The 144,179-nt window shown below is 38.8% G+C and overlaps 2 protein-coding genes, 1 long non-coding RNA gene and 3 pseudogenes across 5 annotated transcripts; 4 read left to right on the forward strand and 2 right to left on the reverse strand.

Moving 5' to 3' along the window:
• Nucleotides 1-9,359: 9,359 nt before the first annotated feature.
• On the forward strand, nt 9,360-16,888 carry LOC127638585 (uncharacterized). Its single transcript, XR_007969878.1, has 3 exons — nt 9,360-9,515; nt 9,623-9,712; nt 15,052-16,888. It is a non-coding gene; the product is annotated as an uncharacterized LOC127638585 (long non-coding RNA).
• An 8,821-nt stretch (nt 16,889-25,709) lies between these two features.
• LOC127638045 (testin-like) lies at nt 25,710-41,263 on the reverse strand (annotated as a pseudogene).
• Nucleotides 41,264-43,542: 2,279 nt separating this feature from the next.
• Nucleotides 43,543-51,556, forward strand: LOC127638332 (carboxypeptidase A1-like). Of its 3 annotated transcripts, none has more exons than XM_052119807.1 (11): nt 43,543-43,611; nt 44,510-44,591; nt 47,650-47,784; nt 47,891-47,989; nt 48,109-48,210; nt 48,393-48,491; nt 48,625-48,735; nt 48,846-48,936; nt 49,025-49,224; nt 49,305-49,389; nt 49,601-51,554. In XM_052119807.1, the coding sequence occupies exons 1-11, from the start codon at nt 43,547-43,549 to the stop codon at nt 49,786-49,788; spliced, it is 1,257 nt and encodes a 418-aa protein (XP_051975767.1). In that variant the 5' UTR covers nt 43,543-43,546; the 3' UTR covers nt 49,789-51,554. The 3 variants fall into 3 exon arrangements, with proteins under 3 accessions (XP_051975767.1, XP_051975768.1, XP_051975770.1); XM_052119808.1 differs by lacking the exon at nt 43,543-43,611 and adding an exon at nt 44,060-44,197 and having other exon boundaries at nt 49,601-51,556; XM_052119810.1 differs by lacking the exon at nt 43,543-43,611 and adding an exon at nt 44,065-44,129 and having other exon boundaries at nt 49,601-51,556.
• A 3,533-nt stretch (nt 51,557-55,089) lies between these two features.
• Nucleotides 55,090-57,687, reverse strand: LOC127638046 (centrosomal protein of 41 kDa-like; annotated as a pseudogene).
• Nucleotides 57,688-58,595: 908 nt separating this feature from the next.
• On the forward strand, nt 58,596-114,997 carry LOC127638047 (POC1 centriolar protein homolog B-like; annotated as a pseudogene).
• A 16,897-nt stretch (nt 114,998-131,894) lies between these two features.
• On the forward strand, nt 131,895-134,724 carry LOC127638206 (dual specificity protein phosphatase 6-like). The gene is made up of 3 exons (XM_052119629.1): nt 131,895-132,845; nt 132,952-133,386; nt 134,171-134,724. The coding sequence occupies exons 1-3, from the start codon at nt 132,446-132,448 to the stop codon at nt 134,482-134,484; spliced, it is 1,149 nt and encodes a 382-aa protein (XP_051975589.1). The 5' UTR covers nt 131,895-132,445; the 3' UTR covers nt 134,485-134,724.
• The last annotated feature ends 9,455 nt before the right edge of the window (nt 134,725-144,179 follow it).

Below are 144,179 nucleotides of genomic sequence, written 5' to 3' on the forward strand. Positions count from 1 at the left end.
GCTGTTAGCTACTAGCTCATTGTGCTGCATAAATCAGTTGTTGCATGGTGATTTTACACAAGTGTAACAGTTAAATTGGCCGGGTTGTTTTAGAAGCAAGACTCCAGTAGCTGATCAACTAAATACAGTGAAGCTTTCAAGAGTATAGAGTTAACATAACAAAACATACCATCCTCCATCGTGAATCAACGCCAGTCTAGGGCACTGTCCCTCCCATTGCTCGCCGGTTTAGATATCGAACCACTTCCACTTTTCCTTGATGGTTCTGTAGTCACTTAAAACATTTTTTTGACTTTTCCCTACACTGTTGGTTGGTCCGGTGGTAGCCGTGTGCGGCCAACAGCTGATACACATCCTGAGAGACTTTTTTGTTTCGCTCATCGCTAATGAAAGGACCTCTGCACCTCGTTTATTGACCACGGCGTAGTTTTGTTTTTATTTTTTCACAATTTGAAAGTCGCATGAACAAATGATACTTTTATTGCTGTTACTAAAACTTTAAAACTAGCGAGTTGATGTCGCGTGTCGGAAATCCAGTGATGCTGGTAGTGACGATTCTTCCTGACCAATCAGTGATCTGCAGGATTTTGACGTCACATTTAGTACTGGCTTGGCTACTTGGAACCTTGATGTAGGTGGTACTAAAAAAGTATCAGGTACCAGGTACTATCCACAGTGGAAAGCCCCAAAATAGCGAGCAGTGTTGAGTTGAATCGAGTTGTACCATGTAGTGGAAAAGCCCCATTAGTCACCAATCACTGTCTTGCATCTTTTTCCCATACAATGGAAGTGAATGGTCACTGAGGGAAACATTCAGTTTAATATCTACTATTGTGTTTCACCGAAGAAAGAAAAGTCTAAAGGCCCCAATATACTGCCAGAGAAGTTCTTTAAAAAAAAAAAAAAAACATCATACAATGTTGTAGTGCTTTCAATACAGCAAAGGGTGAAAATTATTTACAAATCACTCCTTTTTGTTTTTATTAGCATTTTTAATACTGTCCCAACTTTTTTGGAGGTTGTATAAAAGAATGTTAATATTCAGAATGAAGTCAAAAGATTGATGAGAGGCATATCTAATTCATGACATGGCTTTGGAAAATATTTCTAAGAGAACCATCGTACAGATGTAAGTAAATTTGCACCAGCTCGCTAATAACGCTACATGCTGGTGTGTTCATGTTAACTGACTAAACAACGTAAACAAAATGAGCTGTTGGCCTCAAGGTAGGTGGAGCTCCATGTCACACCTACCGATGACGTGGACCAATTGCAGTAAGCTGGTGTTTAGCAGCTGGTAAGAATTGTTCCTAGAAATTCGCCCAGGTGAACTGTTATGAATCACAGAAACGAATGCAAATACATTTTTGTCCAAATTTAGTTCTAAATGACATCATACCCATTTGTTGTTTGATTTCATATGAGTATACCGGGACCTGGTTTGGAACAACGCAATGGTGAGTAAATGTTGACCAAATTTACATTTTTGGGTGAACCATCCTATTAAATTTAGGTCTTGTGATTACAAGCAGGAGCGGTAATGATTCTTCTTTGTTCAATCTTTAAATCCCTCCCTAATGCCAGCATATGCAAACCGCAAGGGAAAATGATCTGTTTCATTTTTGTATTCCCTCATTTATTTTCAGTGAGTCATACTTGCCTCAAAACAAATTCCCTCTAAAATGAAACAGAGATCTGCTCAAACAGATTCTGTTGAGCCATTTCACTATGAGTTTACATATGAATAGAAAAGATCAAAAGGAACTTGCCCGGGCCAAAACTGAACCATAAACAGGAGTCTACAAATGAGTTACAAATTCTTCAATGCATTGGATGGTGTACTTTCAACCAAATTCTACAGCACAACGATAGATGAGTCAGTAAGCTTTGATATGTATGAGGAATAGTGAGTTCAGAAGGTATGGAGATGGAATATTTTTTTGATGATGGCAAGAAAAGTACGGTATTGCCTTAGCTGACACAACAAACCTTAGTCAGTTTTGGCATCACATTTAATTTGACATAAACGAAAAGTAGTACATTCTTAAAGGAATAGTTCACCCAAAAATACTATTCTGTCATTTAAAAAAAAAATTCCCTGTGGAAAATTAAAAGATGTTAATCAGAATGACCTCGGTCACCATTCACTTTCATTGCATTTAGGAAAATAGATGCAATAAAAGTGAAAGATGACTGAGGTTAACATTCTGCCTAACATGTCCTTTTGTGTTACACCAAAGAAAGAAAGTGAACAACATTGGTAGAACAACATGAGGGTGAGTAAATAATGTCATGAACTCAATCTTTGGGTGAACTATAGGTCACATCTAATTTTCACAACCCAGTATGGAATATATTTGGAGAGATGTATTTAAAACAGAAAAAGAAAAAAGAAAACAGACTAAAATATCTCTTTAACATCTCAATGTTTTTGTAGACAGCTCTGAGTTTACATGGAGAGCAAATGGACTCTCCTACTTCTCAGATATTGTCCTCAGAAAAAGACCCCAGTAATCTCACATGCATCTCCTCTATAGTTTCAGATGACATCACAAAAATGTTTTAAACTGTGCTCAGATTTTCCAAGACACCAAAGTCTGCAACCAGAATACAGAGAACTCCAAATTTCTCATCAAATTCTTCCCCAAAAAATTGTCTGAACTTAAATAACAGAAAAGCCTTATTATTCATTAAACTCTCCTGAGCTATGAAATAGAGCAAACACTAAACTTCAACATAAACAGAATTATAGGAACAGTTTACCAAGATGTACTGTATGTCTTGAGTTGGATGGATCACTTGTTTGCTGCATTTTTGTCCTTTTTGAAGCTTTAAAGTGTCGAAACCCCATTGACTTGCATTTTATGTATATAGACACATCGTATATCTATATAAAAAAAGATATCACTTTGGCTGAACTATTCTATTTACTAAATACTACACATTTGTGTCAAATTAAACATGCAATCTACGCTATAAGATTGTGACCCTGATAGCAGGGGTCAGGGTCCCTGGGCTTTGATGTCGTATTATTTTAACATGTAACTTTTGGTGATTAAAACTGACCTGAAATCAGAGTTCTTTCAGAAAACCTCCTGATTCCTTTATCCAGGCAGGGTGCTGTACAAAGACTTACTCTAGGTCTTCTGGGGGAAAAAATGAGTGGGTTCCACCAAAAACTTTGCGTAAAACAAAACTGCACGGAACTCCAAACCCAAACTACTACAGCAAAGAGGGAACTCCCTGGCTGAGTGTTTATAGTCAGGCCCATCCAGGAACCCAATGTGAGGAACATTCTGTCAACACGCTCTGCAGCCACCCACCACACAAATACACAGTTCCAGTTCCCACAGCGTTACCATGACAGCAAAGAGCTTATTACATAATGCTGTGGTGACCCACTTTTTCCTGCGATGGATTCCAAGTGGGATGTATTAAAGTTGTGATGAATTTCTGTTCTCAGTGAGATTCTCCCCGGTGCTCCACAGCGCAAATATGAATGTTGTACCTTCTGAGACATGTGTGATTACTTCTACAAATATGAGAAGCAGGACACTTCAGTAAAAACCTCCATTTCCTCTCCATTTAATCTCATTATTGCTAGGATTAACAACTGACCTATTAAAGAGATCTCATTTGTGATTTTTCTTTCCTATAAGCTAAGCAGGGATACAAACATGACCTCATGCAAACATTTCCTTCAAAGAGCTTTGTTCCTTGCAGAAGCACACATGCTTGACTTTAAATTAGAGAGACAAAAAGTTTCCCTGTGATAAAGTTAATGGCAGACATCAGGAACAAAAGGAGAACCAGATGTAAGGTATAAACAATCTCAACATCAGCTGGCTAAATTTATCAGAGGACATCCATTCTCGCCACGTGTGTGGGAGAGTTGCATGATGGGGTTTTCTTCTAGCATGGGGAACTTCTCCTGTCAGTGAAAGCCCATCTACAAACGGGACAGAGAGCAGAAATCTTTCCCCTGAAGACACACCCTCATTATTTGGCTTGCATTGTCCTCTCATTCAGCTCGTGGTAGCTTCAGGATATGACTGCAACTTTTTTGGAGATGTGAAAATGATTCCTTGGAGAGATGTTTACTTTTAACGCATAGCCTCGGCCAACAGCTTCCGGTTATTGAAGTGGCTCATTCGTGCTACTCACAACATGTGTTTATCAAGTGCAGAAGACAAGATGGAGAATGCAGATGGCAAGATGGTTGAGGGATGTTCTAATGAGGCGTAGCAGACATAAGAGGCATCATTAATCATTAAGGGAAGATTACAGAGTGTAGCGTCTCAGCACACACAAGTGGCACAAGAAGTATAGGATAAAGCGAAAGATTCTAATGAAATGAAAGATTCCAATGTTCAAAAGGTATGCATAAAAACAAATGCAGGTATTTAAATCAAGAGAGAAAATGGTATAAAGGCAAAAATATATATATATTTCCACGTATGTGTCCATTTGGTCATTTTTGTGAGGAAATAAGCGCATCAACCCGTGAGAGCCCAAATATTGTAAACACACTGCAATAGTAGGCAATTGGTAGATGTTGTGATTGGTTGCTGCTGTAATCAATCAATGGCTCTGCAGTCATTTGAGCGTCTGGTGAGATTTTAGGCAGTTTGACATGTATTTTTTACACAATGTCAAAATCAACGATAATATGCATACATTTATATTTAATACATTTGGGTACTTAAGCTGGAGCGGCTGATGGGGTAGCAATGTTTTATCTTAGGGTGGTTTTCTTGAGTGTTAATTTAAGTTTGTGTAAAGAAAAGGCAATTATACAGGCTTAACAATATATTTTTTTGTTTGTTAAATTATTTGTATTTATTTAATGCTTTATTTGTTTCAGGGCCATAAATGCCTCTTTTTCCCTCTTTGGACCTTGAGAGCACATGAAAACACAGAAGCAACTTTTATCAATATACTAATCGGGCTTGTGTCATGGTTGGCAGAAGCTTTCCATTCTTTAATGATTCCATATAAGCTTCTAACAAAAGTGGAGCCTGTTCTGTAGCATAAGATCTAACAAACTCAGTGGCATAGCCATCTGGCCTCAGAGCCTTGCCTGTAGGTAAAAATGAAGTGTTTTTGTATGTAAAAGAGCATCGTTAGGATTCTTGAAGAAAAGATGGTTTTTTGTCATTAACAATTTTTTTGATTCCATAATCAAATTAATACAAATAGCACAAGAAAACACGGAAGCAACTTTTATCAATATGCAGAATGCAAAATCTTAAAATGAATGAGGCGCACCCTTGCATCCCTAAACATAGACTTGACATTTTTTTAAATCCTACCCCATTCTCCATCTTCCAGTACTAAATTAAAGTCTCTCTCCCATAACCTCTTAAGATGTGTTAAAACCCTGTCCCCTAGACTCTGAATTAGCCAAGAATAGATCGCTGAAGCTTTTTAAAAGCAGCAAGCATCAACTCAAGAGTGTCTGCCACTTTAGGGGGCTGCGTAATACACCCACATGTGGTGCAAGATGGCGCAGGTGTAAGTACCTGAAGATTTGAGATCTGGGAATCCCAAACCACTGTATAATATTTTCAAAGGATTTCAATGCTCCCCTTTCATACAGGTCAACCAGTGTAGCAACTCCCTTCTTAATCCATTCTGTCCAGCAGAAAGGGGACTTGTTAATGCGCAATTTAGGGTTAAACTAAATACTTGCGGCAACATTCATGTAAATGTCCGAATTGAACACGCGGGAAACTTTTGTCCACACTAAATGCATGTGCAAGATAATGGGATGTGCCTTTACTTCTCCGGGCAGCTTGGTAGAAAGCAAGATAGGGGCAAGGACCTCCTGTTTAATAAAGAGCCAGGGAGGGGCTCTCTCATGTGGAAGCGACCAATGAGCTAAATGCCTGAGACCAAAAGCAAAATAGTAAAAAAAAAATCTTTGGGAGACCTAACCCACATTTGTCAATTGGCCTGTGTAACTTAAATGTATCAGAGGACATTTACCATTCCATATAAAGGATTTAGCTATACTATCAAATTGTTTAAAATAAAATAATTTCAATGGGGAGAGACTCTAGTAGGTAGTTTTTTTAATATAATATATTTTTATAACATTAGCCTTCCCAGACATAGATAAATGTAGTGAAGCCCTCCTGTCCACATCGCTCAAAAACCTTTTTATTAAAGGGTCTATATGAACTAATTTGCACAAATTTGCTGGGAATAAAATACCCTGTACACTGTCAGAGCCAAAGCTTCGGATTTAGACCAATTAACTCTATATGTCTAGAACTTGGACATACAGTGTCCATGTCTAGAACAGCATCATGCTGTTGGGACGTTTTTCAGCGGCAGGAACTGGGAGACTATTCAGGATCGAGGGAAAGATGAATGCAGCAATGTACAGAGACATCCTTAATGAAAACCTGCTCCAGAGTGCCTGGACCTCAGACTGGGACAAAGGATCACCTTCCAACAGGACAACGATCCTAAGCACACAGCCAAAATAACAAAGGATAACAAAGGCTACGGGACAACTCTGTGTATGTCCTTGAGTGGCCAAGCCAGAGCCCAGACTTTTTTGAACATCTCTGGAGAGATCTGAAAATGGCTGTGCACCGAAGCTCCCCATCCAACCTGATGGAGCTTGAGAGGTCCTGCAAAGAAGAATTGGAAAACTGCCCAAAAATAGTTGTGCCAAGCTTGTAGCATCATACACAAAAAGACTTGAGGCTGTAATTGGTGCCAAAGGTGCTTCAACATAGCAATACACAGTTTAAGTCTATTTATATTATCAAACATAGCCACTTATGCCATTACATACATTGCACTGTACATAATATACTGTATTTTTGTTCTTTATATAACAGATTTTTATTAGATTTGAACTACGTGTGTGTGTATGTGGGTTTGTATGTAGGCTGTGTCTGAGTGTATGTATGTATATGTATAATTATATATATATATATATATATATATATATATATATATATATATATATATATATATATATATATATATATTTATTTATTTATATATATATTTTTTTATTATCTATGTCTTGCTGCTGTTTTTGTATTGTTGTGCACCGCAAGCTCCTGTCACCAAGACAAATTCCTTGTATGTGCAAGCATACTTGGCAATAAAGCTGATTCTGATTCTGATGTGTATTTTCTTTTTGTTAGCCAGATGATGTCCTGTCATATTACAGATACATCAGTGATGAGAAGAAATTACAATTATATTAATCTTTTCTTTGATACAGCACAAAAAAGAAAGAAAAGATTAAGGAAACTGGGATATTACTAGCAATGCAGATACAGTGTTTGTCTTGTACTGTGTGAACTTAAAAAAGCATATCTTTTAAAACCAAAAAACTATAAAATGTACACATTTAAAGCCTTTAATCAGAAAATGTTTTATCACATTTTATTAGCATTACTTTTTTAAAGGACAGAGTACCATTTTTTTTATGACCTCAACGCCCGTGACACCCCACCCCCAAAATGGTTTGATCCCCCCTATGATCGAGACAGGGTTACGGCCTTAAATCGTTTGATAATTTATTTAATTTAATATAGGGAATTTTGCCTGCATTTTTCCAAAAGTAAGCTAAACAATAATTTTATAGAATCAGGCTATGCTAGTGTTCCAAAAGCACACTGAAGCTTTTCTCCTAATACAGTGTAATTATTTTTAATTTAAAACATCTTTGTATACAGAAATGATATGTTTTTTGTACTGTGGGCTAATTACATGACGGCCGTCTTATTATTATGAATGGTGTGGAAAAGAAACTTTAATATATTAACAGATAGCTACCGTTTATAGTGGCCATTAATTTGTTCTGCATGATACGAGATATTTGTGTTGGCACTCCTGGAAGTGTCATGACCAGATGTTTTTGCAGCCTTGGATCTGTGCAGGTATACCGTTAAGACCAATCCATATCAGTGCGAGTAATGCTTCACGTATAATAAATTGGCTTTCAGAGATGTATACTTTGTCATCATGATTAACACAGGCTAATGAGTGGGGTAATTTCTGTCATGTGATACTATATTTTTGCATTAATACCAGTTTTTCGCAACACTTAAAGTATTGACATAGAGTTAATACACAAGAGTTAAACAGAAAAATATTATGTCGACACTTTTGACATTTTTGCAATAATTTGTGTTTCCATCGGCTATATCGGTAAACTTTTTGATGCGCTACACTTTTTGCCACAAACATACCTCATTCAACCCAAAATGAGGCTGCGCTGACTGCCCTCTTGTAACAAGAGTTAAAATAGGCAAGGAGGAGGTGGGAACCGAACGAACCATGAAAATAATGTTTAATGAAACCTCAAAAAGACACAAACAAATACACACATGGCAGCTGCGTGTGGCTTCTCTCTCTCTCTCTCCCGAACTGCCACATCCGGCTCGGCTTTATCCCTCTCCTCGGCTGATTAGCCCGATTGGGGGCCGGCCGTGCACACTCTTGGTCCGGCCCAGCCCTCCTCCTCATCACACCCCTGCTGACTACGAAACAGGAATTTCAAGGCTTAGAGAAAGGGTCTTCAACAGGGGGTCCTCGACCCTCAGGAGGTCTGCGGTGTTATCGCAGGGGGGCTGCAAGTGTATTGTTTGACCCACCATTGGCATTCATAATAATCACTTGCATGCGAGCGATAGAGAGAGAGAGTATGCATTTTAATCCATCACACCTGCATGCCAAATTGTCCTCTTTATTTTTAATCCTTCACTGTAAAACATGTAGTGTGAGTTTACAGTAAATTCCTGGGTACTTGTTGCATAACGTTTACTATATATTTTACAGTAGTATTTCTACAAATTATTAAAATTAAAAGACAACTGTATACTGTGACTTCACAGTAAATAGGACAAGAAATGACTATAATGTAGTTATATATCATCAACACAGCTAATGTAGCTGTGTTGATGATCATCAGTATTTTAAATCTACAGTGTTTGTTAATTGTCACCAGATTTGATTTAAAATTTCAATATTATCTGCATTACTATTTTAAAGGACAGAGTACCATTATATTTATGACCTCAACACCCGTGACCCCCCCACCCCCAAAATGGTTTGGTTTCAAAGCCATAATGCGTACATGCATTTTAAAATAAAGCTTCTAAGCTTTCAAATGATACCTATTTTGTGTTGGTCAAGACTGTAGTTATTAATTGAAAATATATATATTTTTTCTCGGCAGTTAAGGAAGGATTGAATGAGGTCCAAAAACTTTTTCTTGGGTAGGCTGGCTTTTATAGCCACACAGACAGGAAGTGGGCATGTGGGTGGAACACAATCAAAACCCAGCTCTAATACAGTTCAGCTTTTACCTAAATCTCAGAATTAACCAAAGCTGTAGCAACATCATCTGGGTGTCAATTTTAAATTATAGGGGAGTTATTTTAAACTATAGGGGAGTTTAACTATAGCCCTGATGCATATATAGGGTAATTGCCTGAAGTCTTAATTCCAGAAGTTTAATCCAGATCAAGGGTTAATGATAGGTAAGGTGAGTAATGTTTTCAGCATTCACATTTCTGTGCTTTAATGATCTTTTCTCGTGTGAGCATGATTGCTAAGGTAGTAATTTATTTTGGAAATGCTGCCAAAGTTAAGCCCCCTCCGGTGGTACAACCAAGCTTCGATTGTACACTTTGTTCGAACAACAAGGGAGGAGTAAGGTGCCTGACCAGGAATTAAGGTAAGATTCTAAGCAAAAGCTGTATAATGCATAACTTTAAATGTTGGCATTTCTATGGCTTCCTTAAATATTGTAATATCACTTGCTTTTTCAGTTTAATGACATTACACAGCAACCTTCTACAGCAATATCATTTAAATACATAGTCAAGGTTTAATGGAAAACAAATATAAAAATGATATGGGTCCTCTGCATGGCAAACATATTTGCATTAAATGTTAATCACAAACTGCAGGATAACGCTGCACCTGAGAGGAATAGGAGTAGCCCATACAATGGATGATAGTGAATCACTAGTGGTACATTATACCCAAAGCTGTTGTCCCAGCATGGTGCATTGCTCGGGAAAGAGGAACTGGGATACTCCCATTTTCGAGAAGTATGTCTTTATACAGCCAACACAAGTTTGGGAGGAACATATTCATTTATAATGCAAGTGTGGATAATTGATGGTTACATAAAAGAGGGCCTGGTTTGGTGGAATTTTGAAAATGTAGACACATGACAAGAAACCAACAAAGCACCAGCGTGATGCACTGACATGAATCAGACCTTGTTTACAGACCAAGCATCACCATTGTGATTTCATCTGGAAGATGTTTAAGAGGTGTATTATCAGGGCATGCCCCTATCTTTTCAGCTCTCCCACTTTTTTTATTGCTCTGTTTCTGTTCTTATACAACACACACATACACACATAAATTCTTCTCAAACAGATGAGCCGAGAACATAAGAGGTGTGTCCGAAGACTGCAAACTGCTATTATTATACAGTGGAGGCACTCTGAAATACTGCTGAGGGTGACTCTTGGGAATTCACAAATATGCCATTCCTGTCCTGTCTCCTTGGTGTTCATTGTGACTTGCTAAATTTATTGCATGAAAAGGCACCAATTGCTCAAGCAGATAGAGGGGCTTTAGCTATTGATACGTCTGTTTGAAAGAATTTACTGAACTCCGGAGTCCCAAAGATGGAGGCGTCTTGAAATATGTGGGAAATGCCTGAAGTTTAAAGCCTTTCTGGTTTGTCACTAACTTTGTGTGCGTGTCTCAAGTACATAAATTATGTACCAAACAACTCTTGTTTGCCTGACACTCAACTAATTGGAATGGTCTAAAACCCAAAAGTCTAGAAAGACCATGCTGGTCTAGGTTTTGCCAGTGAAAAGCATGGCTATGCTGGTCTACCACCTAGACCAGCACCAAACCAGCACAAACCAGCCTAGGGAATTGGATGCTAGTATATTTGGCATGGTATGTCTGCAATGTGATAGCTAACCAAAGACAAAATGATTTTGAATGGGATACTTAGTAATTGATCTACAGTAATTATTAATCTCATTAAACAAGCCCTGCCCTGGCACACCTCTTAAAACACTTATGCCCGCAGGGCATATAACCTACGTGAGTGTGGGCACATACTGTAGATATAGCAGTGGCTAAATGAGCATATTCTCCCTAAAGCAAAGGAATTTTCCAGAAGTAGTGTGAAAGGCCCATGTGTGCTTCTAGTGTAGATTGCAGCAATGAGAGAGAGACAGAAAAAGGGAGGGAAAGAGAAAGATTTGCTAATAATATTGGTCAAGCACAGCTTACTCAATAGTCTTGTATATGCTGCACTATACTGCCATTCGAGAGCAACTGAACTATGATCCCACCCCTGCAGTTGGGGAGGTGTGGTTAGAAAACTCCTTCCACATGATAGAGGAGTCTCCATAAATATCACAAACATAACCAAAAAAATTGATTTGGTAAAGCGACATAGAAGTGGCATCTTGATTCATTTAAGCTATTTTTTTTTATTTTTTTTTTATAAAATAGTGGAGTGATTGAGTAAAATATGGATTTAGTAGAAAATAGAAACATCTCCAAAAGAAGTACAACAGAAAAAAAAAGCGATATTGCCAGTTTATTTACTTTGATAATGTGACTGATTAAGAAATTCAAGGCATTACAAGCAATTTACTTCAAAGAAACCTGTGAATAATAATTATATTATGTTTTCGTGTACTGTTAGTGTATTCTAATACTCTTTTGGCTGTAAAATGTCTTCACCTGCAGTAAAGAGTCTTTAACAGCTTCACATGCAGGTGTTGAACTGAGGACTTTCTTTAAGGCTGGCAAATGATAACATGCATATTTGTTTTCAGTTTATTGTAGGTAAATATCCACTTTATTGAGCTCACATTTCTTGTAAGTGGCCATTCACAACAAATTTATTTTTGCATCCGACTGCACTGTTTTTCAATGGTTTTCTATGTAAACATGCAGTAGACAGATGACTGTAACCAGCTCTTGCTGTTTTTTTTAGTGTCTTTTTAGAATTACCATTATTACGAGATTCCGACTTGTTGCCCAACCTGGTCATACAGTAGCTTGTTTTAGAGGAGTTAAATCTCTGAACTGTTATCTGAATACTGATTTACATCTTGATTCACATAATTTTGCTGACCTATATTACTTAGGTTGCGTTCCATTCAGAAATGATCATCCCTAAGCCCTATTCCTTTTGACGAATCCACCATCCACTGTGAGTGCTTTTGAGGGCTGAAAAGTGAGGGGCTCAAAAATAATGGCAATTCGGAACTCACTTTATAAGTCATTTTTATTGGAAATTCAATTTAATCTTACAGCATATAATCGAGTCGCAGGACAATGCCCTATTTACCAGTTGAAGTATGTCCAGAATTTATTCATATTACTCACATGCATACCTTCACATGCAATATTTTACCCAGAAGTGCATCCTTCATCAAAAGCAGTACATACACTGGGCGGCTGTCACGTGCCCCCCTTTCACTCTGGGCTCCAGTGCGACTGCACACCCTGCACTGCCTGTACATTTACATTTACATTTATGCATTTGGCAGATGCTATTATCCAAAGCAACTTTTACAGAGCCCTTATTACAGGGACAATTCCCCCGGAGCAACCTGGAGTGTGCCTTGCTCAAGGACAAAATGGTGGTGCTGTGGGGATCGATCCAGCGACCTTCTTACCAGTTATGTGCTTTAGACCACTACACCATCACCACCCCACCAAGTTACGCCACTGGAGCAATTAGGCAAATATTTTACCCAGTGTCCAGGCCAGTGGAACCAACTTTACACAACTGTTAATCTTTCCACACTATTGCCGTTTACCAGACTGTTGGCATGGTAACTGGAATAAACTGGTGCTGTTGCTTGAGGAGGCATTTGTATAAACTGTATCCTCTTTATTTTAGTGCTATCAGATTTATTATCTGAAACCAACAGATGAGATTGGGGAAAAACATTCAATACTCATTAAAAAACAAGACAAAGTCTCTCTTGTATGTGTATATGAGCCTAACAGTAGAAATGTAACATTAAAGGTCTGGATCTGCTAAACAAAACAGCCACCAGCTGTTGAGTTGTGACAGCGTTGGATCGAAAATGTAAAGAAACTTGAAGTCATAACCTGTTGACAGAACAAGCCAAGCAGGTTTTCCCATTCTTTATTTATTTTATTTTTTTCTGAAGAAAATTAGTGGTGCTTGTCTGTGCAAAAACATACTACCATGTTGCTAGGGTGCTGCCAGGACGTTCTTATGTGGTTTATAGAGGGTTGCTATTAATTTGCTATGTTGTTCTGGCTGGTTGCTAGGGCATTGCTAGATGGTTGCTTGGTCAGTTGTTTGTTGGCCCAAGTCAAACTAGTCCACCACGAAGTCTCTATGACATTCTCATTTCTTGGGTCCATCCTTCAATGCAAGTCAATGGGATTTTTTCCTCTGCTTTTACACCTGGTGAAAACTGTAAGATGGTAAGCTTTCATTGTCACATATTTGTAAGACATAGTGTTAAGCATTGATGGCATGGTTTAAAATAAATAAGCAATCTTGCTGTCTAGTATTTCTGAATTCCATAAGATACTAAAAGGTGAAGTGTGTACATTTTTAAAAGTGAAAATCCTCTCTCATATCCCAGCTTATAATGCAGAGACAACTTATGCTAACTAGTTATTTGACAAGTTCACATTATCATATATAAACACAGGAGGTTTTACAGCCTAGCCAAAACAGGAGAGCAAATATTCCATCAACATAAGGCATGCCTCTTTAATTTCACTGTATATATACTCTATTAAATTATTAGCATAACATGCCCAATCACCCAAAACAGATGTAAAGCTTTTAACTGGTATAGCAAGCCCACATTTCTCATCATTGGGCCACGTCAAACCAGGGAAATCACATAAGCAGGGACAAAGAGAAATGGTTTATGCTCACAAAATTAGTGTCTGATGCATTAGGGCCTCTGTCGTCTAGTTTGTATCCAGTATATAAACAGTAAGTCACAGCTGATTAGGTTATACTGTAAGAATTTTTGTAATGTCTTATTCTTGTAATGCTGGAAACGCCTGACGGATTAGTGTATAAAGGCAAAGGAGGTGGAACCAAGTAACTTCCAGTGCTGCCATGTCTGCTTTTTACAAGCAATGTTGGACTATTTTGGAGTCGATTTAAAAAATTGGAAAGTCGCATGTTTCAATTTAGCCTTGTTTAATATAGTTTTTATATGTCTTCTGTTTTTAATTGTTTTCTGATTTTGATACCAGATGGAAAAACTTGGGTCGCTCATTTTCTCTTAATATGGACATTTTCTTTTTTTGGGCTTGTTGTGTCAGACCAGGTTGCTTGTTACTCTTGTGAGATCAAGTCATTGTTCATGATAATTGGCTAGAAAGTTACTGTGATACAAAGACCAACATTCCATGAGGCGCATTCTTCCAGCAAGCATAGACCGGCTCTCTAGTGAATCAGTCTCCGGGGAAGAGAAATGATTGTGCTATGCCAAAACAAGCCAAGCATGGCCATGAAATGATGTCAAAAGTTTACAGACTTAATAGGCTTTCTAGTAAACAATCAGATGTTTGGCAGGCCTAATCCATTCAAATACTTGTTGTGGAGAAGGGAAAGGTTATGTTATACTGGACAGTTTAGCAACCCACATGTTAAAAAAAAGCAGTTTTGACCTTTAAACCCGGTTCCTATGTCAACAAATTTAAACTGAAACAGGAAGTTTGGACGTGACTTAGCACTTAATTAGGAACACTATGGTGTCACCTGTCACCATGTCTGTCTGATGGGACCATGGCATCATTGTCCCCTGTCTGTCTTTTCGTGTAATTTCTTTATGTGAGCGCACAGATCCGGTGGGTAGTGACCGGCGTTCACAAGTTACCACCGTACGCTCTCCGTTGAGTCACGGTCCTATCACCTTGTTAGGGTTTTTTGTCTTACGAGGACAGTGGCATCACTGTTCCCTGTTTATTTTGTTCCAAACATGTTGATGTTTACTTCCTTGTGTGTTTCAGGTGCCACTGGCATGTGGAATTAGCATTTCCATGGTCTCGAGGGCCGTTCCCCTGCTGCTGACAATGTCTATGGAGGCCACTCCTCTGCCACTGCCATAGTCCACGGAGGACGCTCCCCTGCTGCTGCCAGCGTCCATGGCCACGGAGGCTGTTCTCCTGCCACTGTCAGCACTCACTTCCCTGGCTGTGCTCACGACCACTTTGTTGTGCATTCTAAAATGCTCACTACAATTGTACAGAGTGGTTACCTGCGTCACCGTATCCTTTCAGTATAAAACCAGTCTGGCCATTCTCCGTTGACCTCTCTAATCAACAAGGCATTTCCGTCCGCAGAACTGCCGCTCACTGGATGTTTATTGTTTTTGTCACCATTCTGTGTAAACTCTAGAGACTGATGTGCATGAAAATCCCAGGATATCAGTAGTTACACAAATGCTCAAATCGGCCCGTCTGGCACCAACAATTGTGCCATGGTCAAAATCACTGAGATCACATTTTTCCCCATTCTGATGGTTGATGTGAACATTAACTGAAGCTCCTAACCAGTATATGCATGTTTTTATGCATTGCACTGCTGATACACGATTGGCCTATTAGATAAATAGCATGAATAAGTAGGTGTACAGGTGTATCTGATGAAGGTGAATTTTGTTAATGCTTATGAGAACACTAGCATATACAGTGCATCAAAGCTAACATTCATGGACTTCAAAAACGACAAAACTATTTTGATTTAATTTCAACTGTGTTTAAAGTAAGCAAGCATTGGACTTTCTTACGCTCTCTTTTGATCTGCAATTTCAAACATCCACTTTTCTCTTTCATCCAAAAGATGAATGGGTGGAAAAACCTAGGGAGATGTAAAAATACAAATCTGAAACCATGATGGAAGCTCCTAGGGCCAGATTTTGACCCCTCACTTTCCTCTTCACAGAGCAGTGATACAGCAGTGACATCAGTACCTCATGAAGAGGAATCCCAGATCTTTTCATTCCTTAGAGACCAGCAGCTTGCACACCTCTATGCCAGTAGCAATAATCTTCTATCTACACCAGCAAGGTAGAAAAGGCAGATTGGACTAGTGAGAGCAGATTTTAACCATTGCACACAGCTTCTCAATGGTGTATCATACAGATAGCATACTTCGTTACAATATGCATACTTGGAGGAACCACTTTAAAAAAAAAATGCCCTGGAATGCAGTAAACACATACATTACTATACCTTGTGCAGTATATTTTGTATACTGCACTCTATTAAAAAAAAAACAGTATGTGAAACAGTATGTAGTATGTGTGTAACATTTACATCCTAAAATAGTAACGTTGTTGTTGCATGACCTCATTACATTGCATGTTAAATTAATTTTCAATCCAATACATTTTAATGAGTTTCTTTGCAAATATATTGTTACCATATTACAGCAGTGGTCGATCCGCTTTGCTGTAGAAAGATGATTGAAAAATAAAATGAAAAAATAAGAAGCCCTTGGTTTTCATGCCCATACAAGGCAGTGACACATTCCTGCCTCAGACATTTGTTGGCTCTTTAACATTTTCTCCAATAGAAAGCTAAATACAGAGCAAAGCTTTCAAGAATTCTTATCTCTGTACAATAATAGTGGGGTTTTACACTTATTTATGTAAAGGTGAAGTTTTCCAATCTTTGTAAAAAGTGTCACCCTTGAGGCGGATAAGTGTAAAATATACATCATTCATTCACAAGGTTATCATGTACACACTGGTGTCATATTTGAGAGCTATTGGACTGGGAGACCAGGGCTATAGAAATTGTCACATGGGGAAGTTGTCACAAGGGCTGTATCTCAACTACAAGGTAACAAATGCTTGTTTTCATGAATTGCTGTTTTACTGTTTTCATTTTTCTAAAAAGAAATTAAATAATGGCAGGCTCTCATTGTGATAACTAGTTTTGTGTGTAATCTGATTTCAAAGTAATTATTGTAATTGGATTAATTTTTAAGTAAAAAGCAGTGTAACACATTATATTTAAAGTCTTGTAATCAAGATTATGGTTACTGACTTTCAATTACGTAATTACTTTAAAGTGCATTACTTTAGTTAAACACATTTCTAAAATAATATTTATAATATTATTGATGTATAATACATATGAATATTAATTCATATGTTCATACTGTATGCAAGTCTGTTCACATTTCTGTGACAGCTGGTGTGACAATGAACAAGAGAATATATCAACATTACTTTGTGAAAAGTGTTTTTGAAAGTAACTTAAAATTTATGTAATTAGTAATGTGATTACTTTTTCAATGAGGTAATCAGTCATTACAATTGTAGAGAAGTACTCTGTAATTTGTAGTAGATTATTTATTTATTTTGTAATTTGCCCAACACTGGTGAATCTTACCTCATATAGTGTGATCTCACTGATCTCACCAAAAAAATCAACCATAAGAGGTTGAATTTTCTGTCTGCTAAAATTGGTCTATGCTTTCCAAATTTCCAAACTGCCTCCATGGCCGAAGCTGGAACTAGAGTTGTCCACATTCGTACCTTTATGCAATGCACTGCTCAAGCGGAACACATAAGCAAACATCCAGCCTGGTCTAATGAAATTTACTTAAGCATTGCAATGTTTTTGCAAAACTGAAATGACATGCTTCATTACATTTTGGCTGCACTTTTCAAGTGAAATTCCAGCAGGGGGCTCCAAAACAGAGCAAAATGAAGTTGTAATCAGATGGTGAATTTAAAATTTAGGTTTTAATAAACATACCTCCCTAACCTAAAACTTTACCCTAATACCCTAATAGTTAATCCTATTGGAATAAGTGTATATATGTTGGTGGGTCTGTAATACAAGTGTTAAAATTTATAATTTTTCAAAAGATGCATTAGAGCAAAAGTGTCTTGATATCATAACATAGCTGGGTCTGAGTAATAGAGAGAAAAATATAATTGATAAAGTCATAATCAGCCACTGAAGTCATGATTTGAGTGAAAGTGAATAAAACACAGTTGTTGTAGTGCCTCTAGTGTTCATTTCACCTGGAAACTACAGGGAATTGTACCTGGAGACAAGTATAACACGTTTTCACTATGAGACCAGTTTGCAAACATCATATAAATTAAACATTTGTTACCTGAAAGGCACTGCACAGTAGTAATGAGTGCTAATAACATTAATATTCTCCTAAACAGTAACTTAAACCCTAAACCTTACATTGCCGAGACCAAAACATTATTCTTTCAATTGCTTCTTTGCAAATAGAGCACAAAAGTGCCTGCCACATATTCAGCCATCTGGATTCCGGAATTATTTTTCCCTTAGACTTTTCATTAAATCCTTCATAAAAGAGTTGTAAACTGAATTTATAAAAATAAATTCCACCACCGAAGTTGTGCCGAATTCCGAACAAGCAGCATCATGTGACGACAGATCATGACCTGAAAATTGCTGGCGCTTTGCCTTTGACGTCACATCCCTTTTGATTTCCAAATAACAAGCTGATTTCCACTGTACTCGTGTTGGATAGCAGCTGTATAAAGACAATTGCAGAGTCAATGTTTGGTATGTGTTTGCTCACCCTGCGCCATTGACTCTTTAAAGCCTCTGGTACAGAAGGAAAGAGAAAGTTAGTGTTTCACATAGCCTTTCTAATCTCTTTGCCCCAAGCAAGGGAGGAGAACTGAAGCTATAGATCTGAAAGTTTAATAGAGTAAGAAATCATTCTGGAAAAACCAATGGAAAACAATAATGAAGCAAATCTAAAAGTTGCCTCTCTCTTGTTGCTCTTACAGACCTGCAAACTGTGAATTTGCTAGTGTTTCATACAGTAAAGTAAACAAGAGTGTTGTGTGAGTAGAGCTGCACAATAGAGGATCTATTGCATGGGGAAATCTAGACTTTTGTGGCTTTCGTGTCATTGAGAGTACATTTTACAAAGCAGTTCAGAGCTATCACCAGGAGATTAATTTAGTCAAATTACAGTTGTGTTTAGGCTTAACACCCTGGAAAAATGCACACGTAGAGGCAAACAAATTCCATTGAAAGTTTAGAGGGGGAAACGAGAATGTAAGCATTTTCTAGGCTGTGCAAACTGTGAGACAGAGGTAGGAGAATCTAAGGCTAATGGGGCCTGTAAAATGTGTGTCAGAACACTCTTGAGTTAACATAAGGTCCAAAAGTACAAAATACACTAAGAATGCAGTGGAATAATCACTACTATCTTGCATTGTTCTTTAGATTTATTGCATTCTTGACATGAGTATTACACTCTGTCTCTACTTTGGTCTGTGCTTGATCTATCTTGGCTGAAATGGTTAAATAATTTTTCAAGAGAAAACCCCCTTCAGAGAAACTCATACAAAAGGACAATTGAGAGTGACCTCGGTACTACCAGCTACAGCCAAGGTTCTTTTGTAAATATAACTATTATCTCTACCTCACAAATTATTGTTTGACAAATTTGGTGAACCACAGTGTTAATGTTACCAAATTTTGACATTTTCTTGTGCTTGCCTGTGCAGAAACTCGCCACCATGTAAGATATTGTGAGCATTTGTTATGGCATAGCTATGTGGTTGCTAAAGCAATTGGAGTGCTTTTTAGTATGTTGCTATGCAGTGGCTTATGATTGCAAAGGTGTTCTGGATGGTTGCATACTGGCCAAAGTCATAAAGTCTCTATGATTTTCTGGTCCTGTTTTATCATTCACCAGGCAAATCTCATTGGTCTGATTGTTTTCTAAAAGTAATTGCACACCTCTCCTCAACAAGCTTTACAATTTGAGGTATTTTTTACATTCGTAGCACAAACGGTGCAGGACAATTTACATTTTATAATAAAGTCTTGGCCAGGGTATATCCTTCCATTGAGCACTCAGCCTTTCAAAGTATACTCTTTTGAGCAACGACAATACAGACACTTTGACGCATGCACACAACTGTTTTGTAATACTCTTGTAGTACATTCAATGTGTCTAAAAAACTGGACTGCATACTGACAGTCAGTATGTGCTCTCTGTTGAGAACTGTGCTGATATTTTTTTCCACAAGTAATATGAAAAGTGATCCCAAATCCCAAACATCGATCATATTTGAAAATATTCAAAAGAGAATGATGTCATTTTAATCCATTGTGCTTACAACATTTTTGTGTTACATAAAAAAAAACAATCATCATGCCAAAGGAAAGTACTTTAGCCACTCCCAGGTAATAATGAATTGTACTGTTGTGTCCACTTGCCAATGCAGCTCATCTTAAATGGTCTTTGTGGAATCTGGATACCATATGCCTCCTCAACTATGTGTTGGGAGAGCTATCTCTTAGCAGCTGGTTGTGGCTTCTCCAAATTGCTGCTCTAGAGTGAGAGAGAGAAAAGAGATAAACAGACCAAGGGAGAAAAAGACCGAGTGAGTAAGAACATCAAACAATTGACTAATAAACCATAGGTGGGCATGGAGAACTCACCTTAATATCAGACTTGATATACAATGAAAAAGACAGGAAAGGAGTGTACTAGCAAGACAAAAGCACAAAAGACAGCCGTCAGAACCCAAAGCCAACTTTTGATTTATTGTTTGTTTGGGTTGTGCCAGGGTTTTGCTTTATTCTGCCCAGAGTTTGTATGTGCATGCCCAGATTATAAAGGGCTGGGGAGGTTCTTACAGGCGTGACTAACTGGACCATGCTGTCCAGCCACACTTTGATCCCTTGGTGGAGAAAGTAGGTTGTCTCAAATTGATATGGCACAGTAAATATTGCAAAGGTGACTAGACGAGTATTCCAGGGTGAAACAGACTGGCCCATTCTGGCATCACATGAAATCCTTCTTGTCTGCCACTGTTATGTGTCAAACACTCTCTCTCTTGGTTAAATTATCAGTCAATGAGACAGCCGACATTTATCTTGCATTTTGACATAACACCTCCTCTCTGCCTCCCCTCTCTTCTTTAGTCAGCTGGAGCCTGTAGATCTGCACATTCCCTTCACACAACACACTTACCTGGAGCATCTGGGCAAGTCCTGCCCCTTTGAAAATCTCCTAAACAAAAGCAGTCACAAATCAACCCAAGCATTGGTATTGAATAAAATAAGATTTGAGAAATTTGACTATTTTGAACTAAACATATTGATGATATATTTGCTGGTATAATCAAAATAATTAAATGTAGTAAATTTAATTTGCCATTTATAAAATAAATATTTTGTTTGATGATGGAACACCACAGAACACTCACCACCATAGCTTATATATGGTTTACTGAATAGGCTCCATTGTGTGAATATATATATATATATATATATATATATATATATATATATATATATATATATATATATATATAAGATTTCACTGGTGCCCAGCACAAACTCATATTCTTACACAAGTCAGATCATTAAAACCAACTGCCTAATATTGTGTAGGTCCCCCTCGTGCCACCAAAACAGCTCTGACCCACCGATGCATGGACTCCACAAGACCTCTGAAGGTGTCCTGTGGTATCTGGCAAGACATTAGCAGCAGATCATTTAAGTCCTGTAAGTTACGAGATGGGGTCTCCATGGATCGGACACGTTGGTCCAGCACCTCCCATAGATGCTCAATCGGATTGAGATCTAGGGAATTTGAAGGCCAAATGAACACCTTTAGGTTGGTGGTACGTGACAAAGTAACATCCACATGACTCCCATGACACAAGGTTTCCCACCAGAACATTGCCCAGAGCATCACACTGCCTCCTTCAGCTTGCCTTCTTCCCATGATGCATCCTGCTGCCATCTCTTCCCCAGGTAAACTGAATGTGTCACATGTGTGAGGAATGTGACGGCCATGTACGTTTGTGCTGTTTATCTGGGGAAGTGCTGGCACCAGGATGCACTGTGGGAAGACGACAAGTCGGTGGAGGGAGTGTGATGCTCTGGGGAATGTTCTGCTCGGAAACCCTGGGTCCAGCCATTCATGTGGAGGTCAATTTGACAAGGGCCACCTGCCTAAACATAGTTGCAGGCCAGGTACACCCCTTCATAGCAATGGTATTCCCTGATGGCAGTGGCCAATTTCAGCAGGATAATGCACCCTGCCACCAGGGGTGGGTTTACGATTTCTGAGACCCCAAGCAACCAACCAGCCCAAAATATTTAGCTAAATATTTTTTTTTTTACAATTTATTTGAAATTATAATTTAAAATTCTTCTTATCAGCCGTTGTAGCCAAGTACATTCAAAATGTTTAATGAAATACAAATCTAGTTCATCTAATTAATGCATTTTTTCCAGTTTTTCCACAATACAGTGATTAAAAAAAAGCAATATTTACTTACATATATGTTTACAAAACACTGTGTGTGTGAACAGGTTGTGCCAAACCTATTAATTCAACCAGTAACATTTGGAAATTCAGTTGTTTCAGGATATATACATATTATAACCTAACAATGATTTATTGTTGTCCAGATTGTGATTATAATATGACAAAGTGATATTATTATTACTTTGAGAATTTGTTGTATACAATAATAATATAGTTCTGTCTTATTTACATTCACCTGGAGCTTATATTCTAATGCTGCAGTGCATTTTTCATCATGTTGCATAAGGCTGTACTTTATGTAGGCCAAACATCCTAGGCAACATTCGTTACAGTATTGTAACAGTAAACATACAAGCCATGGTGGATCCTCAGCACACTCGAGCATAAGACATTTTTAATAAATTGTTTTTTATCAAGCACTGATACTTTGCTTGGTGCAGAATAATCTGGAATAATGTGATCCAATGCATTTTAAATAATTGCAAAAATCTTCACTGGCTTCATTTCATTATTGACTCTTTGCATATATTGAATTTCGGCAATAATATCATTGAAATGCTTATCATTGTTTTCCAGTATACAATAGAAACATGTGTGTGTACGTGTGTGTGTGTGTGTTGGGGGTACAATCTACATATACTGAAGCAGCAAACTTTGCAAAACACAAAATGTATGTTACTGGAAAAATATGTTACTACTACTGAAATCAGGGAAATTATAAATGTTGTTCAACAACAGAAATGTTGTCCAGGGCCAAAAAGAACGTTAATCCAAGAACCTGTCCTATTTGGAAAAATCAAAAACACATTTATTATTTATACTAGGAGTGTGTAGTTAACACATACCGTACTAACGATGCTAATCGTAAACAGAATTCGTGAGAATGTCAGTTGGAGTTGTGATTAATTAGGGATTGTGGCGTTCATCTGTTTATGGAGTGTGAAAGAGCGCCCCCTGTAGGACCTCATAGTCAAGTTACTGGTAAAGCTTATGGCCGCAGAGGAAACGAGAAGGATATAGCTGCAGGCATTGCTCGCCATTAGAGATATAGAGAGCCCCCAACCTAACCCTATCCCTAACCGTGAGTGGAAGTGACTCCCCCTTTTGAAGTAACCCCGCCTTCTTTTGGAGATTCCGTTTCGATTTGGAGGTCTCTAGCCTGCAGCTATAGGCTACCTACTTGAAGGAAACAGGTGTTCACATGTTGACTACTGTGAAAACAATTGTCTATTTTAGTGCCAGGCAAGCTGAAGCGACATGAATAATCTCATTAAATCATAAAAAATAAAAAAAATAAAAACAAACTCTAAACAACGCTTTTACTGAAATACAGTCAAAGTACACAAGAGTAGAATCCACACACACTTTTGACATATTGCTTATTACTCCTTGGAGCTCTGTCACTGTACATGAGCACATCATTCAGCCTTTTTATTTTAGAAGCAATTTAAGAGGCTTTTGGTTGGTCTGCTGGTTTGACAAGGTCCATAACAACCACAGACATTGAGGGAGACACATCCCCTCATTTTAAGATTAGTGGTTGACTGGATTTTTTTCCATTCTGCCATTTCTCAAGTGTCTCCCTACAATTTCATGAATAATGGGTGTAATTCCAGTTTCTTGGCCGTCACCAGAAAAATCCTGCAGGAATTTAGATAATCTTTCCAGCCTGTCTTGACTCTTCACGTGTGGGGCCTGAATGTGCTTCTGCTATAATTTCGCTAAGCAGCAAAACTGCGTTGCATCTGGGTTTCATCACTCCGGGGAAGCTATAAATCAACAGATCATCTCTCGCTCACGGGGAAAACAAGTGCTAAGGAGGCATCGTTTGAGCATGCGTATCTTTGCGCGCTGTGTTTGGCAGGGAAAGCACAATGCAAATTCCAGCATGAGGGTGACATTGAAGGAAAGAATTCCCTCCTGGAAAACTCCACCCTTGTGTGGCGAGTTGAAATAGCCGAGCCCCTCAAGCTCCCTCTGACAGTTAAGATGGGAGGAAATGATGTTACAGCCTTAAGTTTGCTTAAGTAAGACAATGGAGACCTGTAGAACCGGGTTTCCTTGAATTGTGCCCAGTTTCCACAGCTAAATGTAAGACAACACGCTGTCGGCGAACTTGTCCCCCAAAAGTGAAAGAATTTTCAATGGTGTAAAAGAGCCCAGATACCAAACATGAGGGAAACAACGGTCCCTTGAGATTTTGAACTTGTATGACACAGTTGGAAATATGGATAAACTACAAGTGGAAAATTAAGACACATGGAGAAATTCACTCGTATTACTACAAAACATTTATTAGGTTACAGAGTGAAAGGGAAAAAATAAAGTGAAATTAAAGGAAAGAGTCAAAGAATGAATAAGACTTTTTTCAGTAGCCAAAAAACAAAGCTACAAATGCTTCTGTTTATTAATACTAAATTAAAGACACTGCCACATCGAGCCTATAACTTTAGGTTAATTCTCAATTAGCTTCTCCAATGTATAGCTTATTATTTCCAGAAAATCATTTAAAACAAAGGCTTGGAATAACATGGAATTATGTTTGGTCATACAAATACATTGATTTTCTCAATAAAAGAAGATTTTAGCAGTGTATACTGATGTGTACTGCTGTAGTCTCAGTTAAAGGGATAGTTCACCCAAAAATGAAAGAGAAAAATTCTCTCATCATTTACTCACCCTCATGCTATCCCAGACATGTATGACTTTCTTCTGCAGAACACAAAGATTTTAGAAAAATATATCAGCTCTGTAGGTCCTTACAAGTAAATGATGGCAAGAACTTTGAAGCTCCAAAAAGCATATAAAGGCAACATAAAAGTAATCCATACGACTCCAGCGGTTAAATCAATGTCTTCAGAAGCAATACAAGTGTATATATATATAATATTTTATATACTATATATATATATATATATATAATATTTAAGCCCTTTTTTTAATATCAATCTCCAATTTCACTTTCACATTGTTCTTTTGTTTTTGGCGATTCACATTTTTTGTGCATATCACCACCAACTGGGCAGAGAGGAGAATTAATATTAGTAAAAAGTTGAGCTATTTTTCTAAAAATCTTCGATTGTGTTCTGCAGATGGTGTTTATTATTTTATTTTTTATTTTATTTTTAGAGCTTGACAGCTATGATCATTATGAACCGTCTTTGTAAACAAAGAAAAGACCTCTGTGAAGATTCTTCAAAATACCTAATTTTGTGTTCTACAGAAGAAAGTCATACAGGTTTGGAACTACATGACGGTAAGTAAATAATGACAACATTTTCATTCTGGATGAACAATTTATTTAAAACAAGTACTGTCTTCTTGTGCTCCAAGCACTGCTTGGGGTCAACCTATAGTTTCACAGAAGTGGAATTCCAGGGTGCTCCTTTAGGAATAAATTTTTCTTTCACTCCACAGAACACAGCAGCATTCCCTGCAGTGCCATGAATTGCTGGCCCATAAAGCACTTGAAGCAGCAGGAGCACTGGAAGCACTGGGGCTCGGCGTGCCAGTGGTGCTCCCCGCACGACACGCTGGGCTTCAGGCTCAATGGGGTTCTGACAGGCCGCACAACACTTTGGATGCAGAGGGACATGGACACACATTCACAAAGCATCAATTGTCAGGGAATAGTACTTTAAATGTATGTACTACTAAGTGAAGTAAAAAGACATACATGATCTGAGTAATATAACTAATGCAAATGATTTTGACATAAACAAAGTTTTACTGGTTTTTAGAGGGACTTGAACCAGCAACATTCTGGCGACGATTCCAAAACCTTTAGCAACTATGCCACAACGCCACCACTACATTTTTATTGCTATTGTAATGAACTAGATTTACATGTTATCTGTAACATGAGCGCTGATAACACACAACAAGGTAAGTTACAGGAAACATTTTGGGTTGCCTTTACTGGTAAATGTACCAAGTGTGCTGTTCACACATCCCGTCAATAAAGAAATGTATAGGTAATGATATAACTTTGCATTAAGGAAAATTGCCAGAGCAAAATGTACCTGTATTTTCAAAAGCATTGTGTTCACACATGACAGCTATACTGGAAATTGTAAGTAATTTTCTGAAAAAGGTTGTATGTGTGAACGTGACTATTGACACTGTAGTGTAAAATATTGCCAGAAATGTGATCCACTTGGAGGGAAGCGTTCCTTTCTAAGCTGATGTTAAACAGATGAGTCATAACAGCCGATAGTTAGAGAACATACGGATGCTGAGAGGGGAAGGGTGGTGTCTGATATCACACGGGTACATTAAGAGTGCCTTTGCCCTCCCTTCACTCTGATTATCATGTCACTGACACTTCCCTAATCTCCTTCACCTGCTCCTGAACTAACATGGCTGACAAACACATGCAGAGCCTGATAGTTTTAATAGCTACCCCTTCGCTGTAATTCGCTTCCATTTTTGGCATGGCTTGAATGATACTCAAACAAAGTGAGAGGTTGTAAAGCTAGCTGTGAAATTGTTTGGCTGCTTGAAGTGGCTTTAAAACAAAGTGGGCAAGATAAAACGGTCATGAAAACATGTTGAAATTTTGTCCTTAACTTTTGCATCAGGTTATGACTATACAATATTCATGATATTTGCAATGATTTTGATCTTACTAACCTTATCTGTGTAAAGTTATTTCCAATGCTGGGATTACAGCGTGAAGTTGTCATGATAACGATGTTGTTATATTGGACTATTTAAAATATATATTACCAGTAATAAATATAACTTTAAAAAGATATGGTTAGTAAGTGATTATCACCGTAAAATCACATAAACTCAGCAAACATCCCTTTTTCAGGACTATGTATTTTAAAGATCATTTTGTAGAAATACAAATAACTTAACAGATCTTTAGTGTAAAGAGTTTAAACAATGTTTTCCATGCTTGTTCAATGAACCATAAACAATGAATGAATATGCACCTGTGGAACAGTCGTTAAAACAATAACAGCTTACAGACGGTAGGCAATTAAGGTCACAGTTATAAAAACTTTCTACTGACCTTTCTACTGACACCAAAAAAAGTTGCCCAGGGTCCCTGCTCATCTACGTGAACGTGCCTTAGGTATGCTGCATGGAGGCATGAGGGCTGCAGATGTGGCCAGGGCAATAAATTGCACTGTCCGGACTGTGAGACGCCTAAGACAGCTACAGGGAGACAGGAAGGACAACTGATCGTCCTTGCAGTGGCAGACCACGTGTAACAACACCTGCACAGGATCGGTATATTCGAATATCACACCTGCGGGACAGGTACAGGATGGCAACAACAACTGCCCAAGTTACACCAGGAATGCACAATCCCTCCATCAGTACTCAGACTGTCAGCAATAGGTTGAGAGGGGCTAGACTGAGGCTCATGGTATGGGGCGGTGTGTCACAGCATCATCGGACTACCTGCAATGGCAACAAGCTCAATCTCAACACTGTGCGTTACAGGGAAGACATCATCCTCCCTCATGCGGTACCCTTCTGGCAGGCTTGAGCACGTCTGTGAGGGCTAGGGCCATTCCACCTGAAAATGTCTGGGAACTTGCAAGTGCCTTGGTGGAAGAGTGGGGTAACATCTCACAGTAAGAACTAGTAAATCTGGTGCGGTACATGAGGAGATGCACTGCAGTACTTAATGCACCTGGTAGCCACACCAGATACTGACTGTTACTTTTGATTTTGAACCCCCCCTTTATTCCATTTATCCATTATTCCATTTCTGTTAGTCACATGTCTGTGAAACTTGTTTAGTTAACCTCTTAGTTGTTGAATCTTTTTATGTTCATACAAATATTTACACTTGTTAAATTTGCTGAAAATAAAAGCAGTTGAAAGCGAGAGGATGTTTCTTTTTTGCTGAGTTTAAAACATGTATAATAATTGCGCCTTGTGGCTGCTATACTTTGTGTTTATTTTAGCATTGGTGGGCTTATCACATTCACATCCATTGTATGTGCCTTACTTTAACTGAGATTTTTCTTTTTTAAAATAAAGGAGGAACGAATCAATATAATTTTTATGGAGATCAACATTATGCCACAAATTCTGTTCATTGAGCTTAAAGGAATAATTCACTCAAAAATTAAAATACTCTCATTATTTACTCAAACATCTATGACCTTTCTTCTACAGAACCCAAACAAAGACTTTTAGAAGAATATCTCAGCTCTGTAGGTCCATGCAATGCAAGTGAAAGGTGACCAAAATTCGAAGCCAAAAAAAGCATATAAAGGCAGCATAGAAGTAATCAATAAGACTCAAGTGGTATAATCCATGTCTTCTGAAGCAATCTAATCATTTTTGATTGAGAACAGACCAAAATGTAAAACAAAATGTCATAGTACATCTTGTCATTGCAGTCTCTAGGCACGATCATAATTTCAAGCTTGTTTCCACTTCCTAGTGCTTGATGCATGTGCAGAGCGCTAGAAGGCACTAGGAAGTGTAAACAAACTTGAAATCATGATTGCCAAGGAGACTGCTGATATCAAGATTTATAGTGAAAAATAATTACATTTTGGTCTGTTCTCACACAAAACTGATTGGATTGCTTCAGAAGACATAGATTAAACCACTGGAGTCAAATATATTATTTTATGCTGCCTTTATTATGCTTTTTGTCACTTCTAAGTTCTGGTCACCAATCAATTGCATTGTATGGACCTACAGAGCTGAAATACTTGTATACAAATTTCTGTTTGTGTTCTGCAGAAGAAAGAAAATCATGCACATCTGGGATGGGCATAACGGTGAGTGAATGATGAGAGATTTATTTTATTTTTTTTTATTTTTGGGTGAACTATCCCTTTAATTTCTATTGAACCCGGAGCATTCTTTCAAAAGCACATTTTAGTTCAATTTTATTTTCAGATTTATTATGTTTCCAAAAGACTAGTTTTTCAATCCATCCAAAAAAAAAATTATATCAAGTTTAAAAACATCTGTTTTAGAGTTGATAAGTTTCAAATTCAGATTTAACGTTTTTAAATATTTTGTAAAATATATACAGTATGTTCTGAAGGTAAATTGTGATGAGTAGTAGCTAAATATTAGCCTTAATAATTCACATGGCCGCTGTCTAACTGCAAAAGAAAAGCAGACAGAAAGAGAGGGAGACAGAGAGAATGAGCAATTTCTCATCTTTACGACAGCGTGGTTCTTCATGTAGCAGGGTTTGCAAATGGGCTTCTCTTTCTCCATGACGTAGGTCTCTCCAGCCAACACACAGTCACAATCAAAACAGCAGAAGTGCTTCAGGTGCCAATTATGGCCCTCTGCCTGGGTGTACTCATTACTGAAGATGAGCTGGAAGACCACACACAAACACACATTTCCTTAATCGCTTTAAGCCTCTTGTGTTTAAATACAATTTTAGAGCATTGGACAAAACTGCATTTACTATTGTTTCAACACTTAAAACAAAGTCACACATGAAATGGCATTAGCAAACCAATTTTTCTTGCATTATAGGACACATTTTCGAGTGAATCAGGATGTTACAATGAATCGTTCACAATGTGATCAGGAAAGTGTATTAAGTGAAAAACATTTAAAACTTGGCAAATTTACTTACATACAATGTGTCTTGTTTAATCTTACATAAAGCAAATAGATCAAAATAGTCTTTATCATAAGGCTCTCTAAACCCCAATTTTCACTAAGCCCGGGCAAATCCACTTACCTCATCACAACCTGCACATCTTGGCTTTTCGCTGTCTCCGTAATGCCAGCCACAGTACAGCTGGCTCTTCTTCCAAAAATAGATCATGTCCACCAGCAGCTCAGTGCAGGTACAGCACACAAAGCAGGCTGGGTGCCAGAGTTTATAGTAGCCTGCTTGCTCGGCGTAAACCACTGGCTCACCCTTCTTCATGGGCAGCTGGCACCGGTGGCATGACTATGGGCAGAGATCAGGTGGCGAGTTCAGCTTAGCAGAAACATAATTGAACAACTTGACTGTTACATCAGTGGTTCTCAACCTTTTTTTTTACGACCTTTTGTTGTACCAAAAAACACAAAACTCAATATTTGGGTTATTTGCTTAATTTGCTCAATGCAACTTGATGCATTGCATAATTTTAAAGTTTTGTTAACAAATTCAGCAGGCTTACGCATCATAAATGTGAGACCAAACCTTGTTTTTCTTGAATTCATACAGATGTAGGGCTATATCTATATCTGGCCTATAAATGAAAATGGGAAGACAGAAACTAATAATAAATGTGATATTGATCATATATGTCAAAAATAAGTGAAAAGACCAATAATATTGCATATATTCTACATTACAGATTTGATTTTGAGTTGGATGCAGATGTAAATTTACTCATATCAACAGTAAGGTTATCTATAACATCTATGAAAAGTAAACCAGTTATTTTTTTCTTACCAACAAAAATATTTTATCCTATTTTTTAGGATTTACACATTTCTATTTCATCTTATAAAAAAAAAAAAAAAATGTTTTTCGCCACTACTGGCGAAGAGCTTTTGTAAGTGTGCTAGTGTTCTTAATGTCTTAGTGTTGCTATGCGGTTGCTAAGGTGTTCTGTTTTTAAAGTGTTGCTGTGTGGTTGCTAAGGTGGTCCGAGTGGTTTTTAGCATGCCCCTATGTGGTTACTAGGGTGTTTTGAGTGGTTTGTGCCCCCACCTGACTGGATCACTTAACCTTAAACCCCAGGCCCCCCCCAGGGCAGTCAAGAGCCCCTGGGCACTGGCCCCATTGGCCCAGTCGGTAATCCATCCCTGACGGTTGCTAAGGTGTTTTGAGTGTTTTTTTTTAGCAATTGTTCTGCGATTGCTACAGTGTTCAGAGTGGTTTTAGAGTGTTGCTATGAGGTTGCAAGGGTGTTCTGATTGTTTGGGTTTTTTGCAAGTTGTTCCAAGTGTTTTTTAACTCTGTGGTTGATAAGGTGTTCTGAGTGCTTTTAAAGTGTCTCTATGCTGTTGCTGAGGTGTCCGGAGTGTTTTTAGCAGATCGTTTTGCAGTATTCTTAGGGGTTTATAGCATGTTAAGCACAAAAGTTTAATACTCAGGTTCAGCGATTTAAGCAACCCTAAAGTATAGCAATTCATTTCCTCAGTGCAGCACTTACAAAAATCGAGAGATAAACTCATTTTTACATGCAAATTAGATTTTTGGTTAATGTCTCTATCTCTGGCAATAATTTGCAGCGAATCACAAGCTCATTTGCATGTGAACATAATGAGAGGCAAATTTGCCAGAACTCTAGATATTTGTAAGGGAGTACAAAAAGTTCAGAATGAAAATCGCAAATAAATACACTCAATAACATTCAGCTAGGTGGCATACATATGTTTTCATCCTGAAAATTCAACACTTTATACAAGATTTAGGAAAGAATCCACCAGAGCTCAAACATAACCACAGGGTCTAAGTGTGCTAATTTATGAAGATCTTCTTTGGAAAAACATAACCTTCATTCCAACTGCCTGACTAAAAGAGGCTTGGCTGCATCTCAACTCCTCATGTTAATCAGGAGATAAGAACTGGAGAAAGAGAAGTCTCCCGTTGTGCACATGTGGTGGAAATAAATATTTATGCTGGATAGTTCCAAAGGGGGATTTTTTATTAATGGATGATGCCATTTGAATTACTATAAATTGGATTGTGGATATAAAGATAAATAAAGATTTAGATATAAAGAAATAATCATTTAATAAAGTTACACAAGTTATTTAACAATGAAACCTATATACATGACATGCAACATTCACCAGTCTCTATTTATAAGTAGATATTTAGAATACTTAAAGGTGCACTCAGTAACTTTCATCTTTGTGTCATCTTGGACTTGACACTGACACCTAGTGGTTTGGATGCAGCATCATTTAAAATCAATAGTTTTGCCATTGTAGAAATGTTGTATTCGGTCAGCCATGATTTATTTAATCAATGAGTGAAAGTGTGAAATATCAGGACGGTTACGGAGATTAAGTGAGTAGTACATGACAGCCCCCATGTGTGGACCCTCTCCATGTAGAATAAAACAGCTTTTATAAGGTTACTGATATGCATGGAGTCTTTATTTGAATGTGAGTGGCCATGGTTTTTTAAATATTTTGCAAAATTACAATTCATGTCTTTAGGAGTTAAACTTTTTTAATGAGGAACAAATTACAGTGTGCACCTTTAAAGCTCATTTACACTAACTGGACAAATAGGCTTCTTTTAGTTTGCCTAAAATGTTGACGAAAAGCAGTGTGACCTTTTTGTTCTGACAAGGTGTTCGTTTGGTGATATTTCTCCTGTTCACACACATCTCTGAAATGTTTGCTCTAGGAGAACTCAGCTAGATAAAGAGCATTGATGATTGGTTAAAACTAATCTTAGGTGTCATTTTTAATTTGTAAGCACACGTGCCAGCTGTGGAGTAAAAAATTATAATAAATATAGTAAATAAATTTAACTTTGAAGCCCATCGTTTCGAAATTGTGCAGATGTATACTATTTAAATATGATTTATAACACAATCTAACTAATTTTAAAACGACGCAGCTCAAATGCTGGGTTTGTTTGCCTAGGATGCTTAGTTCGTCCAGGAGAAAAACAGTTTGCCTTCTTCCTTAGTATAAATTAGGCTTTATAGTATACTTATTACAGGGACAGTCCCCTTGGAACAAGGTTGGGTTAAGTGCATAATTCAAAGGGAACAATTACACATTTCTCCAACCGCCACATATATAAGCATATATATAAACTTGCTTAGTCAAATGTTTGGTAAAGGTAATCATGATTTTACAAGCCACCTTATGAATGTGTATTTAGCTTCTTATAGTCAACAGGGCATACTTACATAGTTTCCAGCAGGTCCACTTTGAGAAGTCCCAACAGCCCCTGGGACACCAACCTTTCCCATGGTAGCAACAGCATCATCTTTGTCAGGTGTTGAATCGGTTCCAACTTCTGATCTCCCTGTTGTTCCAGCACCAGGCTTGCTTCCAGCCCCAAAGCCTTGAGGTCCCTTTTCCCCAGCTAGACCCACCTGTCTTTCCATCTCTTCAGGCAGAGTGATGTCAGCTATACCTAACGCCTCGTCCTTGTACTTGCGGACATACTGGTGCATTTGATTGACCTCTCCAGGAGAAAGTTCGTGGCAGTATTCTGGGTCTTGGTCATGCTCTGGAAGTTGTTTGGCCATCTGCTTCTTATGGTAATCTGCTCCCGCTGTACCAGAGATAGGTCGCCACTCCGGAGGAAGGAGCTCCATGTAGCGCAGAGCCTGAGAGGATAGAAATTACAACATGAAATAGCATTCACAACCCATTAACTTCCAATATGTGAAGACTTGGGTGCTATCCATCAGGAATCGATTGGATGGTGAAAAGTAGGTATTTCATACCACAATGGAGCCAGACCTTTGAAGCTGATTATGGAGAACTATTCCTCTACTGAAACAAAATTAGGAGATATTAAGGTGACTTTTTGACCCAGATGTGGTGGCTGAAGGCAAAATGAACCCTCAAGAGCATTTTGATGATTTTCTTTTTTAATTACATTAAACTGATGAAGTAACTATTGGCAATATAATAAAAATTCTGCATTGTACTGTATCATTACAATAGTTAAAAAGAGGAAAAGTGAGAAACTTCTGACAACATTTATATCTTGTCACTGCAAACCTAAAACTTTTATTGTCTCATAAATGTGGAGACCAGTGACCTCTTGTGGAAGTAGATACCTTAGCACAAATTAATCTTTATTAATAAAACAAATATTTAGAACTATCTATCTATCTATCTATCTATCTATCTATCTATCTATCTATCTATCTATCTATCTATCTATCTATCTATCTATCTATCTATCTATCTATCTATCTGTCTGTCTGTCTGTCTGTCTGTCTGTCTGTCTGTCTGTCTGTCTGTCTGTCTGTCTGTCTATCTATCTATCTATCTATCTATCTATCTATCTATCTCCACTGTTACACTATGCTGCTGTCCTCCAAAGACAAAATCACATTTGTCAAAACAAGTGAATATATTAAGGCTTTGTAGGGTAATCTGAAGATCAGCATCTATTCAGCATTTTAAAACAGAGAGACTCACCAAGCCATGGTTGATTATAGGTGGAGCCCATTCATAGGTGATGGACTTGAACTTATCAGTCTGGGCAGGCAGTGCGGTGGGGGCTGCAACCACAACATTGGCAGCACCATGACCTTTAGCTGGGACAGCAGTTGAAGAGACCACAGTATGGCCTGATCCCAATGCAGCAGTAGGGCCAGTTTCTGGGGCAGCAGTAGGGCCCATTCTAGAAACAGAACTGGGGCCTGTTCCTGGGCAAGCATGGGTGTGGGCTACGGCACCTGGGGTGACACTGGTGGCAGTAGGTGGTGTATGAGTAGGCGGGACAAGGAAAGGTTGTGCAGTCGTGGTGGAGGTCTGGCTCGAGCCGGGTATAGAAGTGGCAGCATGAAATGGACTAGCAGTGCTGATGGTGGGGGATGGGATGCAGATGGTGACATGGTTGCCTCTGTATGAGGGAATGCCATCTTTCTTCAGCTTAGCTATGAGGCCGGTGTACTTGGTGTCCTCAAAAAGCTTCCCTACCTTCTTATTTTCCTCTGTCTCTAGCTGCACATCATGATCCTCAACTCCGCACTTGCTGTTCTGGCAAAACTTTCTGTTAAAAGAAAAAAAAAAGTGTTCTAAATTGAGCATGGCAGGAAAAAAAAAAAATCATTATTTCAAACGATTTGCAGTGCACCGAAAATTTGCGAGAAGACGCAACATACTCCGACATTAGGTCAAGAACACTCCATTATTTTTATTCGACAAAATGCAAACTCGCAACACACTAAAAACACAAGTCTATAATTTGTTTCATTTGTATGTTTTTTTTTTTTTTGCAATGGTGAACATACTGGAACCACATAGACTATTCTTTACTGTTTTTGACACTGCCATGACTATGATCTATTCTTCAATGGCTCAACAATGTAAAGCAGAAAGTTGCATTTGTCCAATGAAAATGAATGAAAAAAAATGGAAGTAAAATATTGCAATGTTACTCTAATTATAAAGAATTGCAATATTATTGTATCTTGACTCAGACATCTAGTATAATTTCATATCACCAGGTCCCAACTGATTCCCATTTCTAGTTCCAAAAATTGGTCAATAGCTGTGGGAAGAGCCAAACCAAACCGCAGCATAGTGGGGGAATAGATGGTAGTGTTAACTTATTTATAGTATTTTAAATGCCAAGTGATTCACAAATATAGAAAGTAGCATATTGTGCCTGTGCCTGAATTATGTCTGTTTTGTTTAGTTTAAGAGTCTTATATCACCAGTTTGGATTGAATGTCTGAGCATATTGTAACCTGAAGTGTGCAAACAGGAATGATTACATTAAGAGCAGTGTGGGCTATGCAAACTGAAACACTACAAGAAGTCTGTAAAAAAGCTACATCACAAAGGATTTTAGTAGAACATTTCTCTTCACAACATGAAGAGTATCCGAATGATCTGTTTAGAGTGCAAGTTGACTGTGAGGTATAAAGGGGACATATCACGGAAGAGGGTTTTCCTTGCTCTTTTGAAATAAAATATTTTGATTTATAATATAAACATACTCTAACATTAATGAGGAAATCCACCCAGACTATTTATAAAAACTAAGCTGCAAAAATAGGCAATTCAGACCTGCTTACATAAACAAGTCTTAAAGATAGAGTAGCAAGACTGTTTAATTTATGGTAAGAGAAAATGTGGAAAATGGTCAATAATTACAGCTGGTGTAAAAAACCATGACTAACATTATAAGTAGACTTGGAGGAAAAAAATGTAATACAACAAAAGTGTAAAACATGGCTACTTTAAGGAAACTTTCAGCTGTTTTACATATCAGTAAAACCAAAGAGATGGAATAATGCCTTTTGGGAACTGCTACAACATAAATCGTAGCCAGGAATCCAAAGAAGCTTTAAATGTTTCAGTAGGTCAATCTTTGCTATCTTTGTTTGTCCTACCAAAAAAGTTCCTTTATTTAGTTAGTTTAGTTGTTTTACTGCGGTGGTGGAAACACACACACACACACACACACACACACACACACACACACACACACACACACACACACACACACACACACACACACACACACACACACACACAATATACTCACTGAGCACTTCATTAGGAACACTATGGTCCTTATAAAGTTCCCGACATGGTCTTCTGCTCTTGTGGCCCATCCGCTTCAAGGTTCAACGTGTTGTGCATGTGACATGTCTGAGATGCAATTATACAGAGTGGTTATCCGAGGTACCATAGCCTTTCTGACAGCTCGAACCAGACTGGCCATTTTCCGTTGACCGCTCTCATCAACAAGGCATAAACTGTCTGGAGAACTGCCCCACACTAGATGTTTTTGGCACCATTCGAGTAAACTCTAGAGACTGTTGTTCGTGAAAATCCCATCAATCATGCCACAATTGGGGGGGTTAAGAGATTACACTTTTCCCCATTCTGATGGTTGATGTGAACATTAACTGAAGTTCCTGACCTGTTTCTGCATGATTTTGTGCATTTCACAGCTGCAAAATGATTGACTGATTAGATAGTTGCATGAATATGTAGATGTACAGGTGTTCCTAATAAAGTGCTCAGTGAGTGTATAAGAAAACATCTATATAAACTATTCAAATCGGTTCTTGGATGGCTAGTGGACCATCGTGACCCATCCCTATTTAGTAGACGCCTTCATTCAAAGTGATTTACAATATAAAGTCTTGTGCTTTAAAGATTAAAGATCAGGAAATGGGTGCCTATAATGACTGAGTCACTGGATCAGCATCCAGTGACCTGCATCCAACCTTAACCTCCTTTCATTCAAAGAATTCCTGAAGCCACAAGGGAGCTCTTGGGAATGGCATGCAACTCTGCTATAGTGACGGGAGCTCTGGGACAAGCGTCCTGGCACCTGTGGTTCTCTCTTCAGGAAAACTGTTCAAGTGGAGCTAGTGGTCATAATTCTTCCACAGTACACAACCTTTAACTGTCATATTTTCCAGAAAGCTGCTGTAACTGTACATTGTTCTGTACATGGAAGTCACATAAATAAATTAGTCTTACAGGGATAGTCATACTAAAATTCTGTCATTATTTATTAAGATTGTATGTTGTTACAATACCTTATGACTTTCTTTCTTCCATGGAACACAAAAGTATATGTTAGGTAGAATGTCAGCCTTAGTCACCATTCACTATCCTTGCATCTTATTTCCATACAATGAAAGTGAATGGAGACATCTTCCTTTGTGTTTCAAGTCATATAGGTTTGTAAAATCATGAGGGTAAAAGAGTAAATGATAACAGAATTTTCATTTGTGAGTGAACTATTCCTTTAATATCATTTTTAGTACAGTTCCACATTTACAAACCATTTTTTTTAAACAAACCTCCAGAAGTGAAGCTCAAAACCTTCACACTTGTCCTTGCATTTCAGACAGGCTGCTCCGGCTCCAATCTCATGTCCCAGTGTTATCAGCCAACACAACACAGCCTTATTACACTAAAGACATGAGCAAATCATGTTTTCAGCACAACTACATTTGCATTTATTTAAGGATATACCAGAACTTGCAAAAAAGTCAAAGAATACTGTTGAAGTTTCAGGTATTCTTAGGTTTTAAGCTTTGGTTTTGCCACTTTGCTGTTTTTGTCTATGATTTAAAGAGTTAGGTTCACCCAAAAATGAAACTTCGACTCAACCTCATGCCATTCCAGATGTGTATGACTTTCTTTCTTCTGCTGAACACAAACAAAGATTTTTAGAAGAATGTCTCAGTTCCATAGGTCCTTTCAGTGCAAGTGAATGGTGACCAGAACTCCAAAAAGGAGATAAAGCCAGCATAAAAGTAATACATACGACTCTGGTTTAATCAATGTCTTCTCAACCAAAACCAACTTGATTGCTTCAGAACAGACCAAAATGTAACTAATTTTTCATGGAACATCTTGACTGTGGTCTCTTTGGCGATCATGATTTCAAGCTCAATTACACTTTCTATAGTGCCATTAAGTGCTCTGCGCATGCATCAAGCAATAGGAATTGTAATCGAGCTTGAAATCATGATCATGCCTAGAGACTGCAATGGAAAGATGTATAGTGAAAAAGGCCTGATCACCATTCGCTTGCATTGTATGGACCTACAGAGCTGAGCTATTACTCTAAAAATCTTAATTTGTGTTCAACAGGAGAATGAAAGTCATAGCACATCTCAGAAGGCATAATGGTGAATAGATTAGATAATTTTCATTTTTGGGCGAATACAAGAAATAGATACAAGAAAGACAAGACCGATCTCAATACTGAAGGACATTTTACATGATGTTTAGATAATTAAAAAAAACATTTGCCCCCTGAGCTGGAAGACAGCCTTATAAGGTCAAGTATTTATCAGTACTGTATGGAGAATGCCTGAAGGACTTCTCTCTAAAAGGAGTATTTATTTTTTCTGCCTCCATGGATCTAAAATACAGAGCAACCTCTCAAGATCTGAAAAGTCTGTAAGGCCCATTTAAGCTTTTTGGTTCATAAACCTGTAACTAATACCAATAACAGTTTCAGAAATCATACACCTTTGATTTTTGGTCCTGAGAACCGAGAGAGAATGTCTCAAATTATCGCTTTTAAAAACATCTATTGGCAGAAATAAGAAGAAAACGTATCATTGCATCTATCAAAGATGCTTGAAATAAACATTCTGCCTTTGACATTAAACATTTCTTCAATTAAATGTTTATTAATCAATTCCTTAATTGTAGTCCACTTTTCACCTCTTTCCAAACTCAGTGTTGCGATTTGAATTGTGTAAATATCATTAGCAAATCTTTACAATGTAACATTCATGAGAAACTGGCTATTAGGAACTTCACATCTTATTCTTCCATACAGTTAACTGACTTTATGTATGTCACAACATATCTGACAACTTAACCACCACTACACTCCAACTGTACAACTTGACCTGTGGTTGTATTGGTGCATTATGTTGACATGTTGTATTGTTGCATTTTATGATGAAAGAAACCAACATGACTTGCTGCAAAGAAACTCCTGTAAGACAAATACATGATTTTACATAATGAAACTTAATAAACTATAACATCCAGCTTGTCTGTCATTTAAGGGAACAAAATCCATATATCACACAAACAAAGCCAAATAAAATGCATTAATAAATAAAAACAGTACCAAAACAATGAGTAACTGAATCTTCTATGCTTTGTTTCCTCTGAATTAACCACATCCTATTTCTTAATAAACGTAACCAAGTTTTCCAATTCTTTCCCCTGGACTGTGACTTTGCCGTGGATTAGATTTGCTAAACAGCGCCGAGACTATTTCCACTGGCAACTTTCACTAGCCAGTCACTCTTTTCTTGAACGGGACAGCTCAGACCTTATGCTGCATTACTTCCTCTCATTTCCAATGTGCGTTTCTCAACCAATAAAAGCTGAAAATGGCATGCAAACTACCCATACCCATCAGAGCCAAGAACGAGATTTCATAGTTCCCAAGTCAATCAAATTCTTTAGAAGATTACTCTAAGCAATATCACAAGTTCAATAAGTTAAACTCCACAAAATAAAATTCTGACTTGCTCCTCCATTTCTTAAAAAAAATGAAAATCTTGGTTCCAATGAGGCACTTTCAATGGAAGTGAAAGGGGCCAATCCATAAAGGTTAAAATATACTCTATTTCAAAAGTATCCACAGTTCCCCTACTGTCTCTTACTCGATGTTGTGAAGATGTAGTGACACTAGGGGTCGATCTTGAGAGCCCCGATTACCTCTGAAAAGGCCAATGAAAATTGGCGAGTGGTATTTGCATGCCACTCCCCCGGACATATGGGTATAAAAGGGAGTTGGAATGCAGGGTTCATTCCGATTTTTTCTTCTGAGCCGAGTGGTTGTACAATCAGCGAGTTGAATGTTCCATTTACCTATACAGAAGCATATGCTTTTGGATATACGCCGCATTCCAGAGACTTTCTCTCCTTCAGCACGCCAACTGCAGATTTGCCCCTGGGCGCTTCAACGGTGCTACTAAATAGTATATTTTCTGCTAAAAGAATATTTTTCTTAAAAGAGCATTTATAAAATATTTCAATATATTATACTCAATATAAATATATTAGAAAATGATTCATGGGTGCGATCGTTATCTCTCTGCCTCCGATCGCCACGGGCCCTGCCTCATGTGTCGGGGCAGCGATCACACTGAGGCAGCATTTGTGGATAGCTCATGTTCTCATTGTGAGAATATGACCATTGCAACGTTGCTGTCACGGCTTTCCTTCTTCAAACGGGGGAAAAGCCACTCCAGCCGCCCCCCGCGAGGTGGTCCTCGTGCCGACGCATGCCCCGTGAACCCCTCAATCTCCATGCAAAGCATCTATGCCGAAACATTATGTGCGTGACGAGCTCCGGCCCTCCTCAGGAGCGTGTGGCCTTGTCTCGTTCGGTGTTTCTGATGCTGGGGATGATGTCTATGTCATGTCTCTTGCTGCATCAGGCGAGTGGTCAGTGGATGATGCTACCGCCCCGCCCCCCAGCAAGGAGCATGTACGCACCACTGACAAAGAAATGCTTTGTGTCCTTTCAAGGGTGGTTGAAGAGCTCGATATCGAGTGGTCTCCTCCAAGGGAACATTGGAGGAGACCATTATCCATAACCCAGACCATTATCCATTATCACCTTGATGAATGGTTCCTTCAGTCTGGACAGCGTCAAGTGACCAGGTCTTGTAGATCTTCCATGAAGATCATAACGAACTGTCAAAATCCTGACCCGCGCCCTATTCAGCTCACCTGCGCAGCGATTACATCCTCTCTAATGTGGATCACGGGGAAGAAAATGGTTATTCCCATCCAAGCCGCTAGGTCAAGATGACACAAAGACAAAAGTTACTGAATGCACCTTTATCTTGTATGAACCTGGAATATTCCTTTAAGTGATGTTATGGAAAGAAACCCACAAATGCAGCTAAATATATGCTTATTACAGATCAGTCTACTGGTATTTACTGGTACACATTGTGTGTGTGACACTGATGATTAAAATATCCTTAAATTGTAATCTTTTATATTTTATGTATATACAGTAGGGTCCTAAAGACTGTTACCACCAATGAAAATGCCTCAATTTAATAAAGAAGGATTCAGGGATCATCTTGTGCGTATCAATGGATGCAAGGAAATCTGACCTTTTGTATACAGTACAAAGGAGATAACATGGTCAATATAACACATTTACAAATTGGAATAGTGACACAGAAATAGTGCAGAATTTGATATGTTATATCAACATGATTTCAAAGGTTGCCTAAAGCAAAAGTAATCTCTGGCTAAGTGCCTTCCTTAAAGGAATAGTTCAAAAATGAACATCTTATTTACCTACCCTCATCCCATCCCAGATGTGTATGACTTATTTTGTTCTGCTGAACACAAACAGAGATTTTTGGAAGAATATCTCAGCTCTGTAGGTCCACACAATGCAAGTGAATTGTGTCAAAAACCTTGAAAGCATGTAAAGGCTACATAAAAGGAATCCATAAGACTCCAGTGTTTTAATCCATGTTCTCTGAAGTGATACAATTGGTTTTGTGTGAGAAGAGACCAAAATATAACCCCCCTTTACATTTTGTCATCTGCAGTCAACGAAGACATGGATTAAACCACAAGAGTCATATGGATTACTTTTATGCTGCCTTAATAGACTTTTTGTAGCTTCAAAGCTATAGCCACCATTCACGTGCATTGAATGGACCAACAGAGCTGAGATATTCTTTTAAAGTCATACACATCCGTTTTCATTTGGAGTCAAGCTACTAATAACACCCTCTGTTGGGATACAAGACCCTTGAATTTACAGTTTAGTTACTCCATAGACAGAAAATCGTATTACACACTGCAGACTTGGTACAAGACATTTTATTGACAGTTTACCTTTAATTGCTGTAGTAAGTAACAGAAAGAACAGCAGCATTGTTCTCGTGCATCAAATTCCACAGCATGTTGTACAAAGTTGTGAGATTTAGCCTCAAGGTCATGACCATCATGGAAGAATATGTAAAATATCTCAAACAATTCTAACCACAGCACATAATCACACATGAATCAAATGACTTCACTGAATTAATTAGGTGGTGTCATATGATTGAATGACACAATACATCTTCTTTGTCATTTTTATCTCTATAAAATACAAGTGAAGGTAATAACAGAATGTGGGGTTAAAGATAAATTTGTTGACATTTTTTTGTTGTTGATGTTTCTCTTATTTTACTGGAGGAGGTTCTGGTAGATCAAGAGCAATGTCAAATGTTGAAATCTTGTGGCATTGTGAGAACTGCAAGTGCATACACCATCCACCATAACCTAAGCACTGTGAGTGGGGCAACTTAATCCAGTTGTAGTTTTTTCAGTGGTTTTATTGTGCAATAACATGGTTTGGTTAAAATGTGCTTGGTATTGTTTCTGATTCCTTTTATTATTATTATTATTATTATTATTATTATTATTATTATTATTATTATTATTTGCTTAATTTTCCCACTCAGTTCAGCATTGCACTCACATCCTCTCCAGAGAATTGGTCTACAATATAAAATACATTTTATTCAGACTTATAATAAAAAATGTAAAATTGTTGGTTGCACTTGAGGAGAATTGGACTAGACACTTGAATTTACATTTTAGTCAACGGTCAGTGAATCACAATAAAGAGTTTAAATAATATAACAGAACATGACATTGAGTCTATTTTGTGAAATCATTTGGGTGGAATTATCCCTGTGCTCTTTCATTCGATAAAAAACAATAATTTCTATATTTAGCTCTTTTTTTTTACCATCAGGACTGCATAAATTAGGATTGTGAAAGTGACACATGGTAAACTGCATAATGCCTTAATGTTAATGCAGAATTTGCGGTGAACTTCATTAATAGACACTGAATCAATGATCTATAACACAGAGAGAAATGTTCTTACATTTCTATAGTAGGTAACTGTTGCATTGCTCTCAGTGTTCATAATCCAACATTAGCTTGCCTGCCTCTGTTAGTGTTTTAACAACAAGGTCATAATCATCATGGTACTGAAGTATATAAAGGGTGGTGCTAACTGTGGAAAGTTATGCTTCACACAGCAAGATGTGGGGGCTGCTGGTTCTAACTGCTCTGTTTTTGTCTGTGTTCGGCAAAGAAACCTTTGAGGGGTGAGTCAATAAAATAAAAATATATTTCTTAATCAATTTTTAAACCTAATGTTAAACCTAAAACAAGGTACATTTACTTAAGAAGCCAAATTAAGTAATACTACTAATAATAATTATTTAATATTTCAGAGAATATGTCTTGTTTTTTATGCTAAATATATTTTTACAAGTGATATAATAATAAATAAATACATAAAAAAAAACGGCAGCAGAAAAACTAATAATAAAATAAAAACCAGACTGGAATAAAAAATACTTTGGTCAGGGTACAACAAACAATTCTGCACACCTATGCACCAAAAGAGGGCAAAAACATGACATTGACAGGAGAGGTGGAAGCTGTGGCTTATTCAGCACTGGGTGTTTAGTGAGTATGGAGGGATGTTTCATCATGGTCACAGCCACTGTAATAGAATATAAAGGGTTGCTTGTAATGTTGATAGTTCATGCAAGATGAAGGGACTACTGGTTCTAATAGCTTTATTTGTGGCTGTGATTGGCAAAAATACTTTTAAAGGGCAAGCTAATTCATTTTGTCTTCAGCTGACCATTAAATACACCAGATGTTGATAGAATTGTGGAAAAGGTAACATATTTCACAGAAACTTTGTTATATTACATAAGCTGAATCACTTCCAATTCTATGTTAACACTGTACATATCTTAACATGTTTACATAAGACCTATGATATAGTGACTGCTGGCATACATTGGAGTCTAACTGAAGAAGCAAACTGCAACTTCTCTGAAGCCATGTACCAATTGCTAATTGACTGTTACATGCAATATACTGGATACAAATGCAGAATACCATTTCTAAAGCCCCAGATCATGTCATCATAACAACGTGAGTAGTGTTCCTGGGATGACATAAAATATTGTGTTGATGTCTTTGCAGACACCAGGTTCTTCGGATCACTGCAAATAATGAGGCTCAGATCACTCTCCTGAAGGAGCTTTCTGAACAAGCACATCTTAGAGTAAGTCTCAAATGTCAGATTTTCAGGAATAACTTGAAAAGGACTAGGGAAGTATCTGAGGATAAAATGCTAATTTATAAAATGTATACAGCTTATTACAAGATGAGAGCTACTCAAACGACATTATGTGTTAATGCATGATTATAAATTGGATAGTTCTGGTCCTGAATGTTGATTGGTCAACAGCTGTGCTTTATTCATGATAAAGCACAGCTCTGACCTCTTCACAGACCTTCTATGTTTTTCTCCTATGCATCTTTTTCCTATGCATACACTATATACACATTTATAAAATAAAACATATTTCCAGTAGACAAGTCAATGCAAGTTTCTATAAATAGCAATAGATGCTATTTACACTAAGGGCAAATAGAGATAAATGCTATATACACCAAGTGCATTGAGCAACAAAAAGCATCTACTTTGCCCTGAGTGCAAATAGTGTAAAATGCTATTTGCACTACTAATTAAATACTAACATACTGTCACGATTCCCTGCTGTCTGCCCCGTGTTTTCCATGTCACTGTCACCATGGTTCCCGGTCTCCAACATTGTGTTATTGTTCGCACCTGTTTATCGTTTGTAATCATCCTGTCCTTGTGTATTTAAACCCTGTTTGTTCCTCCTTTCCCTTGTCGGTCGTTGTTTCATTGCATGTTAATGTTATGGATGTTTCAACTGTTTTGATGTCTCCCTGTTCCGATGTTTTCTCCGTTGCCTGTCTTCCCGTGTTCATTTCAGACGTGTTTTCCCATTTCGTGTGCCCTTGAATGTGTTCGTGTTTTAGTTTCTGTTTACCCATCGTGCTAGTTTCTTTTGTTCCTGTCTGTTTATTTGCACTTTGTCTAATAAAACCGCATTTCGATCCCTCTCCTTGTTTGCCCTCGTCTGCATCATAACAGAACGACCGACCACAATGGATCCAGCGGTTCATCAGGCAAGCTGCCGCCTCCTGAACCTGAGGCAAGGAAGCCGCCCGGTGGAGGACCACATTAGAGACGTGCGTGGGCTACCGACTTCCCAGACTGCTCACTGGTGGTGTTCTTCCGGGCTAATTTGACTGATTCGCTCAAGGAGCTGTTGCCACCGGCGACGCGTGGCAGGAAGCTCCGCGATTTTGTGGAAGAGACTTTGCTGGTCAGCGGCTTGCCACTCACTGTGGGCGTGGCAGAGGAGGACCCAACCTCACCTCCCGCAGTGGGGACCTTCCACTCACCCATGGCTCTTCCCATCACGCCTGCCCCACCTGTCAGCGAGCCAACCCCCATGCCTGTCGCCGTCAATGAGCCTGCACGGTCCACTTCGTCTGCCCGGAGGAGGAAGAGAAGACGGGCTTCTGTCTCCCGGCCCACGCCTGCCTCGGTCTGCGAGCCTGTGCCCACGCCTGTCACGGTGAGCGAGCCTGCGCCAACGCCTGTCACTGTGAGCGAGCCTGCGCCCTCGTCAGCCCCGGTCAGCGAGCCAGCGCCTGTAGCCTCGACCGTCCCTGAGCCAGCGCCTGTAGCCTCGACCATCCCTGAGCCAGCGCCTGTAGCCTCGACCGTCCCTGAGCCAGCGCCTGTAGCCTCGACCAGTAGCCATGACCCTCTCCGCCCCCCGAGTCTCTCGAGCCTCCTACGGCTCTGCCCCCCGAGCCTCCTACGGCTCCGCCCCCGAGTCTCCTAGGGCTCCGCCTCCCGTGCACCCTGAGCCTCTCGAGCCTCCTACGGAACCATCTCCCTCGGCTCCGCCTCTAGAGCCTCCTACGGCTCCACCTCCCTCGGCTCCGCCTCCTAAACCTCCAGAGCCTTCCTCGGCTCCGCCTCCAGAGCCTTCCTCGGCTCCGCCTCCTGAGCCTCCCACAGCTCCGCCTCCTGAGCCTCCCATGACTCCGAATCCAGAGCCTTCTACGGTTCCACCTCCTGAGCCACCCATGGCTCTGCCACCTGGATCTTCCACGGCTCCGCCCTCCATGGCTCCGCCTACCTCGGCTCCACCCTCGGAGTTCCCCATCCCTGTCCTGTGGCCGCCTCCCAGGCCTCCTGAACCTGTCACCGTCCTGTGGCCGCCTCCCAGGCCTCCTGAACCTGTCCCCATCCTGTGGCCACCTCCCAGGCCTCCTGAACCTGTCCCCGTCCTGTGGCCGCCTCCCAGGCCTCCTGAACCTGTCCCTGTCCTGTGTCCGCCTCCCAGGCCTCCTGAACATGTCCCTGGCCCTTGGACTGCCTTCTTGCCCCCTGTGCCCCCTTGGACTGCCTTCTTGCCCTCTGTGCTCCCTTGGAGTGTCCGTTTGCCCCTTGTGCCCCCTTGGACTGTCTGTCTGCCCCTTGTGCTCCCTTGGACTGTCTGTTTACCCCTGGTGCCCTCTTTGGTCTGTCTGCCCCCCCCCCCTCCACTCCCTGGACAATTTTGTTTCTTGTTTTTGTTTCTTGTTTTGTGGGTTTGTTTGTCTTTTTTGTCTAGGATCCGATCCTGGAATCTCCGATCCGTCTTTGCAGCAGTGTAGTGAGTTACCTGTCCATCTGTATTTAACCCTGTTTGTTCCTCCTTCCTTGCGTGTGTCATGCATGGATGGAGGTCCCAAAGACACCCTACACCAACCCCTAAACCTAACCTTACCTTAACAAAATACCATAGTCTTACTACTGTAACCATATCACCATGGTATTTTGTAGTAAAATCATAGTAAATAAAAAAATTTAACATGGTTACTATATTAACACAATATTACTGTAATCACACCATGGTTAATTGCATTAAAACTATGGACAAATGGTTAATTTTACCAGCATCAAAACTTTCTCTCAACTCCCCACCATGTCAAAAAAAATTATTTTTTATTTTTTTAAGTTTAAAAGACAAGTGGAGACAAGAAACAGGATGGGAAAAAGTGGGAATCAATAGGGCGGAATCAAACCTGGGACGTCCACTTGAAAAAAATAATTTTCTTTACACACTATGCTATTGCAGTGACGACAAGGGGTGTAGTTTGACATTAATTTCTATGTTCCCTCCAGACTATTGTAATAGTCACTCAGATTCATTTATCCAATAAAATCTGTATGTTTCATCCTTCAGCTGGATTTCTGGATGGAGCCCATTCGTGAGTCCCTGCCCATTGATGTTCGTGTCCCCTTCAACAGTCTCCAAACTGTCAAAGATTTCCTGGCACAAAATCACATTGAGTATCGTGTCATGATTGAGGATGTTCAGGTGGGAATATTTTAAAGCTGTACCTGAAAAATATTCAGAAGTTGAAAAAATATAACGTAACTGTTTCTAATAAAAAAAAAATTTGTCATTCTTCTTGTACCATAAGAATTTACTGGACGAGGAGGAGCGTCAGATGTTGAAATCTCGTCCCACTCCAAGAACTACAGATGATTTTGTCTTCTCCAGCTACCATGACCTGAACACTGTGAGTGGTGCACATCTTTACGCAATAGCATTGCTAGACATTGAGCACGTCTTTTTTATGAATTTCAACACTTTTACACAAACCATACTCAGTCACTTCGTCATAACCACTGTTTTCAGATATACGCATTCATGGATACCCTTGTGGCGGAAAATAGTAATCTGGTTAGCAAAATTGTGATCGGTCAGAGCTATGAGGGTCGCCCCTTGAATGTCTTGAGGGTAGGTAACGAACCTAAATATTAGCATTCAGATACTCTCTAAACTTCTTTACTTTTACCAGGCCAGATACTTTAATGAGAATTACACTTTAAATGCAACAGGATCGTAAGTGTCATATAATTATACTTTAGTAAAGGTCAATATTATCATTTTTCATTATGAGCTCATGTTGTCCCACACAGTTCAGCACTGGAGCGAATCATCCAGGTATGTGGATTGACACTGGCATCCACTCCAGAGAATGGGTCACCCAGGCCAGTGGAATCTGGTTTGCCAAGAAGGTTAGTTTATTCATTGTTCTTTCAGCAAATACAAACTACTCAACATACTTGTTTAAAAATGAAGAGAATAGATTTGTTGTTGCAACAATAGATTTGTTAAAAAAAAAGTTGTATTTTATTTGTTGTTGTGCAGATTGTGACAGACTATGGACGAAAACCTTCCCTTACCAACATCCTTAACAATTATGATATCTACTTAGAGATTGTCACCAACCCTGATGGCTACCAATACACCCAGACCATAGTGAGTTTTAGAGACATTGCGTGCACATTCAGTTTAGCAGAACAACTACGTATGAGAATATGTCACTGGCTACTCTTGAACTGTGGAATACTACTGTGTGTTTGGTTTAGAACCGCATGTGGCGTAAAACCAGAAAGCCAAACCCTGGCTCCGACTGTGTTGGAGTTGACCCCAACAGGAACTGGGATGCTGGCTTTGGAGGTGAAGTGCTTTTCGATTTGGCAGGTTGTGTGATGTTTTGGTGTTTAATTGTGTGTAATACTTTCTTTTCTCTATCTGTCATCTATAGGGACTGGTTCCAGCAACAATCCTTGCTCCGAGACCTACCATGGACCTAGTGCTGAATCTGAGCCAGAGGTCAAGGCCATTGTGGACTTTGTGAAATCTCATGGCAACCTCAAGGCTTTTGTGTCCATTCACAGCTATTCCCAGATGCTCCTCTACCCATATGGATATACTCACACTCCTGCCAAAGACCAGGCAGAACTGGTATGCATGTCAGAAAGACACTATTCTAGATACTGTTGGATTTGAGAACATTTCAAATTAATTCTGTATTGTCTCTTCAGCATGTACTTGCCAGAAAGGCCATCACTAAACTGCAGTCTTTGTATGAGACTCAGTATAAATATGGTAGCATCGTTACCACCATCTGTAAGTTCAAAAAGATGCATACAAAACCAATGTATTGGGTCTATTTACACATTTCTGGAATAACAAAATAATTGTGCATATATTGTGCAAACTTAACTGCCACTATGATTGAGTATCACAATGTCAATATCACATCATTGAGTCTTCTCTACTGGACTCCTATGGCTTATTTCTGATTTGGTCTCAGTGCTAACAATCTCTCTGTTCTCAGACCAAGCCAGTGGAGGCACTATCGACTGGACCTATGACCAGGGCATCAAGTACTCTTATACCTTTGAGCTGAGAGATACTGGTCGCTTTGGTTTCCTCCTGCCTGCCAATCAGATTGTCCCCACTGCTAAGGAGACCTGGCTGGCCTTGATGGCAATCATGAAGCACACCAAGAACAATCCATATTAAACATACAATAGAATTTCACTAATCAGTCAAACTCTATGAAAGAATCTGAATAAAAAACAGCCAAAAGAACAACAGTCCACAGATGAATGTTGCATGGAAATAAGTGAAGTAACCATTGAGATGTGACATATATTTGAGATATGCGGCAATAGTTGTACACATGCGTAACAGTGAATTTTCTTGAAAATGTAATAGAAGATAACAAAGCAGGCAAATTGAATTAGAAAGATTGCATTATATTCACTTGTAGAAACACAATAAAAGGAATTCTGTGAAAGAAATGGGATAACTGTTGGCTGCTAAATACCTACAACTATATGTACACATTTCATCAACACATTACATGCATGATCTTGCACAGATTATGCTTTATATCAATGTGTAAGGTCTTGGGACCACTTTAACAAGTGTTATTTTATCTGGAAAATTCAAAGATGGTTAAAAGGGTTTATATCATGAAGAATCATATTTTTCTTCATCTTTTGAGATAAAATTGCTAGATGTACTATGAAAACATACTGTAATTGCCTAGTCGGCCAATAGCTAGTGCCGGCTCTGTGTATGTAGAAAGGCTGGCTAAAGAGCATTGCAGTAGTCTAGTCTAGATATGACAACAGACTGAACAAGGAGTTGTGTAGCATGTTCAGATAGGAAGGGTCTTGTTTTCCTAATGTCGTAGAGTGCAAATCTACAGGATGGTGCAGTTTTTGAAATGTGGTCAGTAAAGTTGAGCAGGTCATGGATGGTAACCCCCAAATTTCTGACCATTTTGAATGGTGTTATTGTAGATCATTGTTTCCCAAACTGGGGTACGTGAGGTGACAATGGGGTTACGCGAATACAATTCTGAGATTTACCGTTCTTTTTTATCACAGTCTAAAATAACATTCAAACTCAGTTCATGTATTTCTTACTGGCAAAAATTACTTTGTGTGTCCTCTTGTGTAGAAACACCAAAATTGTTGTGTCATAAAGGTCAGATAAATATACAATGACATAACCCTATCTTTTGCATTCAAAAATGTATCTACTCATGTGTCATGCATCACACAAGTATCTTTTTTCACCAGCCCACCATACTGCCAGGTGACGTAGATTATAGATAGCAAGTAAAATTGATACTTCACTGTTTTACCAGACTCGCATAGTCAGTCAGTCGTCCACAATTTCAGTTTGTCTATTTTTTTCTTGCAGTTTAAAGTGTAATTTGTATTTAAGGTTAGACGAATAGGGAGTTTTGATTCTGATGGTACACGTTCATAAGATTTGATAACAGGTGTCAGACATCCAGTGCGGCCAAATATTCCACATTCACAAGCAATCATTTTCACTCACATTTGCTTGCATGCTAGAGACATGTTTTTACATTGCTGCATTATTCAGCAAATGAGCTCAGCCTTGCTAATATTATGGCAAGCAAGCACTTTGAATCACATCATTTATATGTTTAACCTTTTTCCATCTTAATGGACTAAATATTGAATTAAACAAATGAAAATCAAATGCAAAATGATCTCTTCAGTAATCAAAATGCTTCTGATGATCAATGATTTAAATTGTAACTATAGTGGAATACAATTACATATATTTTGTATTTTACATATGTACTCCAGTTACATGTACTCCGTTACTCCCTGACCCTGGCAACAGGTACACCTCCAACTGACTCCAATTAGCCAATCAGAATCTAATTGGCTAATTGTCAAAAGGCTTGAAATCATTTTCTGGAATTTTCCAACCCGCTTAAAGGCACAGTTAACTTAATGTATGTAAACTTCTTACCAACTGGAATTATGCTATAGTCAATTAAAAGTGAAACAATCTGTCAATAAACCATTTTTTGGAAAAATTACTCATGTCATGCACAAAATAGATGTCCTAAATGACTTGCCAAAGTATAGTTTGCTAATATGAAATCTGTGGATTGGTTAAAACATTTGTTTGAATGACTTCAACCTAAGTGTATGTAAACTTCTGACTTCTATTGTAGATGCTATTATTCGTATTAATATATAAATAAGGAAAATATTCGTCAATGTTTCTATTGTTTCTGACTATGTTCGGCACCTATCGCGCTGCATTCTACAGTATGCTTCTGAAGTATCCAAATGTTAGAAACAAGTGATTGTAAAGTGTTTTTTTTAACAAGGATCCTGATAATTTCAGCATGGGCATAGGCTGCAGGGAGGCCGGGGGCCTGACAACCCCCTAGTTGCTGAAATATATTACTGAAATAAAATTAATTAACGTATTGTGCAAAATTTATTGCAGAATATTTTAAATACCAATGTTTCCAACGCATAATTAATGCGCTTTACAGATAAGTTTCTTAATAAATATGGAGTGGAGGTTTTCTATGATGCTGGGAATTCCTTTATAGTTAACTGACTTTATCCTTGTTTTGTTGCACATCTCAACAAACTCCCTGACAGTGCATACATTAAAAACTTCCTTCATTCTAAACTTCTTTTCTTCAAAAGAGATTAAAATATTTTATACACCTGTTAATGCAAGCATTTGTTAAACAAGCTTTAATATAATTTTTATCGATATTACTTAATAAAGTGATTGTTTATCACTTACTTTGTATATCTCCCTGAGTGTGGACATTTTGTGTGACATCATACCCCTGCATCTCGGCAATTTCTGCACGAGCCTACAAGTTGTAATTCTGACTTTAAGGTGCATTCCATTGGCACTTTTCCTAGTAGGAAGTTGTAAAATCTGAGTTGAATGGAAGCAGCACTACTTTTTTTTATTAGGGTGTCACTGTCCTTTTCTGCATATCGCTGTGCCGTTTTGTAGTCCGTTCTGGATATTTTTGCTTATCGCAGCCCATTCGGCACGTTTCGCGGACACACCACTGGCCCGATCGGTTCTCCCACTGGCTAGTCCACCCATGATCGGCTCCAAAGTGTGTCGGCCCACCGGGAAAATGCCCGGCATGGCAGATTGCCAGTCCAGCCCTTAGTAAAGCATGTGCCTGATTATCAACAGATTGCTGATAAAATGAATTGCTATAATCTTCGTATCCACATTTACCATAAGATGTGACATTTTTGTATACCCAGAATTTTATAATTTGCCTCACAGATGACTAGTTTGAATCATTGCCACAGACTCAGAATTGAGATGAGCCAAAAGTTTGAATGATACATTTACATGATAATCATGTGAATATCAATTAGATCTACAATATAAAATGACTCTTTATTCAGACTTAGAATACAAATGAACAAATCGGTTAGATTACATAGATTAAATAAAATTCTTCATAGGTCAAGGTCTTCCAAGAATTGGAATCACTGAATTTAAAACACAGATGCAAAAACAAAACAGACTAAAAAAAAAAAAAAAAAAAAATCAATCAAAGCTTACAGCAACTCCCATAAAATGCACTTGAAGTTCCTTAATAAGGCTGCGCAATAGACAAAAAAAAAAAAAAAACCTTTATAAACCATTGTTCATATTAAGTACATCTAAGTTTAGATGTGTAAGTGAACTATAAGTGAAGTCAACCCACGCATCTTATCACATGGTTTGTAGAGTGTGTTTCCACGGTGGCATAGCGTGGGTGGAGGTTTCACGAGAACGAACCACGGGATACGAACTAGCGCAATAGAGGCGGAAGAGCAATTGTTTGGTACAAGGGCCACATCGGGCTTTAAAGTAATAATTCACACACAAAATGTTATTCTCTCATTTAGTCACACCTATGCCATCTCAGATGTGCATGACTTTCTTTCTTCAGCAGAAAACAAATTAAGATTTTTAGAAGAATATCTCAGCTCTTTTGGTTCATACAATGCAAGTGAATGGTTGCCAAAAATGTTGAAGCTTCAAAAATCACATAAATCAGCATAAAAGTAGCCTAATCCATAAGACTCCAGTGGTTAAATCCATGTCTTCAGAAAAGATATGATAGGTTGGGTGAGAAACAGATCAATATTTAAGTATTTCTTTTACTATTAATTGTCCTCCCTACTCAGTCAATCTCCACTTTAAATTTCTTATTTTGTTTTTGGTGATTCACATTCTTCATGCATATTGCCATCTACTGGGCAGGGTGAAGAATTTCTAGCAAAAATTGACTTAAATATTGATCTGTTTCTCACCCACACCTATCATATCATTTCTGAGGTCATATGGATTTGTGCTGCCTTTATGTGCTTTTTGGAGTGTAAAACTCTTAGCATCCATTCACTTACATTGAATGGACCGGCCTACAGAGTTGAAATATTCTTCTAAAAACCTTCATTTGTGTTCTGCTGAAGAAAGAATGCTGCCTCTCAATCAAACAGCACACAGCTACAAACGTCAGGAAATAAAAAGTCAATCTTTAACATGTTATCTCTAGATAAATCACCCAGCGGTTGTTTTGCTATCGCGATTGATGTAATGAACGCACCTGGTCTAGATGTAGAACATAGGCTAAATATAGAAAACTACTCGAAAGTTTATCATCGATATCGAGGATATATATATCTCTCTTTTTTTCTCCAGATAAACATCAAGATTGTTTTATTGCCCAGCACTATTGATATCATTGCCTTAATCTCTCACATCAACCCAATAATCTGTGATAGAAAGCTAATTTACAGGCTACATTATAGACACACAAAATCTAGTAAGCAGAAATATACCTCGATATGTGTCTTAAAATTAGAGGCAGGATTAATTATGATATCTGGCTTGAGCAAGTTATACTCTTGTTAAACATGACACAGTCTGCGAAAAGCCATTTCAGGTGCGGCCGTGATGTTCAGGTGTTGAAAATGTGTTTGAGGCATCCTTCACATCCATAACAATTGGCACCAGATCTGCAGCTGCCTCAAGTTTTTTATGTGTGATTTGATTTGATGGGAATAAAGGAGACTCTCCCTTGCCAATCATTAAAAATAAAATCAGGACAGGGAAGTAGTGAACACAGAGTAAAAGTACACTTACAACACTTAAAATGTACTCAAGTAAAAGTATAAAATGTTTAAACTACTTAAAAGTACAATTCCTGTGAAAATCTACTTAATTACAGTAACGTCAGTATTTGTAATTCGTTATTTACACCCCTGTATAATACATAAACATAAACCAAAGAAATAAAAAGTGACAGTTGTGTATACTACTAAGAATTTAATCATGTGCATGTGGCTGTGGCTTGAAAACAGTGAACATAAAGATCTCCAGTACTTAAAAGGAGTGTCCATCACAGATGTTTTCAGGAATCCTACCAAAGTAAAACAAAGACTTTATTTGAAAAATCAATGAAGTTGACAATGATGTAGGTGACAATGGGGGTCATTTCTAAGGTCGACTACTCCATGAATGGGCACACTCTGACCCTGCTTTGGACGAGCCCAGTCGACTGCTTCAAACACTAGACACTTTGAAGCGAGCGCTGCTAGTCGACATTCTGCTGCTGAGACGACCTAGAACAGGAAAACGAAAAAACGTAGTGTTCAGTTAGCCAAAAAATAAACATAAATATCTCACTTAAACCAGAAAAAAGTTCTAGCCTACATTGTAAGTGTTGTATCAGAATTAAATACACATGGTTTATTTTGGTAAGATGTGAAATGTATGACTCACTGCTGGGCTTGCTGGGAATGAACACCTCTTCCAGGAAGTGTTGGATCCTGTCAAGGGCCTCTGAGGTGAAACGCCACATTTTTCCAGCTAGCTGTGGTGTCTGCTGTGGCACAGATCGGTTACGACCTGCAGGCCCTGGGCGTGATGGCAGACAAAGATGGGAATAGAGCCGGTTGTCATTCCCTCATGGAATTTCTGAGCAACTATTTTCAAACCTTGTTGAGAAAGAAAAAGAGAAGGCCATTAATGCATACCATTCTGATCCCAACTGCCCAGAAGCAAAAACAAACTCACCCCAGATAACATAAAGAGATTCTCAAATCCCCTCTCACACATGGTGGTGGCTCGGTATCCTCTCGTCCTCATCGTACAAGACTACGATTTTTCCTGAAGCATTTTTCTAAACAGCTGTTAAAAACGTTCACACATCCAATACAAGAAGTTGAAACATAACATGTCCATTAGCTTTTTTATAACAATAAAATTTAAGGTTAAGATTTTATTAAAGTATAAAAAGTGTTCATTTTAGGTACTGTGAAGGGATTTTTTCTTCTTAAATGGTTAGTTCACCCAAAAATAAAAACTTAGAAGAATATCTCAGCACTGTAGGCCCATACAATGCAAGTGAATGATGTTAGATGCATAAAATTATATTCTAATCTGGCTGGATGACTTAAAGAGATACTTATATAGCCACAAATGCTGAATGTATGTTACACAAAGAGAGGCAAAGAGACTACCTTTGGAGTGTATATCTAGGTGAAAACCCAGTGTCGCCTGATTCCTCATTGTTGATATTTTGTGGGGGAAGAAGCATAGGCTGGGGAGAGCCAACAGAGTGATCTGAGAGATGGTCCAGTCCCAGCGACTGAGAGAAAATGAAAATCCTAAATAAGATCACTAAGAAAAGTAATAGTACATCTATCTTTAACAAGATTTGAGGTATCATTCCTGTCTGTAGCACAAAGTTTAATAACTTTAATACTTATGGTTAGGGGTTTGTTCACATTCCTAACCCTAATATGTATAATTAGTAATAGTGCCCTAGCAAGCACCACTAATGAGAAGAAATATAGAGCAATACATACAAGATATTATACTGTCTAATCTGGCCATATCATCTGTAATGTTGACATTCTGATCTGACACTGAAGCAACTTGAATTACCTGAGGAAAAATATACAGGCATGCATATTTAAGAATACATTAAAATAACCAAAGGTTCTCACATCTCAACTTCTCACATATCTCCAACACAAGGGAAAATAAACAGGACACTTTATGAAATTCCTTCTTTACTCACCAGTTGTGCAAAAGTAGTCACTTTTAGTCTTTTAAATAGCTCACTTCAAAATGCTGCAAATGAGAATAATCTTTCTGCTTTTTACTAGTATAATCTCTTTCCTGGACCCTGAGCGTTACCATTTTTCACCTCAACATCACTTAAAGACACAATTTAATTAACTCCCAAAATATCAAACTCCATTCTGATAGCAGCTAGGCACTCTAACACTAATCTTCAATGAGGCAACTCCTGATACAGACTCAGGCAAACTCTGTTAACTCCAGAGTCCAGCCTAACCATAACCTCATCCTGCAGTGTCACTTGGCATCCTACAGTGGGTAGGATGCCAAGTGACTCTGCAGGATGAGGTTATGCCTCTTAGCTCCACTACAGACAACAGCCTGACTGAGGAATTATTGTAATCTACAGTGCAAATCGCCATCCTCTGTTTATGTAGCCAAAAGAAGGAACAAGGATTGCTTATCCCTGAGAAATCAGAGAGATCAACCTGTAACAAGATGACCAAATGTGGACAAAGTTGCCCTACTTTCCTTATCAGGGAAGTTAATTTACTATAATTAGGACAAGGCATCTTCTATACAACAAGTGTATCTGAAAGCACAATATCCTGAAGTAAAACTCAGTTACATTATTGCATTATTGTGCAGGAGGACTTACTTTGTCTTGTCTACTCTAATGAACTTTGTCAAACTGCAACCTAGCAACAAAAATTAAATTATTAAATTTTGATTAGTATACTACGTATATTTTATGAATATTTAAAATAAAGAATAAAAGCAAAGGATACATGCATCAAGCCGTGTTTTTACATGTTGATATTTGGTGCTCTGTGGAATCCTTTTCTTCAAGTACTGAGAATAAAAACAGACAGGCAAGCCACTGAACTGATTAACACTAATACATTGATAAATACATTGTATAACTCTGACAAACACTTCCCTGAGCTAGCTTTCACAATATTATATAACACTGGCTTCAAAATCTCCAATAGCCCGTTTCACCGACATCTTCCAGCAGCACGGCAATCAAAACTCAAAGCGTCGCCTCTTTGAACAACGCATTTGCTGATTGGACGGTTGATTTGTTTATCCAATCGGTGACGCTTTTCTTACGAGGTCAATGTTGCATTCTATGATTTTAGGTTTGGGAGTGTTGCTATGCAACGGTGGTATTTTCAATGCAGGTTTAATCCACCTGCAGCTCTGCAGTGACATAGTTAGCCGGTTTCGACCTATTTATTACATATGAAGTGATTTTACAGCCATAAATGTATTTTTTCTAGTAATTCGTTAGGATTATTTTCGTTTAAATACATTTTATTGTAACATTTGGATGAGTTGCATTAGTGCACAGCGAGTATAATCTTTTTCTAGTCATGCGTTCAATTTTTAGTTCTAATCCCAGATAATTCCCTAATAATTCTGTTGCATTGTTTTTGCCGCCGAACGGTTTCCATTGATTTAAATTTTTTCCCTGGTGTATATCAGTGCTTTATCAATCTAGCTATTTTATGCAACTTCCTTAAAATATGTGAATGCACATGAATATTTAGATTCTAACCGGATTTTCAGGAAATGTTTTCACATTTTAGATCTCCCCTGATTCGTGATGTGATTAGTTTAGTCTTAGTAAAACGCGGTTCCCCTTCTGTCGCTCTCTCCACGTTGTGTCAGAGAAGCGACACTAGGGGTCTCTCTTGAGCGCCGATATTCACCTCTGAACTATGAAAAAAGGCCAATGAGAGTTGACAACCAGTATTTGCATGTCCCGCCCCCGGACATACGAGTATTTAAGCGGCGCAAATACGGGATTGTTTGACAGATGGGAAGTGGCTCAGCATGAGGCAGTTCCACTTGTTTACTTTTAAGAACAAATCCCCACAAATGCAAGAACTTTTAAGACCTTTTCCGTAATAATGGCTTCTGTAATGGTAAGAGTGCATAGTTTTATTTTAAAGAGCAAACGTGAGCATTATTTATTAGTTTTAGCTAGCTTGTAGTTGTATTCGTTCTTTGCGACTGTGTAAATATGGCGAAAAATTTAGTGAGTGAATGTGCTGAGTATTGAAATAATGCAAACTTTTACATGTGGTTTGTTTAAAAACCAACAGCCGAATCTAATTTGAACAATCTTAGAGATTCTGCTTGTCCACTCCCCTTTTGAAGATTGACTTGAGAGTTGCCTGGCCACGGTTCCAAAATGTCAATGTAACGATCTCTGAGCCACTTCATTATCACTCTTGCCTTGTGACATGGTGCTCCATTATGCTGAAAAATACAAGGATCATCACCAAATTGCTCCTGGATCGTTGGGAGAGGTTGCTCTTGCAGGACGTTTTGATACCATTCTTTATTCATGGCATTGTTTTGGGGCAGAATTGTGAGAAAGCCCACTCCCTTGGATGAAAAGCAACTCCACACAAGGATGGTCTCAGGATGCTTCACTGTTGGCATGACACAGGACTCATGGTAGCATTCACCTTTTCTTCTCTGGACTATCGAGTTTACAGATGTCCCAAACAGTCGGAAGGGGGCTTCATCGGAGAAAAAAAACACTTTGCACCAGTCTTCTGCTGTCCAATCCTTGTAGTTCCTGCAGAATTTCAGTCTGTCCTTGATGTTTTTCTTGAAGAGAAGTGGCTTATTTGCTGCCCTTCTTGACACCAGGCCATTGTCCAAAAGTCTTCGCCTCACTGTGCGTGCAGATGCACTCACACCAACCTGCTGCCAATATTGAGCAAGCTCTGCACTGTTAGTGACATGATTCCATAACGGACTCCTCAGGAGGAGACGTCCTGGAGCTTGCTGGACACTTTGGGATGTTCTGAAGCATTCTTCACTGCAGTTGAACCTCTCCTTGAAGTTCTTGATGATCCAGTAAATGTTTCTTTCTGGTGCAATATTCTTTGAAGCAATTTCCTTGCATGTGAGGCCATTTTGATGCAAAGCGATGATAGCTGCATGACTTTATTTAGAGGTAACCATTGCTAACAAGAACACAATGATTGAAGCACTTCTTCCCTCCTTTTATAGCAATCAGAATGCTCTTATAATCCAATAAGAATGATAGAGTGATTTCACCTGACTAGTACTCTTCACTCTTTCCCAGGTGCTGCTGATATGATTATCGAAATTATGTTAGCTGGTCATTTTGTGCCAGGCCAAAAACTGTGAAATTTGGGATTTTGTAATAAAGTTCATTTTTTGGGCCAATTAAGTTTTTGCAATGATTTAAAATGCATCTGATCACTCTGCACAATAATCTAGAAACAATGTGAATCAACACCACAACAACTGAAGCAGAAAACTTTGCAAAACACAAAATGTATGTCACTGCAAATACTTCAGGCCATGGATATATATATACTGTCCATGACTGTTTGCATGTGGACAATGGTAACGCAATGTGTTCTTTGATTAAAGTACCATGGAGTACCATATAGCTACTATGGTACATCAGTATGATTATTGAATTTTATGATACTGCCATCATCAGTGTTATTTTAGTTTTGGATTTTTTTATTTCTATTTTATATTTATATTGATCCCATTTGATCCCATGTATTGCCTTTAATAGTTAAAAATCATTACTAAACTAATATTTGGGAAGTAAACTTATCTTTTTGAGGTTTTAAGTTGAAGATTTCACATCAGGATGTGTGGAAGTGCTCATTTCACAACAATTTCATAAAAAATAATTCCCTTTTTTAATACATATTTTTAAATATTTTCTCTAGAATAATTTTTTCCTCTGTTCCACTTTACCAGTACTGCCTGAAAAAAATCTAGGATTTGGTCTAAAGGGGATCTTCCCAGTATTGAGTATTTCCTAATTTTTGCTTTTAACTTAGGTAGGAGACATCCCTTCCTATGAAGGTATTCCCATTTGGATCATAATTCAAAATACCAAGAAAGTGACATATCCAAATGTGTCCCACTTTGCCATGTGTATCAAAAACTAAAATTAATTTGAGGTCGTTTTTATTTCATTTTAGTTAGTTTTGGAGTTATGAAAAAGTATTTTAGTTTAGTTTCAGTTTTGTCCAGTCATTTCAGTTTTTATTTCAATTAACAATATTTTTTTTTTATTTCGGTTTAGTTAACGATAATAACACTGTATATGATACATCTCTGTATCATATACAGTGGCAACAGGACTTTTTATAATGGATAGCATCATATTAAAGAATTAGATTAGTTGGATGCTTGCAAAAGCATTGGTGAAATTTTGTCCAAACTGAGATATGTTTGAAACAGTGAGGTCTAATCCCTTATGATGCCATATTTTCAGGAAGATCCCACCCTTCACGGACATTTTAAAGCACATACAGATGTTGTTACCTGTGCTGACTTCAGCCCCAATAACAAACAGCTGGGTATGTCAAATATATCTTCTCTTCTCTAACAATATCTTCACTTGCAGGTACTGTGACAAGACCTTGATGATCTGGAACCCCACTCCCAAAGCCAGTGGATTCAGGTTTGTGGGTCATACAGATGTCATTACAGGGGTTAATTTTTCTCCAAGTGGTTCTTTGGTAGCATCTTCATCCAGAGATCATACGGTTCGACTGTGGACACCCAACATGTAAGTGAGAACGGATGTCCTCTCTCAAGCTTTCCATTGTTTTTGCTGTTATGTGTTTATTATGTGTTAAGTCAAGGCAAGTTTATTTATGTAGCACATTTTATACACAATGGCAATTCAAAGTGCTTTACATATACATTTTAAAGAAAATACAAGATACATTAAAAAACAACAATTAAGAACATGAAATAAGAATAAAATGTAATACACACATTGAGAAAAAGTTATATATATATAAAACATATAAAATTAAAATTTGCTGATAATTTAGTTCCCCCTCAGGCCATCCAAGGTGTATCTGAGTTTTTTTCTGCATCAAAACAGAATTTAAGATTTTTAGGATTTCATTTCAGGCCTCCTCCTTTAAACAATGTAAGTGAATGAACTACATTTTTTAGGGTGCATGAAAATAATCCACACAACTCCCGTCGACAAATAAAATTCTTCTGAACCCAAATGATTGATAGTTTTGTTTCTAAAAATAATACTTAAATACTTTTTAACTACAAATTTTTTGCTTCTGTATATCTCTGTGAGAGGGATGATGTAAGCTCATTGGTAAGGCCACGCATCACATGGAGGAGGCAGGAAGAGCATGATTCTAGCGAATTGAAAAAGCAGAGAATATGAAATGATCCAAATCATTATTTAATTTCTTTTCCTTTCATTTTAGTCTCAAAGACAGATCTCAGTGTACCCATGATCAACTGTATGTGTGATTAACAGAAAGGGAGAGTCAACAGTGTTCAAAGCTCACACGGCAAGCGTTCGAAGTGTTTATTTCTCCAGTGATGGCCAAAGGCTTGTCACGGCTTCAGATGACAAATCTGTGAAAGTGTGGGGTGTTGAACGGAAGAAATTGCTCTATTCTCTTAACTGGTACACCAACTGGGTAATGTAAAGGTAATGTGCAAGGTAAATGTCTATATGTGTAATATATACACAGGTTGCCAAAAGTTTGGAATAATGTACAGATTTTAGAAATTGGAAAGAAATTCACCAAAGTGTCATTCAACTGATCACAATGTATAGTCAGGACATTAATAACATGGAAAAATTACTATTACAATTTGAAAAATATGTTCAGAACTTCTTAAACTACTTAAAGTTCTCATAAAAAAAATAATCAATGTGCAGCAATGACAGATCTTTGGCATTCTAGCTGTAAGTTTGTCCAGATACTCAGGTGACATTTCACCCCACTTTCCTGTAGCACTTGCCATAGATTTGGCTGTTTTGTCGGGCACTTCTCACACACATAATCCCACAAAAACTAAATTTGATTAAGATCCATAACACTCTTTTCCAGTTATCTGTTGTCCAATGTCTGTGACAATGTTAGGCTTAATATAATGAATCAAATAGCTTGCAACTGTGTTTGATATAATGGCAAGTGATTTTCTAATACCAAATTAGCCATTTAGCATGATTACTCAAGGATAAGGTGTTGGAGTGATGGCTGATGGAAATGGAGCCTGTCTAGATTTGATTAAAATTTACTTTTTTTTCAAATAGTGATGGTGCTGTTTTTTACATCAGTAATGTCCTGACTATACTTTGTGATCAGTTGAATGCCACTTTGGTGAATTAAAGTTTCAATTTCCTTCTGTAACATAAAAATCTGTACATTATTCCAGACTTTTGGCTGCCAGTGTGTGTGTGTGTGTGTGTGTGTGTATTTTGTTTTGTGCTGGTTTTTGATGAAACTGATGAAGGAAAAATATGTGTTTGGTATAAAGTGGAATTTCTCTCACTGCCAGTGTGTTTGTGCCTGTCAGGTTTTCACCAGACGGTCGTCTCATTGTTTCCTGTGGTGATGATAGGACAGTTCACCTCTGAGATACATCCGCACATCAGTGCATCAACATTTTCACAGACTACAGCGGGTGATTCTTTATTTAGTGTTGCTAGGGAGATCTTTTTGAGTTTGATAAATTAGTTTTTATTTTTTGTGTCCCACCGAGTTTACCGGCATTTTAAACTGTATTTTTTAGGTCAGCAACGTTTGTGGACTTCAATTCCAACGATACATCATTGCATCATCAGGAGCAGACAACACTTTAAAAATCTGGGATATTCGTACTTACCTTATTCGTTTTGCGCCTCAAAAGATTGTTTATAATTGAATGCAGTTTGTTCTCACTTCTGACTTGCAGTTGAAAGTGCAGGAGTGAACAGCTTTTCCTTCCATCCATCAGTGGCTTCAGTGACAGCACATTAAAGATCCTTAGATCTTCTGGAGGGAAGGCTCATCTACACCCTCCATGGCCACAAGGTGTCTCCCTCTTGTTAACAATTACTGTATGTAGAATTTGAATCTCTGCTTGAACACTTAATTATGTGTGTATTTTGCAGCATAGACCTGGGGTGCTTCACATTTCTGAAATTATGCATCCTTGTTTCCTTTCCTTGCTTCCTAGCTCTACCCTCTTAGGAAACAAGGAACTGATCCAAGGAAAGTAAACGAGGGCAGAGGAATCGAAGCAAGATATTTTTGTAAAATGAAATGCCCTTGCTTAATCAAGCGTCACTTCAGAGTACCGTGTCTGTGCAGCTGCATTACATCGTATAATATATAAATGTTAATGTTTATATTAAAACATTAAAGAAAAAAAGTTAGTTTTTTTGCTCTCTGGGTCCAGTGTTGGCTGTGGCTTTTTCTCGAGAGGGAGATCTGTTTACGTCAGGGGGTGCTGATTCTCAGGTAAGCAGAGATTATATTCGTTTTAAAAACAGAGGTATTACCTGTTTACTTAAAGGCGCATATGCATTAGTTTGACCTGAAAAATACTGTTTGTTGCGTGATTTGAGCTAAGAAGAAAAATTTGGGATACCATTGTCAAATTGGATTTCTTATTTGAAAAATGTTATTGAAACGTAATCTTGACAAACAGTTTTGGAGATTTTGGTCTTTCCCCAAATAGATAGAGCCAAATTTGGATACCTATTGCCTGCATATAGAAAAAAAACTGCCCGGGAACATTTCCAAGACAGCCACCAAGTGAACTGACTTGCCTTAACCTCCAGCCCCTAATAAAAAAAAAATATAAATAAAATAAAAAAATCTAGTTTTTATAATAGTTTTTCTAAAAATGTATGGCAACATACACTATATGGCCAAAAGATTGTGGACACCAAATGTGCTTAATGAACATTTGATTTAAAAACCTTAGGCATCAATTTCCCCTATTGCTGTAATAACAGCTTCCACTTTTTGGGAAGGCTTTCCACTTTACTGTATGTAGTAACATGCTGCAGGGATTTGCTCTCATTCAGACACAAGGCTATCAGTGAGGTCAGGAACTGATGTTGGTCGATAGGGCCTGACATACATTTGCTGTTCCAGTTCACCCCAAAAGTGATCAGTGGGGTTCAGGTCTGGGCTTTGTGCAGGCCAGTCAATTTCTTCCACGCTAGACACAGTAAACCATTTCTTTATGGACCTCACTTTGTTCACAGGGGCATTGTCATGCTGGAACAGAAAAGGGCTATACCGAAACAGTTGCCACAAATTTGGAAGCACAAGCCATTACATAAAGAAACATTAAGATTTTTCTTTACTGGATTTAATGGAGTAACCAAATTAGTTAAATAGAAGGTGGTGTCCACAAACTTTTGGCCATATAGTGTATGTGGAAATTTTAATCCAGAAGTGTTGGTTATTTGGGTTTTTGAGATGTTACAGTCATTACATAAGAAATTAGCATAATTCTGATTCAAAGTAATGGCCAGCATCATCCAATCACTGCCAACCATGTTAAAATAATAATAAATAATAAATTATATATTATAAGTTCTGAATCTACATTCTGATTACCATTGTCCCATGTCTGGCAAAAATGTTGAGTGGTACTAACATCATCTGCAGATTGAAACTGATGTTTTGATGGCTTCATAAAGAGTTATAGGGTGCTCCCTTGCTAAGTATATAGTGAATGACTTAACCTCCAGTGTGCTGTCTGTCTGTACTGGTCAGAACAATTCAAAATGCAACTTATTTTCATCCTAACTTCATATAAAGCCTCTGAAAGCAAAATGTTTCAGCTTTTGGGTGAACCCATTGATTGTCAGTGTGATAATGTACAGTAAATTTTGCGATAAATTGCTCCCATTTTAAAAATGGAACTACAGAATCTTTTGACTCAAACAGGTTTCAATGTAAAAATGTAATTAGGTTTCTTACCAGATGTAGGTTTATTAGCTTTTCTTCTAAAGACAAACTCTGCTGTGGTCAGCGCCATGTTGTTTTGCCACATGACTCTGTGCATCGAAAGTTCAACCCTTTACTGACAGCACAGAATCTCCTGAACTAAGATCATTCTGTTGAAATTTATTTTGAAGTATGCATTGTGTATAGCGAAGCTAAAATACAATTATGTGTACGAGGGGTCGCACAAGGTTAAAGGGACTTTGGTTACTCAGGTTTATGTCACTCATTTGGATGCTGATCATTTGGTTTTCAGGTCCTGATGTGGAAGACCAACTTTGATTCACTGAAATACATTGATTTGTTAAGCAGGCACAGCAAGCAAGTCCCTCCAGATCCCCTTCCACACCTGATAGACATTTACCCTCGATCACCTCTCCAACACTCTGCCCAGAATGGCACAATAGAGGTCAGAGCTCACAACTGCACTGGCACCACAATACCCAATGTCCCTTATGGATCAATACTATATGTGAGAATTCAGGCTTGTTAGTGCGACCTCAACGTTGTGTACACATTTATGTCAATAGGTTTGCTCTGTGACGTAGCGGCCCACACTGGTTTCAGTAATGTTATATGATAGATTGATTTCTTCACTAAGCATAACAAAACCCATTGTTAACCCCATTGTTGCTGATACTCAGTCTGGAGATCATCAAGTGGTAGAAGTGAGGTGGGTTTTCTTCTCCACAGCAGTAAGATCTGATCGCTCAGTTTAACACTTAAACATTGAGGATCAAAAATCTTCTCTGCTGGACATTTAGGCATTAAAAATGTGTTTACCTGCTGGTTATTGCATTGTAGCCAAACTGCAAAAGCTGTAGTCAATTCAGTTCAAATTTACCAGTATTTGTATAGTGCTTTTTCATATTACATATTGTCCCAATCCCAAAGCAGTTTTGCAAAGAATAGAGTAGTGATTTAGATATCAAGGTTAAGGTGACTTGGATAAAGCTTTGGTGACTTTGGTACCTTACAAAGCAAGATAAAGATTACTTTGGTAAGGAAAACCTAAACACATGCATGAAATGAACTAGCTACTGTGGTGAGCATGTATATTGTAATCTGAGTAGTGATAAACTGAAAGTCATGTGGTGGAAAAAATTCACACAACCTAAATAAAACAATTATCTCAGATGTGTGACAATGTAGCAAATCCAGGAATGAAACAAATTCATGAAGTCAGAATTTTTCAGTCAAGCCACTTGGAGGCAATATATATCAGCTAATGTTTAAAAATTACAACAGAGCCCTCATTGAAAAGCTATAATGTCCTTGCAGTCTGCTGTCTCACGTTGTTCTTTCAAATAATCACTGCTAGTCTCATCACTTTTATTTAGTGTATTACCAGATGAATATAGTTTTGTGTACTCAGTCCACTTTTGTTCAATTGCAAGTGTTGTTCATTGTATTGAAAAGAATCATTGTGGACTGAACACAGGATGACCATTAATGTGGCAAGATGGTTACAAAGCAGAAAACACACAAAGCATCTTTTCCATATTTACTGTTTAATTAATCCATCCCAACGTCATATGTGTGACAATTGCGGGCCTTGTTCCAATCTAATAATTATGTAAATGTTCTTTATGCTCCCGTGCAAACTGCTACATTTTCTGCTTTACAAGCAGATTGAGGAAATGCTGTGAAACGCACACAACAGACTGTGGGTGCCTTGCATGTTTACAGGAAGTCTATTTATCTGGCTCTTTCTCTCCCTCTCTTTCTGTTTAAAAAAAATAAAAATGTAACTCTTGGGTTCTAGCTGTGTGGAGCAGCTCGAGCGTGAAAGCAAAAACACACCGAACACACACACACATGCACGTGCCTAAAGCTGGGCTCTGATGTGACCTCACTTTGCTGCTGGAGCCACAGCCTAATAATAGACTCCTCCACACTATGATATTAGCTCTCTCTCCCTCTATTCCATTTTGTCCATTTTGTATGTTACATGCTGTTCTGCATTAAGAACCTCCCCCAAGCATGCTTAGACACACGCTCGTTCTTTTTCATTCTGACTGATCCACACATATAATCTCTCAAACCTTTAGCTATATCTACTAAATTTTTAAATTGTTCATCCTCATGTCATTCCAAACTCATATGATTTTATTCCATGCTAAACAAAAGGAGACAGTTTGTACAATGTTCTACTGATTTTAAGAAGTGTTACTCTTTTCCAAATAATTACAATAAATGGGCACTGAACCTTTACTACATTTTATTGATAGATACAGCAGTAGAGAGTGTGAGGGTTCAAAACAAGTTAAGCTTAATCGACAGCATATGTGGCATAATGTCCTTCCTTTTCTTTAAAAAAAGTAACAATGGAGGTTACTGTGAGGCACTTAGAATGGAAGTGAATATGACCAATTTTTGCAGAAATGTAAAGCTTGTACTTTTATAAAAGCACATATATTACATTAGCACTTCTGTTAAAGCCCATGTATTATTTAAACTATAAAGTTGTTTAAATCGTAATTTGTATAGTAATTTTACGGTTTTAGGATTTGTTGACATTATATTGTCATGGCAATGAAGTTGTAAAATTGGATATAACTTTACACAGAAAAGGTTAGTAAGTGATTTTATCACATTAAAATCATGTTTACTTGCATATTGTTCATGTATTGTGGCTATACTTTTGGAAAGTGAGCATTTTAATGTTCAAAAATTGGCCCCCATTCACTTCCATTGTAAGTGCCTCACTGTATACCAGGTTTTTCCTTTTTTAAAGCAGGCAATCAAAAAATAAATTTTGTGGTGATCAATATTATGCCACAAATGCTGTCGATTGGGCTTAACTTGTATTAAACCCGGAATATTCGTTTAAGGGAGAGGAGAGCAGGATGGAAACATGACCAGGACAGGATTTGAAACCCAGGTCTCCCTTGATCACCACAACTCAATATATTCAAAAACCTCACACTGACCACCACTCCGATGAGCACTTTTTTTAAGCTTCATAAAAGGACACAAAAGCACTATGGAGTTATCATAAAAGTGGTCCATACCACTTGAATGTGATACTGTTATGAACGAGCAGCGAAGGCAGACGAGGAGATGCAGATCCAGTTGCAGCTCAACTTTATTACATAAACAAACAGGCAAAACACAAAGGAAAACCCTCAATAGGGAAATAAACATTACATAGAAAACACAGGCAGGGAACACACACCAGGCTAACAACATTCAACGAACGACAAGGAGTGAACAAAAAGCAGGGCTTAAATACACAGTGAGTGATGACAGAATGAGACACAGGTGAAAACAATGAACAAAATGGCAGTGATGATGGCAGGTGGATTCTGGGAAGTGTAGTTCTAAACAATGACAAGTGAGACAGTGGAGCTAAACAAGGGACAAAACTATGGAATGCAAAGGTGACAAAAATGGCAGACAGAGGGCAACAGTGAAACAAGACAAGGAATTCCTAACATAGCCCCCCTCAAGGATCGGATTCCAGACGATCAACATAAAACAAAACAAAAAATGTCCATTGACTGGGGGGGGGGCTTGTGGTGGGCAGACAGACCAAGGGGGGCAACGACGGGCAGACAGGCAGTCCAGGGGGCAACGAAGGGTAGACAGGAAGTCCAAGGGGGCACAAAGGGCATGCAGGAAGTCCAAGGGGGCACAGATGGCAGGCAGGAGGTCCAAGGGGGCACAGATGGCAAGGACAGGTTCAGGTGGTCTGGGAGCTGGCCACCGGGCAAGGACCGGGTCAGGAGGCCTGGGGGGAGGCCACAGGACGGGAACAGGGTCAGGAGGCCTGGGAGGAGGCCACAGGACAGGGACTGGGTCAGGAGGCCTGGGAAGAGGCCACAGGACAGGGACTGGGTCAGGAGGCCTGGGAGGAGGCCACAGGACAGGGACTGGGTCAGGAGGCCAGGGAAGAGGCCACAGGACAGGGACCGGGTCAGGAGGCCTGGGAGGAGGCCACAGGACAGGGACCGGGTCAGGAGGCCTGGGAGGAGGCCACAGGAAGGGAACAGGGTCAGAAGGTCTGGGAGGAGGCCACAGGTCAGGGACTGGGTCAGAAGGTCTGGGAGGAGGCCCTAAAGGCGGTGACCTGGAAGGCTCTGGCGGCGGAGCCGCAGGAGGCTCTGGAGGCGGAGCCGCAGGAGGCTCGGGAGGCGGAGCCGCAGGAGGCTCGGGAGGCGGAGCCGTAGGAGGCGGAGCCGAAGGAGGCTCAGCTGAGGGAGGCTCTGGAGGTGGAGCTGAGGGAGGCTCTGGAGGCTCAGAGGCCTCAGGGGGCGGAGCCATGGGGGGCTCAGGAGGCAGAGCCGAGGGAGGAGGAACCATGGAAAGCTCGGGAGGCGGAGCCGCAGGAGGCTCGGGAGGCGGAGCCGTAGGAGGCTCGGGAGGCGGAGCCGTAGGAGGCTCGGGAGGCTCAGCTGAGGGAGGCTCAGAGGTCTCAGGGGGCGGAGCCGTGGGAGGCTCAGGAGGCAGAGCCGAGGGAGGAGGAACCATGGAAAGCTCAGGAGGCTCAGGGGGCGGAGCCGTGGGAGGCTCAGGGGGCAGAGCAGAGGGAGGCTCGAGAGGCGGCGCCCTGGGAATCTCGGAAGGAGCCCTGGCAGACTCGAGAGACTTGAGATGGAGCCCTGGGAGGCGGAGCCCTAGGAGGCTTGGGAGGAGGAGCCCTGGGTGGCTCGGGAGACTTGAGAGGCGGAGCCCTGGAAGGCTCGAGAGGCTGAGCCCTGGGAGGCTCAAGAGACTTGAGGGGTGGAGCCCTGGGAGGCTCGAGAGAGGCTTGAGAGGCGGAGCACTGGGAGGTTCGAGAGGAGCCCTGGGAGGCTCGGGAGACTTGAGAGGCGGAGCCCTGGAAGGCTCAAGAGGAGCCCTGGAAGGCTCGAGAGGCGGAGCCCTGGGAGGCTCGAGAGGCTCGAGAGGCGGAGCCCTGGGAGGCTCGAGGGAGCCCTGGGAGGCTCGAGAGACTTGAGGGGTGGAGCCCTGGGAGGCTCGAGAGACTTGAGGGGTGGAGCCCTGGGAGGCTCGAGAGACTTGAGGGGTGGAGCCCTGGGAGGCTCGAGAGACTTGAGAGGCGGAGCACTGGGAGGTTCGAGAGGAGCCCTGGGAGGCTCGGGAGACTTGAGAGGCGGAGCCCTGGAAGGCTCAAGAGGAGCCCTGGAAGGCTCGAGAGAGGAGCCCTGGGAGGCTCGAGAGGCTCGAGGCGGAGCCCTGGGAGGCTCGAGAGACTTGAGGGGTGGAGCCCTGGGAGGCTCGAGAGACTTGAGGGGTGGAGCCCTGGGAGGCTCGAGAGGCTTGAGAGGCGGAGCCCTGGGAGGCTCGAGAGGCGGAGCCCTGGAAAGCTCGGGAGGCGGAGCCCTGGAAAGCTCGGGAGGCGGAGCCCTGGAAAGCTCGGGAGGCTCGGAAGGTGGAGCTCTGGGAAGCTCGGAAGGCGGAGCTCTGGGAAGCTCGGAAGGCTCGAGGGGCGCAGGCTCTAGGACGGGCATGACCATTGGCGCTGGCTTTTGGTCAGTCCTGGCTATTGGCGTTGGCCCAGGGACGGTCGAGGCTACAGGCGCTGGCTCAGGGACGGTCGAGGCTACAGGCGCTGGCTCAGGGACGGTCGAGGCTACAGGCGCTGGCTCAGGGACGGTCGAGGCTACAGGCGCTGGCTCAGGGACGGTCGAGGCTACAGGTGCTGGCTCAGGGACCTCTGAGGCGACAGGCACTGGCTCACTGACTGTGGTATGCGCTGGCTTGGGTTCGCTGACCGTGGCTGACGAGGGCTCTGGCTCGCTGGCCGTGGCAGGCGTGGGCTCTGGCTCGCTGGCCGTGGCAGGCGGAGACTGGGGAGCAGAAGCCTTTCCTCTTCTCCTCCTCCGCCGGGCAGACGAAGTGGACCGTGCAGGCTCACTGACCAAGGCAGGCGTGAAGGTACGAACCACGGGCGAGTGGAGGGTTATTACTGTGGGAGGAGTGGCAGAGTTCTCCTCGATGGCGCTCACAGTTAACGGCGAACCGCAGGCCAGCAGAGTCTCCTCCACGCAACGCGTGGAGCGCCCAGCCGCTGTTGCCTGTGGCAACCGCTCCTTAAGCGCGGGTGCAGATTGCGCCTGAAGAAGACCACCAGAGAGGAGTCCGGAAATCCGAGATACCCGCCAGCTTAAGGAAGTCGCGGATGTGGTCCTCTATAGGGCGGTCCTCTTGCTTCAAGCAGAGCAGGTGGAAGTTTGCTCGTTGAACCGCTGGATCCATAGTGTGGTCGCTCGCTCTGTTATGAACGAGCAGCGAAGGCAGACGAGGAGATGCAGATCCAGTTGCAGTTCAACTTTATTACATAAACAAACAGGCAAAACACAAAGGAAAACCCTCAATAGGGAAATAAACATTACATAGAAAACACAGGCAGGGAACACACACCAGGCTAACAACATTCAACGAACGACAAGGAGTGAACAAAAAGCAGGGCTTAAATACACAGTGAGTGATGACAGAATGAGACACAGGTGAAAACAATGAACAAAATGGCAGTGATGATGGCAGGTGGATTCTGGGAAGTGTAGTTCTAAACAATGACAAGTGAGACAGTGGAGCTAAACAAGGGACAAAACTATGGAATGCAAAGGTGACAAAAATGGCAGACAGAAGGCAACAGTGAAACAAGACAAGGAATTCCTAACAGATACTGTATATATTCCAAGTCTTCTGAAACCAGATTATAGATTTGGATTAAATATTATGAGTTGCATGAGCCATTATTCACTGACAAATCTCTCCTGCTCTCCTTGGCATTTACATGACAGTTCAAGAGAGATTTGAATGATTTGCGAACAGTGAGGCATTTTGTGAACGAATCGTTCAGACCACTTTTGTGTTCCGAATCAAATTATTTATTGAAAAGATCCAACAAAAAATAAACAAATAAACAATTTGTTTATGAATTGGACAATGCTGCTTCTCTTATAGGAATAGTTCACTCAGAAATGATAACTCTCTCATCATTTACTCACCCAAATTCCTTTCAAAACACGAATGACTTTCTTCTGTGGAACACAAATTAAGTTATTATGAAGAATGTAGGAGGTATTACAATTCAAGTCAATGGGTATCAAAACGTTCAAGCCCCAAAAAGCACAAAGGCATTTTAAAAGTAATCCATACGATTCATGTGGTTTAATCCACATCATCTGAAGCGATATGATTTTTGGTGAACTATTCCTTTAATAACACTCACAAAAATGCCAAAGAACAACACAAGGGTGAGTAAATGATAACAGAATTTTCTTTAGCAAAGTGGGTTCAGTCTGGTGCAGGATGCCCTCCTGGATCCGACCAGTCAATGTGCACTGGCGGGGAAACACTCAGATATCTGTCCCCGAGCATTACACCGTCCCTCAGGTCAGAGTTTCCTCATTCTGCTTCCCTGCATTTCGTACAAGGGAGCAGAGACAGGAGGAAGTGGACGGCAGAGACAAGTATGACCTGTGGCACCTTTTTGTGTGACACTTCCTGCATCACTTCCTCTTGACTGAATCTCTCTGGATTCAGTTCAAGTGTGTGTGTGCGGTCTTTAGTTGGTGGAACTCCTCAGCATGTCTGTCCTTTTTGACTCTGCATTAGATCTGAATGCACCCATGCTTGAGCAACATGAGCAAATCCAAAGGCAATCTAAATGGCAACAAAAGAACCATGATGACCCCAATGAACCAAGAGCACTCAATGCATGGACAAGTTTTAGCTTTAGCAAAGAAGGCATGGGCAGATGTTCAGCACATGTGAAACCTGCAGAAACTACTTGCCAAGCAGCTTCTTAAAATTATTTTCTTGTCTATTGTGAATATTCAGTGTATGTACAATCACTGAGCAATTTATTAGGAAAACCTGTACACCTACTTATTCATGCGATTATCTAATCAGCCAATTGTGTTGCAGCAGTGCAATGCAAATAATGTGATCTCCAATATTTGGACAATGGTATGATTGTTGGTGCCAGATGCCGGTTTGAGTAACTGCTGATCTTGTGGGTTTTTATGCACAACAGTCTCTAGAGTTTACTCAGAATGGTGCCAAAAACAAACACAAAAAAACATCCAGTGAGTGGCAGTTCTATGGTCGGAATCACCTTGTTGATGAGAGAGGTCAATTGAGGGGCTATACTTTTAAAACTGTTGTTATTTTAACATTTGTGGCCCAGTAAGTACCTTACTGTAACCAAGGTTTTTGCCATTTTTAAATCTTTAAAATAATTTTTTTGTGCTAATCAACAGGATGTTTATTGAGCTTAACTTGTATTGAACCTGGAACATGCCTTTAATACACTGATCGCTTACAGAGATTAGATCATTTCATAGTGCATTGCAAGAGCTTTAAGTTAGCTATTTTGGTTAATATTTAAGCATCAAATTCTGAAGATGAAACCTTATCTAGTGTTTTTATTACTACCAATATAATAATAATAAAGAAATAAAATTGTGCAACTGAATGTGTGCATGCTTGATTGAGGGGTATTTTTATATCAAAATGTGTGTTTGTGCTAACTGGTGTTATGTTACTGAAGGTTGCATGCAGAGGTGACAGACAGGAAGCAGGCAAAAAGCCTTTTCCTGTGTCCTAAAAAGATTGGGTGGCTGCAAGGTGTGGATACCAGCTTGAAGGCCTGCCACCGGCTCCGGTGACAAGACATGACATGACATGACATGACGGAAGTAAAGCGCTAAAGATAGAATGTCCCAAGGGAAGGTTCACTTTCCACCGAGAGAGCTTTGAGAAAGATAGCCTTACAGGGAGAGAGTGAATCGCCATGCTCAACTGATTAAAGGAAGAGAGGGGCCAAAAAACAAGAGGCATCAGCAGGAAATAGTCAATGAGTTGCTTTAAAGGGGTAGTTCACTCAAAAAGAAAAATTCTGTCATTTACTTGCCCTCATCAAACATCATTTGGAGATGTTTTCCTGAGCAACATTAGACCAGTGAAAGGTTACTTGACTTGTTTGGCCACAGGATCAGTTGTCATGTTTTCATAATCATATATGAGTTGTTTACACTCTACATTGAAATTGAAACATACATTGCACCTTGTCATTGTAGGATAATCGGGGGTGATAAAGTGTGGAAGGTATGTGTTATGATTATGTAAACATTATTCACACAGTGTTTCTAGTGTGTTATTGCAACCATCCTTTTGTTATGTCTGTGGACGGCACTGGCACTAGTTTTATGATGCACCTTTTCTGGTCTTTCCTGAAAGAGCAAACCAAGGCAGATAATAGAAAAGGGCAGAGTCGGTGTGGCCTCATGCACATTCTATAATTCACTGCAGAGTTCAAGGAACCTCAGACAAGGGCAGGCACCATCATTACGTCACCGATCTCCACGTCTCCATGTCGCTTTACAGCACGCCGGACAAACAGGTGTCCACACATCAAGACACAGGAGCCGGAATGGTTTATCACTTATTCAGTGTGGTGCACACCCAGGACTCTTGAGGCTCAATATTTTATTTCCAGATCTAAATGTCTGTGTGTCCCTCTCATTGTATCCATCTGCCTCTCTACTATTCTTTTTTTTCTCCATTAAAGGAATAGTTCACCCAACAGTTAGAATTCTGTCATCATTTACTGACTCATGTCATTCTAAACCCATATGGAAAAAATGTTTTATGATCACTGATTTTCATAAAATAGCAGTTGATGACTAAATTTAAAGCTTAAAAAAAGCACTCAAAAGTGTTATAAAAGCAGTCCATGCAACTATTCCAAGTCTTGTGAATGCAAACCATGACTTTACAGTATATGATGAACAGACTAAAATGTAATCAAATGATGCATACAGTGCCCAAATAAAATATGGCGACACATCGACACCGTTTACACCTGGAATTACGATGCATCTTGGGTGATTTGATCACATGTAGCCCATATCGCTGTTTACACCTGGTCACTTAAAATAAATCTCCTGTGACCACTTGTGTTTGGATTTGGAGGGGAGGGTCTCTGTTTCATGACGACATACATCAATCACTTTGTCATTGTGTTACTAAATGACATTAAAGCGCAACAAAGTCAGAAAAGACAAAGAAAAACGTGAAACAAAATGTTGCTCTGTTTTTCCTAGATGCGGTTGAAATTTAATCTAAGCACAAACGCAACGTCAAGCAGAATTCTCCATTGTTTTAGTGAGATAACTTTATTAAAGGAGCTTCAGGTGTACAAGCTTGTCATCTGTGTTGATATCAGACACACTAGAGAAGATCATGAAGCTCTTGTGATTGTGTATGCATCCGCTTTTTAAAATGTTCTGATTGGACGGTTATTTCCTTTTAAAGCCGCTCGTAAAATGGCAAAGTTTAAACTCTTATTTAGTGCGGTGGTTTTTTGACAGGTGAGGGTGCGATGCAGTCACATGCGTTTTTTTACCACATTTGTATGTGGTTTTTGTGATCTGATCACACAACGTTTTAGGCCCTGTCCCAAATGGCACCCTCTGCACTTGCGGTCTTCCTCTGTGTGCAGACTTTGGTAAAGTAAGTGAGTGCAGATGGGGTGCCAGTCAGCAAGTCCATGAGGATGCATGAGTGGTAAAAATGTGCATTTGGGACAGACTTCAATAATTTTTTACATTGTTTTTATATACATGCAGCTTTACTAATTATTATTCATGGCATTGATAGATAGGGTAAAGGAAACACTTTAAACTCACTATTGAATTTTTGTTTTTATTACATAATTTCAAACAAAACACTGACAATAAAGCATTAGATAATTTAATCATGATCTTCTGAAAAATAAATAATGACAGAAATTTCTTTTTTTTTGGGGGGGGGGCAAACTATTCCTTAAATGCTTTGTTTTTCTGAGTCTGTGCTATTTGCTTCCATCCCTTTCATCTCTCTTTCCATTTGTCTCTGTGTTTTATCTCTGTGGTCTTTTTTTTCCGTCTTTTTCGAGTTCCACCAAAGGCTATTGACCCCTCTCCTAAAATAGAACTGTTCCATCCATTGAGTTACACTGCCACTTTAACTTAATGACTGATCTCACTTCCTCCATTAAAGCAGATGGTTCCTAAACAGTCCAGACCTCATCTTAAGTACCTGTCAAAACCAAACACCATCACGTTTAGCGTAGAGTTGAAAAGACCTTATCAGAATCTGGCTTAGGGACTGTTTTTCCTCTCACCTGACATTTTCTCTCTTCCTTTCTCTATGAGCTCTCTCAAGGGTATATTGTGACCCAGAGGAGCATAGCTTAAAATACACTGACTGTCCATCGACATTGATTCTAAAAATAGTGAGCCTGGACAATTGCAGGTAACAGGGACAGCTGAAAGGCAAACAGCGAGCTGCTGTCCTGTACTGCCCTCACTGTGCTGTCATTCTCTCTAATTTTACACCATTCTGTTTTGAATGCTATTTTATGGCAGAACAGTAAAATTATATGTATACATTACTGTGTGAACCACCCTGAACATTTACAGAGTCTTGTTTTTAACGGCAACGGCAGATTCGGTCAAAATCTAGTTATTTTTACAGTTCCATTTGGTACAATTAGTGGTGCATAAATTATAGCTTTCACCTTTAAATTTGATTTCCAGACATGGGAAAGGATGCTAAAAACACTTATATTCTATTTCATCACTTTTACAGCAGTTTGCAAAGCTCATTAAGACACATTTACAAGCCAGCATTGGACCACTGCAATGGAATAATATAAGTACCACTCAATACTTTATTTGATGCTAAATATATGCTCCTCTCTCAAAGGGGTTCATGCATGTTATGAGCACTGTTATGCAGTAAAGTGTATCTGTTTGTGTACATGCTTTTTAACACAAGCATAGAGAGCTGTTGTCTTTTCAGAGCAGTGAAATCTCTGTTAAAAACACAGCAATTAATAACACGGGTCATTCCTCCATGACCCTGTGCTTTCATAGAGTGTGGCGGCATGCACTGGTTCGTGATTTATTTCTCTCGTTTTTGATGCTACATTTTTCTGTCACTTTCCTCTTCACCTGTATGAGTTATTTTTAACTTTGCATGAATGGAGGGTGGAAGCACCTCGCTGAACTGCGTAGGTTGAGCTATCAAAACATTGCTTTTCACTGATGGAAAAAACTGAGCTCATTTTTAAAGCTCGAAAACATCTAGGAAAAAACGAACCAGAAATCAGCCCCCACATACACTTTTTGTAATTTATTTTGCGGAAGCTTTAATTTTAGGTGTACAAGAGGTGAGTTTTGGTTGGGTTTATTATAAAAATTATGTTTTTGCTCAAAGTGGAAAAATGAAGGTTTATTAAAAGGACATTCTCTTGACATGAGCATTTAAGGGATAGTTTACCCCAAAATTATAATTTTGTCATCATTTACTCACTCTCATTTAACAAACTAAAGGAGACTTTTGGCAGTCACCATTCACTGTCATTGTATTATCAAAAGATGCTCTGAAAGGAAGTGTTGACCGAGGCTAACACTCTCATTTTGTGTTCCATAGAAGAAAGTCATAGTTTGAAAAAAAACATAGGGGTGAAAATGATGAGTGAACTATCCCTTGAAAATGAACAAGGGTAAAAAAGTCTGAGGCTCGAGTACAGGAGGGTCATGGGCTCTGGAGGTACAGCTGAAACTCAATGCTGGTTGGGGTTAGAGAGTATGTTGCATCCCCCCTGGCCCACCTGTTAGGAAGTCATTCATTTCTATTCCTATACCAGCACTCCCTCCCTTCTATCCCATTTCTCTCGCTCCATCTCTTCCTGTTTAAAATGCTGCTTCCCATCTTCTCCCATAGCTTGTTTTGTTTGTTTGTTTGTAAAAGCTGTTGTTATAGACTAGTTGGAACTAGTGTTTTGAAAAGTACCGGTACTTCGGTTCCAAATCGATACTTCAGTAAAAAAGATGTAATGATACAGTGCAGTGTTTCTGCAGTACTGGTATTACCAAGCACCAACTCTATATACCAGCGTGCAGTATGACATTGAAATGGACAATTAATCAAATTAAAATCGTGACATGTCCTTGTATAATTTATTCAACTGCTGAAGGCTGCAATCTTTCTGTGGATGAGCTACGTACTTTAAATAAATCCAACAGCTCATCCACTAGAAACTCCCCAGACATTAATGATTATTCACATTGTATGAGATGACAGAGCAGAGCACTTATCCATTGTGAACCATGCAGCACTTGTAAAATATATATTTATATAACTAAAATCACAGCATTCGTGCTTTAATCTCAGCTCAGCTTTGTTTATGTCGCATTTGAAACAACAGAGTTGACCAAAGTGCTTCACGGTAATACAGTTATAACATAACATTTAAAAATTAACACATAGACAAACACCAGTAATCTAAAATACAAACACTCCAAAACTGTGTCCTACATTTCATTATACTATTAACTTAGTGGTTCCACATGTTTGAAATGAGTTTTCTTATTTTCTTATTATTTCTGTAATAACTTGTGAAAGTTCATGTTAGCATGCTAAAAACACGCTGGTTAGGTGCCCTAGTTTAGTAACTACATCAATTGTAATCAATTTCATGTGAGATATTTACCTGTCCTCATCATTAGCTCAAGCTCCACACTTCACCATAATCGTTAGCTCATGCTCCACTCTTCCCCATAATGGTAACCCCCAAAACTTAAACATAAAAGAAACTCTTCTAAATCTAAGCATAAAACATTAAACACTAACAAGTACAGTTGTGGCCAAAAATATTGGCACCCTTGGTGAATATGAGAAAAGAAGGCTGTGAAAAATATATCCTTATTGTTTATACTTTTGGTCTTTCATTCAAATATTTTTGTCAAATATATGTGACACAATTATTAGCACCCTTGTATTCAATACTTTGTGCAACCTCTCTTTGCCAAGATTACAGCTCTGAGTGTTCTCCAATAATGCTAATGAGGTTGGAGAATACATCGCAAGTGATCTGAGACCATTCCTCCTTACAGAATCTCTCCAGATCCTTCAAATTCCCAGGTCCACACTGGTGGACTGTCCTCTTCAGTTCACCCCATAGGTTTTCTATGGGGTTCAGGCCAGGGAACTGGGCTGGCCTTGGCAGAATCTTGATTTGTGGTCCATGAACTATGTTTGTGTTGATATTTGTGTGTTTTGGGTCATTTTCCTGATGGAAGATCCAAGCACAGCTCGTTTTAAGCTATCTTGCAGAGGCAATCAGGTTTTGAATTTTTATCAGTTGGAATTTGATAGAGTCCATGATGCCATGTATCCGAACAAGATGTTCAGGACCTCTGGCATAAAAACAGCCCCACAACGTTAAAGATACACCACTAGGGCTGGAATAAACGATTATTTTTTAAACGATTAATCTAGCGATTTATTTTTTCGATGCATCGATTAATCTAACGATTCATTTTTTTCAGTCCGATTCGATTTTGATTCGATTAATCGACTTGTGACAACACCAGTAATACCGGTTTCATCGGGGGTGGGGTTGTATAAAATGTAAAAAAAAAAAACATTTGCCGGGAGTTTGATTGACTGGCGATCTGATCAATCAATCATAATACGCCATTTTTGTCCGACAAAGTAGTCAGGAGAGAGAAGATTAACGTCGGTGGATTTGAATTTGAATAATGGATTTTAGGCTACTGTACTGACATCTTTCCGCGGTTAAAACTACAGTCCTTCTGATGTAGGCTACATTCATGTTTAGCCTATTTGATGCTATAAATTAACCAAGGAAAAGATGATTGGTTCACGAGCAGCTTTAACTGAGGCAATCTGTCATGACACATTAATGAGCCACAAAATAGTATGCCTATTTATGGTTTAATTTTCTTTGAATGACCAAATTTGAAAGTTGAGACTTTATTAAATGTTACCTGCTTGGTCCTGTCTGTCAGCGCATTGTCAGTGTCCTCTATGTATTTTTCATGACATTCATAACTATAAGCGCATTATTAATAGCTATAAGCGAAAACTTTAGGTGTCGACAACGTATTATAGCCTACTCCAACATCGAGTGCAAAGTGGGGAGTTGAAAAAAAACTTACGGTGCTCTGTCATCTGCAGCTGCTCCCGGGTGGCACCTCTTCAGATGCAGGTGCATTGCCGTGGTGCTAGAATGGAAGGCCATCTCCATTTTGCAAAGACGACATATCACGGAATTGTTTCCTTTTAAATTAAAGAATTCCCATGCTTTAGAGGAACAAGTGCATGCCGCGTTGCACTTCTGATAGTCTGAGGAGCCACTCGTGTTGCTAATACTCGTCGGCGCTGCCATCTTTGTTTTGGGTCCGACGAATCGACGCACATATTTTGCGTCAACTTATTTTTTGCGTTGTCCCAGCCCTATACACCACCATATTTAACCATGGACATGGGATATTTTTCCATATGGCTACCTCTTTGTGTCAGGGGCGGAGCTAGGGGGTGGCCAGGGGTGGCCACGGCCACCATGGAAATAATCGCGGCCACCCCACTGGCCACCCCGATCGTAATTACGATCTATTATAAAAAAGAAAGACTAAACAGAGCTCAAAGCTCCATGGATATGTTACAATGTCCCAACTAGCTGGCCGTTCTGAAAGTACTAAAGACACTTTTCGGACCAGTATATTCTACCCCGTGCTTGACAAGATGCTGAGTGAGTTAAACAGACGATTCTCAAAACCTGTGAACTGTGGACTGTGAAATTATGATGGGAATCCAAGCTCTGAACCCAACTAGTGCAACATTTTGCCATGAGAAAGAACTTTTTCCATTTGCCTCTATCTACTCATGCAACATAGATGACCTAAGACATGAACTTCACCAAATGAAAAGAATTCTGGAGAGGAAAGTGCAAGCTGGCATACAGAAGCCCACTAGTGTTGTAGATTTGACTGTGCTCATTGAGCCATTTAAAGAGGTATTCCACGAGCTCTTTAGATTGTGCAAAATTGCAGTTGCCATTCCTGTGAGTACAGCTGCATGTGAACGCAGCTTCTCTACTCTCAAACTGGTAAAGAGTTACCTGCGCTCAACCATGCATGATAGACTGAGCAATCTAGGTGTCTTAAGTGTGGAGTCCACAAGAGCCAAGTCTCTGAACCTTGATGAATTTGTGAATTTCTTTGCTTTAAACCACAATAACCGTAGAATCCAACTAATGTAGGTTGTTTGTACTAGTGTCATGTAACTTGGAAACAGCTTGTAAGTTTGCTGAGTTTTCATAGTTTGCACTTACATAATTGACATGTACATAATCTTTTTTATTATAGATATTGATTGCTATTTGTTAAATAGGTTTGGTCAGCCTTTTGGCTGTTGTAATTGTGCTAAATAAAAAATAAATAAATAAAGTGATCTTGAACATGATTTTCTGGTCCTGTTTAAAGGTTTTTTTTTTTCAGCATTGGGAAATATGTATTCTGTTTTCAAAGTGAATTTCCTAAGTTTTATTTGATTAAATAACTTGAGGGTGAGTAAAATTATGACACACAGTTATTTGGTGAACTTTAATAAAAATGTCATTGTAGGCTAGCTATTGTACATTATACATCATTGTGATTTTGGGCACCTACAATACATTAAAAATTATTTTAAGGTTGGATGAGTGCCATGTTTGTTTGCAAAATTATGTTTTTTGTGCCACCCCACAGTAAATGCTGGCCCCTGCCCGGCCACCCCTATGAAAAATTCCTGGCTCCGCCACTGCTTTGTGTGCACCAAACTCAGGTGTTCACTGCCAAAAAGCTCTGATTTTGTTTCATCTGACCACAGAACCCAGTCCCATTTGACCTTCCAGTAATGCCTGGATAACTGAAGATGCCGGAGTCTGTTGTTGGATGAGAGCAGTGGCTTTTTTCTTGAAACTCCCCCAAACAACTTGTGGTGATGTAGGTGACATCTGATTGTAGTTTTGGAGACTTTCTGACCCCAAGAAAAGTCTGACACATGTCCTCCTTCAGGCCAGTTTGTAACATCTCCAGTTCTTAATTAATGCCATGATGATGGAAATCAATGCTTTAGCTATTTTCTTATAGCCACTATCCATTTTGTGAAGCTCAACAACCTTTTGCTGCACAGCCAGGGTTGGGCTGGTAATCTGGCATACTGGGCATTTTCCCGGTGGGCCAACGCACTTTGGGGCCGATCAGGGGAGGACTGGCCATCGGGAGATTCGAGGTGTCCGGTGGGTCGGCCGCAAACGGGCCGAATGGGCTAAAATGTGCTGCCGTATTATGCAGACGGACCACAAAAATGGCTCCGCGATATGCAGAAAAGGACAGCAACACACACAACTTTTAGGCCAGTTGCTATGTAAAATTTCTCTTCCCAGCAGGCCAATTTCTCTTCCCAGTCCAGGCCTGCGCACAGCATATTTTTATTCTTTGGTCTTACCTATTGCTATGGATGATTAAGAGAATTTGGCTTGTGTGTTACCTCATGTTTATACCCCTGAGACAGGAAGTCACGGCTGAACAATTTCATGTTACTAGTGTTATGTATACCTTGTCTTGTCTCACTGTTGCCCTTTGTTTGTCATTTTTGTCTTTGTTTTCACTCCCCTCTGTCAATCGTTGAATGTTGTTAGGCCTGGTATGTGTTCCCTGCCCGAGTTCTCAGTGTGATTTTCATCGTGTTTAAGTTTCCTGTTTTCCCATTGTGGGTTTTTTCCTTTGTGTTTATTTGTTTATTTGTTTGTTTGTTTAATAAAGTAAGCTGCATTTAGATCCACTCTCCTCGTCTGCCTTCGCTGCCTCCATTCGTTACAACTAGTCGCCCATGTATACTAACATTTTTTAAATATGAATGGGAATATACTTCAGATATAGTTTACTGATAAGAATTTCAAAAGGTGCCAATAATCATGGCAAATGTGTTTATGGAGAAAAATATAAATTTAATTATGAGACCCCCCCCCCCCTTCAATTAGTTTATTTCAATTAAAGGTTTGATCTTTTTGAATATTTTGAAAAGAATGAAAGATCAAAAGGATAAACAATAAAGACATATTTTTCACAGCCTTCTTTGCTATTATTTACCAAAGATGCCAGTATTTTTGGCCAAAACATTATCTCCCTTTATATTAATATTGCACAAAAACACGTAACACTTAATTTGAACATTTACTCTCCCTACCGAGTCAAAGCATGCTGGGAAATGGAAATCCCCGGCCCAGTTTCATCAAGGCTACATGAACACCACAAAAAGTATTCATTTAGTCCCAACTCAAATAGATTATGTAAACTTCCATTTAGCAAATTTAAATGTATAGAATGCAATGAGATATTGAAGTTGTGACAAATGTTTAAAAAATGTGTTGCTTTATTTTAATTGAACAAGCAGCAAAACTCCTTTTTTTGAGAGACTTTTATCAAATAATTTCCCTTTTTCCTATTTTTCTCTTGCTCTTGCTCTTCTCCCACTTCCCTTTCCTGAAGTCTTAAAGGGAAAGTTAACCCAAAAATGAAAATTCTGTCATCATTTATTCATGCTCATGTTGTTCCAAACATGATGTCTATGACTTGCTTTATTCTGTGGAACACAAAAGAACTTAGGCAGAACGTTAGCCTCAGTCTTTTTCCATTCTATGAAAGTGAGTATATTATTGTGCATAACATCTCAATTTGTGCTGCACAGAAAAAAATAAAGTTCCTAAAAATGGTAATCATGACATCATTTTCATTTTTGGGTGAAGTACCCTTTTAAACTGTGGCCCTTGCTCTCTCTTTTACACCCACTTTTTCTGACCCTGTTTTCCTTTCTCTTTTACACAAACATGACACGCACACCTACAACACCACTGTTGCCTGTTTGGCGTCAGCTGGTCTCAGCATCTCACAATGAAAAGTGGAGAATGTCCATGACCCTTTGAACTTCCATACCCCCATGTACCACTCTGCCTGTCGCCCCCCTCCTCTTCTCCCCAAAGCCCCAACATCCACCTCCATCCACAGGCCCGCCAGGGCTGTCAGGCGCCTCTCTGCCGACCTGTCCAGGCCTTACAGGCTTAACCCTGCATAAGACACAGCATTCTTTCTTGCCTGTGGGAAATGTATTAGCATTACTCATTCTCTTTCCCCTTCATCCTCTCACACCTACTCCCTTGAAGATGAGGGGATGTGTTTGGGTTGAACTGGGGAAGGGGGCTTTGACAGGAACTCTGAAAGGAGTCAAGGCCCAGCTAAAGTGCACTTATCCGTAAAGCTCCACATTCCTCACAGGGCCTGCTCGTGTGAGCGAGAGCAGTGACTGTGCCAAGCGCACTATTTACGTCTATCTCAAACACTCTCCAAATATGTGGTGTCAGGAGATTGAGGTCAATAAAGTCCTTATCTCAGAGTGCATTAATGTCTGTGTACACTTTCCTTGTTAACCCTTCAAACATGGCTTTAAATGCATTTAAGGTGGAGTGTTTTCTGATTTTTCAGTTTTAAAGGAATAGTTACTGTAAAATGTCATTCCAAAGCAAAATTACATACTTTTTAAAAGTAAATTTTTGAAGAATATCCTTTTAATGAAGGAATGAGAATTGAGGCTGTAATGCTCAAAAACAACCAAAAAGCGAGATTATGTGGTAACATTCCTGTTGTCTTGCTGGGTGACAGTTAGCGACAAGCCCATTGTGCATTGCAGGTTCCCACAGCTACTTTGCGGTCGATTTGGTATTACCAAGGTCGAAAGCAGATTATCCAGCATTTGTGCAGCAATGGGGTTTATCTTGAATTAAATTCCATACAGTGACCCTCTTGTTTTCAAATATTTGTGAATTTACATTGGTTTCTGATATTTGTAAAATAATTGTTTTGCTGTTTTTTATGCCTGACAGTGGGCTGTAATTCTAAAGGAATTACTCCAGTTGAAAAGACTAAAAACAAGCTCTAGAATGTGATGTGAAGTTAATGTGATGTTTATCCTGGTGCACAGGAAGGGATTAGTGTATTGTTTCATTGTGTGGCATAACCTGACTTTTAAATGTTTTTCATACTAATCATCTCATCCATAATATGCAACAAAGCATTTGATGGATCTTGTAGTAAATAATCAGTAATGTGTACCAGTATTTACTGTTGTAGCGTTTCTTACTTTGCCTCTTGTTTTATGCATCTAGTTTTTGAAGTGTGCAATTAGGGCTTGGGCGTTAAAACGGTATCGATATATATCACGATAAAGAAAATCCATGATAAGCTGCGTGTCGATATTTACTGCGTGTCGCTAAAACACAAGCAGTTCGGCTTTCTCAGGCTGCGTTTCCACTGGGGCGGACGAAATCCACTCAAAGGCACTCACAGCGCTAGGAGAAAGAGCTTGCTCCGCACCACTGCCAATCTTACGATCCACCTTGCGAGCATGACACTCGGCTTTCATAGGAATTAATTGAAAACGCTCTCAGCTACGTTCACAACGCGCCAGTGGTAACGTAGTTTGAGACTGGATGAACTTGCTAATGCTAGCTGCTTTGCTAACAATTAGGTTACGTTGGACACCGGATTGATTCCATCTGCACCGCAAGACTTCATGACAACTGTTGCACCCTCTCATCATCTCTAGTGAAGAGCGCGACAGAACAACAGTGATGTGGACAACAGCTCTGATCTTTCAGTGCTGTAATCTTGAATATTGTTCTCTAGCGCCAAACATGCATCATTTCTGCCCTGTCCCGCTCTGCATGCATTGCCTCTTTTCCCTGCATGTGTGTAGACATGAAGCGCCACATGAGTTAACATGGTTTCAAAGCACCTTTTAGACGATAAAGTTTTTCCCTTCTAAACGTATCTCTATTAAGCAGCATTTTATGAGCCTTTAATAATAAACAAATCGATTTCTGTTCTAATTTTGTGAAAATTAATTAGATGTCTGGAATAGATATGTAAAGACTAAAATTACTGGTTGGTAGACTAGTCTCTCACTTTAATGAAAGTATACAAATGTTTTTTAAATTTTTTTAAAAACATTTTCAAAATTTTCTGTCAAGACACCCCTGAACCCACATTCAGCATCATTCCACAGTAACAAGGGCTTCTATGCCCCATACTTGGGATCTGAATCTAAAGAAATATAAAAAATATTCCAACAAATACTGCAGTCACTGTGCTTAACATTCATTTTCAATTGATAAACAGGAAAAGTCCCCACTGCTTTGGCCATCTCTGGACCCCCTGTGCAGTTTTGTAGAGTCTATTTTGACTGTTTAGAATTAATTTTGGAAATAAAAAAAATAAAGTGCAGTGTGTAAATGTATATCGTGATAAATATCGATAGCAAACAACATGAAAAAGATTATCGTGATAACAATTTTGGCCATATCGCCCAGCCCTATGTGAATTATACTTAAAATTCTGTATGTTTTTGTAAATACCTCTCTGGTATCATTAGCCATATTTAAGACCTTTTGCTTATAAACTGCAGGCCATTTCATAGGTAATTTTTTCTTGCATTTTGAAGTATTAATACTCATAATACACTTCATGTGTATCCGTGCCTTAATTTTCACACAAAACATGAATAGGACATTGCATTAGGAAACTAGAAGATGAGATATTGTTGTGTTGAAGTAGTATTGGTTATATGATGTAGCCTGCATAAGCACTGGCCACTCATAACCAGGCAAGACATGCATAGCCAATGTGGAGCCTCTCTACCATCAGGCTGCAAGCATGATCACCATTAGCATAGAACTGATATAAACCTCCTTATCTCTCTGCTCTCTTGCATTCTGTTGCCCAAGTCACTTCCTTGAACAACACTTGAATTGTAAAATGTTTGGTTGGGTTGTCAGTTGTCTTGGAAGGATTTTTTGGAACATGTGTGAGTGCACGTAGTTCACAGGGCTAGCAGGATAGCAGATCCTTGAGGACTCTTGCTGGCCTCATGCAGATTATCTGTTCAGATTAACAAACTTGTGCTGAGCTGCACTGTGCTGAGTTTGCTCTTATTTCTACCTTTCACACTTTAATTTTCTCCCTTGCCTCTTTACTTTCTAGGCTATTTCTTCTAAGTGATTTATTTGACTTCTGTCTTTTGTCTGTGGCATAAAATAGGGATTCTAGGGATGTTTATGATTATTTGATGATAGATTAATCGTTTTTTGAATAGTTCACACAAAAATGTTAATAATGTCATAATTTACTCACCCTTATTTTGTTCTAAACTAGGATGGCTTGCTGTATGTTTAAATAAATATCCCAGTTCATGGTTCTTCAGGATGGGCATTTATAAACTAACCAATAAAAGTAGGGAATCTCAATGGTTTGAAAATGCCCACTAATTGGGAAAATCCCATTTTTGTTCTGCAGAGATATAAGTCTCAAAAGAGGCGGGAAAAAATCAGGTCTTCTAAAGACATACATTAGTATTTGGTGAGAAACGACCCAAAATTTCTCTATGCCCATTGCACGTGCATTATCACACGTTATGAGACAGATAGTGGACATGCCCTTTGAGCCTACACAGTGGAGTTTTTAGGTGGAGTGCAGTGTGCACAGTTTTGGCCCACCCTATTCATCCAGGGTTGATCTGTCATAGCCTAGTGAGCTGGGATGGTAACTGCATGGTCCCAGAGTCTTATGTGTTATATCGAAGTGTCCTACTCCTAGATGGATGGCCTGAGTTGGGCCCAGACCCTTTTCAGACCCTTTTCCGTTTTTTACTAAAACCAAAATAAATGATTGAAATATTATTTGTTAAATATGTTTTGTATTAAGTTTACAGTATATCTTTTTCTTATGGGATCATTTTATTATTAATGTTTGTAGATAAACCTGAAGAGAAAATGTTTATTAAATTAAAATGTACAGTACTTGTAGCACTTTCACAATAAATATTGTAGCTTTATTGAGAATATGGCCTTACAAACCACAGTGAGTAAGCTAACCTTTATTTTATGGTTAAAACTATTGCTTTAAATAAAATAATATTGATTCATTTCATGATTTCCAAACTGTCTTTAGAAGTCGAATAATAATAAAAAAAAGGTTCCAAGCAGAATCGCAAAAATAATGATTGTTTTCAAAAATAAAAATAGTTTTCAAAAAAGCTTACAAAATATTCTCCCCATCTTCTGCTAATCAAACAAACAGGTGATCCATCCCCCAACTCGCACCATTGGTCGATGGTGTTGTGTCTCATGAGATGGGTCGCTCAATACAAAAAGAGGAATTTTCATAGTGCCACAGAGACACAGTGTTTACAGTTTTCAAGACAATTAATCTATGCATTGCTTACATAGCATTTGTCTCTGCATATTAATCTTCGATAGAAAGTGTTTGAGTCAACAACTATTTAACTATTCACAGATTTACAAAGAAATCTGAAAGTAAATGGACAATTTAACATAACTACCAAAGATGCCATTTTCTAGTACCTTTCATCTTTCATCTGTATGACCCCTGAGTTGTGGCAACCTTCCAGACCTAGACTTTGCATATTCAGATAGATCTCTGAATTGTCATTATCCCTTCTTCATTGCCCATTGATGGTTGTTGCGCTTTTAGCGCTGCTGGGGGAAAAATTGGTTGCTTTCTTTACCTCCACTTACGCCTCATCTTACACGAAGACCGCATAAATCTCACTAGTTCTGCCTCTCTCTTTCTCTCTGTGCTATTTTCAGACTACCTCATGTGAGGGCAATGAGTTAGGAAACGCTTTAACAAGCACTCTACTGATGTCTCTGATTTTGCATGGATCAATCAGATTAGCCAGAATCAAATTACAGGATGTGTATCACGGAAAATGTCCAGGATGGCAGAAGTCATATGTTTTCATGCTTTGCTCTAGTCTGTAATGTTCTTTCAGTGTTTGGAAAGTTGGCTTTGCCCTCGTTTTTTCCACCCTAACTTGTCATCGTAATTTTAGTATAGCCAAATTTATTCAGGCTTAAATTTCCAGAAGAATTCATTTAGATTTAATGATGAAATATGTGTCTGAATTGCCTAATCGTTGTTATAATTGAGTAATATCTCATCGTTGACATGTCTGTTGTTCTTATGGGAATATGAGGTTAGTTAATACATAACTGGTGTGTAGTACAAGTAATGAAAGGGTTTAAAAAAATGCATGGAAATTGCGTAAAGACACAGGTAATCTCTATTACTTAAACCTGGCTAGACAAGCAGTATACATTTAAATTATTACCCAGCCCATGACACATATTTTAGCATGTAGTTAAACATACTCCTAGAGTCCCCAATAGACCTACAAACTGACTAACCCCAGTTTGAATGCGTTAATCGCATTTTTTTTTTTTTTTTTAATTAATCACAGCTCGAATGTGTATACATGCTGCATGAAGCCGAGTTACAATCTAAATATTTAGGTCTGTTAGTCTGGGCTGGTGCAATTTCAGTCGGACTAAAGTGTTTACATGACGTTAAAAGACATATTGCTTTAGTGCAACTTACATTAACTTTCAAAGTGCATGTAAACATATTGACTAGATGTTTGTTTTAGTTTACCACCCCATTGTGAGGAAAGAGGTGTTTGGGGGCATGGCTAAACTACTGTAAGGGTGATGTGACCCCAAGTAAGTAAAGTCATTATGGATTTCCCTCGCTCAGTGGGAGCCCTTTTTGAATCAGATACCACAGGAAGAACAGAATACTGCTTTGAAATTGCTGTATTGTTGGGCCCATATTTGGTTGGGGACATCCTCTGTTTTATGCATTGTTCTGCTGTGAGCTTTGTTAAAAGGCAGGTCATTGTCTTAAGTCCAAGATTAAAATAATAAAAGTTGTTTTATGCCCACTCTTGTCTACTGTGTCCCCTTTTTAACACAGGAATCTTTTTATTGACTCATGTCATAACTTAAATAGCCTTGTGTTTCCGGTGAACTGTCTGCATGATTACCATTTACTACATTTTACTTTCATTTACCCAACTTCATGTCGCTCCAAACCCATATCTTTCTTCCATGGAGCACAAAGGGGGAATTTTTAAAAAATATCCTGGACACTGTTTTCCATGTAAAGAAAGTGATTGAGGACTGCCATAAAAGCACCATGAAAAACTATATTAGAAAAGTGAACTCATGTGCTATATTCTAAGTCTTCTGAAGACATGCAATAGCTTTGTGTGAGGAACAGATACAAATTTTGTTATTCACAAAAATATGTATCCAGCTCTTTTCAAAGAGTTCACAAAACCAATCTGAATGATTCATTCATGAATAGGACTCATCCGGTTCTTGAGTATAAATAACTGCCATCAAAACGGTCACAACCATTACCAGATTATCAGTGAATAATAACAAAAATGTCCAACATACTCTCGCATAGAAATCGTACATATTCATACAAGTTGGCTAAATGGCATGAAATAATTTGAGTTAGGTTGTACAAATTCGAAAAAAAGCCAATCAGGTGACTTTCCCCGTCTCCTCCTAAAACGCCACATACAAAACGTTTTTGCTTTAGATCATCCTTACAGACTCTGCTCTATGGCTAGGTTAAGATGTGGGGAATGGGTTAGGGTTTAAAATTAATAAGCATGTACACAATGTCTGACTTGAGGAACTTTCACTTACTTTGGATTTACATTTCTGGATATTTGTATGTTTAGAATTTGTACGAATTAATATGAATGAACTTGTGTGATTTCATACGATTTGGCCAACTCTAATGAGATCTGGTGGAACGTTTTAGCCTGTTCTTCACACAGTTGCTGTCAGATAGCTTCAGAAGACTTGCAATGTAGTGCACAAGTCGTATTGAACTATTTGTTTATACTTTTATGATTTTTTTTGTTGTTGTTTTGGAGCCTGACTGCCGCACTGCTCATTTGCTTTCATTATATGGCAAAGAGCGACCAGGATTATCTTCTAAAATTTCCATTTTTTGTTTTGGACTCATTTTCTCATTTTGAATTTAAAGGGGCATAAGGGTGAATAAAAAATGATATTCAAATGACCTTTCATTTTTTATTAAACTGTTCTTTTAAAATGGGTAGGAGAGATCTGCTTGATGTCGGCCCAGCCTTCAAGGTGGTAACGGAAGAATTGTGAAGGAATGGCATAGGTGACACTCATTTTTATTTACCCAAGTGCTTCTACATTTTTCCCAAGCTAACACACGAAAACATCCGCAAGTCCTCCTGTCAGTCCTATTCCCCATCATTCTCCTGACCCACACTTATCCCTTCAAGGCAGCAATGGGTGGTCAGGTGTCAGGTCCAAAGCTTAACTTACAGTACATTCTGAACTTGCCTGGGTAGCTCAGCAAGTAAAGACGCTGACTGCGAGAGTCGCAAGTTCGGATCCAGGGCCTGCTGAGTGACTCCGGTCATGCTTCCTAAGCAACCAATTGGCCTGGTTGCTAGGGTGGGTAGAGTCACGTTGGGTTAACCACCTCGTGATCAATATAATGTGGTTCTCGCTCTCTGTGGGGCACGTGGTGAGTTGTGCGTGGATGTCGCGGAGAATAGCATGAGAATAGCATGAGCCTCCACACACGCTACGTCTCTGCAGTAACGTGCTCAATAAGCCACGTGGTAAGCAGGGGTAACTGAGATTCATCCTCCGCCACCTAGATTGAGGTGAGTCACTACGCCATCTAGAGGACTTATTGGAAACCGGGCATGCCAAATTGGGGAGAAAAGGGTAGGAAAAAGAATTGTACATTCTAAACATGCCTCACCACTCTCTCTTGTTTTTCTGATCCATTCACTCCAGAGCCATTACTCGTACAGTAAGTATACATCAGCAATGAGAAGCAGATCCCCATGCTCTTTTGGCCAGTGATAAAATTGGCCACTATTTTCCACACCTTTCAAGAAGTAGGTGGTGAATATGATACCCTAGAGCTGTCCAAAACTCTGTTCAGGTTTCATCCGCTACTGTTTGGAGAATGTTCGACTGTCATCTTAGCCCTGCTCTGGGAAAGACATACTGTAGTCTGAGTTTACGTGTCATGTTTAACATCCTCTCCCACACTAGTAAAATGGGTTTCCAGCCTATTTTCAGATAGCACTGTTTGTCACATTTTGATTGTTACAGTCCAAACTGGAATGTCACTTGAACATAATCAGATGGTCTTTCTGTCTTTTAATTATGAATATAAGTACCTTGCTTACCTTTATTTCAGCTTCTCGAAAAACAGCTTAAACATGAGATTACTCTTTAGCTCTTAGTGTAACGTTAATGGAATGCACAGGCCTTTTTGAGGCCAAATGTTTTAGCAGGCTTCTCTAAAGCCTTGGGTTTGAACTAATAGGTTTTCTTAGGAATCAAATTGTGGGAACTTGTAAAGAAAAGGGCCAACACAGACGTGATTTTCAGCATTTGGCCTAATCGGCTTGCACTAGAATAAAAAGGTTTCACTGTCTGTTGTTCTTACTCATGCTGTTTGAGCAACACCTTGCATCAGCTTACAGTCAGACAGATAGCCTCTTTGTAAGCCTGAGTTTAACTGAGATGGCAACACATGAGAACTCACTGTAGGCCATGCATGATCATGATGTTGATGAAGTGTTTAAAGTGTCGGTCCTGCAGATGTCCATATTGAATGTCTTCGATTTTCCATTTACACATGCTTGCGTTTTTTTCCACACTTACTTTCAAATTTCCACCCTTCATTTCAAATGTATGCACACATACATAAATTATTTTGTTTGTGGATTTTGCAAAGGCTATAGAAATTATTACTTGACTTAAGCCAAGTGCACACTACAAGACTGACCCACATCAATCCTTTGATTTTTTTTTAAGCCAGCGATTTGTCTGTAATAAAAATAGATTATAGTCTATCTGCAGCACGTTCCAGTCATGACGATCTTCCATTGTTCGCACTACTTTGAGACATAGTTACAAACATTTAAATCATGTTTTACACCACCGTTTGACATATGAACATTCATCAGGTGTACACTGAAATTGCGAGAGTGCGAAAGAGAGAAGCAACAAGCTGTGTTGCTTTTTGCAAAAGTTTTTGTGTGAACGAATTTCAAGATATGATAGGGGAGGAGAATGATCATGTAAAAACATAGTCCGCTATTAGTAAACTGCGCACAAACACAGAAAACATGAAGCTGCTGGTCTTTAAATGCACTCTGGGTGACCAGCTTCAATCTTGTAGTGTGCGCTTGGCATTATACACCTCAAATTACAGACTTACACAGAGCATCAACTGAACGAGTGCTCCTGTAGTTTTACATTTACAATCTGAATTGCAGATGTCATACTTATTTAGAACAGCAGGATGCTCCTTACACTAATCTGCTGCCTCTGGCATCAGCTCAAATGAAAGGAAGTGCAAGAGAGCCTTGATTTTCTGCTTTATGTTGTTGACCTACGGATGTGCCACGCTCAAGAGCCTTTGGCCTTTTCACACAGTCACACTATTCCAAGACTCCCTGATGCCGATATCATCTACCCTCCACATGCTCATCAGTGTCTCATTTCTCCACTGGTACAGAGGATATCTATACAACTAGGGAAGCGCTGCTTCTTTGGAAATACTGTGTTGATCTGGTATACACAAGCTCTGTTCCAAAACCTAGTGAGCTGCTTATTTATTGCCTACACAGGCAGCTGCCTTCTAAGGCCACATCCAAACTAATACATTTTCTTGGATTAGAGGTGTGTTAAAAGGCCTAAACGTAGCAAAATATACATTTTAAACAAAAAACATTAGTGTGGACATGGTCTCAGGCAGCATCTAAACACCCTATCTACACCGGACACAATGGCTATGCATCAAAAGCAAATAGAACCAATTATGATCAGTGATGCTGGATGCAACCAGTGTGGCAGTACTCAACCATTGGCGGCGGGGCTATCTGACTGTTTGAACAGCTGCAGATGTAAAGGGGTAAATTCTGAAAGCTGTTTTCAAAAACATTGCTTCTTTTCACAGTTCGGTTTGGTGGTGCTGGTGTAGCTGGAATTACATTCTTCAGATATAATTATTACCAAAATTCTAATTTAATTTGAATTTTTAAAGCCAACGTTTCAATAGACAGTATGTTAACGTGGTGTTTCACTGGTGCCACAGTACAGTACTCAAGTACTCCAGTACTGTCCTCCAGACACAAGCTTTATAATAACAGCGATATCGCAGTGTTTTTCATTCATTACAGTTGTATGTAAGTTAATAATATTCAGATAGTAGTGCTATTCGGTGGTGAAGTGGATCAACCATGGGCTGTTCAAACTGACAGAGCACTAAAGAATGGAACATAATGCAAGGATCTCGAGGCATGCATTTCCAAATTGAACTCTTTCCTGACAAAGAACAATATGCAATGGCCTAAGACCTCCACCTAAGGGACTGTTCACAGTGAATGATTTTGCAACCATTTATCATTTGTTTTTCTATGTTAACATGCTCTAAACAGACATCTTTGATCATATTAAATTCAGCATCTCTTGTAGGAGTACTGTGTTTTTAGATGCCATGTCAAGTTAAAAAGAACTTCAGCCTTTAAAAGCATGTCTTGAGACTCCTGTGTTTTGTTAAACTGTATTTGTTGCATTGCATCTTGCCTTTTTAAGCGCAAGAATGCGATCGGTCTGAAGTATTCATAAGTGCTTGGCACACATCCAAATTTCGAATGCACATTTTTAGTATTCGATTGTGTATATTTTTCTTAAATTTGACAAAAATTCTCATTTCAAATTTTAATTTGACAGCCTTGGTGTCAACAGTGCAAACAGGGTTTTGCTGTTAAGAAACATCTTAATTGACTAGTTTGGACAGTTCTATTGTACATCGGCAACAACTCTCATGAAAGACTTAACTCGCCGTTGATTCTAAGTTTTATTTAAGTATGTTACAAAGCTAACAACATATTAATCTATCTGAATTAAAAACACAGCTCACATAAATGTTGTGTAATATAATCAGTTTTATTTAGACTGCACTTATATGTATTGATAATTTTACAGTTTATTTATTTTTACATTTATTTTATTATAATCCCCACAAAAATCACATTGTCTGCCATATTGGATTTATTTTGTGACTGAAATTTGATATTCGATCGGTCGAGGTATGTAAGTAGGCAACATAATTATGTTTTGGTAGAATTGGAACAGCATTTGTGTTGGGAGCGCACCTTTGTTTCCTTAAAATGTTGCCTCAGTAGGCATCACACTAGGCTTTGAAACAGATGTGGGTAAAAGGAACAGGTCGAACTTTACCTTGCAAAAGAATTGCCAGCCCATGTGGCTCTCAGGTTGATATGAAGGCGACGTGAAGGTTCTGTCTGTCCGGTTTAGGGAGTAATGGGAGAATTAAGAGGTGGCATGCTGAGGCTGAGACTCCCTGGCAGAGCTCTGTGAAGGGCACAGGCTCAGCTGGACCTCACGCCACCCACTGCTGCAGCTGTCTATCAAACGGCAGCACTTGCACTGTGCTCACACACTTTGCTGCAATGCTGCAGGCTTATAAGCAGGGAAAAAATAGACATATGTGCACACTTTCCATTCCTGAAGAATTAAAGGGATTGTTCACCCAAACATTTTTATATATGTCATTTACTCATCCTCTTGTTGTTCCAAACCATTATGGCTTCTTGTACAAATTACTTTCATTGCATCTTCTTTCCATACAATGAAAATTTATGGTGACTTAGGCTAACATTTTGCCTTATGTCTCCTAATGTCAATTTAGAATTAAATGATGGAACATCTATAACTTTTGGATGAAAAGTCAAATTTTGCTGGTTTTCAGTTATAGTATACATATTTGGCTTATACTTACGACTTATAATGTACCAGTCAGTTCTAGTAATTTGTTTTGCTTATGAAGCACTGTAATGAGGGATACATATTAAAAAAGTGGATAAATCTTTGAAAGCGGATTTAAAATACGTTTATGATATGAAAAGACGGACAACAGACTCCTGCAAGGTACGCAGCATGCCTGCCTGCCAATATTAGACTCGTCAGGGAACAGAAAAGAAAGCAGATGAAAAAGTGAAGGACATTTTTTGTGTCCATCTTAAGATGATGAATATATAAAAATGATCAATATAATACATTTTTATGTACTAAACTCCACTGTGCATTAAACATGTCTTATGTAATTGACACACCACCATTGAATTATTAAGGTACAGCTTAAAAACCAGGACTACCACTATTTTGCTTCTGTTCATTTGCTAGGTTATTTTCAACTAGTTTCCATTTTTAGCATTTAGTGTTCTGCTTCACAGATAAAACCGTTCTTGTGCAAAGAACAATTGAGGTGTCATCCACTCCTCTCAGTTCCACCACATCAAGTATTCATGAACAGATTGTTGTGCCTCACTAATCTCAATGCTCTTTTGTAACTAATTTGGTTAATTTCAGTCCAGAGTCCACAGGCTTTGGACTAGGCAATTTCTGAAAAGGTCCCTCTCTTAAGTAGGAGATCTATAGTTTTCTCTGGCTCTGTCTTGGCCACAGCTGCAAACGGCTGATGTTGAGCAAGTGAGTTAAATATTATAACAAAAGTGGGTGATATATATAATATAATTAATATAATACAAATATAATTTCTTAATATTTGATATGTGCAATGAAAACAAAATAATTGCAATAAATATATTGACTTCACCTGTCTACACGAGATGTGAGCTACGCCACGCCGCAATGGCTTGAGGCTGTCTAAACAAACGCGTCGAAGTGAACGTTGTAAACCATTTATATGTCTTGTTGGCAGGAGTAGCGCCAGTGAGTGCTGTGCAAATTGCATTTACTGTTTGCATGAGGTGAAGCAAATTCCGCAACCAGTGTAGACAGCATCATTGATTGTAATGGGAGCAAATTTGCTTTTGTCGCATCGCGCCTGCCACTTAAATCTAGTGTAGACTGGGTTACTTTTCTCTGTTGCTCCACCATGACATTTGTTGACTTGAAAGAGAAAATTAACAATAGAAGCAGAAAGTTCACACTAATGTCCGCTTAAGTGCCCCTTGTGACAACGTTGAAAACTGGTGTTGTGTTATTAATTGTTGTCTGACATATTTTGCAATGCAAAAATATCGCTACAAAGTTCTTTGTTCACATACTTGCATAGGGTGTGTTTCAGCCTTAAGAGACACTTAGGATTGTGCAACATGCCAAATGTACAGAGCACTTAGTCTTTGCTTTTAAACGTTTCTACAACATTAGTACATTGTGTTCCCATCTAACCTTGTGTAAGTGTTTTCTTATCTTTCTTTTCTCCCACACATAAAAGAGCATTTGATTGTCAAACCACAGAAAGCAGAAGAGAGGATGTGGTCTGTCCCTCGTGGTGTGAACAGTTTACGGATGGGGGTTGGATCCAACACGTCTCAATGAGGTGTCAGTTGGCTGCATGATATCTCCTACTGATAGCAAAGCTTTTACAGTCAGTGGACTGTTGACCGTGGTGTTAATCATTGGCTGTAAGATCAGTTGGGTTGTGCATTAAAGCCTAGACAAGCACTGTGCTTTACTGCGCCTTGGATAGCCAGTGTTTTTTTTATTGCACTTCTGAATTTCTAATGCGATTGGACTTTGGCTGCTTTTTCCTCACCTTAGCCAGGTGGATGTGCTATGGTTATCACCATGTGTTTGCTTATAACCTAAACCTACTTTGTTAGTTTGGATTACAATCTGGCACATATTCTTTAAAAATTATGTGTAGAAGTCCTGGAACTCAGTAAATAGGTGAATTAAATCATGTGACCTCCAGTGACCTCAATGCATGCAAGGTCAACACATTACTGGCTGCCTAAAAACTTAGCCTCATAATTGTCAATTTTATTGATAAAGAAAGAGCATGAAACAGTGGGGAGAACAGGGCCAGGTAATAGCTGAACTCAAACTTACAACTCAACATGTCGGAGCATGTGCTGATTTATTTACTATATTACAGTATAGTATTATCTCCATTAACACCTGATATTAAGATGCATTTCGAGCAATCTGATTGCTAAATACAGGTGTAAAAGTACCAATGCTTTCATCCAGTACTGTTAAAAGTCTTGGTGTAATCTTTGACTCCTCTCTATCTTTCCATTCTCACATTAATTCTATCACTAAATCAGCATTCTTTCATCTACGTCGCATCGCTCAGCTCCGTCCCTTCATCAGTATCTCAGACGCTGAAACTGTCATCCATGCATTTATCACATCACGTCTCGATTATTGCAATGCACTTTTTATTGGCCTTCCTGCTAGCTCCATTTCCAAATTGCTATACATTCAAAACTCTGCTGCCAGAATACTCACCCACACCAAGCGTTCTGCGCATATCACCCCAATTTTGCATGATCTTCACTGGCTTCCTGTGGTTTACCGTATCAAATTCAAAATTCTCCTTCTCACTTTTAAATCTCTGCACGGCTTGGCTCCCTCCTATCTCTGTAATCTGCTTCACCCCTACGCACCGACTCGCTCTCTACGATCCTCCGACTCTAGCCTTCTCGTCGTCCCTCGGCATCGCCTTGTTTCGATGGGGGCAGATCATTCAGTGTTGTAGCACCCAAAATATGGAACTCTCTACCCCGATCACTCTGTTCTGTTAACACTATCTCTGAATTCAAATCCATGCTCAAAACTCACTTATTTGCTGAATGTTATAACTCTTAAGTTGTACTGTTTTTTTTTTTTTTTTTTTTTTTTCCCGCTGGGTGCTGTCCCATCTACCTAACCTTCTCATTTTCTGTACCTTCACTGTTATCTACCTGCTGTTGTTTTATCTGCTGTCTTTGTCCTCTGCCTTTATTGTTGCTTGTCTATTGTAAAGCGTCCTTGAGCTCTGGAAAGGCGCTATATAAATAAAACTTATTATTATTATTAAATGGATGCTGAACAGCAGCAAAGGACCCCCTACTCACCTGTCAATCAACCACTGCACTGAAAAAGTGGTTTTAAATTTTGCAGGTTAAACCTCTTTAAAAGGTAATGATTGTCAGATTGGAAAATTTGAAAAAGCAGACTACGATATTCATTAAAACATCTCCAGACACCCCACTAAAATAACTTGAAATAAAATAACATTAAGATACAGGAACTTATTATGGCTTAACATGTTGGAGCACATGTAGTAGTTTACAGGCAACAGCTCTGACAAAAAGTCAAAGAAGACTGTTCTCTAAACTGCTGTTTAGATTGTAAAATGCATTTTACAGTAAAGTGGTATCCCCACAAACTCACCATACCTCTTTTTTGTTTCCTCCATCACGGCATGACCCCGACCCAGGGTGCTCTTAGCCAACGGAAGGCAGAAATAATCAATTACCCACAGGGAGAACTGTGAAATCAGTTTCTCAAAGACAGCTGAATTAAATTTCCTGCCCTCCATCCTCCGCATAATGCCATGTTAATGGTTTCCTGCTCTGAAACATTATGGCTGCCACGACGAGCATCAATTTGTATCTGCTATGAGCAGCACCACAATGAGCTAACCTGAGCCAAACTGCTTTTCTCTGCCACGCATTATATGAGTTTAGATATAGGCTGAACCTTTCGTACCCTCTTTCTTGATTTTCCCCAATTTATCTCTGATTATTTATTAATTTTCCTACCATTTCATCTTTTACCCCTTTTCAGCTGTGTAGACCTTTTAGTTAAGTCTAAAGCCTAGTGCACACTACACAACTCAAGTTCATCTCCTTTGAAGTTTTAAGTCAGCAACTGGTCTGCGACAAGAAGTTTTACAGCGATACACAAGACAAAACACACCTTAATACTAAGTGTACAGGGCCTCAATAGGGGGGCGAATAGTTGTGTAGTTGGTACACTCAATCTGCATTCAGTCATGTAGTTTGCACATCAGCATGATGGTGAATAGAACAAGACTGTGAATAGAAGGGTGCCAACTGAAAGTTGTGTAGTGTGTGCTTGGCTTAATCAAAGTTGCTTTAAGGTGAGCCAGTTCAAAAAACTGTTGGTCAAGATGTGTTCCAATTATATATCTCTAATTAGGAGTAAAATCGGACAACAATGGCATCATTAATTTAATTTCTTTAGCTCAAATCTCACAAATAACGCTATTTGTGAGGCTGGTCTAGCTTACGCACATACACATTTACATTCCAGAGAACACAAATAGTTTATTGGCTGTTATAAATGTAAGGTGGAACTACAATCACTAAAGCCGCTATATCTTGCATTGCAATGCCTCTATCAAAAAAGCGATTTGAAATAGGGGACTTCCATTCCTACAGAAACCATATTGAGCATTGTGATATCTCTATCAAAAATCTGATTGGCTCTTTTAACTGTGATGCAGGGCTATTTCCGGGATATTTAGCATTAGCATTTTATTCATACATAAAAAAGTAATTAATCTCTTCCATGTCACTTGTGTAATTAGATTACAAATTAATGTGTATGCTGGCTAGTTTGCTTTTGTCTTAGTGATTATTTGGTTAGAACTGTTTTTAATTTGGTTTCTTGATGAAACTCAGATTTATTTCTGTCGCACCCTCCAGACCAACCATGTGTCATGCTAAGCCTGTTTTAGAGTCTATGTTGTTATTTACTCCAATATCAAGAGTGGCATTTTACTTCAGGATAGTGAGCAAATTGCTAATTTTCATTATGGCAAATCACAACATTAACACAAACTGCACCTTAACCTTGAGTTTTTGCAGAGTGAGTCATCTTTTTCTTTTCTAAGGGGCTAAATTTCCTCCTACACATCCACAGATGACACAACCCCCTCAAATGAAGCTTGTATATTTAACCTTGCCTGCATTCCTTGCAACAGAGAAAAAACAATAACAAAAGGTGCTTCGTCTCAGACAAAACAAGTATTTCAAGCAGTATGCAGCAAAATTTGCTTGCTCCTGCAAGGTTATTTAATGCTGAGTTTTTCCATCACGACTTGGCTGAGCACCCTGAGTCATAAGCTCTTCAGTGAAAATGAATGGAGGCGTTTGTATGCTGTAGAACATGCTGGTTGGGGAAATGATGGACACTGTTTCCAAGAACATTGCATTGCTTTACTCTACCCTTCCTGTTTCCTCAGGGAAGTCAAACAATAAAATCACTGTAATGTTTCCCATTCCTGTTGAAGTTAGACACTAAACTGTTCACAAAAGACAACAGTTAAAGTCATTTCATGATGCCAAGATTTGATATTGACCTTAAAGGTATAGTTCAACCAAAAATGTACATTCTGTCATCTTTTATTCTCCCACATGTTGTTCCAAAGCCTTTTGGATCGAAAGAAGATATTAGGTAGAATATATAGTGTCTGAAAGCCTTAATCACCATTCACTTTCATTATATGGAAAAGAGAGAAATTGTCTTTTGAGGCTAGCATCTGCTTTTGCGTTCCACAGAAAAAAAAAGTCAAAAGGGGTTGTAACCTTGATTTGTGGCTAATAAATTCATAATTTTGCCCATTTTGTGATTGAGAGATTTGACTACATTTTGGGGTGTTTAGACCAATATAGGTGTCTGTACATGAGCATGTTTGTGAATGCTTGATGACTCATTCAGTCTGTGGGATCTAAAACTGTGCCTCTGATAGGAATTGGGTCAGAATGCATGCTTTCGTCACCCAATACTCATTGCCTGTTTTACAGAGGAGTCCCCATTCATCCTTAAACATGGGCTTCCGATTAAGGCTATTTCATTGGCGGAATTTATGCCATGATTAAATATAACAATATAAAGGATACATTAATGATATTACATCATTCTATCCAATTGTTTTTAATCCACTCTTTTGTTTGAGATTGATTAAACTGGTTTATCAGTGTGACCTGGTTTGCATAAGAGTTATATCATATCCTGTGGCCTTGGCATTTAGCGGTTTCAGGTCACTGGTGGTATCAGGCATCTGCACTCATTCCGAATACGGCTCGCATAGAGAGAGAGGATGAGAGAGACATACAGGCTACTGACAGAGATCAGTGGGTTTAATTGCTGTGTTTGGTTGTGTGCTGTTCCTGATGAGGGTATATACTTCAGGCACATTTGAGATGTGGCAAAACCACATAGTAACAGTGCTAGATATAAAATGGTGCTGTTTTGTGGTATCTGTGAAAATGGATATTTATCTTCCCTGAAGCCAACGTGTGGGCGAGCAGCCACTGGTTTGATACAAGAACAGACGGAGAGGGAAAGCGGAAGCGTCTGCTTCCCCTACCATTGCGTGCAGGAGCCATCTCTGATATTCCAGCTTTGTGTTTCTATCTTTTCATCTGAAAGAATAACCAAATGGCTCTTCTTTTGAAGCCCAGGGTTAGGGTTTGCGTGTACATTCATGCGTGTGTGCTCCTCATTTAAGGACAAAGACCCATTTCAAAGCCCATTTCCTGAGCACCAATGTACACCAAAGCAAAAGCGGGCCCTCTTTGGGCTTCACCTATCACCTGACCTCCTGTCTGAAGCTTATGGAGCTCCAGACAGCTGTGGTCTTGGTCCCCTGACAGGATGTGGCCTGCATTCAAAGTGACAAGTGTTGGTTTCAATTTTCCACTAGGCCAGCCAGCACGAGGGGAGGCAACTGCACCCACATCATAAAGAACTGTCAAAGTTGGCTCGCAAAAATAGCTTTCATCAAAATCGGCAAAGGACATGGACAACGAAGGATATGGGACATATACAAATATGATAACGTGACATAGCAGTTCAGTCATTTTCAAAGGAGCTGTTCATCCAAATGGAAATTGACAATTCTGTCATAATTTTTTTCACCTTCATGTTGTTCCAAACCCGTATGGCTTTCATCCGTATAACTCAAAAATAGAAAATTGAAATAATGTACTGGTCACTAATTTGCTTGAAAGTACAATGAATGGGTGGGTACTGGAGCTTCCAAAGTATCTCCAATTGAAATGCATGGACTAGAGTAATCAGTACATACTTCAAAATGTTGTGTTCTAAGGAAGATACAACATGAAGATACTAATTGAAGATACTACATGAGGGTTAATAAATGATGAATGAAATGAATTATCCATATTGTAATGCATTTATTTTCTCATTTTAATTATCACATATCTTTATTATTATTTTAGGTGAAAAATGCAAGCAGAAAAGTAATAGAGTACCTAAGTTCTTTTTTACTCCAGTACTTCCAAAATAAACTGTAATCATACTGTTAATTCACAGATTATTTCATATAACTTTTAGGTCACAAACTGTGCACCCACTTCTGCATTCATTGCTCAGGTGTCAATGTAATAAAGCTAAAGAACATACAGCTAATGTGAGTGAAATAAGTGGGTTAAGCTGGCACTTTCCTTCCTAACTCGATAGGATGAATTGTGCATGTGAATAGTGCAGGAAGTGTAGGACACGTTCAGGCTAATATGAAACTTAATCCGTCCAGTGATTGAGGCCAGGAACTAGCTTAAATCCCATTAGCCAGCCTTTAGAATATACATCACTCAGCAGAAACCATCTGGAAAAAAAAATTGGGTAAAGAAAGAGGACTGAAAAGATCATGCTAGCAAAGGATAGGGGTTTGTAGAGGCTAGCAGGTCAAAAAGTTAATGTTTCCTTTGATTTCAGGAAGGATTGACTTGTACTAGGAAGACTCACTTTAATGGCATTACATGGCATCCTGTGACAAGGAAATATTTTCTCTGTCACAAGACTAGATCAGTCTGTGTATGGGTATAAGTGAAGGGAAAGTACACTGCCGTACAAATGCAAAAGTTAGTAACCACATATTTTATTATTAGGAGGTTTTGGCATTTTTCACAACTGCTCAGACAGTTCTAATTTTAGTGCTAATGAGGAGCCAATATTGTTGTGAGAGGGTGTCTTCGCTCTTCGTTCTTAATGAGAGTCTGAGTGGACACGACTTCTAGGGTTGCTCTGATCTTTTTAAGTGTCCAATCATTATGTTTCATTCCTTGGTGTTCAATGAGCAATGGAGTGATATTTCAAAGGGTAGATGGGTTTTTTCGGTGTTGTCGAGGGAGCTCATAAATATTCTCAATGGCCCAGTGAAGTACCTGCTTAGCGGCCAGCAAGCCTGTTGATATAAATTATAGCTGCACCGGCATAAAGAACATGGTTCTGGCCTCGAAGCTGAATGAATAGTTCAAATTCTAATGGCCCACCTGTGCCCACTTTAAACTCACTGAACAGACTGCACCTACTGTTTTTGACAGTACACAACTATTGTTAATGGGGTACAACTCTGTGGCACATCCGCATATTGGGAGAGTTCTCTAAACTTTCGAGGAAAAACCTTGAAAAACCTTGAAGTCAGCTCTATTCTTCTTTAAACCTACTGCTTTTCCCACCTAGAGTTCTGGTACTCTCCAAGTGGGACTTTTTAGAGCAACTACATTACTGAAGAGACTTTTCCCCCTGAAAATACCTCAGTGATGACAATGTAGTGTTGACTGTTTTCCTTCTGACGTTTCCTTCACGCACGATACAATAGTAACAATAACAAAAATGACAACATCGATAAAGGAGGACAGCATCGGAGATACGCTTTTATAAGGGCTGTTTTACACAAACTGTGTATGCAGGTTCAGAACTGGCAAAACTCATGAATATTAATTAGGCTATTTACAGATAATGTCTAATAATCTTTTACTGTTTATATAAATAGTAATTATTTAATACCAATTCAAGCGCTTTAATAAATATTTCACATAATTCATTTGATAACATGATCCATACATCTATCACTGTCAGTACTGGGATTTTGTTAGTCATTGGATAAATACATGGATCAGTAAGATCTGATCAAGAATGACTGATTGGTCTCATGGTAAAGTTTTCGCCTCTGGAACAGGGTGTCCCGGGTTTTTTATGTGCCCTAATATAACGTTTTATTTTAATAAATGAAGATTGCATCTGTACGTCAGTAAATGTTTATCATGAGCGGGGACACATCTGTTTGCATTTTTCTTTGCGATTTAACTGGAAAGGAGCATGAGCTACGGAGCGAATGGATCGCACATCTGTATGCATGAGAGAACATCACCGCCTGCTGTCACTCAACGCCACTGATAACAGCTGCAACTAGCACTCTTCATAACATAAAAAATTTCAAATTGCAACACTGAATTGTCACTTATTATATCACACATGAACAAAATGAAAACTCCTGTTCATGAACTGAAGATGCTTCTTCTGCATTAGACAATTTCTAATGAAAGCTATTCCAAAAATAGGTGGGGACAAAACTGGCAAAGGCAAAACTTGGTATGGACATAAATGACACCTATGCTCTTCTCCGAAAATGTATGTACCATGGAGTAGGAGCTTAAAAAGTCCCTCTAAATGGCTAAGAGGAACTCTAGTTGCTCATGTGCGAAAGCTAGGAAAACTGAGTAATTTCTCAAAAATTACCTAAAATGGCTTAATTTCCTGCAGTTAGAAAGGGCCAATGAACTCTCTCCAGTTTGCGAGCTACCCCAGTTTCCCTGTCACTATGGAAACTGGTGAAGCAATCGAGAAGAGGTCACTCATCGTTGACATATTATTCACCCTGAAATAGGCTTGTTTTTTGGCCTAATCTGAGCCTAGTGTCACTGAGTTAGAAACACTAGGCCAAATCTAACATTTTGTTTGAGAAGTTGTTGCTATGAAATAACACTCTGGAATGATGGAAGGATAGGATATCTTTAAAGAATATATCTGTATTGAAAAGGATGCCTTAAGTTTTTCCTAGATAGCTCTGTAGACACCACCTAATCAGGAATGGTGATCTTAACTCACCTCAAAATGGTGATATTTAGAGTTATCAAGAGTAAGACTGATGTCAATGTGAATTCTGAAACAGTAGGTCAAACATTCTGCTGCTAAACATCTGTCTGTGCTCACCGAAATTAGAATCACTGCCCGCAGAACTCCACGTTCCAGGTAAAATATAAACAAAATTGCCACCAAAAGCGAGTCCTATTTTTAGTTGTAAATTATGTAATACAGTCAGCAAGTTGGATATTTGATTAACTCTACCCACTGATCCATAACCCAAACCTAACTATCAGTGCAGTGAAAATGTCATTTTAAAGTGAAAATGCAACCTCCAAATCGTGCTCACCATTGTTTATGTGGCAGCAATTTCTTTCTGGACCAGAACCCAAAGTCTCTGAGATTACTTGTGCAAATTGCTATTAGCAATGCTAGAGGAAAAGGTGATCACATTTGAATAGCAAAAATGTCTGATGGGGATGGCGCTTATCAGGAATTCAACAGAATGTGGTTGATTTCAGGGTGCATTAACTTTTGGAAGCAACATGTTGATTTCCCTTGTGATCAGGTTGCAAGAATGTTACATTCAGGATTAGGGGGCCAAATGAACTACTTTAAGAATCCACCATTGAAAACCCCATTTCTGAATATTGGGGGATGTGTCCACCTCAATGCTTATAGTGGTTATGGCCCTGCAAGCTATGGAGGCTTTGTGTCCAAGTTACCATAAACTTGAATCCATAAACCAAAATCTGTGTCTAATGTTGGAGTAGTTTAAGTGAAAAAAAACATGATCTAATATGCACAATACATTTTAACTGTTCTTTTACATTGACTGCTCAGCTAATCCAAAAAGGTTTCCTGTTTTGAGACCCTAACCTTTCAAGCCATTTTCCACCAATGAAATTATGCCATGAGCACAGGCAATATTTTCCAATGTCTGTGGTGATGATCTACAGCTTTTTTCCACAACCTCCCAAACGAGGCCTGTCAGGAGGCCCTTCTGATGACCACTTGATTGGCATCTAAGCTATTTCGGTAATCTTTGCCTTTTTCTGCCTAATTTAACTCAAATTTATGATGCTCGGGAAGCATTGAGGGGAAAAAATAGGAAGAAACAACACAAATGGAAGACAATACAAGGTCTGGAGTGTGTAGCATGAGCAAGATCTAAGTATGAAGCATGTAAATTAGGCTAGCAGATGTTGCCCAGATGTGGCCGGTGGGTGCTTGAGGACCCCAGAACTGGCCCTTCCACACACTGACAGCTTTGTTCACCTCCTCCCCTCCCTTCCCAGCCCATGGTGCTGTCTCTCAAGCCTGAGCTTTGAAGTCAGGACGTTGCACAGGAAGCAAGGGGCTGCTATTGATTTTCTTCCTGCAATGGGAAGGAATGTATGACTCTCCCCTCCTTCTTGCCTTGTGTCTGTGTTCTGGATTGGGTTGTCTGGATAGGGCTAGAGGCCCATGTACTGATTCCATGCTTTCAACTTTTATCTTTATCAAAAAGTTTACTTGAATTGTACTTTTTGTTTTTGTTTTTACTGACCCTTTGTTGATGTTATGACATACTTGAATTTGTGTACCTACCATATAGCAGTGGTAATGACATTAACCTGTAATACTGGTAGACTAGCATTTAAAGAGTTAGTTTAATAAAATATGTTGTCATTTACTCACCTTCCTGTTAAATGTTATTACAAATCCCTAAAACCTTCTTTCTTATGTTGGACACAAAAACAGACACTAGGCAGAATGTTCTGACTGCTCATTTCCACACTGTAAAAGGGAATGGGGACAGATGCTAACGAGCTCCAAAAATGAAAATAAAAAAACAGCAGATAAAGCATCATAAAAGCATTTCATACGCAGCACTGTGTGAGGAACCGACCAACAATATTCACTGAAAAACTTACCTTCTACTATAGCTCTCAAATCTGTATTATTTTGAATTTAAATATTTTCATTCAATTCATATGACTTGTTTCACCACGCTAGTTTAAATATGTGGAATTGTGAATACGATTTTAAAGCTACTGCGAAGGGCAAGAGTTTTGCTGAGTAACAACTTCAGTCTTCCTTATAAAAAGTTCTCGTATGGCTTCAGAAGACTTTGAATATAATAGAATCAGAATCAGAATGAGCTTTAATGCCAAGTGTGCTCACGTACACAAGGATTTTGTTTTGGTGATATGAGAAACAAGCAAGTGCACACAGAACATTACAGCGAGACAGAATATAAAACAAGGTAAGAGTATAAATAGACATGCTAAAAATAGGACATATAACATAGAATGCCATATGTACATGTGCAAGTGGTAATATATGTGCAAGGTAGGGGTATGTATTGGGGATTCTCTTGAAGTCCACTATCATCTTTCTAATAGCACCAAGTCATAAGAATAACTTTTAGGGTACTTAAATAAGGATGCTTTTTATGGCATTTTTTAGGACTGACTGTCCCTGTGTGCTATCATTGTATGGAATGTAAGGAGCCATGATAGTGGTACAACAAGCTACAGAGATCAGTCCAGCTCAGTTCCACCTCAAACTAATATGCGACATAGAGAAGAAGAAATTGAAGAACAAGTAGGAGGGTTGGCTTGCAACATGACAACCTCATTAGAGGAGCACTGTAGCCTGCCATCAAGCCTTACCAGGACTCTAGAGAACATTGTACAGTAGTTGGACATCCTGACCCAGGTAAATCGCTTTAAGGTCATCTTAGCCTGTTTAGTTCTCTTGTATTTTTCATAGATCTCAGTGCTGGTTCGAGGAAGATCACTGAAGAATCGGATAAAATGCAGCTCAGACATGCCATTGATTTCTTGTTGTCTCTCAGACTGTTGCGGTCCTTGAGGAGCGCCTCACACTGACCAAAAACAAACTGCAGACTTGCCTGGACAATCAGGCTGTTTTTCTGCAGTAAGCTTACCAAGTGGACCAATCTGATGAGGAGAGGGGAGCTGAGGGGCTATCTGTATGAGGTATACCCCCTTCCTCACACTAGCTTATCAACTCCAGTGGTCCTTACATCAATGGTGACTTCCTCTGGTCTGCAAAGGGGAACACAAAAAATGGCTTTGCCTCTTAAACTCGGTTTTTCCCTTCACTTTAGCTTAAAGACATCCAGCTGGGTCATTCAAGTTGAGGACACTGGACTTTTAACAATGCACATAAAGAGGAAAAATAGATTGAAAGAGTGAGGAGGATGAGGGAAGGGTAACAGGGGGATTTGAGGGATCTTAAAGCAGTCTCACCCAAAAATTCAAGTCATGGAGAGGACAGCTGCAGCTAAGACAATATCATGTTTTGACAGCGGTGAGGACTGTTACCCTCAGGACAGCCACTCTGAAGACATATCATGAAAGAGACTTACAGAAGATTTTCCTGTGTCCCTTTTATCACTGAAAAATAAAGTATTTTATTATTTGATAACAAATATTAAATAGTGGTCGACTGATACATGTTTTTCAATGAATAATGCAGAAATCTAGAGAGCAGGATGGCAGATGGCCGATACAGTGCCGATATACACTCACCAACCACTTTATTAGTTACACCTGTACGCCTACTTATTAATGCGATTATCTAATCAGCCAATCACGTGACAGCAGTGCAATGCATAAAATCATGCAGATACGGGTCTGGAGCTTCAGTGATTTCGACCGTTGCATGATTGTTGGTGCCAGACAGGCTGGTTTGAGTAGTTCTGTAATTGCTGATCTCCTGTTATTTCCGAGCACAATAGTCTATAGAGTTTACTCTAGTGAGAGGCCTTGTTGATGAGAGAGGTCAACGGAGAATGGCCAGACTGGTTTGAGCTGACAGAAACGCTACTGTAACCCAGATAACCACTCTGTACAATTACAGTGAGCAGAACACATCAAACCTTGAGGCGGATGGGCTACAACAGCAGAAGACCACGTTGGGTTACACTTCTTTCAGCCAAGAACAGAAAGCTGAGGCTGCAAGTTGGCACAGGCTCACCAAAATTGAACATTTAAAGTCTGGAAAAACATATTCTGGTCTGATGAATCTTGATTAGACAAATCACATGAATTAGTACAGGTGTATCTAATAAAGTGGTCGGTGAGTGTATAGCACTCGGCCGATGCGATAAATGCAAAATGGCCAAATATCAGTTGATCATTTGACCTGGCCGATATATCGGCCTGTCATAGTCTTAAAATCTTAATTTAATTAGCATCTTGAATACATTTTTGTTTTAGGGATATTTACATATGTTTAACTGAAAAACAAGACAAAAGAAAGAAAGAAATATGTTTTTTTTGCAATGTTTATACACATACATGCACATATGTTATTCTTATTTATGTCTGCCTTGTCACATGTATTATATACTGTATATAAAGACTTTATGTTATGTGATGTTAAGAATGAATTACAGCATATTGTCAGTCATTGGTGCATTTGCGTTCCAGGTAGCATGAATGGTTTGTGTTTGTGTGTATACGTGAGAGAAAGCAAGAGAGAGACTGAGTAAGTGTCCTCTGAGACACTTTCAGCTTTGTTTACTCTCTCTCAATCAGCCACAGCCTTGTGGCTTTCTTCTGGATGGAGGTCAGACGGAAGCAGGGAGCCGATCGACAGAAAAGCCCAGCGGCGCTTGTTTGCTTTGGGTACCGCATCCTTCTGTATGCTGCAGCTCTGCTGCGCTCCTCCCAACATTCTTACAAAAAACACTACACCTAATAGCAGTGAAAACAAATCATTTAGTCCATTTTCAAAAAGAAAAAAATTATTGGACACTGTGCTTTATTAAGTATACACTACTAATCAAAAGTTTGGACGCACTCGACTAAATATGTTTTTAATGATCTTAAAGGCTTATTTTCTTAAAAATACTTGAAACCTGAAACTTAGTAATTTAGTGAATTAATAACCCATGCATCAGAGGGGGTTACAAAATGTTTAATTATTTTTAAGAAAGCATTTGTGATTCCTGTCTGCAGGTTTTTGTAAACACAAACATTCAGCATGTGACTGTTGTTGTTGTTACAAATGACAACCAAATATCTCTAACCACTTCCTGTGCTGTGCACACTCTCGTGCATGCTCCTGCAGACAACAGGTGTGCTTGTGGCCTTTCTGAGCACAACACAAGCCCTTTGTCTCCAGTGGGTTAGAAGGGTTGGAGCAACCCTTGTTCCTTGGACACCAGGTTCACAATTCATGAACAATGAAAATATAATAGAAACATGCACATGTGTGCCTATATAAAAGCAGTTGTGTTTAGATACTAGCTCAAGCATGTGCCTGCTTTTTATGGATTTGTGCACATGCAGATTCTTGCAAGGCCCATATGGTAAAGTGGTAGCTTGATGATAAACATTATCTTTAGCCCCCCAAGACATCAGAAGACTAGTCCTTCCTCCTATTAGCCAGGCCTGGTTGGCACTGAATCAGAGCACTTGTGAGGAAATTCCCTCTGACCTTCTGCTCTAGGGAAGAACAGATAAAGGGAAAGGGAGGGGGAGGGACATAGATGAGGAATGGAAAATAGGGTAGCTCGTATTTTTGCAGTTACACCTGCACAGAGAAGACCTGCTCCATTTATTTACAGGAAAGTCTGTTGAGAGGTTCTCTGTTCAACAGATATAGATGGTTTTATGGTGGAAAAAGTATAAAGATAGGTGCACACCTGTTGTGGGTTGGGGATCTTATTGAAATTGAACCCATTTGTAAATGAATTTAGAACAATGTGGCAGAATTGGGTGCTTGTGCATGCTAGTTTTGGCTTTAAACCCTCTGCACTTATCATGAGATCTGTGAATATGATATGCACCAAAGACCTTTAAAACCTTCATTACCATACATATGTGTGTTTTAAGGTATTCTCACACCTGGTTCGTTGAGAGGGGTGTTTCCCGAAGCAAGGTGCTTTAACCCATCAATGTTGATTATTTTTGGCTTGTGCATGAAGTTGTTCCAACCTCGCATGGGAAGAAAGTTTTCAAACTCACATAGTTGTCTGAAAGCGACTGCAAACATAAAAGCAAACCAACTTAAATGTCACACGCACCTTCCGACTATAACAGTACATCCAGTTCAGCACTGTATCTGTTGAGATGGCTTGAAAAAAGAAAAAGCAATAGAGGGGTAGAAAATGTATGTGAATTTATAACGGATAGGTGCTGTGACTAATCACGATTTTCTTTATTTCTCCATTTTAATCACCTTTTTAGCTCTTATGCAGTTTGCTTAAATAATCTTGCAGTGAGACAAATACATTTTTATAGTACAACTGTTGCATGTAGTCTTTCTTTTAATATGTGGTCAAAATCATTTAAGAATTAGATATAACAACATTAAATACAAACACAATTAAACTGCTGTCACTGCTTGAAATGTCATGTCAACCTTTCGATGACAGATACAATTACATTATTTATTATATGATCTAAAATTAATATTAATCTATTATCCTACATTATCATATTTCTTATAACTCTAATAATTATCATTCTTACAAATTTAATAGCAATAATGATATGTGTGCTAAAAATAGCAAAACATTTAAATGGACTACTGTTATGAATGACCAAGCACTTGAGGATTTTGCTATTTATATTAAAAGAAGTGTGAAAATGTCCTTAAGAGAGGTGTTTTAAAAGATGTAATAAGCTAATAACCTCCCACCCAGATATTATCCTCCATTGCTTTCCCCCAACACCATCACCACATGAACTTAAAACAAGTCTTTCCTGTCTACTGAAAACCCCCTGTCCTCTTATCTCTAGCTGTGTTTTGCTAAGCCCTGTGCCTTTTGAAGTTAAACGCCTTCCATGGCCTGTAGCAAATCCTTTGACCCCAAATATGTTGAAGTTTTCTTTGACTGAATAATACAAGGAACCTTATGTTTTTCCTGCAGAGAGATGTCAAGTTCAAAGGACATGGAAGTGTGTTGATTACAACAGCTGCACTTAATGAAATCTTAGAGTATCATAAAAAGAAAAGTATGTTTGTTTTTATTTTAGACCAAAAGGGCTATTGTTGTTGATTCTGCAAATAGTTGTTTTTAAAGTGGTTGGTTTACATACTGTTGTGTCTGTATTTTTTACTTTTTAAATTGTGATGTCTAGATAATGGTGTTTTTATTCGCCTGGGAATGCCATCTCTGTGGGAAATCACACTAATGTTGACGAGAATTGAGCTGTTCAGTTTGTAGTCCGAAAATCCTGTGTCATGCAATATTCAATTGCTCCCATGAAACCCTTTCCCCCTTGGACACTTTAGTGATTATATTGGGAAAAGTTGTCATGGCCATTCCATTTGGAGCCTCATCAGAAACCCTATATCGCTTGAAGCTCAAAATGTTTCTCTTTGGGTTTATACATATAACCTAACTTAATAAAAAGTAAAAAAAAATTAGATCATATTTTATTCTGTTTTTTTTTTTTTTTGCTTTAGTACAATGACAAAAGCTACTTATTTTGTACTATATTATATATATTATACTTATGTTGAAAGCATGTCTATAATATCACGTGAACTATTTTTTCTCACAAAAGGGGTTCATCGAAAGCAGTCATCATATCTGGGGGTCCTCGGCATCAAAAAGTTTGTAAACCCTTGGTGTATGGTGTATAAGACATCACCAAAGCAACAAATGTTAAAATTATACGTTTATCTTGTGTTTTCAGTATGCATGCTAACTGATTAGCCTTCTAAGCTAACCTTCCACCATGCATTCCATACAATTAGCAAGCTATTTAATAAATTATGCTACAAAGCTAACATTTTCACCCCTACAAAACTCGAGAATTCACTGCAAATTCGCCACTGATCATTTTCACATGCAAATGAGCTTTGCAGGAAACTTGTGGCAAATTGTCCATTGTTGCCAAAGGTTTGCTGGAGGTTCACCACTAGCTGTGAAGAGCTGCAAACTTCTGGGAAACATTTGCGGTGAATTACAAGCTCATTTTGCATGTGAAAATAATAAGAGGCAAGGTTGCGGCTAGTTTAGATTTATTTTGTAAGGGCAGTGAAAATACTTCACATAATTTTTTTAAAGAGTTGAATTTCATGGTGTATGGTAAAAGGATGTGGTAATACCATATTTCCTGAATGTATTTACATGATTGCCTACAACAGAAATTATTAACAGCTACTCCTGACATTACAAACAACTGTCTAAGGCAGATATGATTGTATGGGGAGACTAAATATCGCATGACACCGGAAGTCAATTCACATTTAACAAGTTCCTTATGTACAGTAGCAACTTGTTAGTTGCTAACAGCAGTTTTAAAATTCATCTTAGAGGTATGAGGAGTGTGGTTTATGTTGTAGAACAAAACATTTCCAGAGCCCATCATGAATAAGTCTTCTGGGTTAGCCTACTAATTGGCATCATGACAGAACAGATATTGCTGAGATTTTATGCAATTTTTCATTTTATATGGTTCTCAAATCTGTCTCCAAACACATAGTTTTAAAAAAATTAGACAAATGTCTCTATGACATGTCTAGATTCAACCACCTCCTCTCACATCCCTTACTACGAAAAACCTAGTTTAGAAAAAAGGGCCTTTTCCTGTAACGTCTCATTAGCTTCTGGTTTTCATAGATATCTGCTTTTTTCTAACTCATATCCATTCAGCTGCAAAAGGAAATCTTTAAACAGGTTGTCCCTGCTGCTGATAAGGACGTACGGAGCTCTCCAACTTCCCCATATGGGAGTGGTGCCGTAACTGGAAAGAGGTGCTGCCAGGGGTCATTGAAAAAGTTAGAACATCCATCCTGTCTCCTGACAACCTGTTTGAGAAATCTGACCTTGTCAAAAGTGTTTTACTTTGTATTGTAGAAAAGAGGAACAAAACTCCATATGGGATCATATTTTTCCTGCAAATTGCTGTAAAGGATCGTTAATCTGAGTAAAGGAATTGTTTAAATAAATACAGGGATATTGGCCAATACTGTTTTTTACTCCCTGCTGCAAATTGCACATGTGGTGATAATGCTGATTTCTTTAAACAGATCCTTTGCCTGTCTTGTTAAAGTTTATGAGGTGATGATGGGCTAGACAGCAACTGGAAAAATGGTGCACTTGCTATGTGTATGGTGAGAGCAGTGTAGGGTAGATTACATTTTAGGTAATCTAATCTGATTACTTTTGAATTACTAATACCTGAGTGTATTAACTACCAATTTAAACTTTTTTTGTCAGTCCCATTTTTGAAACAAAATGTTTTATTAAAAATCCTCAATCTAATCAAGTGATTGTTCTAAGTCTGGCTACAGACACATGCCATCCATATGCACCATTACGTATGTGTGCATATGTTCCCGTGTGTGTTACTGCGTCACAGCCATCTTGACTGTTTCAGTGTCCATGTGGCTGTCCAGTCATGTGCCACTCAAGAGTCTAGACTTCATCTCCACATCTCAATCTAAAGACTTTTCCTTAAGCAAGACTTTCAGCCTATTCCCCTGGTGGGTGGAGACATCTGGGTAATCTTCCTTCTCTATGCCCTTACTTGGATCTGAATAAGGCAGCGTTGTTTGTCAATTCATCCTTAAGGAATGTATGTGACGGTGAGTGTCATTGTCCTGTGTGGCTCAGCCTTCCATCATGCTTGATTGGATTGCCTGCTTGACAGAATCTTTTACTAGGGTTTGTTGAAAAAGTTAGGTCACTGATTTTCCTTCTTGGCTGTTAATCTGAGCTCGCTTTGATTGGCAGGCTGTTGCAAACACATTCAGTATGTTTACACGCACAGTTATAATCGAGCTATAATTGTGCATTCTAAGATGCTATTCTGCTCACTACAGTTGTGGTTATCTGAGTTACTGTAGCCTTTCTGTCAGAGTGAAACAGTCTGGCCATTCTATGTTGACCTCTCTCATCAAAAAGGTGTTTCCATCAGCAGAACTGCCACTCACTGGATGTTTTTTGTTTTTGGCACCATTCTGAGTAAATATTAGAGACTGTTGTGTGTGAAAATCCCAGGAGATCAGCAGTTACAGAAATACTCAAGCCAGCCCATCTGGCACTAAAAGTCATGTTACGGTCGAAATCTCTGAGATCACATTTTTCCCATTCTGATGGTTGATGTGAACATAACTGGAGCTCCTAAACTGTTTTCATGATTTTATGCAGTACACTGATGCCACACGATTGGCTGATTGGATAATCGCATGAATAAGTTGGTGAACATGTGTATCGAATATGTGGTTGGTGAGTGTATTAGTCAGAATTGGCAAAATCAGGATTGGATTAGTAAGATTTTAGACTAACATTGTTTAAAAAGACATTCTTTTTTTTTTAGTCCGACTGAAATCATACTTTTAAAGTTCATGTACACATGCTGACTGTTATTACTACAGGCTGACTTGTTCTGGCTGTATGGTTTTATTTACTTTATAATGTATCTGTGAGTGAATCTCATATTTAAAACACAAAATAAAAATATAAAATAAATTATATTTTGCTTATGACCATTAAGATCTGCATAACGACAATTAAAGAACATATAACCCCCAAACTTTCATTATTATAATCCAAAAAAATCTCACTCTCATTATTGTAATATAATAATAAGGAAAATAATCCTTTGCAGATTGTATATTTTTTCCTCCTTTTTTTATTAAATAAAAGCATTACTTTAAAGGCAGTATACCGAGTACTACCATGATGTGTACTTACAATTGTATTTTACAAATGTACTGTACAATATAATTGACGTGCAATGATCTGCTAATGGGACATTTACATTTACTGTGTATACTGTGCATCCAAACACATTATGAATGTTGACTAAGTATATATCGTTTGAAAGGTCTAAGTGTCCAGCTTCAATATTTCAGCACTGTTTCACGATTGGAATGTTACAGTGACAATTATATAATAATTTGGGACAGGGGTACAAATAAAACAATGCATGAAAACTATGCAGGAATTAATCCAACACATGAGTATACTTCCCATGGCAGGCCTCATGTGCATAACACACGATTGTACTTTTAGTTCCAAAAGTGATAAGTCAGAGTTTTTTTTTTTACAATATTACAGTAGGCCACTTAGAAGTTGAATGTCACAATGCAAATATTAATGAGCCTAAAAATACACAAAATTTTCTTTATTTTTCTTTTTCTTTTGGGATGAAATATGACCCCTGACATTTCTTGACTTTTGTAAGATTCACCCCTGTATTTATTTATTACAGTCAAATTAGTCATCATTCCTTCTTGACTGAAAACTTTTAGCTCTTAATTGTTTTTTCCATCAATGGTCTTAACTTACTGTGTATTGTTAGACACTCCATTCTACATTATGCCATGACTGTGTCTTAGTTACCTCAATTTTATGACGCACTGTATAAGTAGGATAATACATGCTTAGTCCACTTATGTCATGTCTTCTTCCTGTCTGTAAGCCTTTATGTAAATGAATGCTCACCATCCCAAACTGATGTACAGGTGTGTTGTGGGAAGGCCCCACTAATCCCAAAAAGTGCTAACGAAGCAGTGCCCTAGAGAACAGTGTGTGTGTGTGTGTCTCTCTCTCTCTCTCTCTCTCTCTCTCTCTCTCTCTCTCTCTCTCTCCCCTTGGCTATAATCCTGTCCAGGTGCTCTCTGCCATTCTCAACACTTCTAATCACTCAGATTCTCTTTGTGGGTGGGGCTAACTGCCAACTGCTGTTTTTGTTTTAGATTAGCAGTTTCCCTAAATCTTACTCCCTCGACTGGATGTCCCATAACCATCTGTCACCTCACCTCTCCCAGAAAAGTGGGGGACCAGATGAGAGGACCAAAAAAAGAGGATGAGATTAGTGAAAGATGCTAGAAAGTAGTTGCATCTGGTATAGAGTCCTAATTGTACTGTATGCTTATAATAGGGTCGGACATAGTGGGACTACATGCTAATGTCCTGCTGTGTCCTACTGTCCGTGTTATGATTTGGTTAATTGATAGCACAAAACCAAATGGGTCAGTTTACAAAGTGTCACATTTTTGTAATGTAATGATTTGTTGGAAAGTATGTAGTGTTTTTAATGTACACAAGAACAACCATATTTTACAGGAATGTTACAAACCCAGATGAATTCCTTGCATGGAACACAAAAGGAGATGCTAAACAAAGTACATATTCTTCCCATACAATGTGAATGAATGGAGATTGAGTCTAACATTCTGCCTAACATCTCCGTTTGTGTTCCACTGAAGAAAGAAATTAATATGGGTTTTGAAAAACATGAGCCTAAAAATGTTTCAAGCAGTTACATTAAATATAACTGTTTTTATTTAAAATATTATTTAATTTAGCTGAATCAACTTGATTACATTAGATTACACCAACCAGGGTTATTATAGGTGAAAATTTCTCCTTTAAGTAACAAGAGCATGTTTTTCGTTTTTACAGCATAACCCAAGCCTCTTGTTTCAGTATTTTTGAGATTGAACGGTTGTGTTGAATACAGTTTAAAGGAATATTCTGGGTTCAATACAAGTTAAACTCAATCAACAGCATTTGTGGCATAATGTTCATTACCACAAACATGTATTGCAACTTGTCCCTCCTTAAAAAAAAGGGTCACAGTGAAGCACTTACAATGGAAGTGAATGGGGCTTCCCATTTTAATCAGTAAATGTTAAAATGCTCACTTTCAACAGTATAGCCACAAGATGTAAACAATATGTGTGTTAACATGATTTTAGAGTGATACAATCACTCAATAATGTTTCTATGTAAAGATGTGCAATTTTACTACTTTGTTGCAATGCCAATGAAACAGCATAAACCCTGTAATTGCAAAAAATGATTTAAACACCTTAACTGCTCAAATAATGCAAAATTGCTAACAGAAAAATTATTGGAATTGCATTTGTAAAATTACAAGCTTTACATTTCTCCTTTTTAACCCTCCAAAAATTGGTCCTATTCACTTCCATTGTAAGTGCCTCACTGCAACCTCGATTTTCCCTTTTTTTAAAGAGAGAATTTTTATTTTATTTTATTTTTTTGGTAATCAGATTTATGCCAGAAATGCTGGCTATTAAGATTAACTTGTATTGAACTTGCTATGAAGCACTCACTAAAATATTGTTCAGACACTTCGCCTCCCGTTATCTGTTGTGGAAATGTCACGTTTGGTCAGGTGAGCCAGTGTTTGCGCCAAGGTAGTTTTGTGTTAAGCAGGTTAAGAAGCATTTCCTAATCTCTTAAATTGCTATAGTGCATGAGACCATGCTGGCAGCCCACCTGGATGATGGGATGACAGCGTTTTGTACGCAAACCTTCATCCAACAAGCAGGCAAGAGTACGTGACTGTGAGCTAGACAGCATGTGCTCTGTCTCTGTGTTGTTTGCTTGCATGATTCTGCGGTGGGATTAACTTTAAGGATGTTTTTGTCTGTTTATATTGTTTAAAATTGCCATTGTGGTTGGTTTTGACTGTATCACGAGAGGTGAGCCTCATTTTGATTGAACAATGAATCTTAAATCACACAATAAGAATGTTTTATTTTATGCAAATGTGTATGTGCATTGATGCATTGCCCAACTGATCTTTTTTAAGGACCTAATATGTTGTTTAAACATGTTCTTGTTCCTTTTGTTTCATTTTTATAATAGAATAGTATAGACCTGAAGACAGCCTGCAATGTCTTACCCTCTTTCCTTTTCACTCTTTTGTAGGTTGTGAAAATGAGATGGTTGCAATTGATTTGGTTGCATCTGGTCTTTTCCTCTTGTTAAACCTACATCTGCTAGACCATGACAGCTTTAACAGACTCACATGCTGACAGTGATTTTGAAGAGTGGCACGGACATCCGCAGGTAGTGGGGGGTTTGTCTGACTTAGCCTTTGTAATTATCGCAGCTTCTGTTATCCCTCAAGTGTGCTGACTGGCTACTAGCATCCAGAAGCTCTTAAAACAATTGCTGTACAGCTAGAATTAAAGAGATAGTTCTCCTTCAAAAATGCACATTTTGTCATAATTTATTCACCCTTATGGCATTTCACATGTGTGACTTTCTTTCGAAAAGAAATGTTAGGCCAGATGTTAGCCTCGGTCACCATTCACTTTCATTATATGGAATCAAAGTAAATGGTGACTTACTGAACAAATTTAACCTCAGCCAAGAAGTGAATAATGCACTACATGTTGAGATATTCAACATAAACTCAAGTGACTCTGTACTTTTGCATTTGAGTTCAGGATTTATTTAGTCTGGGTAGTTAGTATGAGCTGAACACTATGCCAGTCCAGGAATGCAAGTTGTGCCACGATTTGTGCTAACCATTAAAGGAGCTGTAAGCATTTTTTCAATGAATTAACACACAGGAAACATCCCTGTTATCAGATATCACTGAAATAGTTACCATGAAACCTTAAGTACCTTAAGAGCTGTTCACACAGAACAGATTTTTGTGTCCATCTGTGCTTTTTTCCCTATGTGCAAGATGGACGTCTTTGACCGTTACACCATGCCACACAGTTTTTTCGCATCTTGTGCAGGAGTGTGGTGTTTTTTAGATGACGTGTCAAATTATAATGAAACACTTTGAGTTGCTTTCTGCCTATCAATCATTCTGCATGATAACAGGACTACCCATATTTAGGCAGCAGGAAGCTGAGATAGCTGAGTTGACAGTTTGTCGAGAGAATGCTATTTGGCTACCATTGCTTTTGACAGATAACGTCGTAGTCTATAACAAAAGAGGCGTCCATATTAACTTGATGCTTCAAATGTGATAAAAAAAAATAACCATGTAGGCTTTTGACCCTCACACGGGTCTTCATCAGAATTTTTTCCTATTCGTCTGTTCATACAAACGAACGTAATGTACAAGGTCAGCATGACTGTGCAGGGTTTACTTACATCAATTTCAAGAATCTCTGTGTCCGTTCATGTCTTTGAGGGTGGGGCTTTGGAACGAGGGTGCGTGTCTAAATCAACAGCTAAGTCTGGAAGTTACATCATTATGGAATGGTTAACATCGCTTAATGCAATACACTTAAGAATCTTTTCAGAGCACTAAACTGAGTTGGGCCTGTAGCCTCTGAAGATTGTCTGAACATTTGTCTTGATTGCTTATGACAAAATTAAAATACACTTGAGTTGACTGTTTTAGGTGGTCTTGATCTGGCTAAATGAAATATCTGATTTTCTCAAAGAGAGAAAACAATGTTCCCACTGAAATGGTGGAACTGCTCATAACCTTGTGGGTGGTCCCGGAGCAAAGTGCCTCAGATATTATTATGTAGCAGGACTGTTTTTTGGATCCTCACACCACAGTATAGCATGACCTTTGTGAGAGACTCCCCTTGAAGGAGGATAAAAGAGATGCAGTGAATATGCTAGTGGGGTGGCTAAGACACAGGTGTACCACTTGATCTCCCTGCCTATCGACCGTCTCCAATGGTTAGGCTATCTAGAATAGCAGCTGCGTTTTGCTTGAGAAACTGTTGAAACTCTTCAAGGGGTGACGCAAGGCTTTGAGTCTGACTTACCTGGCTAAAAATGGGCATGTGTTGGACAAACACTCAGCCTTGGTGGGTGGTCCAGCCTTGTGAGCGCTTTCCGAGCAGTCTTTGTGAAGTGAGGCTGAATATGAGCCATGCCACTATTGTGTAATTCTCATTAAAGATGTGTGGACAGGAAAGAACGCTCACCAGAAGACGAGATTCATTTAAGCACATAGTGTTTCAACAAATGGAAGATTCTTTAAAGGAATAGCAAGAGTTTGGATTTAAGATAAACATCTGTTTTGAGGAATGCTTACATACAGATGCAAAAAATATCCTCATAAAAACACAATACATCCTGTGCCCCCAATAAGTATTTGGACACTAACAAAATATCAAACCAAGTGGCAGCTATTTTAACCTTGTGCAACCCCTTTTCTACATGCATGGATTTTGTATTTTGGCTTCGCTATACGCAACACATAATTTAAATTAATTTAAGCCAACTAAGTGCTGTTCACAAGACTCTAGACTGTCATTTAAGTTTTAAACTTCTGGCAAAACCTAGACGCATGACACAACAACATGACATTGATTACTGTGAAGCACTTCTACGGGCGATTTGAAGAGGGGCTTAAAAAAATCATTCATTTTTCACGCGTCAGCGCACTGATAAATACGCTGTCCACATATGTGGATTTTGGGACATTTTCCCATCAAAAGTTGAAAAAGCATGTCAGTTATTTTTAATAACTTTCAACATTAACACATCTGTGGGTAGTTTTACTTTATTTTAATATAAATGTTGTTATATTTTATTTTGATATCACAGTACAATATGGTTCCATTCATTAGCATTAGTAAATGCAATCCTATTTTCACAATTAGAATCAATCGGTTCATGCAAAAGCCGAAATATTTTTATTTATTTTTAAACTGCTCTGAGACCAGTGCGCACAGACAGGTTAAGTCATTCTTCTGTTTGGACATCTCAACATGTTTGGCAGATATGGGACAATGGTATTCGGTACATAGATTCAGAAATTATAATGTATAATTTTATTTTAACATGGTTGGCAGTGATTGAATGATGCAGTTCCCAGTGCATTTTGTTCTGAGAAAAGGTCTAGCATCACTTTGTATGCATATGCCACTTGGTTTGATAATGCAATGACATTTAGACATTTTAAGGTGTGGCTTAAGCATCCAAACACTTTTTTTGGGACCATTGTAAATTGGCATTAATATGTTACAACACTACCATTATCATGTTTCAAACACATTTGTGCGAAAACAGGAACTGGATGATTCATATTAGTAACTTCAAAGTGTTACAGAGTTGTTTTCACTTGTTACAGAGTACAGCATTGGTTCCAGGGAAGAAAGAGTTGAAATGTAATGGAAGTTAAGTGACTGAATAAATACATTCCTCTATTGCTCTGCAATTTGTCTTTCCATTATGTCTGAGCAAAGACCACTAGGTCGTTGCTGGGACTTGCAAAAGGGTATAAAGTGTTCCCCTCTCAGCCAGCAGTGTAATTACACGCCATCAGCTCCTCAGTCGCCATACAAACACATAATAACCTTCATCCTGCTCTCCTTCAATTACCCACCCTCTCGCAGCTATTACCCAGGATACCCTGGGGCCCCCTGTCTGCCTCTGTTTACAAATTCCTGTCATATTTCAGGATCTGCAGGAGCTCTGTTAAAGGGTCTGAGGAAAGCAGCTGGTTCTGGAATGACGTTTTGCAGAAGGGTCTTTCTCAATAGCTCTCGGTTTCATTCATCAAGAATGTGTTGAAAAAAATAACATTTTCTCTCAGTGGAGGAAAGAGCTTGTGGTGAAAGGGCTGACTTAAAAGAAAACGTTCACCCAACAATGCACATTTTGTCATTATTTACTCATCTTGATGTTCTTACAAACCTGTATGACTTTTTTTTTTCTTGTGGAACAACATTTTTTATACTTTTTTTATTTTTATTTTTTAAAGAAGGACTTTTGAAAAAGACATTCATAGTACCTTCAAGTTCATAGTAACAAGGCTCTTCAGCTCCAAAAATGACAAAAACACCATAACAGAAGTCCATTCGGCTTGTGAGATATATTGCAAGTCTATTTAATTAATTCCACATAGCTTTGTGTGTGAAATTGTTTCTAGAAAGGAAGATTATCAGTGAATAACAACTTACATTTCTATCTTTTCCTTACACAAAGCTAATGTATGGCTTCAGAAAACTTGAAAAAATAGTGCACAAGTAATATGGACTGCTTTTAAGGTGCTTTATTTGTGTGTGTGCGTGTGTGTGTTTTTTGTTTTTTAAACAGACATGGTCACTATGAACTTATGTTGTATGGAAAATACCTGTGCAAATATTCTTCAAAAAAAAAAAAAAAATAAAAAATATATATATATATATATATATATATATATATATATATATATATATATATATATATATATATATATATATAAAGAATTTTGTGTTCCACAGATGAAAGACAGACATTTCATTTTTGGGTGAACTATTCCTCTAAAAAGATGGCATGCTGAATGTGTTTATAGGTCATTGCCATTTTAATGACCTTTTTCTAAAACTGGAATTCCAGAGTACAAAAGTTTAAAGGGAGTTAAAGCAAAATGAAGACAGGCCGGTAGTGGCAATGCTGGTGAAAATTATCCTTACTATGCCACCACAATGGGCCTTTGTGTTTCATAGTGGTCAAACAATAATGGGTTTATAGTCATGTGCATCCTGATCAATAATGTGTCCTGGACATTTTTACATGCTTGAGACAGAGGCTTGACTTGTTGTTCACATGAATAATGTAGTGGAAGGTAAATCAATCACATTAAAATCTTTCTTGTGACTTAAAAGACAAGTTCACAAATAAATACAAATTTGGTCATCATTTACTCACCCTCGTGTTGTTCCAAACCCATTTGACATCCTTTACTAATAGTATAGTAAACAAAAAACTAAAAAGATGCAATGAAAGTGAGTAGTGACCTTTTTTGTTTAAAAAAAGATAATGGATTTGGAACAACATGAGGATGAGTAAATAATAAACACATTTACATTTTTAGGTTAACTTAACCTTTAATGGTTTGTTGATGACAACAAAAGTAGGGTGTCTCTTTCATCTGACCAGTTTCTCTCAGAACTTCCTGTTTGTAGGGCCTGCGTTTGAGGGCCCACCAAGTCTGTTTGTTTACTGCAGTTCACTGGAGAGACCCTCATGTCTCTGCTTCCTGTTTTGATTCAGAGAGTGCATTATTGTGCACCACTAAAACCAGCTCAGCCTTGAAACCTCTATTAGATTCCCAGGAGTGTCCTTAAATGTGTCCCTTTCCCTTAGCCTAAGGCAAACTCATTTATTATTCTGCCAAGAGTGCAAACAAGTGTTATTCATACAGACAGAGGGACTCATTAAATTATTAGCCAAAACTATATTAAGTGGTATAAACCTTTTATGAAGTGTAGAGCTGGGTGATGTATAAAATATTCTCAATGATTTTGCTGTCGATATAAAATCAAGCAATATTGTAAATATTGTAATGAGTTTAATGTGTTTTTTTATCTGACACATTACCATTGAAGGTATATTTCACCTAAAAATGAAAATTATCTCATAATTTACTCATCAACCCTTCAAGCCATCCCAGATGTGTATGACTTTCTTCTACTGAACACAAACAAAGATTTTTAGAAGAATATTTCTGCTCTGTAGGTCTTCACAATGTTAATGGGTAACACAATTATGAAGCTCCAAAAAGCAAATAAAAGTGGCATTTAAGTAATCAATAAGACTCCAGTGGTTAAATCCATATCTTCAGATGTGATATAAGTGTGGGTGAGAAACATACATTTTTAAGCCCTTTTTTACTATACATTCCTTTTACTCCTCCCTCCCCAGTAGGTGGCGATTTGTACAAAAAAGTGAATCGGCAATTTTTTTGTTTGCGGCAGTTGGAATTTGAAAGTGGAAGTGGAGGTTGATAGTAAAAAAGGGCTTACATATTGATCGATTTCTCACCAACACTTATCATATATCTTCTGAAGATATGGATTTAACCACCGAAGTTGTATTGATTACTTTTATACTGCCTTTATGTGTTTTTGTGATAGCATGAGTGTGAGCAAATGATGAGCGAATTTTCATTTTTGGGTGAACTATCCCTTAAATTTCCCAAACATTCCTTGTCTTGTGACTCAAGTGTATCAGAGCATTAAGACAGAGTTGTTTTAATAGCGTTGATTGCTTTGATTTAAACTTCAATATCAAAAATGGTGTTAAGTTTGCAGTTAACACTGGTCATTTTATTGAATTGACTCAAAGTGATTTATGTGCGTCATCACTCAAAAAAGATTATGCATTGTTATACTGGTGCATGTTATTGTCAGAAATGTATATTGCCCTCTAGATTCAATTTTCAGGGGTATTTTTACCTTTAAGAGGGCATATTTTCAAATCATATAAAAATAAATCCCATCAACGTCCTTTTATATCAAATACTTAAATTTAATCAATTCTGTGACATAAATTCTCAATTTGTAGTGTGAAAAAACTTTATTAATTTACACTTGATTTTTACTGTGTTTTACTTCTTGCATCAAACATATTCTTAGACTCTAATTTGCTACAATCATTGTCAGAGCATATTTACATTTTACATTTATTCATTTGGCAGACACTTTTATCCAAAGCCACTAACAAATGAGGAAAACATAAGCGAATCATCATAAGGAGACAGTGGTACAAAAAGTGCTGTATTATAAAGTTTCACTAGCATCAGAATAGTATTCTAAAAAGATTAATGTGCAACAAGAATTATTATTTTAGTGATTGGTTTAGTGCTTATGGAAAAATATGTTTTTAGTCGTTTTCTGAAGACAGAAAGTGAGTCAGCTTCCGGATGGAGTTGGGAAGGTCATTCCACCAGCATGGTAAGATGAAACTGAAATAAGTATATTGCCCAGTCCTAATATATAGTATGAGGAATAGTGATATAATAGCTGAAATATAATACATTAGTGATGAATAAGTCTGAATTTAATATAAATGTAGTCATGGTGTATGAGAACTGCTGCTTCAACTTGTCCTGCAGATTTTAAACTGTATTTTTGTATGGAATGTTTGAACTATCATTTTGAATAACTGTCACCTGCATTTAACAGCTCCATAAAAACGTTGTTTACAGACATTCTTTAAATTCTGCTGCCTGTATATGTGCTCGCACCAAAACCCCAGAAGAAATCAGCACACAAAGAGGTACAATAGTAAGTCAACAGCGAGAAAGGAAGTAAACATCCAGTGAACAGGAAGCTCCCTGTACAGGGAAGGGGAGGAGGTGGGTGTATCAGTTAGTTTAGAAAAAGACAAACCCTGATGGTACACAACATAACCAGATTAAGCGTTCATCCCATGAGCACCGCAAGCAGGGACGGATTACCAACTGGATTACCGGCCCAGGGTCCCTTGACTATCAGGGGGCCCTTGACTGCCCGGGGGTGCCCTAGGCTTTAAGGCTGCGCAATCTAGTTTGGTGAACCTCCCACCCCACCGCTTGAAAACCCTTTTGGGCATGAAACCCCCCCCCAACCATGCAACATGGGTGGAGAGGGTCCCTTGGAGATAATTGGCCATAGGGCCTTTATAAGTCATAATCCGTCATTGAGCGCAAGCCACCTATCCCCAGAACCAAGTTGAGATATGTGATGGTGGCAGGAGGTCAACAGAGACCCTGTTGCAAGTCAGAGACTTGGAACGATGGAGCCGACAGATAAAAGCGGAGCTGGCATTGTCTAATCCTTACTGACTAGAGGACCTACCACAAAAGGGGTTTCCCAACCAAAGAACTGTGTGATATCAAGTCACTTTTTTCCCCTAAACCACAAGCCTACACAAACGGTATCCTGAAAGTAGCCCAATGCAGGCATTTGAATGAATACAAAACACAGCCTTATTCTAACTTGTTACACAAGAAATTCATAGATGACTCCAAATGGTCTGTAGCGTGCATTTGGGCCATATACCAAATATCAACAAAGTTAAGGACTTTTGTATCTTCTTTCCACAGGGCTATTTTGTGCTGTGTTTGCATTTGACAGAAGATCTCATTTGCGTTGTGATAATAGCAGGAAGAGCCAAGCTGTTATCAGTTTGCAAGCTGGCTGTCGGAGCCGGATGACCCTCATGGTGTATCTGTTTGAAGGATAGTCAAACTTTAACTGTAGTGTCAGTGCCTATCCATTGTTGGTAAAAATATGAGTGATGATGCCAGTGACACTATAAAATACTTTTTAAAACAGCTGCATTTAATCTCAACAAACTTGACAGACTTCTGTGAAAAAGGAACTGTCATCGAGTTAAACTGAGATATCTGGTGGCAGAGATGTAGAAGTTTCTTACCAACAATCATGGAAAACCTAGAAAAATGAATTCATTTTAAAATTGTGTTTTCCAGGCCTAAAGAAGTGGACATTTCTATTTTCAATATTTTTATAGTTATACTCTACACTAAAATATTTAATTGGCTGGATATTGCAATGGATAAAATCTTTAAAGTTGTTAAATCATTTGCAAACTAGATAACAAATCAGCCTGAATCAAAATTATTTGGATAAAATCCTCATCCAGTTATCACAAATAACTGGACAGGTCTTGGAAGAGTCATGGAATTCATTGCCCAAAAAGAATGGCAACCTTGAAATTCTCAATATAAAACTGACTGCCATACTTACAATATTGACAAATCATCAGAATGGCAATGCATAATAGATGGGTAAAGTTTGTCGAGACAAACTTTGATGTTAGCTTGACAAAACCTTGTATGAAAGTTAAAAAATGTAAGCGTTTTAAGTTTTCAATTTGAGATAGACAGACAGACAGACAGACAGACAGACAGACAGACAGACAGACAGATAGATAGATAGATAGATAGATAGATAGATAGATAGATAGATAGATAGATAGATAGATAGTCAGACAGACAGACCTATTGATCGATAGATGATTTAAGGAGAGCAACGTAGAGCAGATTAAAGGCCATGTGTGGATTTGATTACATTAAAATATTTTGACAGTTGGAGTTTGAATTAACGAGCATTCCGTTGACCCATTTGAAAATTCTGTAAATGTTAATCTGAGATTGTTCTGATATTTTATCAAGTCTGATCCATTAGAAAAGACAGCACACTATTCCAAAACAGTCTGAAGTTTGTTGAATAGCAGCATGTGCTTCGTCAAGCCAACATAATAATGCATATCAATATTTAAGAGAAATATCTGTTCCATGTTTATAAGATTGAATATTTTGTTAACACTTTACAAAAGGCTCCATTAGGTATCATGAACAAACAATTATGAATTCATTTTTAAAGCATTTATTAATTTATAAATGTTGTAAAATATTGTTCATTGTTAGTTCATGTTAAATAATGTTGTTAACTAATGTTAACACATAGAACCTTTTTGTAAAATGTTACCCATACTTCTGATGACAGATTCTCCCTTTGATAATAAAGACGACAGCTCATCCAGATGCACTTTCTGTAGGCAATAAAGTAGGGGCCGATGTGGATTACAATGAGAATACAATTCAGCTTCCTCAGGAGATACAGGATAATTGCCATAATGAAGGCACTGCGTCATGTTTCATATGTTAAGAGGGGGTGAAACTGGACACACCTTTGGCCCATGTGACTGCTGTGCATGTGACCGATGAGCGAGAGCCTTGATGGACAATTAAAGACAATTTACTGACAAATGACACAGGAGACAGGATGTCTGATAACATGTTAATCAGTTTACCCTAATCTGGGCTACTGCCTTCAAATTGCCCAAGGTGAAACATATTTTATTAGTGTTGTTACTTTAACATACACTGCCTGGTCAAAAACAGTTCTTATATTTCATTAGCTTTGATTACGGCATGCATTCGTCATGGCATATATTTTTCATACATTTATTTCTGTCCAGAGCTGCATTATTTTTTGCCCGAGATCTTGTATTGATGATGGGAGAGTCAAACCACTCTGTAAAGTGTTCTATTGGCTGCACATCCCAAAGATTTACGATAGGGTTAAGGTGAGGACTGTGGTGGTCAATTCATGTGTGAAAATGATTTCCCGTGTTCCTTGAACCACTCTTTCACAATTTGAGCCCGGTGAATCTGGGCATTGCTGTCCTGGAATATGCCTGTGCCTTCAGGGAGGAAAAAATTAATTGATAGCATAACCTGGTCATTTAGTACATTCAGGTAGTCAGCTGACTTCATTTTATTGCTGCATAAAATTGCTGAACCTAGACCTGACCAATTGAAGCAACCCCAGATGATAACACTGCCTCCAGAGGCTTGTACAGTGCACTATGCATGGCAGGTGCATCGCTTCCCTTCTTACCCTGATGCTCCATCGCTTTGGAATAGAGTAATCTGAACTCATCAGACCACATGACCTTATTCCATTGTTACACAGTCCAATCTTTATCCTCCTTAGCAAATGTAAGTATTATTTTTCTGATTAGCCTCACTAACAAGTGGCTTTCTTGTGGCCACACAGCTGTTTAGTCCCAATCCTGTAAATTCTCATCGCATTGTGAATGTGTAAATGCTCCTAATTTCACCATTTATCATAGCTGCGAGATTTTTTACAATGTGACTTCACCAAGCATTTTAGTGATATCCGATCATGATCATTCAAGATATTTTTCCAACCACATGTCTTCCATGAATCTGACGGTTCACCACTAGCCTTCCAGGTTTTAATAATGCGTTGGACAGGTCTAAACCCAATTCCAGTAATTTCAGCAATCTCCTTAGTTGTTTTCTTTGTTTGATGCAGGCCAACAATTTGCCCCTTCTGCAACGCAGTGGCATCTTTTCCACGACCAAGGTATATGTCTTCCGACATGGTTGTTTAAGAAATGAGAAGCTACACACTGCATCATTAGGGTTAAAATAATTGTTGCCTGCTGAATCATATTAATCACTGCAATAATTATCCAATCGCAGGCTCTTTGGTATCTGCTTATTTTATCTTTTATTTTTTTGGCTAGGCAGTGTAATAAGATCCAGTATCATTTAGAACAAGGAAGCCCCTGTAAACATGACTGAGAAAAATATATCATGATGTTGTTCTTATATGTGTATAAAAAATATTTTTCTAAGCCCGCCTTCTCATTTCAAATGGAACAACTTGAGAAACAATTGGCAACATATTTGTTTTTGAGCAAAGACTTCTGCATTTCTCAGTACACGAGACTTGAACTAACCTTTTAAAAGAGTACTAACCCTTGGTTCATCACTATGCAAGTTATAATTCAGTTTGTTAACTGATAGTCATTATAAAATGTCTGGAAATGAAATGCAAGATTTATATGAAAGACATCTGGGTAAACATAGGCGTAGGAATTCACTGCAGCTGTTAAAGGATTTGTGAGACTGAATTTATGTATTTTTTTTAAGCTTGAACACATGCAATCTCGCCACACAAGATGACATTAAGTACAGTTTAGGCAATGACTGTAGGAGGTAAAGAGAAACTGTCGAGGTCACATAGAGGGGCTGCGATTCGCATTTGGTGTTAAACTATTTTGATGGTCTATTTATGTTTATTGAGGTGATCATTCAGTGAGCTCATCTCCTGCCAGGGAACTCACAGATAGAACAATAGTTGTCAGAACAGAATGATCAGGAGAGGATTTAATCGAAACCTCTAGGCCTTGTTAAAAACGCAATGCCGTTTTTTTTTTTTTTAAAGAGGCAGTTTACACCAAATGTATGAGCAGAACACAAGTGTCTCGAGATGCGTTTTTAACAGTTTTAACTTGACACAGTAGCTGTGTCTCATAAGTCTGCGTGCTAGGTAGGAAACTGCGAAAAACGCGGCGCAACGTCAAAGTTCGTCTAGAGCATGTTTACATAAGAATACAATTGGAAAAACAGCGCGAACGGACGCAAAAACGCGTTGGTGTGAACCTCACGTAAGGTTTTTTTTTTTGTTTGGTGTGTGTCATAATAATGCTTCCCAGAACAAAATCGATAGTGACGCGTAATTTTAAAAGCTTATTTTGTGATTGCCTCCAAAAATACAAATAAATATTCTCGCACATACATTTAAAGAAAAATTATGTTGTTTAAAACCTACACAGCAAATATGTAAAATTATATGCTCATTTAATAATCATTGGCAAGACACTGAATGGACTGCGACGTACTAGGTTCCACACACCGACCTACAACAGCAGCTGCATGAATCTGAAATGCGGCTAAACTGAGTTCAAGTGTGTAACCTGAGCATAAGGTATATAGACCTCTCGCCAAATACACTCACTACTCCTTCCTTCCCGTGCAGTGCCTCTCAACTGTTGTTTGTTTGCACTCCGCTGGTCCGGAGCGGAAATTCCTTTCCGTTTTTGTGAATGACAAACTTATTAACAATTCATCAACACAGTCCGTTCCATCCGGCCCCGTTTCCACGGCGACGATAGCTCGGCGCCCTCTGATTGGCTGGCCGACATAATGTATCCATTGAACGCCTAGCGCTTGTATCCATTCACTTGCTGGTTGAGACAGAGTGCGCACCAAGGACTAGAGCAGAGGACGCAGCGAGCAAGGAATAAATATAGAAAGGAAATAAATCTACAAGGCAATCTTGCGATCGATATTCTCCTGGATATCGCGATCGATTTGCGCGCGAGAGAAAAAAAAAATCGAAGGCGATAGAAGAGAGGTTATATAACAACAAGACAACGTCAGTGGCTGCAGCTCACTCACTGGCTACTAGTGTGAGTCATTGATAAATGCATAGACATCCTAAGCACAGTTGCATGAATGGAGTGGAAGTAGAGCGAGTCTGCGCTTGACATAACCGAACACCGAACATTTAAATCAATAGCGTTATATGAACAATTCCTGAGTTTTCATTATATAAGAAGAGACTTTCATAACGTTTCTCACGAGATTTCAATGCTTCATACCTGAGACATCAACAGCCTCTTGCAGCGCTTCTTCTCCGCAGTTTTAGCTCGTACGGTACGGTAACCGCAATTTTACTAATGCTCGATAAGTTCAAACCCGTGCAGTTCGATTCGGTCATGGCTATAAGCAAGACGGTAGAGTGGCTCAAGGAGCAACTAGAGACGCGCAAGGACTGTTTGCTGGTTATGGACTGCCGAACGCAAGAGCTTTATGAGTCGTCGCACGTCGAAATGGCCATTAACGTTGCCATTCCGAGCCTCATGCTCCGGCGACTGAAGAAGGGCAATCTGCCCATAAAGTCTCTGCTTTCTAACGGAGAAGACCGGGAGAGATTCGCGCGGAGGTGCAAGACGGATACGATAGTGTTGTACGACGAGTACAGCCGAGAGTGGAATGAGAATATAGACGGCGGCTCTGTGTTGGGTTTGCTGCTGAGGAGAATGAAGGACGAGGGTTACAAGGCATTCTATCTTGAGGGTATGTTGATATTTATAATTTTTGATGACCGCAGTGTGTAATAAATTGCATATTCGTGGTTTACCGTCTGTATTTATTTACTAAAAACAATTCTTCACCCTCACAGGTGGTTTCAGCAAATTTCAAGCTGAATATCCAACGCTGTGCGAGACGAACCTCGACGGTTCATCCAGCAGCAGTTCACCGACCTCCCAGGTCCTCGGACTCGGAGGTCTCCGGATCAGCTCCGACTCCTCGGACATTGAGTCGGATATCGACCGTGACCCGATCAGCGCCACCGACTCGGACGGCAGCCCCCTGTCCAATCCCCAGCCCTGCTTCCCAGTGGAAATCCTGCCGCATCTTTATCTGGGCTGCGCGAAGGACTCTACGAACCTGGATATTCTGGAAGAGTTTGGCATCAAGTACATCTTGAACGTGACTCCTAATCTGCCCAACATGTTCGAGAACGCTGGAGAGTTTAAGTACAAGCAGATTCCCATCTCGGATCACTGGAGCCAGAATCTCTCCCAGTTTTTTCCAGAAGCCATCAGCTTCATTGGTGAGAATCAATTATATACACAATCAGCACCACAAAATGGACCATTATTGCCTTTCATTCAGTCCTAGTTTTGATAAAGCCAATAGGTCAAGGGTTTGTCAAGCTTTAAAACCAAAAATGCAGACCTTTTCAGGGTTTAGGTGTATTTACACTGTTGTGTAATTAACTTCAAAAACAATTATAGTCGGCCTAATAGGCTGGTCAGTGGATGGTACCATTTTATTGTTTGCATAGTAACATATCTTCGGGTTGTGCAATTGTGACACAAAGGCTTATGATGAAACAGGAGATGGAGGGGGGAGGCAGTAATTTAAGCTCAACAGGAAGGAAGCAGCATTTAAAGTAATCTAGGACAAAACAATGTTTCACCACACAATGAGTACCATTTACGGGGCAGTGTCGACATCCTGTTGGCCATGACAGGGTGCTGCCATGACTTCTACATTTACACGCCCAAATGGTACCATTGTTGTAACCTGGTGAGCGGAAGGATCATTTGATTAATCATAATAGCCCAGTTCCATGTCACATTCCCTGAGAAAATTGACGAGTTGTTTCGCTCTGTCTGGAGTCATACACCAGAAAGCCCGTTAAACGAGACCCTGTTTTATCAGTGCTGGGACTGTAATGAATTCTGACATACTGCCCTCAACAACAAAGCCAATGTTTAATTGCATATCCATAATACATTGACCTGAGTTGTGCATTTTAGCAAATACAATTGGTTGCTTGATTGTGAGTTCGGAAAGACAGAAAAACTAATTAACTTTTGTTTTGTCTCCAGATGAAGCCCGTGGACAAAAATGTGGCGTGCTTGTTCACTGCCTGGCAGGTATCAGCCGTTCCGTCACAGTGACGGTGGCCTACCTCATGCAGAAGCTCAACTTGTCCATGAACGATGCTTACGACATTGTTAAGATGAAGAAATCTAACATCTCCCCTAACTTTAACTTCATGGGCCAGCTCTTGGACTTTGAGCGTACGTTGGGCCTCAAGAGTCCTTGTGACAACCGCATGGCAGCTCCATCCCAGCCGTTGTACTTCACCACACCGACCAACCACAACGTCTTTCAGCTGGACCCACTTGAGTCCACGTGAGGTCTTGCCATGGTGACCCCCTTTTGGCTCTAAAAGTGTTTGAATCTTGAAACAAGGTTTCTCTTTTTCGACGCCTGTCAAAGGGTTCCTCGTGTTATTGATAGAGTTGGCTTGAGAAGACAGCTGACCAGAGTAGCCACTGATGGGGCATGTGGTGTGCCCAGTGCATATAAGCTGCTGTTTAATGGAGAAAGAGAGCAGACATTATCTGTGACTCTGTATCTCCAGGACTCTATAAAGTAGTTCTTATTTTATATATATATATATATATATATATATATATATATATATATATATATATATATATATATATATATATATATATTTAAATATATATACATACTGAAGCATGGAAAGACTGTCAACTATGAAAAGAACTTGTGTGGAATGTCTGATATACTATGACTGGGGCTGGTGTGCCAAAGAGACTTTACTGGAACTGAACAATTACAAATACTCTTATTTGTTTTGTTTAGCACTTGCACCTTCAATTTTTTTTAGGTGTGCTCTAACTTGTCTTCAATGAAGACTTGCCTGTTTTGGGACAATATTCCCTCGGTAATGATGGCAGAGTGTACTGTACTCCAACTTATTTGTGTGGAGAAATTTTTGAAACATTTATACATGTGTATATTAAAGATGTTGGTAAGCCTTGCCATAGTTATATATCTGTTTCAAAGGAACAGCTGTAGATTTTCTTCTTCATTTTGTACTCCTTATGTAAGCAAACTGAATATTGGTCCATATTATCTTTATCAATGAGTTAAATGCCAAAAACGTTAACAGGTTTTGCAAGATCGTTAATGTGTATATGTATAATATATTTGCTTTTTTGCTTTTATGGATAAATTCAGCCTTGTAATCACCAATACAAATCAAAGTCATTGTTATCTCTTGCCTTAGTTCTGTACATAAAGTGTTATTGTGCATTCACCTTCAAGAGCAGTTCCCCATAAGCTTCTCACCAGCTCTTAATACTCTTGCAGACTGGACTATATGAACTTGCACGGTTAAGAGGGGTTGTCTAAACTTGTGTGTGTATATAAGAGGCATTCCTCGGTTTCAAGATGCATGCTCATGTAGGACCCATACGCCTTTTATACTTTTTTTTTCTGGGGACATTGAAAGGTGAAAGCAAGTAATGCTGATTTTTTTGTGCAAGGATTTGAGGCCTGGGAGATATTTTTCATCTCTCCTCTTCAGGGAAGTTTTGTGAAATGCAATTTTGGGTGAGAGAAGTGACTGAAATGGTTTTCAGGGGGTTTTGTTGTCCCTGTTTGGGGGGAGGGACTATTTTACTGAACCACTCCCTCCAATATTACGAATGTAAAGAAATAAGTTATTAATAAATTGCTACTTTGTCTATTCAAATCTACTCATGATGTCTCTCTCTGCTTTCTGTGGTCACCTTAAAAATTTAAAAACAGACATTACATTTCAAATGAGTTCAGAAGTGCCACATTTACACAACATTTATTAAATGAATATTCAAATTTTTTTGACTTATTCCTCTTTTTCTTTAAAAAAGCACTTACAATGGAAATGAATGGGGCCAGTCCGTAAATGTCAAACTTCTCACTATTTCAAAAGTACAGCCATAAGACTGATTTTAGTGTAATAAAATCGCTTGATAAACTTTTCTGTGTAGTTCTATCCAATTTGATATATTTGTTGCCATTACGATGTAATACCGTAAACCCTGTAATCTCAGTAAACAAGGATATAAACAACTTTACAGCTCAAATAATACATACATTTTAACAGAAGAATTAAAGGAAGTGTTATTATAAACTTCACATTTCTGTCTTTAAACCATCCATGAACTGCCTCCCTGTAGCCTCGATTTTTAAAAATGTTTTTTTTTTTTTATTATAAAATAAATTATAATATAATAAAATTAATTTGTGGTAATCAACATTGTGCTGCAAATGCTGTTGATTGAGATTAACTTGTTTTAAACCTGGAATATTCCTTTGATTTAGCAGATATGTTTATCCAAAGTGAACTTACAGATTGTAGCACAGTTTTAAACATTATTTGTACTTTTTTTTTTTGTATTTTATTGACAAATTTTTGCCAACAAAGTTCACAGGCTCTAAAATAAGATTAACATTTGATATCACATTTGTGTAATGTACAACAGCATTTCCTGAAGGTGAGGACGTACATTTAAGATTATAGAGTGTTAAGTAAACAAAACAGCTTTCCATGTGGACAGGCTGGTATTTCCAGGTACTGCCTGGTTCCCACTTCCTGACAGGAGACCAGTAGCTCTGCAGGCTCCTACGCTAAAAGCAAGCTGTGGCAAAACAAGCCATAACCTGATACCCTCTTGGCATTTGCATACAACAGATAAAGAGATAATCCCTGTGTGGGAGATAGAAGTAGGTTTTAAAATGAGTAATTACTATTTCTGATGACAAAACATGTATTTTATATCTAATAATAATGATTATCTATTCAACAAACGTGTAAAAATGCACTCTAAAATTTAAAGGATTTAAGCATTTTGTACAACCCCTGTTTTGTTTCAGGGTTATGATGTTTAGAATTTTTATTTACAATTTCCTTTTCACCTATATTTTGTGATTTAGTAGTATTATTTACATTTTGTATAATTACAAATGATGAATTATATTATAATCAAATAAAATTAAATATTAAATATGTATTCACTGAACACTTGATTAGGAACACCTGAACAACTATTTATTCATGCAATTATCTAATCAGCAAGTCATGTGGCAGCAGTGCAATGCATGAAACCTTGCAGATATGGGTCAGCCATCAGACTGGGGAAAAAATGTTGGTGCCAGATGGGCTGGTTTGAGTATTTCTGTAACTGCTGATCTTCTGGGATTTTCACACACAACAGTCTGTAGCGTTTACTCAGAACGGTGCAAAAACATCCGGTGAGAGGCAGTTCTGCGGATGGAAATGCCTTGTTGACGAGAGAGGTCAACGGAGAATGCCAGACTGGTTCGAGCTAACAGAAAGGCTAAGGTAACTGATAACCCCTATGCACAATTGTAGTGTGCAGAATAGCATTTTGGAATGCACAGCACATCAAACCTTGAGGTGGATGGGCTACAACAGCAGAAGACCACGTCAGGAACTTTATTAGGACCAAAGTGTTCCTAATAAAGTTCTCAGTGAGTGTAGCTTTCTGCAGCTGGGTTTTGCGTAATCGAGCAGTCTTTATCTATTTGTCCAAGTATATATGACAATAAAAAATTGAATATTTGAAGGACATCAGCTGAGAAGGTGCAACAGGTCGCACATCACCTGTTTGTCAGAGCATGCACACAATGCCAAGGTAAATTGCTGTCCGAATAACATGTACACATGCTGGACAAAGCCAAGCCACAATCGTATTATCAAGGTCTGTTTGTCCGACTTTGCAAAAAAATCTGACTGGCTTGCATAACATTTTTAATAAAAACTTAAATTAAAAATGTTAATTATTGTTATAGTCTGACTGAAATTGAACTTTTAAAGTGCATGTAAACATAATGACTGTTACAGGTTGAAGTTTAAGCAGAGAACATAAACCCGATAGTTTGTGACTATACTTGGCTGTTGTGCTAATCCTGTGCAAAGTGTTTCAGTCTGTGTTGTTCTCTTGTAACAGACTGCACTGTGAAGGATTTGCCAACATGCCCAGCAATTTCCAGTGCTCAAGTTCCAGTGACTCCAACACCCCCTTCCCTCATACCTCACCCTCTTGTACACCCATCAGGCGTCATCCACCCACCATGCATTGCCTGCTTGCCAGCTGCAATCTTCCATTTGTGTCGTTATGTGAGTTGCAGCAGTAAAGGCCACCCCTGGCTATATGACCTCTCCTGTTCTCAATCACTCTTAAGGCAGGTGCATATCCAGCCAATCCTTTTGGCTGAAACAGATGGCTCGGTCCAACCCCTGTCACTGTCGATGCTACAGATGAGTTCATTAGTGCACTGTAGATCCCAACTCTAGCTCTAATCTCATTTACACCTTTTTAATTCTGATTGCATGTTCACAATCCTTCCAACACAGTCGCATGACAACTTGTAATAATTTGTACGAGAGGGTGATATCGTAATATACGAGAATGATATGACTTCTATTCCAATAGAGACCAACCAATAAGCAAACAGATTTTCAAATCGATACAATGCAGACATTACATTTTAGCTAGCCTATCCTATCTAAAGCTGTGGCCAAAAGTATTGGCAGTGACATACATTTTGTGTATCGCAAAGTTTTCGGCTTCAGTTATTGTTGTGTTCATTCACATTGTTTCTAGATTATTGTGCAGAGTGATCAGATGCATTTTAAATAATTGCAAAAAGCTTCATTGGCCAAAACAATTTACATTATCACAAAAACCCAAATTTCACAGTTTTTTGTTCCTGGTACAAAATGACCAGCCAACATAATTTCACTAATCATATCAAAAAGGCGAGTGGACAAACAGAAGCCCACAAATTGTGATCAACTCCGAACACTAATAAGGCAAGAATGGATCGCCATCAGTCAAGATTTGGCCCAGAAACTGATATCCCGCATGTCAGAGCGAATTGCAGAGGTTATGAAGAACAAGGGTCAACACTGTAAATATTGACTCTTTGCATATATTGAATGTTTTTGACAATAAAAGCCTTTAAAACTTCTGAAACACTTATCAATGTTTTCTAGTATACCATAGAAACATGTGAAAACATAATCTACAAATACTGAAGCAGCAAACTTTGCAAAACAAGAAATTTATGTCATTGCCAATTATTTTGGCCATGGCTGTACTCTTCATTAGCTTTAGGGTTTGGGTTGGACTGTATGATTGGATTAGGGTTTACATTTAGGAAAACATTTAATAACTCTTGTTCAAAACCCAGATGGTTCATTTTCTTTGAAACACAATTATTTTTCCTATTAAAATCATGGTTAGAGGTTAAATCAGTGAGCTTATCTGAATGTGTGCTATAAGGTTTATCAAAACCTTTTAGTCCAAAAAGCATATAGAAGTATTGTAGTGTATCTTTTGTCTCATCTTTATTTTCTCCCATAACAAACAGCTTATCAAGACTAAACATCCTGAGGGTTTCACACAGGGCAACATGGAGATTGAGTGTTGTGAGCAAACAGCATAGTGAGGACAGTGGAAATGCTGTTATCACACTTAAATGCTATGGGCTCTTCTCCAAGCCACCCACATGGAAAGTAATATCTTCCGCCAACGTTGGGAGAGAGCTCAGCTCACCCCTCACAAAGTGATCTCTTTACCTCCTGCTCTCTCCCTGTTTCTCAATCTCTCAACCACTTTTAAATAGAACAGGCTTCCAAACAAGCCGGAACTACCAGCAAGGAAGTCATCAGACACTAATGTTGACACTGTTTGGCAGAAAACAATGTAGAGCCATCGACCTTATTCATGCTAGCGCCATCTTTGATTTTAAATGGGAATGACAACGAGGCTGTGAGAGATAGACTTGCAGTCTCTTCATTGGCACAATGTTATACAGTTGTACAAAGCTCTTAGATCACATCTGATTTTCCACAACTCTGGAGTTGTCTGGAGTTCTTTGTATATACTGAAGGTTCTTGGACAGATATTTTATCAATGTTTTGTCCGTGGAACGATCCAAAAACACTTTAAATTGCAATAAAGCCAACTTAAGAGACTGTAAGTCTATGTCATACAGCCTCGTTGTCATTCCCATTAAAAAATGGTGATTAGTGTGAATAAGGTCTATGCATAGTGTAAATGTATTTTTGTGTCTTTATGCATGCACAGTAGGGTCCAAAATTCTGAAACCACATTTCAATTTCTATTATTATTTTTTTAAAACCTGGAATAAACAAAGTTTGGTTTTAATTTAAGCACATTTGTGACACTGACCATGTTGACCCCTTTACAAAAAATATTTTTTTTCAGATTTTCTTGATGCCATTGAAGCACAAACAAAAGATGGCAGAAGGAAGAATGTCTGGACTGACACCCTCAGTCACCATTTACTTTCATTGCATATTTTTTTCTATTCAAGGAAAGGGAATGGTGACTGAGGCTGTCAATTCTTAACATTCCACCTAAATAATAAAAAGTATTTTCACTAGTCATGTCAGTTTTTTGGACCCTACTGTACATAGAGGACCTATAGCTTGACAATTGGTGTGTGTGTGTGTGTGTGTGTGTGTGTGTGTGTGTATGTGTGAGCGTGTATTTATCACTTTGTGGGGACCAAATGTCCCCATAAGGATAGTAAAACCCGAAATTTTTGACCTTGTGGGGACATTTTGTCGGTCCCCATGAGGAAAACAGCTTATAAATCATACTAAATTATGTTTTTTGAAAATGTAAAAATGCAGAATGTTTTCTGTGAGGGTTAGGTTTAGGGGTAGGGTTAGGTTTAGGGGATAGAATATAAAGTTTGTACAGTATAAAAACCATTATGTCTATGGAAAGTCCCCATAAAACATGGAAACACAACATGAGTGTGTGTCTGTGTGTGTGTGTGTGTGTGTGTGTGTGTGTGTGTGTGTGTGTGTGTGTGTGTGTGTGTGTGTGTGTGTGTGTGTGTGTGTGTGAAAAGAGTGAGACAAAGAAGTTTGCAGTGAACTTTCATTGTGTGTAGGGGGCATTTCATTAAAAATTACTAACTTAATTATCCTCAGTTCCAATGTTCAGAAACCTCCACCTACACACACTCTGGAATGCTATGGAGGAATGTCTTCCAAGAAGGGGGCCACATAGAAGAGCTTTGTTTGGAAATCAGGCTTTTGTTTTTTGTGCTGGACTTCAGCAGCAGCAGCAAAACTCTGTTTCTCTGTGCATCGTTGCAGCCCACACCTTTTCTCCATGACAAAAACTCCACGAGACTCCTTCTGTTCCTGTTTAGGGAAATTACATGTGCTGTTGATTTGGAGCATGTCAGACTGGGCTCTCAAGATTGGCAGCCATGTTCTCTAAGCCACCAGAACCAAAATGTGTACAAGTGTGTGAGTGTATATGCCTTTTGTTATTAGCTATCAGGTGTGCACTCAGAAATTCAGCACAGCCAGGCTCAGTTGGTCTCCAACCTGTGGACACTGACACATCATTAATGGAAATAAAAATAGGGCTTTACATAAGACCAATCTGTAGTCACTTATCATGTGGGGAGAGAACTAAAAGTTCTCATTTTGACAGGCAAGGCTAAAAACGCCTTTGTATTTTGTTCAAGAGAGATCAGATGTTCTAACAATGAGATGACAGTGAGTCATCAAACAACAGATGCTACATTTAGATTTCAGATCTTGTAAATTATATTTAAATATTTAAAATAATAATATTTGAAAAAAATATATATATTTTCATTTAATTAAATGTATTTAAACAAATATTTAAAGTTTTGCCTGTGCAAAATCCACACCATATTGCCAAGGAGTTCTGAGGGTTTTTAAAAGCATTTTCATGTGGTTACTAAAGTTTTCAGGGTGCTTTTAGTGCGTTTCTATGTGGTTCAATAGTGTTTTTGTTGCTAGGGTTTAACGAGTGGTTTTTAAGCACATTTTTATGTGGTTGCTAGGGTGTTCTTCTGAGTGGTTTTGGGTGCTAGAATGCTCTGAGTAGTTTTTAGCATGTTGCTATGCATTTGCTAGTGTGCTTTGAGTGGTTTTAGTGTATTTATACATGGTTGCTATGGTGTTCAAAGTGTATTTAGTTGCTAGGGTGTTCTGAGTGGTTTTAAGTGTGTTTCTATGTGATTGTTAGAGTGTTCTGAGTGTATTTGGTTGCAAGGGTGTTCTGAGTGGCTTTAGTACATTTCTGTGGTTGCTAGGGTGGTCTGAGTGTTATTTTAGCCAGTTGCTACTAGGGTGTTCTTAGTGGTTTTAGTGCGTTTCTATGTGGTTGATATGGTGTTCTGTGTTGATTTGTTAGCTAGAGTGTTCTGAGTGGTTTTTAGCTGGTTGCTAGTGTGTTCTCAGTGTATTTGTTTGCTAGGGTGTTCTGATTGTTTTTAGCCAGATGCTAGGGTGTTCTGAATTGTTTTTAGCCAGTTGCTAGGGTGTTCTGAATAGTTTTTAACGTGTTTCTAATTGGTTCCTAGAGTGTTTTCAGTGGTTTTGTTGCTATTGTGTTTGTGTTTTTAGCAATATTTTTTTGAGTTTGCTAGGGTGTTCTGAGTGGTGATGGTTTCTAGGGTTTCTTTGCATTTGCCAGAGTTTTCAGGGAGATTTTGGTTGCTAGGGTGTTCTGAGTGTTTTTTAGCCAGTTGCTAGTGTGGTCTGAGTGGTTTAGTGTCTAGGCTGTTCTGAATGGTTTTTAGCGCATTTCTATGCGTTTGATAAAATGTTCTGAGGGGTTTTGGATGCTATGGTGTACTGGGTGGTTTTAAGTGCATTTGTATGTGATTGCTACTTGCTAGGGTGTTCTTAGTGGTTTGTAGCATGTTTCTATGCTGTAGCTTGGGTGTTCTTAGTGGTTTGTAGCATGTTTCTATGCTGTAGCTTAGGTGTTCAGTGACTTTGGTTGCTAGGGTAATCTAAGTGGTTTTAGCGTGTTTCTATGTGGTTGCTAGTGTGTCCTGAATATTTACTAGGTTGTTGCATTTTGTCTAAAGAGCATAACTCTAGTATTTTGTCCCTAGATATGACTTGGGTCTCTACTTTAATGTAAGTATATGTTTTGTTTTTGTTTTTTAATTTATTTGTTTTTTCTGCTTGTTTTATCATTCAACTAGTGAAAGTGAAACTGTGAATGTATAGATAAGTAATGGCACACCTCTCTTCAACAAGCCACATGATTTGAGGAATCATTCATTTCTAAAATATGGTGCAGGTTGAGTTTCATTCTGACATTTTATTCTATGGATTTAGAGCTTGTTCAAATCCCTAATCCAAAGTATGAGCCGTTGTAGGTTAATAGTGATGCTTGCCTTTGCAAACTCTACTAATGATATCCTAATAGCCCCACATCACATCACAACTTAAATCAACAAATGGCAGATACTGTAAATGCAATAAAGATATCTAAACCTTGAATTTCTCAATTGGCTATGAATAGATTATCTCTGTAAATGTCAGCCTCTGAGCTTACAGCTCCCGATTTAAGTTGCATGCATCCATTTCAAGGTCCTCCGTGGCTTCATTTCTATAAAGGCCATGTTACAGCAAAGATGTGGTGGCAGCGCATCACAAAAGGAGCATTTCAACTGATATGAATCATCCGCCGCTGTCTCTTTTTGAGCCCACGCGGCTTGATGCAAAAAGAGTAAAAATAGTCATTATAATTTAAAAGCACTTATAAAAACAATTTTCATGAGTAGAAGAGAGCGAGGGAGACAGGGAGAGAAAGAGCAAAAACATTGTCCCTCAACCCACACACCACCCAGCAGAACTGGTGTTAGACCCAAATATTAGTCACCACTGTAACATCGTCCCTTACATTGCTACACAGACAGATTGTCATGCAGATTTACATTCTTTCAGGCTCTTTGTCTTTCTCGCTCTCTTTTTCTGTACTGTGACTCTTCTCTAGTCATCTCAGCTCACCCACTCAGTACTCAGCTTAGCCTGAAACAGGATGTGAGTTAAGACACACTCAGATCACAGAAGCTCAGACCTGCCTTGTGAGTGGCTGCTCTCCAGGAAATGATTAATAGCTCTCATGATGAGTACGGCTCAGAAACACGAACGTTTGAGTTGGGGAACTAGGGTAAAGAAGAAGTGGGAGA

This window comes from Xyrauchen texanus, chromosome 46, assembly GCF_025860055.1.
Source record: "Xyrauchen texanus isolate HMW12.3.18 chromosome 46, RBS_HiC_50CHRs, whole genome shotgun sequence".
NCBI lineage: Eukaryota > Metazoa > Chordata > Actinopteri > Cypriniformes > Catostomidae > Xyrauchen > Xyrauchen texanus.

Excerpts from the sequence above, each read along its gene's own strand:
- LOC127638332 (XM_052119807.1), top strand. The coding sequence starts at position 43,547 with ATGTGGGGGCTGCTGGTTCTAACTGCTCTGTTTTTGTCTGTGTTCGGC. Across the intron at positions 44,592-47,649 it reads CTGAACAAGCACATCTTAGA|CTGGATTTCTGGATGGAGCC; the intron begins GTAAGTCTCAAA and ends TTCATCCTTCAG. Across the intron at positions 47,990-48,108 it reads GCTACCATGACCTGAACACT|ATATACGCATTCATGGATAC; the intron begins GTGAGTGGTGCA and ends CACTGTTTTCAG.
- LOC127638206 (XM_052119629.1), top strand. The coding sequence starts at position 132,446 with ATGCTCGATAAGTTCAAACCCGTGCAGTTCGATTCGGTCATGGCTATA. Across the intron at positions 132,846-132,951 it reads CAAGGCATTCTATCTTGAGG|GTGGTTTCAGCAAATTTCAA; the intron begins GTATGTTGATAT and ends TCACCCTCACAG. Across the intron at positions 133,387-134,170 it reads AGAAGCCATCAGCTTCATTG|ATGAAGCCCGTGGACAAAAA; the intron begins GTGAGAATCAAT and ends TTTTGTCTCCAG.